Source organism: Eutrigla gurnardus (assembly GCF_963514095.1).
Source record: "Eutrigla gurnardus genome assembly, chromosome: 22".
Classification (NCBI taxonomy): domain Eukaryota; kingdom Metazoa; phylum Chordata; class Actinopteri; order Perciformes; family Triglidae; genus Eutrigla; species Eutrigla gurnardus.
The window spans coordinates 13394653-13537317 of NC_139933.1; the positions used below are offsets into that span (position 1 = coordinate 13394653).

The 142665-nt window shown below is 45.8% G+C and overlaps 10 protein-coding genes across 20 annotated transcripts in view; 1 reads left to right on the forward strand and 9 right to left on the reverse strand.

The window, feature by feature from the left end:
* The window catches only part of LOC311033175 (parvalbumin-like EF-hand-containing protein), a 3807-nt gene extending 1554 nt beyond the window's left edge, over nt 1–2253 (reverse strand). Inside the window, exons 1-5 of one of the 2 annotated variants that reach the window (XM_084040419.1) lie at nt 1907–2253; nt 959–1061; nt 732–867; nt 266–381; nt 1–92 (exon numbers count right to left, since the gene is read on the reverse strand). The exon at nt 1–92 is cut by the window's left edge and continues 1554 nt beyond it. In XM_084040419.1, coding sequence (XP_083896545.1) covers nt 49–92; nt 266–381; nt 732–867; nt 959–1061; nt 1907–2137 — 630 coding nt within the window. In that variant the 5' untranslated portion in view covers nt 2138–2253 and the 3' untranslated portion in view covers nt 1–48. Of the gene's footprint in view, nt 382–731; nt 868–958; nt 1062–1906 lie in introns of both variants that reach the window. The other variant, XM_084040418.1, reaches the window with a different exon arrangement.
* Nucleotides 2254–3895: 1642 nt separating this feature from the next.
* Nucleotides 3896–39590, forward strand: aatkb (apoptosis-associated tyrosine kinase b). 5 transcript variants are annotated; one of them, XM_084040348.1, is made up of 14 exons: nt 3896–4057; nt 15488–15624; nt 23051–23192; nt 26931–27010; nt 27477–27595; nt 28336–28423; nt 29380–29513; nt 29929–30013; nt 30329–30450; nt 30898–31047; nt 31227–34716; nt 35016–35145; nt 35243–35452; nt 36549–39590. In XM_084040348.1, the coding sequence occupies exons 1-14, from the start codon at nt 3976–3978 to the stop codon at nt 36575–36577; spliced, it is 4998 nt and encodes a 1665-aa protein (XP_083896474.1). In that variant the 5' UTR covers nt 3896–3975; the 3' UTR covers nt 36578–39590. The 5 variants fall into 5 exon arrangements, with proteins under 5 accessions (XP_083896474.1, XP_083896473.1, XP_083896475.1 ...); XM_084040347.1 differs by lacking the exon at nt 3896–4057 and adding an exon at nt 14810–14933; XM_084040349.1 differs by lacking the exons at nt 3896–4057; nt 15488–15624 and adding an exon at nt 20483–20676 and having other exon boundaries at nt 36549–39587.
* Nucleotides 39591–40572: 982 nt separating this feature from the next.
* On the reverse strand, nt 40573–82535 carry LOC311033145 (BAR/IMD domain-containing adapter protein 2-like). Of its 5 annotated transcripts, XM_084040375.1 has the most exons (15): nt 82271–82535; nt 70842–70917; nt 66979–67065; nt 56985–57046; nt 55444–55515; nt 54321–54458; nt 51009–51161; nt 50111–50323; nt 49311–49500; nt 48791–48992; nt 47973–48053; nt 47620–47785; nt 47047–47084; nt 42665–42708; nt 42106–42212 (listed from the first exon to the last, which is right to left on the reverse strand). In XM_084040375.1, the coding sequence occupies exons 1-14, from the start codon at nt 82343–82345 to the stop codon at nt 42681–42683; spliced, it is 1581 nt and encodes a 526-aa protein (XP_083896501.1). In that variant the 5' UTR covers nt 82346–82535; the 3' UTR covers nt 42106–42212; nt 42665–42680. The 5 variants fall into 5 exon arrangements, with proteins under 5 accessions (XP_083896498.1, XP_083896499.1, XP_083896502.1 ...); XM_084040372.1 differs by lacking the exon at nt 42665–42708 and having other exon boundaries at nt 40573–42212; XM_084040374.1 differs by lacking the exons at nt 42106–42212; nt 42665–42708 and adding an exon at nt 44001–46152.
* A 2570-nt stretch (nt 82536–85105) lies between these two features.
* LOC311033177 (charged multivesicular body protein 6-like) lies at nt 85106–89864 on the reverse strand. Its single transcript, XM_084040421.1, has 8 exons — nt 89636–89864; nt 89062–89171; nt 88138–88225; nt 87958–88044; nt 87804–87869; nt 87637–87717; nt 87445–87517; nt 85106–87249 (listed from the first exon to the last, which is right to left on the reverse strand). The coding sequence occupies exons 1-8, from the start codon at nt 89696–89698 to the stop codon at nt 87206–87208; spliced, it is 612 nt and encodes a 203-aa protein (XP_083896547.1). The 5' UTR covers nt 89699–89864; the 3' UTR covers nt 85106–87205.
* Nucleotides 89865–91436: 1572 nt separating this feature from the next.
* LOC311033151 (E3 ubiquitin/ISG15 ligase TRIM25-like) lies at nt 91437–94247 on the reverse strand (the record flags this gene model as incomplete). 2 transcript variants are annotated; one of them, XM_084040386.1, is made up of 4 exons in its annotated part: nt 91437–91740; nt 91817–91903; nt 91997–92084; nt 92890–94247. In XM_084040386.1, the coding sequence occupies 4 exons, from the start codon at nt 94245–94247 to the stop codon at nt 91645–91647; spliced, it is 1629 nt and encodes a 542-aa protein (XP_083896512.1). In that variant the 3' UTR covers nt 91437–91644. The 2 variants fall into 2 exon arrangements, 1 of the variants encoding a protein (XP_083896512.1); XR_014599241.1 differs by lacking the exon at nt 91437–91740 and having other exon boundaries at nt 91857–91903; nt 91997–92080; nt 92886–94247.
* A 3163-nt stretch (nt 94248–97410) lies between these two features.
* LOC311033158 (tripartite motif-containing protein 16-like) lies at nt 97411–99738 on the reverse strand. The gene has a single exon (XM_084040396.1). It carries the CDS (start codon nt 99721–99723, stop codon nt 98062–98064), a length of 1662 nt encoding a protein of 553 aa, XP_083896522.1. The 5' UTR covers nt 99724–99738; the 3' UTR covers nt 97411–98061.
* A 14562-nt stretch (nt 99739–114300) lies between these two features.
* On the reverse strand, nt 114301–115980 carry LOC311008501 (tripartite motif-containing protein 16-like; the record flags this gene model as incomplete). Its single annotated transcript, XM_084002193.1, has 1 exon — nt 114301–115980. The coding sequence occupies exon 1, from the start codon at nt 115960–115962 to the stop codon at nt 114301–114303; it is 1662 nt and encodes a 553-aa protein (XP_083858319.1). The 5' UTR covers nt 115963–115980.
* Nucleotides 115981–127383: 11403 nt separating this feature from the next.
* LOC311008503 (tripartite motif-containing protein 16-like) lies at nt 127384–129072 on the reverse strand (the record flags this gene model as incomplete). The annotated part of the gene is made up of 1 exon (XM_084002198.1): nt 127384–129072. The coding sequence occupies exon 1, from the start codon at nt 129040–129042 to the stop codon at nt 127384–127386; it is 1659 nt and encodes a 552-aa protein (XP_083858324.1). The 5' UTR covers nt 129043–129072.
* Nucleotides 129073–131714: 2642 nt separating this feature from the next.
* LOC311033157 (tripartite motif-containing protein 16-like) lies at nt 131715–133261 on the reverse strand (the record flags this gene model as incomplete). Its single annotated transcript, XM_084040395.1, has 2 exons — nt 131715–131828; nt 131945–133261. 2 exons carry the CDS (start codon nt 133259–133261, stop codon nt 131715–131717), a joined length of 1431 nt encoding a protein of 476 aa, XP_083896521.1.
* A 7814-nt stretch (nt 133262–141075) lies between these two features.
* LOC311033166 (tripartite motif-containing protein 16-like) overlaps nt 141076–142665 on the reverse strand; it is a gene marked incomplete at its 3' end in the record, with an annotated part of 1671 nt that continues 81 nt past the window's right edge. The window contains exon 1 of the mRNA XM_084040406.1: nt 141076–142665. This exon is cut by the window's right edge and continues 81 nt beyond it. Within this exon, the coding sequence (XP_083896532.1) occupies nt 141076–142665 (1590 nt within the window).

The following is a 142665-nucleotide window of genomic DNA, read 5'->3' on the forward strand; positions in this document are numbered from 1 at the left end:
TCTCTCTCTCTCTCTCTCTCTCTCTCTCTCTCTCTCTCTCTCTCTCTCTCACTTCCTGGGCTTCTTCTCCATCTTCACCATGTCTGAGAACTCTGAGGAGGAAGACGTGTTGCATTCAGGGACCAAGTTATTAATGACTAACTAACAGTAGTATGCAGTATGTTGTGCTTGTGATGAGCTGAAATTTGGTGACTGCTGCCCCCGGTGGCAACTAGCAGTCGATGCACCACGGATCTAAAATGCAACAACAAAACCAGATGCTGACCTCTGTAGTCGATGCGTCCGTCTCCGTCGGCGTCCGCGGCCTGGATCACAGCCTCCGCCTCCTCGTCAGAGAGGGGAGACGATGGCGTCGCTGTGGGGACGGTGGACAGGATGTACCTGTGGATGGAGACACCGAATCAGCTGGACATATGTGTATTTGGTAGAAATAGGAATTAAAAGATAAATAAAGGATTTATTTTAATCCCAAGAGTCTCCGCGTTCATCTCTGATCCATCACCACCCAAAGGAATTCTGGGTCCAGAACTCTGAACTCAATATCTACTTTTTTTTAGATTTATAAAAACCATAAAAACATATTTCCCAGCTCTCTATCAGTAGCAACAGCAACAGTCCCAAACAAATGCAACATTTCCTCCCGTGTGTTTAAAATACCGCAGCCTTTGCATATATTTAATAAATATGTGTGACCTATTTCTGTCTCCAGGAAACGTAAGCAGGACTCGTACTTGATCTCATTCCACTCTATGTAGCCACTGGCGTCCTTGTCCAACGCCACGAAGGCCGTCCTGATGGCGTCCTCCTTCTGCTCCGAGGTCTCAAACTGCCTCATGTGGTCCAGAAACCTGCTGTAGTTGAAGCTTCCTGCAGGAGGACGGAGCAGAGGATCGGACAGTGAACGCACCGCCATGACACACACACACCCACACACACAGACACACACACACACACACACCCTGCGTTCTCATCTCCGGCATGTGGTCGATGTCCCTCTCCGTGAGGGCGGCGCCCATGGCCGACGCTACCTTCTTTACCTGTGGCCGGAAGTCGTCCTCCATCTTTGTCAGACAGATCAGCTGTTAGATCAAAGGCTGGAAGATAAAAAGTATGCTAAGTACATTTAGTTAGTTATCCCCTGCTTTCTGGTCTGTTGGACTCTAAATGGACCATAATGTAGGCTACTAAATGAACATCATGCTGGATTCAAGAAGACTTGAAACTAGAGATTGAGACCATAAATTCATGTTAACAAAGTTTACTGAGATAATAAATCAAGAGAGAAGTAGGGTCATTTTCTCATAGACTTCTATACAATAAGAGAGGAGCCGCCCCCTGGTGGCCAGCAGAGAGAATGTAGTTTTTCTATTGTATGGTTTTGGGCTCCACAAATAAACTCAACAACAACATCATCATCATCATCATCATCATCATCATCATCATCATCGTAGTCTTCCTCTCATCTTTTCCTCTTTCACACAGTTTCACATCATCGTTTGCCTTTCATCAAAGTTCTCGTTTCAAGCGGAACATCGCAGATCAAACGCTCTCCGTCTTCGCCTGGAAGTAAACGCGCGTCTTTAACATGTTTAGATGATGTCATCGCTCAACATTCACTGAAGAAGAAGAATCCGTTCTCTCTAATTTTTAAAAATCCAATATTTTGATAGAGAAATGTGCTTTGATCAGCTGGTATCAGTCATAATAAGATCCACTAATCAGAGCTGAGGAGCTGTGGTGTTTCAGCCTCCATTTCACTGAAACACGTCGGTGAAGATAAAAACTAATAATAAAAAGGCTGAAAGTTAACAAATGAACAGGAAGAAGAGCTGAATGAGTTCAGCAGACATTTCAAGTCACAGGTCCATCTCCTGGTCTCCCTTCGATCCGGTCCGGTTCTACTCACCACACCGGGTTCCTGTTGGAGAGCAGCTGATCCCCCCCCACCCCCCCTGTCTCTTATATACTGTGAAGCCGCACCCACCAGTGGCCTTGCACCTGTCTTCTTCTTGTCTTGGCGGGTAGACAGGACCCTTCCCTCCAGATGAACTGAGACCAGACCCCCCATTAGACCAGTTAATGGGGTTGAACTGGAGGGCAGACGCCCAACGGGGGGGTCTTCATGGTGCCGGTGCATCCAGAGGTGACCAGGAAGACTTTGTGGAAGTTACACAAGTTGTTCCTGAATGCATCGGAGTAACTGAGCATGTGCAGCTGTCGGCTGCAGAGTGATGGAGACTCCGGAGGGAGACGTTAAAGGAGCCTGCCTCTGCCTCCCCCCCTGCCCCCCTTCTGCCTCTCCCTCCTGCCTCCGCCCCCCCCCCCCCCACCCCTCCTGCCTCCCTCCTGCCTCCCTCCTGCCTCCGTCCCCCCCCCACCCCCCCCCCCACCCCTCCTGCCTCCCTCCTGCTCTGAGATGGAGGTTCACTGAAGACAGACAAATATCTGGACCAGCCAGGACCCCCCTTCTGACTGAGGTTCAGCACAGTTGGTAGAAAGTAACTAAGTCCATTTACAAAAGTACTCAACCAAGGTCTGCCCAGCGGGCAGAGAAACTCTCTCATTGGTTGGTTATTTTTCTTCTGTTGCCATGACGATGTCCACTTGTCATATACAGTCTGTGTTACTGGCTTGTATTGGTTGCTATATTAAAGGTGAACCAGCGTGACTGGAGTGTCTTCAGAGTGTCTAAATGTGGAGGAACTTCTCTGAATGAGGATCGGGAAGGCTCATGGGGGTCCTCAGTCCGGTTACACAGTCCTCAGACTGGTTACAGAGTCCTCAGACTGGTTACACAGTCCTCAGTTGGGTTAAAGAGTCCTCAGACTGGTTATAGAGTCCTCAGACTTACAGAGTCCTCAGTCGGGTTACAGAGTCCTCAGTCGGGTTACAGAGTCCTCAGGTGGGTTATTGTTGACAGAATTCATATTTTAACTTCTGCAGAGATCAATTTTTTAGCTCCTTTCTTGCATCGCTGTATTTTGATTCGATCTGCTCGGCCTTTCAACACAGAGGACAGAATGCGTTTGAGAATATGTGTCTATTAATTATAGATGAGACAGCGCACCACTACACTATTCATCTATGCAACAAAGAGCAGCGCTGCATTTGTGCTCAGACAGAGACATTTGTGTCGCTCTGCAATCACAACCGTAGTATCTACGTGTGTCACCGGGAAAAGTTGACTCCCTCTGCTGCCAAGAATCCTGGGTAATGGGAAGGGAGGTGAGGGATGCAGGGGAGGAAAGGGGGGGGGGGGGGGGGATGTGTGGGGGAGGTGCCTCATCCAACATGTATGAACAGTAGGATCAGAGAGGGAAAGTCTGGAGAGCCGTGTTACATCACAGTTATGGCCGGCTTTTTTTTATATCCCATGTTATCTAACGGAGGAAGAGGAAGAGAGGCTGCAGGCTCTGCTGCCTCCAGAACTACAAACACACGCAGAACTACAAACACACACGTCATCAAATAGTAGGAAACGGAACGTGTTGTTTAGACAGCAGGAATAGATCGTTGCTCCGCCGACGAGAGCCGCCGTCAGCACCTCGGACAGCTCCCCGGCAGCTCTGACGCAAACCTCGACGTTTGATTTGGTTTGGATTTATTTGCACGAGCGTCACGTGATCTGATCTCGTTTCCGTCAAACCGCATCCAGGTGTCGCGTGAAGCTGTGCGCTGCATCCAGAACGGGATCAGATTCCGGATCAAGTAGACTCAACGGGACTTTATCGTCCTCCTCCTCCTCCTGCTCCTCCTGCTCCTCCTCCCCCTCCTCCTCCTCCTGGTCCTCCTCCTTCTCCTCCTCTGCAGCGACGGTCCGGATAGCAGCGTTGAGAAGGAGACTAGAAACCAGCCGCTCTCATCAGGTCTTCCTCCCAGCGGGGAGATGGAGGAGGTGAAGCCGTGTTGCCGAGCTGCCTCCCCTCCGAGCTCCGCAGTTTGACTCCTTCTGTGTTGCCATCGCCACTGTTGAGGATGTTGCTGCTGCCGGTGATGATGATGATGTCTTCGGCCGTTTGGAGCCGTGGCGTCGCGCTCAGCTCCCACTTCAGCTCAGGTGAGGCGACATTCCGCTGCTAACGCGCTTCTGACGGTCCCGACGGGGACTTGATGCGGGTCTCCTCATCCGCAGTTACCGCTGCCGGGTGTCCTTGCGTGAGCGCGTGTATTCGGGATTTAGGGTGAAAAAGAAAACCGAGCTGGAGAAACCTGATGACATCACGTTTCATTTCTGGTTGCTGCAGCTGAGATAGTGTTTCCCTCGTGTGAACGCGCAGTGCACGTACAGGTGAAGGTGCACGTAAAGGTGAAGGTGGAAGGTGAAGAGTGGGAGCAGAGCCCTCCTCTAATTGGAGGATGTGTAATCCAATTAGTGCTGGAGAGGAAGAAGTGCATTGTGGGAGATGATAGCTGCGGCCTCATCGTTTCTCAGAGAGGTGAGATATTTTCCGAAATCACTGCAAAGCAAACGGCTGTTATTGTTATGCAGCTTAAGCAGCTGCTGGTCCTGTCTGTCAGCTGGTTTCTATGGCAACCAAAAGGTGCAGCAGCCTCTGGCTTTTCCCGTTTACTCATTGTCCAGCGGAGGTTAGAAAAATGGATTTCCTCCCACAGTGTTCAAGCCTGGTTTTAATCCTGCTGCTGCTCCCCTAACACCTCTTTCCTGTCAGGACTACTTCCTGTCAGGATTCTGACTCCTTCCTGTCAGGACTCCTTCCTTCCTGTCAGGACTCCTTCCTTTCTGTCAGGACTCCTTCCTTCCTGTCAGGACTCCTTTCTGTCTGGACTCCTACCTTTCAGGATTCCTTTCTGAGTGAGTGAGTCGTATTACTTTGGCAGCAACACATTTGCTTATAATCTTTCAAGAAGAAACTCGTATTAAAAAATATTAAACTCATGAAGTTGACATTTGCTACATATTCCCCCAGAAAGCAGAATCCAAAACTGGAGGTCAGAACTAGACTGTGATGGTTCCTTAAAGGGGGTCCGAACTAGACTCTGATTGGACGGAGCTGCAGCTGCTGGGTCTCTGATTGGATGGAGCTCTAGCTGCTGGGTCGTGTGGATACATAAGAAAACTTCAGGTGGTCAGTGATGTAATCAGAAGATGTGGACGAAAGGCAGAAAAGAGAAAGAGTCAATGCATAAAAAGAAAGAAGAGAACAGGAAAGAAGGTGCTCGTACTATAACCAGGATCTTCCTCTTGTGACAGCCGCTGTGTAGGGGGCGGGGCTAGGGATGACATCACAGCCTGGTGAAGGCAGGGCTTGGTGTCATTAGTGGGAGGGACTTTCCTGGCAGTGCTGGCTGGTCTCCAGGACTCTCTCATACAGAGGAGAACTCTAAAGCAGGAACTTGGTGTCTGAAAGCCTGCTGGAAATCCACCTCTCCGGGCCATCGCTAGGCTAGCAGGTCCAGGTCCAGGTCCAGGGGGACACGGGCTGGATGAGAAGGTAAATCCACGACGTAGCTGTTTGTAGCGGATTGGCTGCATGTTGTCAGTATGTAGAGTTACGCTGGTGTTTTGGCTAAGAGAGAGTAAATTGTTGATGCTGAAGAAGAAGAATCTAGAATCTATATTATTACTAGATAGTAATAGATCTAGATAGTATAAATACGCTTCCTGTTAGGAAGGAGTTCACGGAGATGCTCTATCGCTTTAACATCGTCTTTTGTCCATAATCCAGGTCCATAATGATCAAAAACCATTACTCAACCACACTTATTTTCCATCGGGAATGAAACAGTGACATAACTGCTGAGTCGCTGCTCTTTGTTTTCTGATGCAGGATCTCTGCCGTGGTGCCATTGAGCAATGTTTACGAGCCCACCACCTCCACCTTGTGCTGCTGTAGTCCTGACTAACGGGACAGATGGTTTAGAGGGACATGGGTCTCCTGTTTAGACCTGGTCTGTGCTGCTGATCCTGATCCCTCGAGTCTAGATCTGGTCTGGATCTGATCTGGTCTGGATCTGGTCTGGTCTCTGCAGCTCCTGATGACTTTTTCTCGGTGATTTGATCAGAAAGATGATCTTGTGTGTAGAACCTGTGTGAGACCTGATGGTGTTTTAGTGATCTGATCCGGCTGAAGTAAAAGAAGAGGCAGCTCTGATTGTGTTTCAGCACCATGGACAGCTCCCACAGCAGCTTAGACGTGGTTTTATATCAACAAGCAGGACTGTGATGAATAATCTTGGCAATTTCTTCTTCTTCTTCTTCTTCATCTTCTTCTTCTTCTTCTTCTTCTTCTTCTTCTTCTTCTTCTTCTTCTTCTTCTTCTTCTTCTTCTTCTTCTTCTCCTCCTCCTCCTTCGTTGGTGCTACTTACAATTTTGATGTCATAGACACGGTGGTGAAATATGGTTGTGTCATTACTTCCTGAGAGTCCAGGGCCCGGTTTCCCGATAACGTTCACTCTTAGCACGCTACGAAGACTCCTACGTTATGACTTACCAAAGTTGTTTACCTCTATAGTCGTGGTTCCCGAATGGTCTCTTAGGAGTCTTCTTAAGAAACACTCCTTACGTCGTACGTACACGACGCTGTCCAGAAAGAAAGTGCTGAAATCGATTGCTCAGAGTTCGATTTTCCATTTCGTGTGCAGGTGCATGACAGCACTATATTATAAAATGTAGGCGATTGCAGTGTTTGCGAATAAAACATTGCTAGAAATCCTTCGAGGCCTAGACATTTATTTAACCATGGTCGAACATACTACCATAGCCTATACTGATTTAAAAAAAAATCTAGCAAATATAGAAACAGCGGAGGAGATTGAGCCAATTACATCCTTAATCACATGCGTATTTGTTGCCGTTGTAGTCGAAACTTATGCAATATAGCCGCATCGGTCAATATATCCATGGGATTGAAGTTAATCCTTATGAAATTATGTATTCCAACTAAACGGCTCCGAGGACGGCGACGTCTTTGGTTCAGCACGAGGATACGTTGTATCGCTGCCATAGTTTTGCCACCGTTCACAACCGTCACCGGCTTCTATTTATGACATTTCGGCCACTCAGAGCCTAATTGTTTGACGATACGCCAATTTCCCAAATTGCTTGCAGGATTGTGCATGCCTTGACATTGACTAGACCTAATGGGCTTATTAAATGACACTGTAATATACCTCGGCTACTTGTGAGGTTGCGGTAAAGCTTAGCCTTGTGATGAAATGCATTCGCATTTTATTTTTATTTTCTTCATGAATGACTTAAAACCATTTGTTACAGCCACTTTGCTGTTTTTTACTTTTAATATAATTTATTTGTGGCTTTGGAGTATGGAAAGTTTTTGTATGACAAAATGATTTCGTATTATTATCTTATTTGTTCTTGTATGTTATTTGACGTTTGTCATCGTCATGGGGGCTGACGAATGTTTGTGTTGGCCGAAGGATGAGCGTAGCTTGGTAACATAGGCTACTTTGTTTTGACCACTACTGTTGATATAAATTATTTGTTTGATATTTTCTTCGTTAAGATGGCATTTTTTTACCTAATTTACAAGCGCATTGGATTACTTTTTTGTTCCTGGAAAGGATTGAATAAATATTTTTTCTATATCGAGAGTGTGCGTAACAATACATTCACGTTTTTACGTTGTTCATCGCCACAAGAAACTTCCGTCGAAATGGACACCACACCATTGGTGAAACACTACACTGGCAATGTGCAGTTCCATGCGCAACAGGGATTTCTGGATTACCGTACAGTGGCGGCGACTAGCGTCAGGAGCTGAAACATTGCTACGGTAGAGCTAAGAAGGCTCTAAGAGTGCTTCAGACCACTCTTACCAACGTATGACGTACGAAAGAGATTCGTAGCAAAGAACGTTTTGGGAAACACGCAAAATGTTAAGTAGGAACTCTATGTAGGGGTTACGAATGACGAAGCGTTAAGAAGGCTTTAAGAAGGCTTCGGGAAACCGGGCCCAGATCTTTATCTCTGCTCTGAGCGGCTAGTCTCAGATCTGTGTCTTCAGTTATAATGGTTGTGTGGTGGTTTAGAGGCCTTCGTCACATCACATGTACTAGTACACACAAGTACCCGGTTTCTCTGGAAAACATCAGGTCTGCACAACGGCTGATCTGCGAGGTCACAGACGACCCACGCAGCAGATACTCCCTCACACCGTCTCCATGGCAACCCATCTCACCAAATCACTGTCATTCATTCAGGTTAATCAGCACTTCTGTACTCTTTGAGCAATCAAGGTCTGAGCGATGAATGAAACACGTCTCTCTCTTCCTCGTTTCCTGTAAGCAAGTTAAGTCTTTGTGTATACGTGTATAATATATATATACATAAAGTATTTATACATGTCTGTGTTTTATAGAAGCAAGAAAAGAGAGAGAGAGTGTGTGTGTGTGTGCGCGCGCTCCAGTTTCTAGTTCTGGCTGCTTCTTCAGTCTCACATGACCTCATCCAATATTTAGACCATCAGTGACCCCGACCTGAATCGCCGGCCCCTGATCACATGGGGGTCCGGTCCGGATTTTCTATAGAGAACACAGATAAACAGAGACATGTTGATTGGCATTAAGAGTTCCTTTGTAATATACACTAAATACCACTCAAGACAACATTACCTGTTTGCTTGCATGAAGGGGAGAGGGGGGTCACGGATAGGCCCACCTGCAGGCTCTGAGGGATCTGGACCGAAGTCACTGAAGTCTGCAACATTTCAATGAAGATCTTTCTTTGGGGATTCTCTGGTCGTTTTCAGAGGAAGCTTGTTGTTCAGAAACCAGGAGCATTTCCCCGCTAGAGCAGTTCTCTAGACCAGTTCTCAAGACCAGTTCTCTAAACCGCCTCTCTAGATCGCCTCTCTTGACCACCTCTCTTGACCACCTCTCTTGACCGCCTCTCTTGACCACCTCTCTAGTCCGCTTCTCTGGAACGCCTCTGTAGGCCGCCTCTCTAGGACTACCCATTCTCTAGACCAATTCTCTAGACTCATTCTCTAGACCGGTCCTCTAGACCAGTTCCTTTGGAAACAACAATGTATATTCATGGATCCCTTCTATCATCCAGACTGACATTAGGCCCCAGAAGTAGGACTCAGCTCTGTTACACACAGTATTGGACAAAAGGTGTTGCCATAGCAACACACAAAATGAAAAGTGTGAAAATAGCTGTATTCTGTGTGGTTGTACATTTTGCCTGCTGGCACTTATTTATATCAAATGCCTGATTCTCTGATCTCCGTCACTGAACTCACTGAGACGGGAACCTAAAACATACAGAGGAACCTAAACACTGCTGAGACAGGATGAGTGATCAGGATCTGTGGGTCTGAGGGGAATCAGAGACTTGGTCCAGAACCAGAGACCACTTAACATGAACCATCATCAACATAGACCATGGAAGTGCACCTTTAAATCTTACAGAGGCGTGATGTTGACGAGGCTGTTCGGTGCTGAATAAGATGTGTGGGTATAAAACCAGTTGGCCCAGTTCAAGCTTACTGGTTACATAAGAAACCAATTAGAGTCCTGAACGGGGAACATAGAAATAATGTTCATAGAGAATACATTAATGTCTGTCTCAGGCAAGAAGCTCCACGTAAGATTCAACATTTATCTGCCTGCATGAATCCAGATCGCCGCCATGGTTACATAAACTTTGCATAAACCATATTTCACGTGTTTGTCACGCGTTGCCTCATGATATTCATTCTTCTCCAACGTCTGAACAGGAATCGCTGTGTTCAGCAGCTGAGAGCTACTTCATGTACATAATGTTCTGTCTGTAACCTGTTTCGCATGTCCAGTTTACTAAAAGTACGTCTCCATGGCAACCATGCTCCGACACCGGTGCACAGCTAATTCAAGATGGCGACGGTCAAAATAATGAACCCAAGGCTTCATGACCGTAGTCCACAAACTGACGGGTGGCGTCACCATGACTACGTCCATTTACAGACTCTGTTGTTGTGTTGTGATCACGTGTCAGCGGTGCTCTCCTCCGAGGTGTGTGATGTATTGTGTTGTGATGCCCAGATGTGACATCACAGCACAATGCGGATGGCGGTCAGGAAGGAGGAGCTCTGCTCCGTCCACACACAGGCAGGGACGGCAGGAGGAGACACAGCAGAGCAGCCAATCAGAAGTTGTGTTTCCTCTCCAATGAGCTGAACCATGTTATAGCGTGATGTTCCTGTTCCTGCGCACCCACAATGCACCACGGCTCCCCATCTACATAAAGGCTTGTTTTCTCTTCACGCCTCAGCGGTTCTCGGCAAAGCCGCTCGCTCCACATACCCATAATCCCCTGCTGCTGTACTCCGTCCCCACTACAAGCGCTGGATAAAAGCCTTTCACCGCGTAGACGTCCGAATAATCTGCTGGAGGTGAAATCTTCACTCTGACGGCGTTCGCTCCGTCTTCATCAGACGGCAGGGCGAAGATTTAAAGATGATACATGTGAAGAAGTGTGCGTGTATATATATATATATACACGTGTGTCTACAGCTGTGTATCGATGGAGTCCTTCGTCACTACTAGTGTGAATGAAAACCTGCCAGTCGGATTCACGTTTCCTCTACTGGATGTGATGTAAATATTGTCATTGTGAACGACAAGAGTTCATTTCAAAATGTGTTACAGTCTCTTGAAATATTCATCAGTTGATTTTCCAAATATTTATCATCAGTCCATTTTTCTATATCCACATCAATCACTCTTCACATTTTTGTCATTATTATTATTATTATTTTATAATAATAATAATAATAATAATAATAATAATAATTATTATTGTTATTATAGTGTATTATGGTGATATATTCGTACGTCTCTGCGTACCCCGTTCACCAGAGTCACATGTGTGAGATCTACTCGTCATTCAGAGCATGTTTACATGAATATTTACATCCATTCTGTTTATCCACCGAGCTGTTCAGTAAACCAATGCGTGCAGCCAATCCCATCATGCACCTTGGCTCGCAGCATCATTACAATGCAGAGGACCCATGAAGGCAGACAAAGGAGAGACATCCATGTTTGTTGGGCAGAAGGATGGAGCTGCAGTCATGTGATCTTCATCATTCTGATGGATTCTCTCTGATGGATCCACTCGGATGGATCACTCTGATGGATGGATCACTCTGATGGATCCTCTCTGATGGATCCTCTCTGATGGATCACTCTGATGGATCCACTCGGATGGATCACTCTGATGGATGGATCACTCTAATGGATGGATTCTCTCTGATGGATCACTCTGATGGATCCACTCGGATGGATCACTCTGATGGATGGATCACTCTGATGGATCATCTCTGATGGATCCTCTCTGATGGATCATTCTGATGGATCCACTCGGATGGATCACTCTGATGGATGGATCACTCTGATGGATCATCTCTGATGGATCCTCTCTGATGGATCATTCTGATGGATCCACTCGGATGGATCCTCTCTGATGGATCCACTCAGATGGATCACTCTGATGGATGGATCCTCTCTGATGGGTTTCAGGTTTAACTCCAGATAATCCACAAAGTCCAGTAAAAGGAACATATGAAGAAGAGTCGTGTTGACTTTGGAGGAGGAAGAGAAACAAACAGGATGAAGAGTTAATGAGGAAGAAATGGGAAGAGGACGAATGAAAGAAAGAAATAAGAAGGAGAAGGAGAAGAAGAGGCAGGGAAAAACTCATGTAAAGTAAAAGTACTTCAAATATTGTTCTGTATTACAGTTCTTGGGTAAATATATTTATAGTTCGTCTGCTGGCTGTCGGGCCCCAGGGTCCTCCAGGGTCCTCCAGGGAGCCGTGTGCTGAATAAAGCCAAGAAGCCTGAGGTGGTTCTGGGCAGCCAATCGTCAGGGGAGGCATACAGACACACACACAGCTGAAATAGTGCCGACGCTGGTGATTTGTAGAACCAGGTTGCCCCCAGCTGCATTATGGGTACAGCGATACGCAGGACTTGAACCCAGGAGACCGCTGTTAGTGTCCCTGCTGTTAGTGTCCCGCTAACAAGCCGACGTTAAGATGCTGATTACTTCGGGGTTTAAAGTCTCTATCTGGTGAGGTTAAGTTCCTCTCTCGGGTCTCCTGGTCTCCTTCAGCTGGATTTAATGGGAAGCGGTCACCATGGAAACAGGTTGATTCATTCATTTCTCCCCTCTTTAAAGAAATGTGCAGCCTGTTCTTCAGTGTGACATTTGGTTGTGTTTACATTCAGATCTCGCCGATGACAAACCAAACACACGTTGCAACCATTGTCTGTCTGTTTAGCTGTCTGTCTCTTTATCCATCTGTCTGCCTGTCTGTCTGAAGAAATGACCAGAAGGACAACCACAGATGTGAGCAGATCATCGGTCCTCATGGGCTGGTTCAACCATCTGTGTCCGCTTCTCTGTTGCTTTTACAAAACTGACGAGTCTTCCTGACGAACGTCCCCGAGTCTCTCTCTTCTTGTCGAACGTCCCAGAATCTGTCTCTCTCTCGGCGCCCGGTAGAAGCGATGTGTCAGCAGCAGCAGCAGCGTTGCGAGGACGGAGCAGTGATTTATCTGTCCAGCCCAGCACTTTATAAACCGTTGGTGGTGAGCGAGGAAGCTCGGCCGCAGACACGGTAGATACTGTATATTTCACAGTGAGAACCATCTCCCGGTCATGTCCTTGTCTTCGCCTTCGTCCTCGTCCCAACGCTCTGCACTGGATGTCTGGCGTTACTAATTAATACCTATTAAGGGCGTTTATCCTGTAATTTCGGTTTGTTTAAATATCTGGTCCCAGAGTTGTGGGGAATTGGAGTGAGAAGTTCTGATACTTACAGGACTATGTGTTTACAATATAGCATTTTATAATTTGAAAGCAATGTTAGTCCACTGGTGGTATGGTTTGGCCCTAAAGCATCCCCTGCTTCCTGGTCTGTTTGACTCTAAATGGACCATAATGTACTAAATGAACATCATGCTGGATTGAAGACTTGAATCTAGAGATTGAGACCATAAACTCATGTTTACAATATTTACTGAGATAATAAATCAAGAGAGAAGTAGGATCATTCTCTCATAGACTTCTATACAATCAGAGAGGAGTTGCTCCCTGGTGACCAGCAGAGAGAATGACAGTTTAAGGCACTTCAGCCTTGGTTTCACTTCTCAGAACCGGACTGAACAGAGTTCACCAGCTGTGATGGTGAATTCCTGCTGAATCTAAATCAGGATGAAGCTGCGTGATGTTGTTCACAGATGTGTGGTGTATAACTCATCAATCATGTGATTGTTCAGCAGCTCTGCATCTGTAACTGCCAGATAGACTCAGTGTTTAGTTTGTGTTGTGTCTGTCGGTGAGGAGGTTCTCCTGGGGACGCCGCCGCCGCCGAGCACAGATCCCTTCTTCCCTTCAGCCTCCCCTTGTCTCCTCCGGCGGCCTCTCCATCATTTAGTCATCGGCTGCTTCAGCTAAAAATGGCTCCCTCCTCCGAGTAGCTTAGAGCGCCGCGGTTACAGAGCCGCTGGCATCACGTACTGACGGCAGAGATACTGTGTTTCTGTGTTCAGTTCTCTGTCCCTGTGTCTGGTCTCCTTGGATCTGGACTCGTTACAGCTAACAAGAAGGAGAATCACGTTTAAGTTCGCTACAATCAGCAGTCGATGGCATTGATTTTACACACGAGGAGGTCTTTGTGTGTGTGTGTGTGTGTGTGTGCGTGTGTGTGTGTGTGTGTGTGTGTGTGTGTGTGCGCGTGTGTGTGTGTGTGTGTGTGTGTGTGTGTGTGTGTCAGGGTGGGGCAGCTACTGAAATTATGGATCACATCAGGCCAGATCAGACCGGTACGACTGCATCAACATGTCTCAGTGGGTATTAGCTTTAAAAACCTCACTGGATCCTTCAAAATACTATCTGGATTCTTTCTTCCTCTCCTCCTCCTCCTCCTCCTCCTCTTCCTCTCGTAGAGGATCCAGGTTGATCAGAGGTCTCTGATCTGCTGCTCTGTTTGTCTCCAGGTGTTTTGTTGATCTTACTCGGTTCTCTGCGGAGACGACTGTGATATAAACCAGTCATGTCCGAATGCATCAGCTGACTCTGAGTGCTGTTGTGATGGCGGCTGCACGTGGACCTCCTCTCCGTGATGCTCTCATATTAATCCCAAGCTGCCTCCTCCGTCTCACCATCTCTTTCTCACTCTCTCACTCTCTCTCGTGCTGCAGGGCGAGATGCATTTTTAAATAAACCAACACAGAGCCAGAACCCGTCCCTGCTCTCTGAGATTACCCCCCCGACAAATAAAACAGCCATTAAAGCTCAATCTTCTCGTATGCCGTCCTGACGGTTATTGACTGATTTAGCAACGCTGGCGTTTTCCTCGTCTTCCTCCCACTCGTGTGGCATCACATCTCACTTTTTATGGACTCTCTTACTGGTTTTTATTGAGGCCAGTGGAGTGAAACCTTCAGTGGGATTCATGCTGGAATGCTGTGTCCCAGAAACCCGCCAACTAATCCTGCATTTAACTGTTCAGTGTGCATGTTGTTGTGTGTTATTGTCCTCCGAAACAATAGCGTCCCTGCTCGTCCAATTACACTGAGAGCTGATGCACGGCCAGCAGCAGCTTTAAGAGGATCAGTGTATGTGTGTGTGTGTGTGTGTGTGTGTGTGTGAGAGAGAGAGAGATTTTTACAGCCAAAGGCAATCCTTGAGTGGCTGTCTGTCCAATCTGTTTCCGTGGTAACCGTTGCATTTCGGAAGCCGCCGCAGAATCAGTAAAAATGAATCATCCGCTGCTCAAACATGAACCCCAAAAAAACTGGGAACGAGATCTTTTTGTTTTACGAGGTTGGACAGAAACACGAGGGATGATTCAAACTGCCAAAGCCTGAACAAATGGCTTCGCAGGAAGAGATCGAGAGAGAAAAGGAGTCTGAGGGCGGGCAAAGGAGCCTGCTGGGTTTTAGTGGTGACTGCAGACGCTGTGAGTAAACTGTGTTAATATTGTTTCGGAATTATAATCGTATCTCACTTTTAATCAAATCACTGAATTTCTTGTTTTGAAGATAAATGCACAGAGTGATGCGTTCAGGGCACGTGGGAGATGTTTGCCTTCAGGATGGTGAAAAAGCATTTATTGTGCTCAATCAGGTTCTTATGGTTCTAAAGAGACGCTTTATTTCGGGTTCCTACTATTTTTGCCATGAGGCCGTGTCTTTCACTCTCTCTGAAACGCTCTATGTGACCTCCTGCCCCTCCCTCCCAAAAAGCCCAGCCTGCTGTGATTGGTCGACCTCCTGGTGCTGTTTTACTCGTGAACATGTTGCCAGGTGAAGCCAGTAGATCAACACGTGCGTATTCGGGTGCTTTTATGTTCTGGGACGTAAAAACAAGGCTGCAAACGAAACCTGAGAGCCGCTTAATAAAACATTAGATTATTGAGCTTTTATTGTTGTAACTTCATTGTTCTCACACAAGCTTTAACATCTGTTTGTCTGTCTGTAACCCTGTCTGTCTGTAACCCTGTCTGTAAAGCAGATGGCGGCCCGCTGAGCGAGCTGTCCTGGTCGTCATCGCTGACCGTGGTGGCCGTCTCCCTCTCGCTCCTCTTCACCCTCATCTTCCTCATGCTGGCTTGCATCTGCTGCAAGAAGAGCAAGAGCAAGGGCTTCAAGGTGGGTCCCCATCTCACACCGTGTCTCACACCGAGTCTCACCAACGACACACTAAAGACATCTTCATTTCACCACAGGAAGTCTGCGTAGCGAGGACGGCACTCTAACTCTGCGTTTGACCGTGAGCATTAATGTAAATGTAGATGTGAACTGGAATCATTCCGGTAAACCTTCATTAGACGTCCATTATATGTAGCAGGTCTGCGGACCTCTGGACTGTGGATGGGAAGAAGACAGACAGGCAGGCAGTTGATGGGAAGCAGACAGACAGGCAGACGGAGGAGGTTTGATGAATGTTTATTAAAAGCTGCTGGAGTTTACTAGGAAACACAATCCTGTTCAAATTCAGAGTTTCTTACAAATCTGATTCACTGCAGAGCTGAAGATCAACAAACACGCTCAAAGTATTTTCTTTCTCTTCCTGTTTTGTGTCAGAAACACGTTAGATAGTTTAAGTAACAAGGTTTGTCCGCCTTCGGCCATATCTCCATCCTCTCTCCTCCTGTTTTCTCTCAAAGTTTTTTCAGAGGCTCAGAACCACTTACACAAGTCTCATGTTACACAAGTCTCATGTTACACAGGTCTCATGTTAGATAAGTCTCATGTTACACAGGTCTCATGTTAGATAAGTCTCATGTTACACAAGTCTCATGTTACACAAGTCTCATGTTACACAGGTCTCATGTTAGATAAGTCTCATGTTACACAGGTCTCATGTTAGATAAGTCTCATGTTACACAGGTCTCATGTTAGATAAGTCTCATGTTACACAGGTCTCATGTTACACAAGTCTCATGTTACACAGGTCTCATGTTACACAAGTCTCATGTTAGATAAGTCTCATGTTACACAGGTCTCATGTTAGATAAGTCTCATGTTACACAGGTCTCATATTAGATAAGTCTCATGTTACACAGGTCTCATGTTACACAAGTCTCATGTTAGATAAGTCTCATGTTACACAGGTCTCATGTTAGATAAGTCTCATGTTACACAGGTCTCATGTTACACAGGTCTCATGTTAGATAAGTCTCATGTTACACAGGTCTCATGTTAGATAAGTCTCATGTTAGATAAGTCTCATGTTACACAGGTCTCATGTTAGATAAGTCTCATGTTACACAGGTCTCATGTTAGATAAGTCTCATGTTACACAAGTCTCATGTTACACAAGTCTCATGTTAGATAAGTCTCATTATACACAAGCCTCATGTTACACAGGTCTCATGTTAGATAAGTCTCATGTTACACAGGTCTCATGTTAGATAAGTCTCATGTTACACAGGTCTCATGTTAGATAAGTCTCATGTTACACAGGTCTCATGTTACACAGGTCTCATGTTAGATAAGTATCATGTTACACAAGTCTCATGTTAGATAAGTCTCATTATACACAAGCCTCATGTTACACAGGTCCCATGTTACACAGGTCTCATGTTAGATAAGTCTCATGTTACACAGGTCTCACGTTACACAGGTCTCATGTTACACAAGTCTCATGTTACACAAGTCTCATGTTAGATAAGTCTCATGTTACACAAGTCTCATGTTACACAGGTCTCATGTTACACAGGTTTCATGTTACACAAGTCTCATGTTACACAAGTCTCATGTTAGATAAGTCTCATGTTACACAAGTCTCATGTTACACAGGTCTCGTGTAACACAAGTCTCATGTTAGATAAGTCTCATGTTACACAAGTCTCATGTTAGATAAGTCTCATGTTACACAGGTCTCATGTTAGATAAGTCTCATGTTACACAGGTCTCATGTTAGATAAGTCTCATGTTACACAGGTCTCATGTTACACAAGTCTCATGTTAGATAAGTCTCATGTTACACAGGTCTCATGTTAGATAAGTATCATGTTACACAGGTCTCATGTTAGATAAGTCTCATGTTACACAGGTCTCATGTTAGATAAGTCTCATGTTACACAGGTCTCATGTTAGATAAGTCTCATGTTACACAGGTCTCATGTTACACAGGTCTCATGTTAGATAAGTCTCATGTTACACAAGTCTCATGTTACACAAGTCTCATGTTAGATAAGTCTCATTATACACAAGCCTCATGTTACACAGGTCTCATGTTACACAGGTCTCATGTTAGATAAGTCTCATGTTACACAGGTCTCATGTTAGATAAGTCTCATGTTACACAGGTCTCATGTTAGATAAGTCTCATGTTACACAGGTCTCACGTTACACAGGTCTCATGTTACACAAGTCTCATGTTACACAGGTCTCATGTTAGATAAGTCTCATGTTACACAGGTCTCATGTTAGATAAGTCTCATGTTACACAGGTCTCACGTTACACAGGTCTCATGTTACACAAGTCTCATGTTACACAGGTCTCATGTTAGATAAGTCTCATGTTACACAGGTCTCATGTTACACAGGTCTCACGTTACACAGGTCTCATGTTACACAAGTCTCATGTTACACAGGTCTCATGTTAGATAAGTCTCATGTTACACAGGTCTCATGTTAGATAAGTCTCACGTTACACAGGTCTCACGTTACACAGGTCTCATGTTACACAAGTCTCATGTTACACAAGTCTCATGTTAGATAAGTCTCATTATACACAAGCCTCATGTTACACAGGTCCCATGTTACACAGGTCTCATGTTAGATAAGTCTCATGTTACACAGGTCTCACGTTACACAGGTCTCATGTTACACAAGTCTCATGTTACACAAGTCTCAGGTTAGATAAGTCTCATGTTACACAAGTCTCATGTTACACAGGTCTCATGTTACACAGGTTTCATGTTAGATAAGTCTCATGTTACACAAGTCTCATGTTACACAGGTCTCATGTTACACAGGGCTCATGTTAGATAAGTCTCATGTTACACAAGTCTCATGTTACACAGGTTTCATGTTACACAAGTCTCATGTTAGATAAGTCTCATGTTACACAAGTCTCATGTTACACAGGTCTCATGTAACACAAGTATCATGTTAGATCAGTCTAATGTTACACAAGTCTAATGTTACACAAGTCTCATGTTACACAGGTCTCACGTTACACAGGTCTCATGTTACACAGGTCTCATGTTACACAGGTCTCATGTTAGATAAGTCTCATGTTACACAAGTCTCATGTTACACAAGTCTCATGTTAGATAAGTCTCATGTTACACAAGTCTCATGTTACACAAGTCTCATGTTACACAAGTCTCATGTTACACAGGTCTCATGTTACACAGGTCTCATGTTACACAAGTCTCATGTTAGATAAGTCTCATGTTACACAAGTCTCATGTGAGTCTCATGTTAGATAAGTCTCATTATACATAATGGACTTTCTATGTTTACGAGTCAGCATCTTGCCTATCAGAGACACGATGAGTCTGGTTTGTGTCTCCAGAGGGTCAGACCACCCAGCTCAGACCGGTCGGGGTGTGGCCCGGGTGGGAGGAGGGGGAAAGGGGTGCGTGAAGGCGTGAGGAAGGGCTTACCCATGAGGCCACATTGCATCCGGTCTCGGGGCCCCATCTGGAATCACACAGCCGCTCCCAGAGCAGGAAGAGAGAAGCTCTCTGTGTTTTACAGACAGGAAAGATGAGAAAGTCCCTCCTCCCACAATCCTCTCTGCTCAGAGAATTAGGGTTAGTGTTAAGGGTTGGGACAGTTAAAAATCTATGTTTCATTTCATCATGATGTCAAAATTTAGATATGACTCAACCTGTCATGAATTCATCTATTTACACACACACACACACACACACACACACACACACACACACGCACACACAGCGTGTATACACACAGCGGTCTCCTGGATGAAAGTCCTGTGTTTGTTTAACCCCCCCACGGATCATGTGACACGTATTCAACTAATGATGCGAGAAGATAATCGCTGCCACCAAATGTTTTTTTAGGGGGATTCATTGGCAAATGGGTTGAATCCATTGCTTTCTTTAATTTACATTATTTATTTATTTTTTATTTCACTCCTCTGATTGAGACTATTTTGTGGAGCTCCATTTAAAAAAATCAGGAAAAACCAAGTACAAATCCTTCAGTAGTATTTTGATGTATCTGTAGCGTACATGTTAAAACACATATCTTATCCTCCTCACATTTTATAAACAGGCTCCTTACTTATTTTCTTATTAATATGAGGAGAGATTCGGTTAGTCTTGTTAAAAACCAGCCAGTAGAAATGTCCTTCATAGGGATACTTTTACTTTCTTCTTAGTACATTTCAGAGCCTGTACTTCTACACTTTTACTGCAGTAAAGAAGTAGGATCTGCTTTAATCAATAGTATTTTTATTTATACAGTATTTGTACTTTGTACTGTACTGACACTTTTGATATGCTGCTTCAACTTGACTTCCAGGTTCAGGTTCAGGCCCTCTATTGAGGAAGTTGAAAGTTCAGAGGTCAGGATTGAAAGCAGTTCTCACAAGTGTTATCCAGAAGTGTGTGTGTGTGTGTGTGTGTGTGTGTGTGTGTGTGTGTGTGTGTGTGTCTGTGTGTGTGTGTGTGTGTGTGTGTGTGTGTCTGTGTGTGTGTGTGTGTGTGTGTGTGTTGTGGTGGTTTGTGGGGTAGGGGGACGGCCCTGCAGATGTTCTTCGGCTTTTGGGAGAGAGAGAAAGAGAGGAAGAAAGGGAGTGATGTCACATGTATAGTATGTGCCCCCCCCCCCCCCCTTCCTCCCTTTTTCTCCTTTTGTGGGGGCTCAGTTTCTCTCTTCTCCCTCATGGGACGACCAAGCTTCAGTCTGGCCTGTGAACAGAGGGATAGTGCTCCTCCTCTTCCTCCTCCTCCTCCTCCTTCTCTTGGTTTCCTCTCCCTCCATCCCTCCGTCCCCAGCAGTCCCAGGGACACTCTGTGGTCAGCGCCGAAGCCTCCTCTTCCTCTTTTTACTCCTCTTCCTCCTCTCTGGACTCAACAATCACAGCGATGATGCCTCTGTCTGCATCTGCTCCTCCTGCAGCTTTCCCACCTGTGGGAACCAGGAGGGGGGGAGGTTATGTTTTCTGGATGAGAGAGATGCTGAGAGCGGAGCGTGCACACCTGTGGAGGGAAGGTAAGCTCAGAGAGAAGCTGCTTGTTTCAGCATCAGAGACGCTGCTGGAAGCTGAAACCTTCAGATATGTGGCTCTGCTGCAGGATCTGGACTCCTTAAATATCACATGATTGTGTGATTATGATTTGAGATTTAGTTTGAAGACGTCACTTTGCATTCTGGGAATTTCTTCTTTTTGTTGATTTAGTAAATGATTAACATGAGTTGTTGATAAATGCGCATAATCTGCAGGTCTAGTTTGATCCTTTTTAGAACAGGATGTGTGGACATTATGGGATGTTCACTGGAAACACTGGTGTGTGTGTGTGTGTGTGTGTGGAGAGAGTGAAACCACATGTTGAATGGAGGGCGAGCCGGGCCGTGTGAAGATTTGGATCTGAGGCCAAGGGAGGGTCTCCAAGCGCGTTGTGTGTATGTGCTCGCATTCCTGGTGGACAGGAAGACGTGTGAGACTGAGGTGTGTGTGTGTGTGTGTGGAGGGGGGGGGGGGGCAGGAAGGGGGGGGGGGGACTGCAGCAGGTCAAATCTTTCCAGTGTTGGGACCCCTCTGCTCTCCAGCTCCAAACTAAGGGACTTTTATTGTGACATCCGGTCCCCCTCTCCATCCCCCTCCTCATCCTCCTCCTCGTCCCCCCCCCTCATCCTCCTCCTCCTCGTTCCCCTCCTCCTCCTCCCCTCATCATCCTCCTCCTCCTCATACCCCTCCCCTTCGTCCCCCTCTTCTTCCCCCTCCTTGTCCTCTTCCTTGTCCCCCTCCTCATCCTCCTCCTTGTCCTCCTCCTTCTCATCCTCATCCTCCTCTTCCTCCTCGTCCTCCTTCTTATCCTCTTCCTCGTCCTCCTCCTCCTCCTCATCCTCCTCCTCCTCTTCTTCATCCTCCTCCTCCTCGTCCCCCTCCTCTATCTCGTCCTCCTCCTTGTCCCCCTCCTCGATCTCCTTCTCCTCCTCCTCGTCATCTTTCAGGGGCTCCTCACTAAACCAGATCATATCTTTGACATTGATTCTTTATGTTTTTAAACTCATTATTCCTCTTCAGTCCGTATCCTCGTTCCAACAGCAATGAAGTAATTACAGAATAGTTTTCCACTTTGTAAAGATGCTCCACCCGATGAGTCAAGACACAAACTAAAAAGAAAAGTGCTTTTAGAAAAAAATGACATGATGAGTGATTATTGAAGCCAAAGCTGGAGGTCCTTAAATCTGCATCCTCTCTTTTGGCCATCAGGGGGCGTCTCCTCTCTGGTTGTATAGAAGTCTATGAGAAAATGACTCTTCTTCTCTCTTGACGTATTATCTCAGTAAACATTGTAAACATGAGTTTATTGTCTCAAGTTTCAAGTCTTCTTCAATACAGCATGATGTTCATTTAGTACATTGTGATTTAGAGTCAAACAGACCAGAAAGCAGTCTGGAGATGCTGCGGCATCCTTCATATTTCCGTTGGGTTGTAGTTCCTGATAGTTGTAGTTCCTGATAGTTGTAGTTTCTGATGCTGATGATAATCTGCTGGTTCAGAGCTCAAATCAGGAGTATTTCCTTGTTGCTAATAATATATAATATTAATTAAAGTTTTTCTCGTAAATGTACGACTTTAAAGACGCTTTTGTTGGAATATTGCCGCCCCTTTAAAAAAATGTTTTTTCCCTATGGCCCTAATATGATGTTGAAGATAGATTTTGTTGAGGTAAAATACGTGTTCCCATATTGGGATGATGAAGAAAAAGGAATTATTAACAACCTTTACTTAATGCAGAGTGACATGATTTATGATGACTTCATCGAAGGTTGATGCAAATAAAAAGTATGTTTTCGAAGCATTTTACAGATTATGGGAATAACATCACGAATTGAGTTCGTCCACGATAATCATGACATGAAGCGTTCATATGAACAAATATAAATAATTTAAGTTCACCAGATATTAAGAGCCTGTTCATCACTGTGCGGTGATTTATTCATACGAGGGAAGAAAAACAGGTTTCTTTTGATTCGTCCACATCAGCTGACCTGCAGTGTCGCCGATCAGCTTGTGTAAACACCAGTCTGCCGATCACAGCTGGGAAGACGTATTGATCGTTCTGCTGCTCGCTGCCGTTTGGTGTCACTTCATCATCATCATCATCATCATCATCATCATTATTAGGATTGTTGTATTAACTCCTCCCCTGCTGACTGAGGGAACCAGAAAGGGAACCCATTGGTCCGTTGGGAAATTGAGGATTGAAATCCGTGTAATCTCAGCTCAAACAATTCGACTGGCTTTGTGTAATCGTCTTCACGTCCTCACATTTGCAAACTTTTAAGCCAGTTTAATACAAGCAAACTGTTCCTCTGCTACAAACTTTGACCTCTGACCTCTTTGTCTGTTCTCCAGGAATTCAGGGATGTGGACGGGGACGAGTACCACGCGGACATGTCCACAATGGCGTCGCCGGCCTCCCAGGGAAGCCCCGACGTCTACATCCTGCCGCTCACCGAGGTGTCGCTGCCGGTCGCCAAGCAACCAGCTCGGTCAGGTGGGTCGAAGACGTCGGGTCGCTTCAGTTGCACCTCTGATAAGCCAAGCTCAGTTCTAAAGATGTGTAATTTAGTTGAAATGTATATAATATCAGGCGAATTTGGGGAAATAGGAAACATTGAGCTCTGAGTTTTAAAGACTCGTTCACAGGAATTCCAAGTGTTGAAGAGGTTAAACTTAAACCTTTAAATCCCAACGAGTCCATGAAGATGAACGCTTGCTCACAGAATCATGATATCGGGTTTGACAGTTTCTAGTGATTTACGTCTTCAGTCATGATGAAAACCTTCGTGAGCGCGCCAGAGAGTTACACATGCGAATATCTGGCGTCCCCGGAGTGAGCCCCGCCCCACCGCTGGCCACGGTCGGTCGGGTCTCCACCTATCCCACAATCCCTCACTGCGGCTCCCCACAGAACGGACTCTGTGCTCTCTAGCTTTCCACGCTTCTCCCACAAACATCTGCTGGTTGCGTAACGGCGTCCGGGCGTCTGGCCACCGCCGCTGCTCGCTGGAATGTCAGGCATGCGGGAGCAACAGAACCCCAGTGAGACTCTCCGTCTGTCCGTCTGCTCGCCGTGACAACGGCCCTCGTTGTGTGTTAATGATGCCGCCTCACGAACCGTCACGCACTGAACTGGGATCTGGTCTAACCAGGAGTCAACGGTTCACTCCGTTTAAAAGTCCAGATCACATCTCGTTCTTTAACAATATATGATGCAAACATTTTTAATTTTTCTTCCTATAAAACAAACTCGTGCTAGTAGCAACCAATTAACCTATGACATCATGACATCCATCCATCAATCAGAGCTGGAGAAGGTGGTGAGTTATGCCCCGCCTCCTCTCCTGTTTACTCAGAAATACGCCGCCATAGGAGGATCCACCTCATCCTCACAGCCAATTAAAATCTGTCCGTGGGACCACGTTAAAACATTAACTCCACAGAACTGGCCTTTAGGGAAGAGAGGAACATGAGGTCAACTTCAAACATAGTTTTCTTCTGGCCTCTTTTTCATTAAGGTCTTAAAGTGGTCCTACAGAAACTCCTTCAGGGTCTCTTTGTTGCCTCCCTGATTAATGAGACTTCTAGCCAATAGGGAGCTCTGTGGAGCGCTACAGTCTAAGCCCCTCCACTTTTTTAAAGATCCAATGAACTTCTTGTAAATGTACCAAACCGCTCTTACTTCTGTTTAAAGGCAGTAAAAAGGGGTCAAACATTAGAAATCACCAAGATGATTTTCTTATTTAAAGCAGTTTCTTACTAGTTCAATGAGAAAATGCAAACTTTCTATAGGGAATCATCGTGAACGAGTATGACAAATATGACACTTACGTTAGCTGCTCTGTGACCAACATGCAATGTTAGCACGCACGTATCAACTACGTTAGCATCGTTATTGTATTCCAAACATTTTTTTATGAGTTGTTGAGTTATTAGTTGGATTTCATTGGTCAAACCGGTGCAGATGGGGAAAATTTGCTGAATTCTTTCTGAATATTTTAACAAATAACCTCAGATCCGTGCGTATTGATCGAACGACGCTTGCTGTGAAACGGCGTCTGCTCCGATATGTCCAATCCTACCGGCCAAAGTTTTTAGATCCCAAAATATGTGTGTGGTGAGGAACATTCTGGCCCTTTAACGTGAGATTGGTCCTCGGTGAATAACAGGAGCCATATGGCTGCAGAGTCGTGGCAGATGTCGGCGAATCATTACGGCACCTTCAGGACGGCCTCGCCCGGTGACATCATCAGGGCGAGCAGATCCGTGATCGTAACGAGAAATGGATTCAACAAAGTTGGCTGTAGCTTCGGGAACACATTCCCTCTCCGCTGCTTTTTTCTAGTCCTTCTTATTCACTGGACTTCTCAAGGTCACGCAGTTCAGACCGAGTCTAGAAGAGAGAGAGGCAACAAAAACATACAAAGAGTTGTTATAAAGATGAAAACGTATTGTGTGTTAAAGAAAAGTGGTGCAGGCGTCAGGTTTCTAATCTCTAATGATTCCTGACGCAGACGCATCTGTTCCCGTCTTCTCTGGGGCACGTAGTCCAAGGACTATGTGGATAGGTGGAGTTTTCATTGAGGCTCCAGTACTGTAAGAGCTTGGCTCAGTCCGGGGTCCGGCCCCCCCAGGACCCACCCTGATGCAGCTGTTCTGTGCTGCAGATTAATGGAGCTACACACACACACACACACACACACACACACACACACACACACACACACACACAGACATTGAAGTTTACTTCCACTTAGAGCACATACATGTTTTCCATCTTCCAACAATCAGTAACTCACATCGACCTCCACATCGCCACCAAGGCCGGGATGCACTGAAGCAGGATGGGAATTCCATTTGTCTCTGAGTGATTTGGCCGTGGTGCATTTGGATAAAGACTTCCTGCTGCAGCGATTAAGCTCGACGCTTTCTTCAGAGCGAGATGAGAGAAGACTGAAGGCCGAACCTTTCTCTGGTTCTAAATGCATAAAGGGAATCGAACATGGGACACATCGTTGTTGTTGTTGTTGTTGTTGTTGTTGTTGGTTTTACTGGACAGAGACAGGAATATAAATTTCATAAGATGGACAAAACACAGCATAACAAATAAATACATATAACAATATTATTGTTGTTATAAATATGCTATAACTTGTTGTTTCTCAGGGTTTTTATGTATATTTGTAACTGATGGAGAAGAGAGAAAGAAGCCTCATCAAATTATGATAATAATATATATCATATATAATAACTAGAAATAAAATCGATGCTGCGAGCTACACATTTGTGTTCCCCAACACGACGAGTTCTCTCTGATTGACTTGGAACTCAAAGTTCTTTGTTCTGCTGAGAACCCGCCAAACAGATATGATCATATCGCCTTCATTGTTCCGGCAGGGTTATGAATATTTACGGTCCATATGGGCGGGACCTGTTGCTTGCTGCTCCTACAAGTCATGCAGCAGGTGGATAATGGTCCCAGTGTGTTGGTCCTAACTGGTCCGTACTGGTCTGTACTGGTGCCATGCTGCCCCGAGCAGCCGAACAATGGAGGTCATTCTGTGGTGGTGGAAAGAATGACGGCGTGGCAAGGGAGGCGGGGGCGTCCAACATGGCGTCCGCACAGTGACGGGACTGTGTGGCAGTCTGGAGGGTGAACGACAGCACCACAAAGACCCGTCTGTCTGCGTCTACACCCAGAACCTAAGTGTCATGGTGGGGGGGACGCAGACAGACAGAATGGGATGGATGGGGGGGGTTTGTTGTGTCCGTCGGCCCCATTCCATTCGGCTGAACTGGGACGAGGTCGGGTGTTCAGCAGGCAGGAAGGACCCGAAGGACCCGGGTCATCAGGGGATACTGAGACGCGTCAGGGCGAGACCTCGATTTACTAGAGGATCATGAGTAGTGAACACTGACATGTCGGGATATCTCATTTTAGAGAAGATTAATAATAATTAATAATATTTGCTGGCAGATGAAGATTCTTCAGAGGCCCTTAAGAACCTGGATACGGTGCGTCTTATATGTCTTATATAAAAATGATGGTTTCAGCATTTTCAGCCATATTGTTTCAGTCCATTTTTGTAGCATTGCTAATTGTGAACATCAATCCTGCTTAGATTTAAATTATTTGTCCATTTTATATTATTGATGTGTAATGATGCAACGTAACTTTGATTATTAGAAACTGGATTCACTGCAACACTTGGTCCTCCTTTCATTCCTCCAGCCCAGCTCCTGAAGTCCTCGGATCTGGGTCGCCACAGTCTCCTCTACCTTAAAGAGATCGGGAATGGCTGGTTCGGAAAGGTAAGTCCACGTCCGACACCTCCCTTCTTGTCACAGCATTGTTGGGTGCCTGCTGCGCCCCCTGTGTTCCTTGGATGCCAGGACAGGGGGATGCTGTTGTTGATGTGTTCGTAGTAATGATCCTCCTGAGCTGCATCGTGTTGTTACAAGCAGATAACATGTCGTTGTCGTTCTCTCTCCTCCCTCTTTCTCCTCCTCAAACGTTCACTCATGAATATTCATGCATCCTCTCAATCTTTGTGTACCTTGACCGGGTATGTCCATCCGTCCATCCGCCCATCCGTACGTGTGTTTGTCATTCTCTGGATTCTATCCCCTCAACTCCTGCATGACGGCTTTGTGTCTTCGTGTCTTTGTGTCCCGGTCCCTCCCTCTCCACTCTCTCGCCCCTTGGCTCTGTTTGTTTGCGTGGTAATGTCTGTCCGTTTGTCGCCGTGCGTATACCTGTCTCCGTCTGCTGTTGCAGGTATTGCTGGGGGAGGTGAACGCGGGTCTGAACACCACCCAGGTGGTGGTGAAGGAGCTGAAGGCCAGCGGCAGCGTGCAGGACCAGATGCACTTCCTGGAGGAGGTGCAGCCTTTCCGGTAAACGTTCAGGATTCCTCTTCTTCTTTTACCTGAGTGAAACGTTACTCGTTACTCATTTTAGCCTCTTTTTACTTTTCCTCTTGTTTTCCCTCCAATTTATCATTAGACGACTGAAGTTCAATTCATATTTTACATTCAAATATTAACATGAATGTTTTTTACTTTAAAGAGTGTTATGGCCAGTCATAGCATGTCATCGTCTGCGTAGACGCTCACGTTCAGGGTTTCTTCTGGTTCTTGTTGGTTTAGAGCATCTTCAACCGATTTTGATCACAAACTTTTCTTCCAAAAATTCACATGAACATAAACCTATAATAAGCAAACCCTGTTGTAAAATGTTGATGTAGAAAGGCCAATATAGAATTAAAATATATTCTATAAATATATGAATCTGTCGACAATTAATTTAATGGCTTAGCATTGTATATAAACATCATTACAAAGTACTTTTACACATGGCATTAAAAGCTGCACTATACATTATTATTGGCCCACTTTAATAAGCAACACAATTTTACACTAGGTGGTCCTTCCACCGTGTAGCTATAGGCCTGGGGGTCCTTGGCCTGACAAACGTTGAAGACCTCTGATTTAGAGGATTTGGAACTCGTCCTGTTAAACCTGCAAAGGACAGAAGGAGATATATGTTACGTTACATTTTACTTACGCAGAATGGTAAACGTTTTTCCTGTCGTGTGTGTCAAACCTCAATCCCATGATGCTCCTCTGCTCCCCAGGGCCCTCCAGCACCCGGCTCTGCTGCAATGTCTGGCCCAGTGCACCGAAGTGACCCCGTACCTGCTGGTGATGGAGTTCTGTCCACTGGTGAGTATCTGGCTCTATATCAACAAAGTCTCACAGTCATTAAATCTCATCTTTTGGTTTCCTGCTCAGAGTCCGGAAATCTCCATTTAGTTTGTGTCATACCCCCCCCCCCCCCCCCCCATCAGTAGTCTGTCTCAGTGTCAATACTACTCTTACAGTCACATGATGAGTTGAAATCACGTGTCCACCATGAGGAGGATCCTAATTTAACTTCATGATCTGCATTAAATAATCCACTGTGAGCTGTAATTTATGAAAACAAGGTCAAGTACTTTGACCTTTTCAAAGTTTGCATTTTATCCTGTAACTAAGTCGTTCCCATTGATGGATCACCTGAATGTATTTAACATGTGTATATGTTTAACAGATGTGCTAAAAAGTTGTGATATATCAAACATGTATCTCTTCTAAATGGCTGGTTCACCTTTTCAGGATATATGATATCATATGAGGTGACGGTAACAACTGGGTCCCCTGAGGAGAAAGAACATGTGACGCATTAAATGGATTGAAAAGTTCTCATAAGAAGCCTTTTTGTTAATTAGTTGGCAGCTGCTGTTAATATTTGGCTACATTAAGACGTTTCACGACGACTGATCGGTTCGGTGGATTTAACGCTGATGTTTCTGGCTTCCTTCCATTTCATATCTATCAGTTTATAATTAAACTCCACAGGGAAAGTGGTATATATCAGCGATATCTCATGAAATATATTGTTCACAGTAAAATTGTATTTCACTTTAAAAATAGTAACGTCTTTAGCTAACGTTGAGGTTTTAAGACGGAGGATGAAGACTCAAGGAGATAATTCTGCTCATCCCAAATATTTCAAATCCAGATCCTCATACAAAAGATGGGTGACTCTTGGCCCCTTTTAAGCAAATTGCTATGACAAGACTTCCCCCCAGTGGTCGGAGGTTGTAACACACAGGTTTTGTTCTGTCTGCTGTGTCCAGGGGGACGTGAAGGGTTACCTCCGAAGCTGCAGGTCCTCAGAAACCATGACCCCAGAGCCCCTGATGCTCCAACGGATGGCCTGTGACATCGCCTCGGGACTCGTGCACATGCACAAACACAACTTTGCTCACAGGTAGCGAGAAAAAGTCTCTGCTATTAAATATGAGAAAACGCATGTTAAGTTACCGGTAGTCTTTTTACAACCAGTAAAATGTCTTGTTTGCTTCTTGGTTGCTGCCTGGAACAACATCCTGGTGCTGCCTGAGTGGCGCTACAGACTCCAGCATCAGTGATTTTGTTGCAGGCGGTGACCCTCGACTCCAGAACAGCCTTCACTCCATCTGCAGCACCTTCCAGAGTCAGCATGGTGGAACTAGGTCAACTCTCAAACAGAAGTTATTTCATCTTCATCAGTGTTTTGCATGCAGGACTTCAGGCCTCAGGAAATCTGATTCCTGCAATGTTCTGGTCTGGTTTTGTCTGTTTATAAATATTGAAGTTTTGTAACAGCTGTTTTCCTCCTCCTCCTCCTCCCTCTCTGTAACCAGTGACCTGGCTTTGAGGAACTGTTTGTTGACTGCTGATGTTTCGGTGAAGATCGGAGATTATGGTCTAGCCCAGAGCAAGTACAAGGTGCATTTATCAGAATAAATAAAAACATGCACACAGTAAACATCAACATACATTTTATTTTATTTTTTCAGAGTATTTGGAAAAAGAAATAGGCGAGATAAAAATCTGATCCCAGTGCAGTTTGCTGCCATGTAACAACTAGATGGTGAAATACTGTTGAATTAATGAAAACAATGATTCGTTAATGAGTCCCATCTGCAAAAATGATCTAGAATTTACTCCACCCAAATGATTATTCCGCCCAAATACATTAGGTATCATTGTTGTTTTCACTGTGTAGCTGATGTAAAAGTGTGACCTTTTTCTGTCCTTCAGGACGACTACTACGTGACGTCCGACCAGATGTTCGTGCCGCTGCGCTGGATGGCTCCTGAGCTGGTGGACGAGGTGCACGGAAACCTGCTGGTGGCCGACCAGACCCCCCACAGCAACATGTGGTAGGACGGACAGACACACACACACACACTCACACACACACAAAGATGCATGCAAGATTCCATAAAGAATAGTTTTAATATATATCGTGGAGAGAATGGGACTTTATTAGCCTTTATTAGAAATACAACAAATGTAGACATTTTATTTGTACAGCTACATTCTATTGTTAATTCTAATGTTATTAATATTTTAATACATGTACATGTATTTTTTGTTAAAAAAATCATTATAATAATGATACTATGACATAATTTATCCTTACTTTGTGAATTAAAAGGTCACAAAAGTTCTGACAGATTTAAAGAGCCAGAGAAAGTCCAAAAATTAAAACATGGAGAAAGCGAGATCAAGAAATGATTTAGGGATTGAGGGACTAGATGAATTACTGTTGTTCCTGGGGATGTCCTGATTGCAGTTTTGTGATCCTCTATGGTCTTCGCTCTCAGGTCTCTAGGCGTGACCATCTGGGAGCTGTTCGAGCTGGGCAACCAGCCCTACAGACACTACTCCGACAGACAGGTGTTGACCTACGCGTTGAGGGAGCAGCAGCTGCGACTTCCCAAACCGCTGCTCAAGGTGCCGCTGGCCGAGCGCTGGTGAGACACTTCATTCAAATACTCAACCATTCTTCAGGTGGAGGACAAACATTAAGAGTAGAGCAATGAGTGGATTCTCATTTCTTCTGCAGATTCTCTTTTTGCACAGATTTGACACATTGCATGTTTTTTTTTTTATATCTTGGGTATCTGACTATTTTTTCTTTCGGGCTGCTCAGGTATGAGGTGATGCAGTTCTGCTGGCTCCAGCCAGACCAGAGACCCAACGCAGAGGAAGTCCACCTGCTGCTCAGCTACCTGTGTGCCAAGGGGGCCAGCGAGGCCGAAGAGGACTTTGAGAGGCGATGGAACTCCCTGCGTCCCAACACCGTGTTCAACAGCCACCGTAGCGCCTCAGTGATCCCGCGAGACCCCTCATCAACCACCTCCTCCTTCCCTCTCCTGGAGCAGTTTTCAGCTGGTGATGGCTACAACTCGGGGGAGTCCGGGGATGATGTCCTTACAGTCACTGAGACCAGCCATGGCCTGAACTTCGAGTACAAGTGGGAGCAAGCCAGAGCAGACCAGCCATATCGGGCTCCGGACTCCTCCAGTAGTCTAGGTCAGGTCAACCATCACTGTCAGGAAGCCTTTTACCCACCAGGGGGCATTGTGGGAGGCTGCCCGATGGAAAGCCTCAGCCATGGAGTTTCTCCTCCTTACTACCAATCGAAAAGTCTCCGTACTCCGGGCGTGCTCCCCGTCCTCAGTGCCCACAGCCCCTCAGTGAACAGTGAATACTACATCCGTATCGAAGAGCCGGTAGACTGTAACATGGATCCCGACTACACTATGTGCTCCTATAGCCCAGACTACCAGGGCAGCAGTGGGAGCTTTCTTACTGGGAGTGCCGACTCAGGCGAATGCATGGCCTGCCCGTCCCAAGCTAAGAACATGGCTCCCTATTGGTCGGCAGATATCCACAAGGCAGATATTTACGACTCAAATGACTCAAGTCCTGCTATCTCCCTGACAATGGAGCCCCTTTTAGGGCAAGTGTTGGACAGCAGCCCACTAAGGCCTTGGGAGTCTAGCCACTATGTGTCCTACAAAGACAGAGATGGAGGTTACTACTATGAGCATTCACCCCCCTTTGGAATGAATCACTATCTGATGACACGCGATCGCTCCAGTGAGCGTCATCAGGAGAGCTGGGGGTCAAGGAGCTTGCGACAGGCCTTGGGTGAGTTGGAGAATCCACTTGGTATTACCCCCGCCATCAGCGGTGCACCTCAACACGCCTACAGGGACACATACCTGGACACAAGTCAGACCTCCATCATCGGAACGAATGTGACAGGGGGCTACTACGACATGATGGGCTCCCTGAGGAAGACCATGCCCAGTCACACCAGGCCTCACAGCCACTCTGTCAGCATTAACATGGAGACAGAGGGGGCGCTCTTCATCGGGCACAGAGACAGTGATACGGAGGAGGAGGAAGAAGAGGACATATTTGTTGAGAGACACACCTGCAACACTTGGCCTTCAAAACAGCGCCACAGTGTGGGTCACCACAGACGTGCCAGCTGCAGACAGGATGCTTATGTAGACTTCCACTACACCATGCCGAGTACAGACATTGAGGACTCGTGGCCGGAGGACCACAACCTGGCCTTCCACTCTCTTCCCAAACCCATCGACTATCTAGAGCCCCACCAGGCCAAAGACAACAGTGTCTGCCTCAGTCTGAGTAAACATCACGCCATGGTGCCCTCAGACAACTGCAACGCCTACATCTACCTGTGCCACGAGGCAGAGACTCAGGCGCCAGCATCGGGTGAGTGCTGTCACTCACACTTTGTTGACCCGCTTACAGGCCTGCATGTCAGAAACAACAGCTACAGTCACAACTACAGCCACAGCAGCTACGTCGGCGATAAGGCCATTGACATCCCAAGCAATGACGAGATGATCAATCTTTCACCTGCTCCGGGGGGTCCCATTGTAGCCAAACCTCCGTTGATAAAGACCGAGGAGAGCAGAGACCAGTATGTTGAGCTTACAACTGATGAGGCACTCTTCAAAGACAAAAGGGAGGACGTAATCAAAGAAAATCCTATCATGCAAAAGCCGACAGAGCCTAAAGTAGAGCAGGTGACCCTGACGACGGCTGCAACCACTCCACCTCCTGCTGATAACATGCATGTGATGGTGGCACTCACAGATCCGCAGTCAGAGTTGAGTCAGACTGGTGACAGTGGCATGGACCAAGGGGGATCCAGCATCAGCCTTGCCGACATCCTCGACTGCAGCGACGATGACGAGGATGATGACATCACGGACGATATCACTGACGTTACGTCGGGCATCTTTGCAGATGAATCCGGCGAACTGAGCGCCTCTCCGGCTTTCAAGTCGCTACAGAAGCAGGTGGGAACTCCTGACTCCATGGACTCCATGGATCTGCCATCTGCAGCTGGATCCTGTGAAGGCTTCAGCCCCGCGTCCTCCCACCCGTCCAGCTCACCTAAAGCTATGGACAGCGGCTACGACACAGAAAACAACGAGAGCCCCGAGTTCGTACCCAAAGAGCCTCATGAACCCCGGGAACAACCTTTGGGAAAGCCTGCCCTTGATACCAACCTGGAGGAGGACAAGGAGCTGGAAGAGCATGGGGTCGAGGATCAAGTAGAGCCCACAGAGGCTGAACTATCACTGGCTGAAGATTTGGCCCTCGGAGCCTCACAGACGGGAGACCAAGTCCTGTTACCGCTGAGCGATAAAACTCCATACAGAGACTCAGCCTACTTCTCAGACTTTGAGAATGAAAGGCAGTCTAGGGACGAAGGGGAAGAACTACCAGAGAGAGTCAGAGATGAAGACAATGTTGAAAAGGAACAACACATGGGAGGAAGGAAGGGTGAGAAGAGGAAGAATGAGGAGGTGGAGGAGGAGGAGGAGGTGGAGGAGGTACTGAACGACACTGTAGTGAACACAGACATGAAAGTTAAAATGAAATACATATCAACAGGAGGAAGAGAAACCTTTTCTCCACCAGAGATGGATACATATTTGACAGAAGACCTTGTCCAGGATGAGGTCCTGGGGCTCTCTGTGGAACCCTCTGACGCTGCTTTAGTAACAGAGGGGGGTTTGGATGAATGGTCATCTCAAGAAGAGGGCTCATCCCTCGGAGACTGGGCAGCAGAGGTGGTGGGGGCCATGGAAGAGGCCCTTGGGGCCCTGAATGGAGATTGTACCTCCAACGTGAAGGTAGAGGAGGAGGAAGAGCCAGAGATCAGGAGGATATCCGGCGAAATTCTGCAAACTTTACCCAAAGAAGAGGTTGACTTGCAGCACACAGCCAGCACCAGGCGCTTTTCTTCATCCTCTCCTCCACCTCCGTCCACCCCTCCCCCTCCGCTCCCTGCGACCGAGGGCCGAGGGGAAGAGGCAGACAAGGAAGGTGGTGAAACCGACGACAGTGACGAGTCGGATGAGGATCTGCGAAGCTACAGCGTGCAGGAGCAAAGCGGCGGCGAGGAGAGCGAGGACGAGTGCCACATGGTGCCCATAGTGGTGAGCGACAACAGTCAAAACCACAAACTGCGCAGCCTCCTCAAGATGCCGACGCTGCTCACGACGGAGAACCTGGATGAGGAGCTGGAGAGCAAGAAGAAGACGGTGTCTTTTTTTGATGATGTCACCGTCTATATGTTTGATCAGGTGAGTGGCAGAGGGGGTATGTTCTGGTGTCATTTATATATTTGATATTTAAACCCCCGACTCAGATTTAGCTGTTGAATATGGGTTAGGGTTAGAAGATTTTACTTTTCAGACCTTTTTTTTTTTTTATTCATATAGATTAAATGGCAGTTCGAGTCAGAACTAATGCTAATTTTTTGCAGTTGGAAGTTAGCTAACATTAGCTATAGCAATCCTATAAGCCAGTTAAACTGTACTGGCTGTGCTTTGATCGTCAGTCCATTTAAAGAGTGTGATTATAGTTTCTTCTGCTCCACTAGGAAAGCCCAACTAAAGAGCTGGCTGAGCAAAGCTTCCCTGTAGGAGCAGAGTGTAAGAGTTCACACAGCAAATCCCAAGAAAGGCTCAGCGCCTCGGATGACTCGTCGGACGGGAACGTCTCCGAGGAGAGTAAGTACAAGACCACGTTTCTTTATTTAAATAATAGTGTTGTGTTATTGTTTAATATGAGATAAAAACCTTAATATCTAATACTGTCTGCTCTCAGGTGCAGGCTATGAGTGGGAGGATGACTTCCCTCTGCTTCCTCTGCCGACATCTTCAGGGGCCTCGGACTCCCCCCCTCCATCCCGCTCCATCCCCAAAGCTCCGGACCCCAAACCAGCCGTCCAGTACTCCCGCTTCACTGTCTCCCCCTCCAGCGTGTCCCGTTTCTCCATCACTCACATCTCAGACTCTGACATGGACTCGGCCGGAGGTGGGTCAGCTCTAGACAACAACGCATATTTCCTCATAACGGATATGTTTTTTGTTTTTTTTGATTGGGGATGAGAGTTCACTGACTTCACACATAAAAGTATCTAATTTGGGGGGTTGGAGATGATTATGTCTTTTACTTCACAAGTCTGATATATTTTATTGTCTGAATATAAATTCACCATTAATGACTGTGAACACAAAACACAAGAAAACATATTGAGCTGGCTATTATCTAGAGCACCTTATCCTGGCCTTCTGAAGCACTTTTTTTTTTACAAAAACACATTTGTATTAGCTATTATTGTCTCAGTTCTGCCAATTAAAATTTGACATTTAGCATACTATACTATGACTTTTTTTTTTACTTTCTATACTTTGTACTTTTTTCATGACTGTTTTCGACATACTAAACTATTACTTTTTTTCTTGGCTTGTTTTCGACTTACCATACAATAACTTTTTACATTACTTCTTTTCGACAGAAAATCTTTTGATTACTTTTTTCGACATACTTTACTGAGACTTTTTTTCTTGGCTTGTTTTCGACTCACTATACAATGACTTTTTTCATGAGTGTTTTCAAGACTTTTTTCAACATACTAAACCATGACTTTTTTCGACATGCAATATTATGACTTTTTTCGTGACTTTTTCAATATTCTATACTATTCATTTTTACTATTCATACTGGTTGAAGAACCGGAGTTTAAATAGAATGGCTGCAGGTGTGATCCGGAGATCACACCGTTTTAATGAAAATTATTGTAACTCATCCTAGTTTAAAAATTCTCAGATATCTGAACTAAAACTTGGCTCCTCTGATGTTTCATTTTTTTTTTTTTTTTAATTAAGCCTGGTATGGGCACATTTAACCACAAATGGTTATTAAAATGCTACTTTAATCTTGTATTAGATTTAATCTGGCCTATTAAATATTCTTGGCTACAATATGCTGCCACAGACTGAATCACAGTAAAATGGAACGGTCCAATTTAATAAGAATCTGCCAAAATTTGGGAAGAGAAAGACAGCAAATACCTTGTAAAGAGTCCTTTTGTCCATTAATCCTCTCCGTCTCATTCTGTGTTCTGCAGGAAGCAGCGAGGACGGCGACATTGAATAACGAGCTGTGGATTCTTACTGCCTCTCCGTGACAACAACTTGGCCTGCTAGCATGACTTCTAATTTAGTTTTCAACGTCAGGTTTTAGAAACACAAGACAGTGCCTCTTTACCGCCTGTGGACACCTTTGGAAGGTCCGTCTTACTGAACTAAGCTGTTTAGAATACCGAAGAGAATGGTTAATATATAACATTAATTTATACTGTATGTATGATGTAAAGATTCTATGAAAGCAGGGGAAACTTTGAATTGTGCATATTTTCAGATTAAAGAGACACAATGGAAGGACAGAATCACATTTTCCACCTCTTTCACTTCTTAATTTACGATGGGGAGCTTTCGAGAGAGTGGAAGCGCCTGGACGTAAGGAAATAGAACAGTTAACTGTTGTGCAAATGGCCGTGGAGTAAAAGACGTCAAACTTTCAGCTTTTCATCGCAGAATGAGCACTTTGAACGGGACTGTACAGCTCCACAGACTTTGCACTTTTTAGGAAAACCACTTTCCTCATCACAAGTTATATTACGGTAAAATTTGGGTTCATTCAGAGACAAAGGACATGCTCGTGTGAAACAAGGAAGCAAAGGGAATTTTAATGGGTCATATCTGCTTATAGTATTCTTTTTTTTGAGGAAACAGCTGATCGAACCTGGACAATGTGATATTTGTGTGACTTTTTGTTTGTATCAGGACCACTACTGTACCGTCTCACACATGTGGCTCTTCTCTCGACCAAATTGAGTGCCAGCACCGCCATCACAACCAATATATGTAGTAAACATCAGGCACAACATTTGTCACTTCAGTCAAAGGGACGGAAGGAAGGAATTTCAGATTTAACTTTTCTTAAAGGTTTGATAGGTTTTTCCAAATAAAGCTATGTATGGTTAGGTTAGATTACAGTAGACTAATTTGAAACAAGAGTTGTTTAATAATTAATTAAGAATTTAACTCTGAGTTAAACACCAGTCAAATCAAGGTTTGCATTGATGCAAAGACCCAGAAAGTTAATATTGCCAGAAAGCAGTAATATTCGTTCATTTGGAACAATATCCACAATGGACATATTAAAGGGATAGATACCTTGTTATGTTGTGTTTACACCAAATGCAAAGCAAATTTTCACTAGCGTGACTCAGGTAAAAGTACAGATACTTGTGTTAAAAAATACTATGGAGAAAGTATAAGTACTGATTCAACTTCTCAAACAAAAGTGCAAAAGTACTAGTTCTGAAATGAACTCAAAGTAGAAAGTAAAAAGTATCCCTATGAAGGACATTTCTACTGGCTGTTTTTTAACTATCCATCCATCCATCCATCCATCCATCCATCCATCCATCCATCCATCCATCCATCCATCCATCCATCCATCATCTTCCACTTGTATGAGAGTTGGGTCATGATGGTACTAGGCCGCTTCAAAAACGGGACTATGAACACGGACCACTCGGGCTCCATGTCCCCAACCTAACCCCGGATGCATGAACAACTGCCAGAGGTGTGAGTTGAAGATCTCCTAAGCCAACCCTAACGTCCTGTTTGGGTTTACCAGGTCTGCCGGCAGCTTCCCCCTCCATCTGACCCATTCACCACGAGGTGGTGATTGGTGGAAAGCCCTGCTCCTCTCTTCACCTGAGTGTCCAAAACATACAACCTTATGTTAGAACATGGTGTTTGTTAATGACAGTCCATGACACAGAAGCACAGAAGTCCAATAACTAAACACCAACAGGGTTCAGATCGGGGAGTCCGTTCCTTCCAATCTTGCCCCTCCAGGTGTCTCCGTCGTTTCCCACGTGGGCTTTGAAGTACCCCAGTAAAACGATGGAGTCCCCAGGCGGGACCCTTTCAAGTACAGTAACGAATATTTGTACTTTGTTACTTCCCACAAATGCATTTCGGTCAGCATATATGATCATATTTCAAATTTAATTGGAAATTAAAAATGTTAAATTCTATTTTTGTCTGCTTAGAGATCAGTCTGAACAAAAATACTTTTGTGTTTGTAAATCAGCACATTACACATCCATTCCTACCACGTTGTGTTTGTTAGAGAAATGAGGAAAGCTGCCTGACTCTACTGTTCCTGACACACTGCCGCTGTTTATCGGCCTGCAGCAGTTTTGTACTACGATTCTGGTATTGAGCTGAACTGTTTGGTTTGTTCAAACTCGTTAAAATTTGGATTATTTACATATAAAACAGAGGGACAAATCTAAGCAGAAACATACTGAGATTTACTTGCTGAAATATTTTTAAAAACTCGTTGAGTCACGTTGCTCAGATCAAATTCAGTGTTAAAAAGGCAACGAGAGCTGATGTCACGACGGTGAAATGTTCCAACGCTTTGCTTTTTGTGCATAAATGTAACGGAGTGACATGAAGGTCACCCAGAACGTCTTACGAACAACATGTCACGTCCTCTAAGTGTTTGTTTGCCTTTCCAGGCTTTACGATTCTGTAACAGTTTAGCATAGAACCATCTAGACGGCTGTCCATAATATTTTTGTATCTCGACAAAAAATAATTTTAAGAGTATTGATGTACTGTACCTGTACAGAAGGGAAGGTTCTTATGTTTTATTGTTGCCAAAGAGATGTTGTGTTGTGGTTCAGGGGCAACATCGGTGTTGGAGACGGACAGGAGGAACATTACAGGAGCTTTGGCCTGGTTGAAACACAAAAACAAAGGGATGCTGTCAGTAACATGTGCCCCCACACTGACCTGGTCACATCATTACTTTCTGTACCTTCTATCAAATATAAATAAAGTCTGTTTTACACATCTTAACATATCTTCAGATCTTCCTTTTAGCAAATATTATTTTGTCTTCCTGATGCAAAAGGAGGTGGACAGTGTGACTCTGAAGCACCAAAACAAACTGCATACATTCAATGACTGAAGCCAGTATCTATCTAGACTCCAGGTGTGTATCGGCAATACAATAGGCTGAAACTTACCAAGGCTGGCAGATCCACAAAGCGAGGGTACCGCTGTAAGACCAGAGCTATTGTTGGCGTCTGGCTTGTAATCCTTGAAGGTTTTCTTCATGGCCATTTTGATGGATGCTCGATTCTTAGGAGACGGTGATCCTCCTCAATGTACTTGTGTCCTTCTGCAATCACTTCCAGTGTTCTAGTGACTCCAGAGGAATCTCTGGACCTTCCCTGATAATGTTGCTGATAATCATGAAGGGTTCTCAGATTTTAGTTCTTTATATTTAGCCTTTTTATTTATTTGAAATTCGGTTTTTGATTCATATTTAAACAAAAACTAACTTCATCTTATCTTCACATTTCACTCAGGAGTAACAAGGAACCTTTAAGCTTCAAGATGGTGTTAAAAGTCAGACCGTTGGAATTTCTAATATATACTGCAATACCAGCCAAGCTCACTACACTATGACTTTGTATCATATACTATAGCATAAGGACTTATAGGGACCCCCTATTACATATCGTATAAAATTGTGTTCCTTATTTAACCGGACCAATAATAATGTGTAGTGCAGCCTATAGTGCCAGATGTAACAGTACTTTGTAATTATGTATTTATACAAAGCTAATCCATTAAAATAATAATTGTTGACAGATTCATATTTTAATTCTATATTGGCATTTCTACATCACAATTTCACAACATAATATTAAACAAATAGAAAGATTTATATTTGCTTATTATAGGTTGTATTCATATTAAGGAGTATTTTGGGACATATTTAAATTTTTGGAAGAAAAAATTGTGTGTTTAATATTTCATGATGTGCTATACTATTATGGGTATGTACCTGTACGCCGATGGATATTATAGCTGGTGCCTTCATGTGGAGGAGGAAAGTTCCTGATCACCTATCACTCATCAATCAAATCAATCATGACAAGGATGTACGTCTACAACCCCAGCATTAACCAAACCAGTCACACTGAAAAAAACCGTCACAACCTGAACACAGAGCGACATACAAGACAAACAGCACGATGTAGGTAATTACTTGATTCTTTATTCTCAAAATTAAAATTGAAAACCAGACACTGTGTTTGTCATCGAATCACATGGTACAGGTTTTTCTACATAAAGGATTTAAAGTGCAGTTGCTCTTTCTAATATGAACTGATGATTATGAGGCGAGAACCTTTCACATTCAAACTGAGCTTTACTTACATGTACGGTCCGTTCTGCAGAGTTACAGCAGAAGATCGTTTCATTGAAAGCAACAAACACAATCATACATTCAGTCTCGCTTCTAATGTTTAAAATCAGAGTACATTTAAAAAAAAATTTGACTTTCAACCTCTCGAACCTCAGTCTTTATTTCATGAATCGTGAAAGGAAAAGTCACAGTGATTAAATTTAACCTCCATCAGATTAGTAGGAGGCCGGATTAAAGATGAGTTCACTCTGATTGACCTTTCGTGGTGTATATTACACACCTCTGAGGTTCTTCACCACAACACAATGAAGGAAATAAGGGTTTCATTTAAAAGGTGATCGCAGAATTTAAATATTCATCCATTAAAAAAAAGAAATCCAAAAGTAACATCTGTGTCCTTGTAACTCTGGATAATATGTTATATCTGGGACTATTTCTTCAGAGAAAACTGTGTTTATGCAATCAAGAAGACGTTTCAGTGTTTCTGTTAAAAAGCAAACTTCATTATGCTCCGTTGTGTTAAGTGGAGGCATCTAGACACCTGCAAAACCTAAATTATCCAATAGAGGTGCGTTTTTTGAAAATGATTACATCACTAATAACCTGTATTGGTGTGACCCTGATCGCTCGTCTCACTACATCACATATCTTAAACATGATCAATCATTTCTCTCTCTCTCGTTGATTTAAATTCTCAGTTGAAGAAGATTTTTTAAAACGTCTACAGATGTTTGAATAGAAATCAAACATCAAATCAGTGTAATGTGAGAACCGGTTCAGTACGTCATTACCGCCGGTGCTGCTTCAATTAATACTACAGAATGTAGGATTTAGGTTAGTTGAGCATTCAGCAGTAAGAGTTGTGTGCTCGTCATCACTCAGCACAAACTTCTTCCACAGATACAGCTGATTACTCCGGCTAGTCTATTTCCTCTGGTTCACTACATCTGTTTTATCATCTGCTGAAACATCCGACCTTAGAGGAACCTTCTCCTCTGGACGAATATGACCCATAAACGTGAGCACAAGCTTTTCCAGAAATACAGCTGAGAGGAAAAAGATTGTTGGCAAAGCCGGATATTTAAATGTGCTTTCCTGCTAGAATCAAATCTAAAATCAATTCCAGCTGTTATTTACTTCATGTGTCAACTAGTACAGAGATTACGGTAATTGTTGGTGAATTATTTGCCTGAGGATTCTCATTATGAAGCAGCATACTGTAATCCTGCGGTTGAATCAGAGTTCTGCAGCAGAGATCCACCTGCAGCCGGTTTACACCAAGGGGAGAGTTCAGTACTCCCCCGGGGGGGTGGAGGCCTTCTCCACAGAGTCATAGTGAGCTTCTTCAGGGATGTCGTTCTCCACCTCTTCCTCCTCCTCCTCCTCCTCCTCCTCCTCCTCCTCCTCCTCATCATCATTATCATCATCATCAGACAGTGGCGGTTTGGCCGGGGCCTCCACTGCCGGCTCAATGGGAGGATTGCTCCTGGGAGGAGGGAAATACAGTGAAAAAAACATTTAGTCCCATTAATGAATTATGCATAACGCAAAGGGCATGCAAAGGTCATGCAAAGGTCAAAGAGAGCACAGAATGACTCGTTTGTTATGAGCTTGTTTTCAGCAACCAAAGCAGTGAAGTAAAGAAAAATATCACGAGTCATGCAAAGAAAAATGTAGTCACATACAGAAAAGTGTGCAGATAATGTAAAAAAAAAAAGACATGCAGAAGGAAAGTTGAGCATAATGCCGAAAGTACTAGTATTTATTGTTATCAATATACTCTATTACATAAAGTGATGGAAATAACCCAGAAGCCACTGTACAACACCCAAAGCCAACATGACAATGAAGCAGCGTTTCATGATGACGGACACTGAAAGACCCTGAGGGACCCTGAAGGACCCTGAGGGACCCTGAAGGACCAGGTCAGTGACTCACGATGGGGTCGGGTCACTCAAAAGCGGGCGAAATCCGGCCCAGAGCTGCAAGGAAACAGGCCCTACAGGTCAACAAGCTCCTCAGATAAAAAGCCAACACATTATACTCTAACACCATATAATCACTGTATACTATGTGTTCTTACAGCAGCATGTTGTTACATGTTACAGGTCCAACACATGAATGACTTTAAAGTATTCATATTTTCATACTACACACTGTGAGAAACTGCGGAGGCTGCCAGTCAAAATCAATGACAGGTCAAAGCAACTGCTGTGCATTAACATGTACATTATGAACCAAATATATGTAAATCAAAATACAGGATACACAAATAAAACAGACAGGCACATAAACCACAACACAGTAACATAAAACAAATGATAAAGTCAATATGCTGCGATTAGGACACAAACACAGAGTTGAGTTAAGAAGGTACCTTTGCTAGCAGCAGCAGGAGCAGCAGATCGGTGGGTTTATGGCAGGTCAGGAAGGATGTAGTCTACTACTACTGAACACACACACACACACAGACACACTGTACACGCAACCAGGCCGGTGGGGGGTTATGGTGGGAACCAACTCCCAGATTTGTCGGCATGAAGAGGGAAACCGCTTGTCGAAGTGTTAAAGCATAAGGAGGATCAGCAGAGTGGTAACTATAAGACAGGGATGCTCATTGTTCCCTGAGGAAAGCTCACTCTTCCCTATGGAACACTCATTCTTCCCTATGGAACGCTCATTGTTCCCCACAGGAAAGCTCATTGTTACCCGAGGAACGCTTATTGTTCCCTGAGGAATGCTCACTGTTCCCATAGGAAAGCTCATTGTTCCTTCATGGAAAGCTCATTCTTCTCTAAAGAAACGCTCATTCTTCCTTAAGGAACACTCATTGTTCCCTAAAGGAACTCTCTGTGTTCCCTAAAGGAACGCCCATTCTTCCTTAAGGAACGCTCATTGTTCCCTAAAGGAACGGCCATTCTTCCTTAAGGAACAGCCATTCTTCCTTAAGGAACGCTCATTGTTCCCTAAAGGAACACTCATTGTTCCTTAAAGGAACGCTCATTGTTGCCTAAAGGAACGCTCTTTGTTCCCTATAGGAACGCTCATTCTTCCTAAAGGAACGCTCATTGTTCCCTAACGGAATGCTCATTGTTCCCTAAAGGAACGCTCATTGTTCCCTAACTGAACACTCATTGTTCCCTAAAGGAATGCTCATTCTTCTCTAAAGAAACGCTCAGGAAGCTAAAAAAGGAAACTAAAAAAGCAGAAGAAAACCACCTACTTGACCTCAAAGGGCAATTTAGAGAAATGAAAGCCTATTTAACATAAAACTTGAACGGCTGAATTCTTCCCGACAGTCTCGACAACAAATGAACAGAAACAACCCAAAATGTCCAGCTAAATTAATTTATTTTAGAAATTCACCATACATTTGAGGTCATCAATGTTAAACATTTTGGTGCCCCCAAAGCATGCATGTCCATAAATTCTCTGTACAATTTAAAATGGTTTATCCTCTGACAGCAAAACCCTTCAAAATAAAAGCACATGGGTTGACGTCGGAGTTATTTGGCCACGAGTGGTCGGTGTGCTTCCTCTGCAGCGATGGCAGTCGAACCTTGGAGCTTATTTTAGTGGAGAAAGAAGAAACACTGGCAGCTTCCAGTCGTTTGCACACGACTTTTGTCTCTAAATTCACCAAAACAGAGATGGAAATAAAAAAGGGGGGGTTGGCAAAGCTGAAGGGGGAAGATGAGAGTTAGGTCACAGACAAAGATGGCGGACATATGCAGCAGGGAAACGTTTCTACACTGCAAAAAATATCTGTCACGACTTAAAAGTGAAAACCAGAACACAGCCAGTCAGGAGCGTAAGACGATAGCATCTTAGCAATCATTGTCAAAGTCATTTTTCACTATTTGGAGAAAAAACACAACTTGAAGATGCATCACTTCATCAAATATTTGCTAAAGACAGACATTTTTTGCAGAGTGGGACCTTTGGTGAGGAGTCTAAGATTTAGAAGACAGAGGGACAGTGGTTAGTGGAGACAGGCACCAACTGGACCCATGTACAACTGGACCCACGTACAACTGGACCCACGTACAGACCAGCAGACCAGCATCTTTATTTATCACAGACAGAATCAGACAAACACTTTATTTTATCTTGAAAACGGCTTGTTTTTAAAAAATCAACAGTACAAGAAGGCTGAATGAGGTTCCGACGTCAGATTAACTCCTCCCCCCCTTCAAGGCTGCACCATTAATACGAGCCACGGATAGACCTGAACACCAAGACCCCGTTCCACTATAGTAATACTGCTGATGCCTCATTTAAAGTCCGCAGCATGTTTGTTATTGACAATCATTTGAAGTCTTAAATTGTCATAAAAATATAATTTATTATTTTTACGGGAAACAGGTCTAACCCGACTACAGGAACCAGATCTAACCCAACTACAGGAACCAGGTCTAACCTAACCTAAATGGATTAAGTCTGAATTTCCTTTTTTTAAATGCCCGAAAACGTTGAATAACATTCATTTCACAATCATATATAACTTCATAAATGTTTCAGGGCATATTAACAGGGTGCGTCATGGAGGGGGGAGGCCGGTTGACCCTATCCAGCCTTGGCATTAAATCCACATCAGACTCGATGGTGGAGGGACCCCGAGCACCTGGTTCTGTCTCAAGACTGAGACTGAAAACGTTACAGGAACTTATTGGTTACACAAAGTCAGAAATATAGATTATTACTTTCATAAGGTGCGTTGTTTTTTTTAAGTGAACCGATCATAGATATTTATGACAAGCACATGTATGTACAGTCAACATTCCCATCATAAGTTAAACATTTACATTAGCGGTTCACTACTCGTGATACATGGCCTCTCGTCTCAGAGGAATACAAAACCTCACAGCATGGAAAGGTTCAGTTATTGGTAAATGCTGAAAGATAAAATATTGATTGTAATGCTATTTTTGTATAATTTTTTTTACATAAGAATCCTCTTCGGGATCAACGTCATTAATCTCCTTCACATCGTCATTCTGATGGAAATCAGCTTCCTTTGGGGGGAAATATAATATAATCCCCAGCAACATGTCAAAGAAATGTACATGCATGAAAGACGAGCAAGAGAAACGGTTTCCTCGGAGAAAATGTCCGTCACACTGATGTTGAATATCGGCACAGTCTGGCGTTGTGTTGTTGTCGCGGCAACCAGTCAGACAACACGGGACGGCAGGAACGGAGGAGGGAGATCAGGAAGGGGGGTGGGGGGGGGGGTACAGACCAGAGCCCCCTCCTTGCATTGATTGGCTCAGGGAGAGTTTATTGCCGTAAGTGGGAGGCGGGGGAGGAGGAGGAGGTGAGGATGAGGGCAAGCAGGGTCCCTGTCGCTATCGCATCGTCTGTGCCTGTCTGTCTGTCTGTCTGTCTGTCCTCACACTGTCGAAATCAATTTGCCCTCTGTGGAACTGTGGACAGAGAGAGGGAGAGGCGTCCAGGTGGGCTGAAACAGCAGCAAACAAGACCAGGACTCATGGAGGGAGGGACGGGAACCACGTCGCCCCCCCAACATGAGACAACAACCCCCAGAGGCTAAAAACCATCAGACATCTGGGATGTCTGGTTTACACCACATTAACTGTGAGGGGGGGTTGGGGATGGGGGGGGGGGGGGGGGTCAATGAGCAGGTAGGGGGGGGGCTGGGAGGTCAATTTAGATTAATCAACAAAAAGGAAACTTAAATCAACTTAAACTTAAGACAGAAACCAAGTGAACCAGCATGCCGATGGCTGTTAGCAGCTATTAGCAGCAATTAGCACCTATTAGCACTTATTAGCTGCTATTAGCGCCTTTAGTATCAGAGCAAAAATGTGCAAACAGAAAACAAAACACAGAAGAGCATAAAGAAACAAAAAAATGAAGACGTGTTTTATACTGGTTGTGTGTTTCGTGGTCTGGACTTGGAGCTACGTGACCCCCAACGTCCCAGTCCCTCCCGTGGCTCCCAGTCAGATCTCACCAGGGTGGACCAGCACACACCGGAGTGCCGGTGCAGACTAGACTTTATTGATAAATTACATTTTCAAGAAACAACTAAACATCGGCATGTTGCTTCATCAGCTTCATGTGTGTCATAAATATTTATCGTTAAAATAGTGTTTGAACCCCGGTGTGTGCTGGGTTCTTCATCTTACTGGTTTACTGCACTCCCTCACTGGCTTCCCACCCACAAACAAACGCCCAAATTGCACTCAAACAAAGAGGAAGCACCATCATATAATTTCTTATCATGTTTAAGTCAAACAGGAACAGGAAGCAGATTTCCGTTTCAATAAAAGACAGATATTAAGGAAGGTTCTTACCTGGTGGGGAAGCGCGGCTCGTACTCCTCCAATCCTTGCTGTAACCATAGAGACGGAGGTGAGATTTAGTCATGTGACTGATTTTGAACTAATATCTAAAAAACTGGAAGGCTGCGATGACAACAGGAAGCCAGCAGATGGCAGCAGAGAAACAGCAGCTTGAGCTTCAGCTGTTTGACATGAACTGATCTCTTTCAATGATTATGAAAGATGTTATAACAACTTTATTACTAGTTTATTACTTTATTATTAGTGTATCTGCTCAGTAGGGATTCACTTTGGTGATCTGAAGGTCAGATTAAGTTTGTTGAACACATTTAAATGACACTTTTTGTGATGTGAAACGAGTCCTAACAGATTATGAAAACCTGGTTCTCCTTAAATGTCAGCGGAGACGTTTCCCGTTACATCACTGCTGAGCAATTAAGTGTCGCCGCCACATGTGATGTTGCAGGTGAGGCGGGGGAGGGGATGCGTCTATGTGAACTAACGGCTCAGCTGGTGTATGTGTGTGAACTCATATGTGTGTAGATGCCAGTGTGTGTGTGTGTGTTTGCCCCTCCCCCTCCTCACCTGTGAGAAGCCCGGCACCGCCACGCTGTAGGGGCGTTGCTGTCGGCTGTGCAGCGCCGCAGCGCTCTGTGCCGCCATGTGGGCGTGGATGCCGTAGTTGGGGGCGGGGTGAGACAAGTCTTCCCTCTCTAGAAGGTTGCCGGTGCTGCTGCTCTTCCCGTGGAGGCTGGAAAACAACACAGGTCAACATGATGATGTCACCAGGCGGCAAATCCTCCCGGGCCAATCAATGATGTCATCAATACAAAAAATGTCAAGGATAAAGTTTGACTCAAAGTAAGATAATTATAAATATGCCTCCAAAATAAAAACATCAGCATTCAACAATTTTTATTTTTAGGACAGAAACGTACTTGTGAACTCGAAGTTGCCTCATGGAGCTGGTGTCGCCGTCGGCAACCACACGGGTGTAGGAGAAGGGGAACCAGCCACGCCTGGTAAGATGTAAGCAACACAGAACATTAACTAGTGTTAAATGTGATGGAATCCAGTCTTTATTTTCAGAATTATCTCATACTGATGAAAGGTTAGGTTAATAGCATCATAGTCTTTAGAAAGAAGCATTCTGTAATGTCTTTTTGATTTTAATTTATTTTTTTACAGACTGTTTTGCTGGAATAAATCCATACAAAATACACTTATTTGGGTAAAGTTCATATTTATATTTCACTGTGAACTTGACAGTGACCTTGACCTTGACCCTTGTGGTCTTAGTTTATTCTACTGTATTACTAACCAAAATCACACTCTGATTGAACCAATCTACAGGACAGTCATGGGTGTAATTAAATTACATTATTTAGACCTGCAGCTTATTGGAGAGAGGAATAAGATATGGTATCACTTTAAGACACATTTACATAATCAGGGCCTGTTCTAAGCATGCAGCTTTAATGTAAAGTTATTACAGTAACTCTTGTTCAACAGAAGAGAATGGAAGAGGACAATGTCTGTTGCTTTTAACTTGTTAGTAGCTTGACTTCTTCACTGGTTGTTGTGTAGTTCTAATACAGGACTAAGAAGATGCAAGGGCAAAGATTTTGTATGCTTCTCTTGGGGGCTAAGCCCCCCTGTCTTTAAATCCTAGTGACGTCCCTGATTGAATCTGTGATTTGTGACTTTAAGTGCTTTATTTTGGCGGGATCTGGACCAAAAGTTTATTAAAACTCACATCCTGGTCTTCTCGTTCTCGCCGTAGTGCCACCCGTCGCGGGCCTCGGGGACCAGCAGGGTGATAACGTCGCCCTCCATGAAGCTGAGCAGGGTGCTGTTGTCCCCGGCTGCGTGGGAGAAGATGGCCTGGACCCGGGTCCTGCCGTTCTTCTCCAGCCCCGCCGCCATGGAGCTGGACCGGGGCAGCGTACGGGTCTCCGCTGAGGGAGACAACGTGAAGGGGGGGACAGGGATTCAGGTCTCCGTGGGGTGTAGGTACAGTACACCTCTACATGAAACCCGTCTGCCTCTTGTATTTATTCTTAATCTTTTAACCTGATTTCTAATATCACGTCTCCTTCTAGTCCCGCCTGCTTCTTATTAAGATCCAGACGTATTCTGATGGTTCTTTAGGTGTTTCTTTAGTTCTTAGAGGAAATTTTCTGAGATAAACAGAAGGCTGAAGGTCAACTTAGAGCTGAACTGGTCCCTCACGTCATCTTGACAACTCCAGACCCCCCGACATAACGAGCCCTTACTCAGCGTGGTCTTGCTCTTGGCTGGGGCCACCCTGCGGACGGGTAGGGTGTTGGAGTAGACCTCGTGGCGCTGGGTCTGCGGCGAGGCCTTGACCTGGGCCACCTTGCCCTCCATCCACTGCTGGTAGTCCTCCCCTCCGTGGGCCCCCGCCGTGCCGTTCATCAGCGCCATCCCTCCGTCCATCAGCCTCTGGAGGACGGCGAAGAACACGCGTTGCATCAGCAAATTACATAACACGCTCGTTAGTGATAATGAATAATAATGAAGTAGGGATGTGGGGCAGGAAGTGCTGCTTGATGAGAAGCCTACATTGAGTATATGTTGCTTTAAAGAGAAACATATGGAGTTTTCAAACATAAAACCACATTTTTAATTAAAAGTTGGAGTCTTTCATGTAAGGTTTTCTCTCTTCACGGAGACGAGGCCGCGGGAAGCTAAGCTAATTAGCATGGTTCGCTAACAAGTTCGTTTGCATTCACAAGAGTTTCTCGAGGATGTGTCGAGGGCTCCCATGATGCAGCAGTCACCATCATTCCAGGTCCTCATTAGACCACTTACCTAGGAGCGTGTGTGTGTGTGTGTGTGTGTAACCTTCAGCTACAAGACATGTTTGGAACACGGGTCCACTTTTCTAGAGCGGTTTGGGTGCTAGATCTTGTTCAGAACCAGTTTTGGGTTCTCGTTCATGTGTGTGATTTATGACATTTTAGATGCACAAACAGAAACCACAGAAGCCCACGACAACGTGCACTAGTCTTTGGGGGTCTAAATGGGGATTTAAGGCAGCGGAGGAACCCACCTGCTGTCCCAGACCCCCGCCGGCCCTGAGGGCCGCCAGCTCCGGAGGCACCGGCAGGGGTTTACCGGAGATGGGATCGGATATGCCAGGGACCATGGCGCCCGCTGCGCCGCTCATCTGCTGGGCCAGGAACATGGCACGATCCGGCAGCTTGTTGGGCTCGGCGCACGCCTGCTGCCACACGGGGATCTTCTGGGACAACAGCTCCTTCCCCTGAAACACAGCAGGACCAGGGTCAGTTAGAGTTACTCCCAACAACAGGATCATGGAGGAGGAGGAGGACACCAGAGAGGGATGAAGGAGCTACATCCTCCAGCAGGGCAGTCATAGAAAGACGCTTCTCATTTACATCTGTAGTAAGTATCAATTAGTCTACGTAAGTTATGAAATCATAAAAACTGCAACTGCTTGTTTTATTTGACCAACGACACAAGAAGCTGATTTAACTGCTGCAGTTTGTTTCCTTCGTAACCAAGTTTCAGACTAAATTTAATATTTTTTTCTTTTTCTGACGGCCAATCAGCTCACATCCTCGCTTAAAACTCACCAGACGGGTTTAATATTGTATATATAAAAAAAAAAAAAAAAACGTCAAACCAGATACAGGTCAACTCGAGACAAAGGAAAAGGTAGTGTAAAAAAGCTGACTCATGTTTAGGACTCACTCCTGCAGCCCTGTGTGTTAAACGAATCCTCGAGGTTCAAACTGGGATCAATACGTCCCGTAAACGGAATATAATAAACATATAATACAAAATAAATCATTAAATGATGTTGAACAAAATTATTATAGATAACTTAAACATATAAACTAAACTAACTGAGCCCAGTTAGTGAATATGAGCCTGAGGGTGGGCGTGGCTACAGGTGCCACGTTGCCATGACATCACCTCCTCACCTTGCTGTGGTAGACGCTGCTGTTCTTGGCCACGGCACACTGGCGGTCCACCAGGAAGCAGTAGCGCCGCCGCTCCTCAGACAGAGCGTTCTTGTAGCCCTCGGCGATGTAGTTGTCCAGCTCGCTCTGCTTGTTGCTGATGGCCTCCACATACTGGGGGAAGAGAGGGGGCGGGGCCGTCAAACAACATGGCTGCAAGTCCTGTTACAGCGTCATCTCAGTGATCAAAGGTGGAATTATCAGATTTGTTGGGTTCAAGGACAAGAAGCCAAAATTCGATGAGAAGGATGTAAATGAGGAGAATGTGTTTGAGTCTGTTAAAGCAGTAAAGAATTACATTTAGAACCGTTCAACAGTTAAAGATGTCCTGATACAGTTGTGTTAACTCTGTGAGTCGACCCTTTTTGAATGACTTTTGTTTTTAATGAATGGACGGGTTTGTTTTAACTGAATCAGGCATCATTCGTCACCATGGTGACGTATAAAACAGGCCGACATGTTGTGCTTTAATGCAGCGCGTTAAAAGTCAAATCGCTAAGAAAATGTTGGAGCACATCAAAGCTTATTTAAAACCTCAAACTGCAGAGACTCGTCTGATCACTGACTCGTCTGACTCGTCTGATCACTGACTCGTCTGACCACTCACTCGTCTGATCACTGAGTCGTCTGACCACTGACTCGTCTGATCACTGACTCGTCTGACCACTGACTCGTCTGACTCGTCTGATCACTGACTCGTCTGACCACTGACTCGTCTGACTCGTCTGACCACTGACTCGTCTGACTCGTCTGATCACTGACTCGTCTGACCACTGACTCGTCTGACTCGTCTGATCACTGACTCGTCTGACCACTGACTCGTCTGATCACTGAGTCGTCTGACCACTGACTCGTCTGATCACTGACTCGTCTGACTCGTCTGACCACTGACTCGTCTGACTCGTCTGACCACTGACTCGTCTGATCACTGACTCGTCTGACCACTGACTCGTCTGACCACTGACTCATCTGATCACTGACTCATCTGATCACTGACTCGTCTGACCACTGACTCGTCTGACCACTGACTCATCTGATCACTGACTCGTCTGATAACTGACTCGTCTGACCACCGACTCGTCTGACCACCGACTCGTCTGATCACTGACTCGTCTGACCACTGACTCGTCTGACCACTGACTCGTCTGATCACTGACTCGTCTGACCACTGACTCGTCTGATAACTGACTCGTCTGACCACTGACTCGTCTGATCACTGACTCGTCTGATCTGACCACTGACTCATGTCCACCTGGTGATGACGGCGACTAAGAGGCGAGTTACAGCATCTCTCTCTCCGATAGAAACCCGCCCACGCTTGAGCTGCACACAAACACACACACACACACACACACACACACACACACACACACACACACACACACACACACACACACACACACACACACACACACACACACACACACACAGGTAGAAGTTTGTCCTCAGAGTCACTTATGTAACTGAAAGCGTTGAATAATGTGAAACATCGCAAAGTGTTCGAAGGCTGATGCTGCGTCACACGGGACCAGCTGTCAAACTGACACCAGGTCAGCTCGTCTGACCGCTGACTGATATTTCTGCCTGAAAAACGTATTTACATAAATGTTCACAAACATAACAGAGGTTTAGTTGGTTCATGAAAACACACAACTACTGTAGAACACAAAAAAACACACAGATCACATGTGACGTGTTGATGAGACTCGGGGTGGCTAGCTGCGTTCAGGGACTGATGACAGAAACACATCGAGGTCAGACGGGTCTCAAGTCCTCGAGCATAAAGTCATCAGGTAGAAAACAAACATGGCCTTCTCCAACTCCTCTTTCCTCTCTGCATTTTTCATAATATATTTTTTTATTATTATTTACATTATTTTAGTTTGTGCTTATAGTGCATTCATCTTAATAAGTGCAGCTGTCTGTTACGTACTTGATGGCTGTGTGTGTGTGTGTGTGTGTGTGTGTGTGTGTGTGTGTGTGTGTGTGTGTGTGTGTGTGTGTGTGTGCGTGTGTGTGTTTGTGTGTGTGTGCCAGGAGGTCATGGAGTAAACAGGAAGTGCTGTAAGCTGGACTCTCCTGCAGAACGCTGTGACTCTGATATCATTAAAGTGCATTAATCCTCCACAGAGTTCCTGCTACATTATTGAAGGCCGGTCGATACGGCGCTCGCTCTCACACACGGAGTCCTAATTAGAAGCCCTGAAGCCCCCCTCCTCCACCTGAAGCCCCCCCCGAAACGATGTTTCCCGTAAATCTAATTGATCTGTTAAACACTGATGGAATCATGACCTGATTATTGGCTCATTATTTCCTGTCTGACACACTCGGACTCTGAAAATAAAATTATCGAGGTGTTTGATCTTGGATGTTCGGTTCATGTAAGGAGAAGAACCAGGTCTGGGGTCTGAGCTCAGACCAGGTCCGTGAGGACCTGCAGTACTCTGCGGCCGCCCCTCCTTCACGCTCCACCAGCCGTCCGTCGAAGCAGCACTAATGATTACACCATAATTACGCCCCCTGCTGCTCCGGCAGGGCGACGCGGGGGGCTAACGCCTCCAGATCGCTGCTCGATTAACCCTCGACCTTTTTCTCTGCATCGTCGAGTCAAAACCACGCGGAGGAACTGGCGCTCTCTCACTGCCAGGACCTGGTCTTTGATTATAAAGACCCTTAATACATACTTTATAATGACAGAGATCCAGATTCTGACTCTGTTTTAATGAAGATTATTCAGACCTGACAAAATAACACAGCCGTGATGCTGAATCTTATCATCTGTATAGGTGACAACACCCACACACTCTCTCTGTTAACAGCAGCGTCTCCTGTGCAGCTTGTGTAAGAGGCCACGCCCACCACGCATCATCACCAGAGCGCCTACAAACGCCTCGTTCAATCTGTTCACCTGCAAACAACATGATGTAACACCGAATATTATATATTCTCATTCTACTTCGTCCTTTAATATATCTTCATGTGACACATTTAAAGGTCCAGTGCATTCAAGGGTTCTATTCCAGAATAATATTCAGGAACCCAGACTGCATGGGCCATAATGGGGTCCCATCCCATTCAGCTCAGCTGGTCCAATCCCATCACAGCTGTCACAGAATACCAGCAGACCGAGCTTTATGCTCTATGAGGACACACACACACACACACACACACACACACACACACACACACACACACACACACACACACACACACACACACACACACACACACACACACACACACACACACACACACACACACACACAGACCGACCTGCATCTCCTTGTCTCCGTACTTGGCCGGGTGTTTGCTGCCTTGACTCTTCCTGCGGAGCTTTTTCAGCTCCGCCTGGCATTTCTCCAGACTCTCCCCTTTGCTCTTGTGCTCCATCTGGTACTTCTTCAGCGCCGCCTGAGGGGGGCAGCAGAGAGTCAGCGTGGGTCAGCAGCTCACACCGACATAACTTCACTACAAGTACACTACAAATATTTGCATCAAAATGAAACCTGAAACAAGGTTCTTCAGCTGAATTCAGCACATTTTCGTTTTTATGGACAAACAAGGAAAACACAGTAGATTAATATTATTATATTCTGGACTGAAGCAGCAAAATTCAGGAACACAAAACAAGGCTGGCCATTAGTTTAGGAAACACTTTGATGTTTTAAACGATCACATTCATGGTGATCTGACCTCATGTTGTACAACTGATTGGCTATTCAGCTGATTTGAATTTGAATGCATCAGAATATCTGACAGTAATAATCAGACATCGAACATCCCCCGCCTCAATGACGAAATGTTTCTGGGACTCATTCCAAACTACCGATCAACATAAATTCATTTGTTTTGGGTTGTTTTGTTTTTTTTCTGTGGTTTTCACAGAGTGAGTCATAATTCAGAGAGTGGGAAGTCCTTTATGTAAGTCGCTGCAGCGGTTTGGCAGGAAGCCAAAGGGGGATCAAAGAAGCGAGCGAGCGTTTTCAGGCTGTACTTCCTCATAGCATCCCTGGAGAACCGGAGAACCGGCGCCGAGCCGAGGAAGTTGAAAGCGACAGCACTGGAGCGCGGCGGAGGTTCACGTACGTGGTTACATAACGACGCTACTGATGCTTTAAATTCAGCCCACGCTATTAATTATTTAAGTTACCATTATTGTGTGTGTGTGTGTGTGTGTGTGGGGGGGGGGGGGTTTCTCGACTGAAACCATAAGGCAGATGAAAAAAATGCAATATTTTCCAGAATTAGCTGAGCAACAATTATAGTTGGTTAGACATAAATGAAAACAACGACCTGCTGATGAGACTTTGAGACAAACAGAAACAAGGCTGAAAGGCTCTTCAGAACCCGGTGGTCGTGTACTACAACGTTAGAGTTATGGATCAGTTGTACGTACGTTCAGGTAGCGGGCGTCCAGCTCCACCTTCTTCTCCAGCTCCGTCAGCAGCTCGTTGTGGAACGACTTCAGCTGCAATACAAACAGGAAGACACGAAAACCTCAATACCTCAGAGGATCACATCCTCAGAGATCACATCCTCAGAGGATCACAGCCTCAGGGGATCACATCCTCAGAGGATCACAACCTCAGAGATCACAGCCTCAGAGGATCGCATCCTCAGAGGATCACAACCTCATAGATCACATCTTCAGAGGATCACAACCTCAGATGATCACTTCCTCAGAGGATCACAACCTCATAGATCACAACCTCATAGATCCCATCCTCAGAGGATCACATCCTCAGAGGATCACAACCTCAGAGGATCACTGAGCCGTGTATCGGTGCAACAATGACTCGAAGAATGTTGTTTGTTTTGCAGCCGGAAATGTCAAACCCAAAAGGATTATGGGTCGGATGTCTGGTATGTAAACGTGTGCCAAAGTCAATTTGCTGTGTTTGTGTTGTAGTGAGTGAGTGAGTGAGTGTGAGTGAGTGAGTGTGAGTGAGTGAGTGAGTGAGTGAGTTTGAGTGAGTGAGTGAGTGTGAGTGTGAGTGTGAGTGAGTGAGTGTGAGTGTGTGTGTGTGTGTGTGTGTGTCCTAGCAACATGTTCCCATAAATCCAAACTGCGTTCTCATCTACGTTTTGAGAGAAATGTATTTTTTTCCAGGGGCGGTTTTAAACACAGGACAGGAACAGCGACCTCCTGGGTGAAAGTCTGTTTGACGGCGACCGTCTCCCCGCGTTGATTAGAAACGTTGTCTGTGATACCAGATTGTGTCTTTGGAGACGGAGCCGGGAGCAGCTGACAGAACTGAACCAGTGCTAAAATTTTACCGACGGAACTTAAAATGACCATAAAAAAACAATGTTGATACATTTAATATTTGCAGCCAAACGCACTAATGACCTCTCTCTCTCACCCTGTCTCTCTTATCGTCCATATTGTCTTTAACTACTATCAGTGGGACATTAGCTGAGAAGCAGGAAGTCCTCACAGTGTAGCTGTGAAGGCGCAGCGAGTTCACGGTGACCCATCGACTGATTCCCTGCTTCAGACGATAGAATATTAACGTTTCTACAGCACTGACTTCCTGTCTTTATTCTACTGTAAATCATCAACACTTAAAAACACCCCGTCTAACTTATATTATACCTATATTACACTCTGCATCAAGACTAAACTGCTCACTTGGATGACTGAACACTCGCTGCTAATTTTTCCACAATCAATTTACTCTTTACAAGATAAAAAACAAAGAAAAGATTTTGGAACACAATTGAAATGTTTTCAGTTTGTAAATTTACATTCGAGAGGATCATCAAACAAACATAATTAAGGGAAGCTGCTCAAGTACAGGGAGAGTGTGTGTGTGTGTGTGTCTGTGAGTGTGTGTTTGTGTGTCTGTGAGTGTGTGTGTGTGTGTGTATTGTAATGTGGAGACAATCTGTTCTTAACGAGAGCTGATTGGAGCAGCAACAACACCACATGCTCACCATCTCCTCGAGCTGGATCTGGATCTGTCGGTGCACTTCAGCCATCTGAAAGAGAACCTCCCCTGCAGAGAGGAGACAAAGGAGAGGGAGACGATGAGCAGAGAAGGGAGGGAGGGAAGGGGGGACAGAAAAGGGGGAGAGAGAGAGTGATATTAAATCTCTCCCATGTCTGCGAGAGCCATGCAAAATAAAAGTAGAAAACAGCATGCAGCCACACGGAGAAGGACGAGGAGGAGGAGGAGGTGCAGGTGTGGAGGGAGGAAGAGGAGGGGGAAGATCAGGTGGAGGTGTGGAGGGAGGAAGAGGAGGAGGATGAGTCGATGGAGGAGGAGGAGGGGGAGGAAGAGACGACGGACAAAATGAAACAACTGCATGAACCGAAGCAGCACAGACGACATTTTCAAAACTCAAAGAGCGAATCAAGCAAATCTACTGAATATTTGATCATTCATGATCATTATGTTTTCCATCTTCTCCAGATCTCACAGAGCTGCACCATCAAACACACAGCATCATCATCATCATCATCATCATCATCATCATCATCATCAGCATCAGCATCATCAACGATGTCATCTTTGCATGAAGACATTAACGTTAGCAGCGAGAGAAGCTGAAACACACAGAGAGGATGTGAGAGAGTGAGAGAGGTGAGAGAGTGAGGGAGGGGTGAGAGTGAGGGAGGTGAGAGTGAGGGAGGTTAGAGAGAGGGAGGTTAGAGAGTGAGGGAGGTGAGAGAGTGAGGGAGGGAGGGAGGTGAGAGAGTGAGGGAGGTGAGAGAGTGAGGGAGGGAGGGAGGGAGGTGAGAGAGTGAGGGAGGTGAGAGTGAGGGAGGTGAGAGTGAGGGAGGTGAGAGAGTGAGGGAGGTGAGAGAGTGAGGGAGGTGAGAGAGTGAGGGAGGTGAGAGAGTGAGGGAGGTGAGAGAGTGATGGAGGTGAGAGAATGAGGGAGGTGAGAGAGTGAGGGAGGTGAGAGAGTGAGGGAGGGGAGAGAGTGAGGGAGGGAGGGAGGTGAGAGAGTGAGGGAGGTGAGAGAGTGATGGAGGTGAGAGAGTGATGGAGGTGAGAGAGTGAGGGAGGTGAGAGAGTATTGGAGGTGAGAGAGTGATGGAGGTGAGAGAGTGAGGGAGGTGAGAGAGTGATGGAGGGGAGAGAGTGAGGGAGGTGAGAGAGTGAGGGAGGTGAGAGAGTGAGGGAGGTGAGAGTGAGGGAGGTGAGAGAGTGAGGGAGGGGAGAGAGTGAGGGAGGTGAGAGTGAGGGAGGTGAGAGAGTGATGGAGGGGAGAGAGTGAGGGAGGTGTGAGAGTGAGGGAGGTGAGAGAGTGAGGGAGGTGAGAGAGTGATGGAGGGGAGAGAGTGAGGGAGGGGAGAGAGTGAGGGAGGTGAGAGAGTGATGGAGGGGAGAGAGTGAGGGAGGTGTGAGAGTGAGGGAGGTGAGAGAGTGAGGGAGGTGAGAGAGTGATGGAGGGGAGAGAGTGAGGGAGGGGAGAGAGTGAGGGAGGTGAGAGAGTGATGGAGGGGAGAGAGTGAGGGAGGGGAGAGAGTGAGGGAGGTGAGAGAGTGATGGAGGTGAGAGTGAGGGAGGTGAGAGAGTGAGGGAGGGGAGAGAGTGAGGGAGGGGAGAGAGTGAGGGAGGTGAGAGAGTGAGTGAGGGGAGAGAGTGAGGGAGGTGAGAGAGTGAGGGAGGGGAGAGAGTGAGGGAGGGGAGAGAGTGAGGGAGGGGAGAGAGTGAAGCATGCAGCCGGAGGTGCGAGAGTGGAGATACCTACATGCTGCCTCCTCTGAATATGCAAAAACAAAAGGAACAGAAAGATCTAGTTTGAGCAAAGACCTGAGGGAGAGTGACCTGGAGAGACAGTCAAACTACCCAGAAACACAGACAGGAAAATACAGTTAGACAGACAGACAGACAGGCTGTCTGCCGTTCATGGTGGACTCACATCAAAGTGAATGTCAATTATAACTGCAACAAAGATATGTATAAATAAATACGTCGGCCGATAACACATTCAGACACAGATATCAGAGATCAGGACCTGGAACAGGACCTGGGTCGGGACCTGGGTCGGGTATCGGTAACGATGGCGCCAATCTATTCACTTCAATTCAATGATTATTTATACACTGATAACTGATAAAAAATGAAAAAACACAAATTAAACAAAATATTTAGAACATTTGATTTAAGAAAATAAGGGTTGATAAGACATAAAAACATCCTATAAAAAAGTGTGATTTCTTATTGCATATCTACGATTGCTCTATATATCCGTTATATTGTATAATTATTATTATCTAGAATAAATAATGGCAGACATGGACATGAGGACAGGGGGGGGGGGGGGGGGCACAGGGAGATGGGGGCCGTCTGAATGGGATTACTGGGATTAATGGAAGTGCTGTGGTCATGCAGACGGAGGGATTTAGGACAGGTCGACGCAGGAGGCGGAGCGGACACAAGTGTGTGTTTACTGAAGTACTGGACCAGGAAGTAACCCTTAACATGAAACACTTCCTTCCTGTATCCCTCTCTTCTCTGCTACAACTTGAATCACCATCAGAGAGCTTTTACTTTGAAAGGTTTGGAGCACTTCCTCTAACTCTCCACAGAAACACAGCCATCACAGATCGACATGGAGGTAACATACGTAGGTAACCTGTCACTAAGTAAGACACGTCGACATGTCACTATGGTTACTAAGGCAACGGGAACATTCACGATTATCATGAATAAATGAATTGCGATGATATTATCCCAAATACTTAAAATGAGACGAAAACATACTGGAATCAATTAAATGAAATATTTTGAATTGCCTCACAGATAAGACAAGTTAAAAATAATCTCAAATATGATGATAAATCATAAGCTTTTCCTGCGTAAATAATAATAATACATGTATCCTGTATCACATCAACAGCAAGCTTTTCCTCTCCTTTTATCGTCACAATAACTCACTTCCATAAGAGAACCTTTTAGCGGTCTCAGGACTGCATCAATACTTTTTTTCTGGAAGTTCTCCAGATTCCTGGATGTTCTAGTTTCTAATCGGCACCTTTGTGAAATACTCAGCAGAATTAAGCTGCTTACTGAGAATCACAACAACGCCATTGTTCTCCGATCAGTTAGAGAAACACTGGACTCGGAATCTCTCGGTCCCCCTTTGGACTCGGAGCACAGATCCACATGAACGTCCGACCCGTCGGTTGTTGTTGTGTAATAGTCACGAGCTCCGTTAAGTCTCCAGATTTGTTTTTCTGCATCATCAACACGGTGAAGGGGGGCAAAGTTCATTCAGGACTCATGTGGACTCGCCCACTCGGCAGGAAACAACTAGTGGAGTGTTTGTGTGTGTGTGTGTGTGTCTGTGTGTGTTGAGCAGTTCCATCGCTCTCCTGCTGGGCTTATCAGAGAGGATCCAGAGTGAAGGTCCATGTGGACTAAGGGATCCTACGTGGTGCTGGTCTCTGCAGGACTACAGGAGCCTGAGAGAGATTCTAATCCCCAGAAAGGACAAGGTGCTGCTGGGAGATTTGTCCTCCTCAAAGCTGCTGGAATGACAGCGTTATCGTTGCTCCGCCTCTTTAAATCCTCTAAACAAACACTCACAACACACACACACACACACACACACACACACACACACACACACACACACACACACACACACACACACACACACACACACACACACACACACACACACACACACACACACACACACACACACACACACACACTGACACTAAGAACACACACACTTACACTTACACGTTTACCTCCTCGTCCACAGAGTGACACGTTAGCATGTTGCTAGTTCTGAGTGACAGCGACGGCACCGGGGTGAGAACGGCATGTGGGCTCCGTTTGATGTCTTTAATGTCTTAATGTGACCACAGAATATCGATGACTCAGAATCAGTCCAGACTGATGCAGCTGAACGCGAGGGATCGGAGGGACGTGAGAAATAATATCTGATAGCTTTTTACTGTAATGACAGTCAGGCTCATGGACCTCAGTAGTCAGTAGGACCCAGGGGCCTCCGGACGCTTCTAATGGGGCCCTGCAGAGGGAAAATGGCTGTTTTCTTAAAGGTATCCTTCAGCTGGTCCCCGTCCGTCTCTACAGAGTCAGATAACCTGGACGCTCACAAACGTAACACAGACAGGAAGTGTGTGTGAGGATCCACCGACACGTGGTGTCATAACGAGGAACATTAGAACATTAGAAACCTAAAATCAGTCTCTTTCTGTCTGGTCTGGTCCTGGCCTTGAGGAAGTCTGTGTGATCTGGAAGCTTGGCAGCTGGTTTAGACCTGCAGAGCCCCAGATCAGGTCTGCACAGAGCCCCAGATCAGGTCTGCACAGACCCTCAGATCAGGTCTGCACAGAGCCCCCAGATCAGGTCTGCACAGAGCCTCAGATCAGGTCTGCACAGAGCCCCAGATCAGGTCTGCACATTACTATGAGCATCATGAAGTCAGTGTTTGGCCGGAGCCCAACATGAAGGACAATGCGACACCTGAAGGGCGTTTGTACAGTCTGACGCGTTGTTAAAGCCACATTAGCGCTCTGATGCGTTCGTTTGCTCGATCGCACATCCTCTCTGATCTCCTCCTGAGACCACACCCACAAACATCTGCAGCTGACAGGACGCCGCGCCAGAACGGGAACATGAAATACGAAAGGAGGCAGGAAGCAGCAGCTGGTCGTAGGGATGAACGGCGATCACAGCGCCGCAGCTCGGCCCCGTGTCGAGCGTTTGATTGGCGCTCTGAAGGAGTGCTGTTGCTGCAGTTTCCCCTGAAAGCTCAATTCCGATCAGGGACGAAGCTGGAGGGAAAACGAGGGTCGCGGCCGAAGTCGCCCATTTCCCTCAAACAGAGCGACATGAGAACGAGACTGCAGGGAAACAACGGCGATATAACAATATAACAGTCCGAGGTCTCAGAGTGCCGCCGAGGCCTCGCCGTCCATGTTTATGAGTCTTTATTATTGCTTTTCTCCTCCAGGAGCTCCGGCGTCTACCAGCAATGATTTAAAACACGTTTCTCCCAGAAAAAAAACGTTTCATTTCATTTTGAGGAGAAATGAGAACATTATACAATAAAAGCAGCTAATGAATACTGAACCACGGAGAGGAAATTGTCTTTTTGACCCGCCAGAATTAAAGTCTCCCTCGATGCCACCTAATGGCGCCTGATATCAGCGCTGGTATCTGTGAACAGGAAGTGTGATGAAGAAGAGGAGCACGCCTCCGAGGCCTCCTCTAAAAGAGAATTAATTAACCAAAAGGATCATTGTTTCCTGGACCTCAAATCTGGATGTTTTAATTAACCTTAAGTTGTTCTAATGAGATGGATGAAGCGTGTCGAGCCCTCGGCAAGAGAACTATGAGGATCAGACATGGAGAATGACGAGGATCAGACGCGGAGAACGATGAGGATCAGATGTGGAGAACAATGAGGATCAGACGTGGAGAACGATGAGGATCAGATGTGGAGAACTATGAGGATCAGACATGGAGAACAATGAGGATCAGACGTGGAGAACGATGAGGATCAGACATGGAGAACGATGAGGATCAGACATGGAGAACGATGAGGATCAGACGTGGAGAACGATGAGGATCAGACGTGGAGAACGATGAGGATCAGACGTGGAGAACGATGAGGATCAGACATGGAGAACGATGAGGATCAGACGTGGAGAACGATGAGGATCAGACATGGAGAACGATGAGGATCAGACATGGAGAACGATGAGGATCAGACATGGAGAACGATGAGGATCAGATATGGAGAACGATGAGGATCAGATGTGGAAAAGGATGGAGGGAACATTTAATAAAAAGCCAGAAAAGGAGCGTAACACGTGGATACGCTACAGCGGGTCGCCTTGCCCGTTGTCATGGTGAGCAGGAACCTCGCTGGACGTCAGGAACATTTCGTCTTATCAGTTTGGGCTTTTAATAAATAAAACATTATTAATAAAAAGATCAGCTCAGTAACAGAAATCTGCATTAAAAGCTGTTTTTTCTCTTCACTTTTTTATTTCCAGAAGCTAGAATCAGTTTTAAAATCTATAAATAGATCCCTTTTTAATCCCAATATCTTTCAGTGATGATCTGCCGAAGACGTAGAATAAAATGCATTCTGGGTATCAATCTGGCGATAAGGACGCCGTCATCAGGGAGACGCAGGACACGTCTTTTTTTTTTGCCCTTCAAAGTAAAAAGAATATCTTTTTATTCTATACTTTCACCTTTCATTGGGCCGCCAAAAGTGGGCGGAGCTACAGAGGACCATGCTAGAAGTAAAACATTGTTAAATAGGTGCAATTTTTCATTTCATCTCAACTTTAAAGTGCTTAAGATTGTTTTGAAATCTAATCTTATTAAGACTATTGCTGGCAGGTGTATTTAAATATGTGAGATTAGCATAAATGTGGTTCTCTCCGGACCAGGACTCTCTGAATGTCCAGCGTCTCTCCTCGTAGACAGGAAGTGATGATAAGCAACAGGAAGGATTCAGGTGGAGATGTGCAGTATGTCCATGTAGAAAACTCTCATCCACTGATTTGAGATCAGATGCTGCCACAGATTATATAAAGGGATATTTCCCTTCAGCTCTGAGTCCCACCTCTGCTCATATTATCGCTCTGAGTGGTGTCGCCCTTATATGGTCAGAGAGGGGACCCCCCCCACCAGCATGTCCATATTTAGTAACCGGAAGAAGCAACGTCACCGACAAGCCTTTTTCGGCTGCGGACGGAGCGACTCCATCTCTCCTCCTCCTCTTCCAGGCGGCTCGTCCGTCTATTTTTAGAAGCGTGTGCAGAGTCGGCGTGTTCTCCCAGGACCGCCTGAGCTCCCACGCCGTCGTGGGGGCGTTCGCAGACAAAGGGAGCACGGTGGTGAGAGAGGACGAGTGGGATGACGCTCCACACTGCGGTCGTGGAGCTTCTCGTCTCTCCACAGCAGAGCAGACGCTCAGACGGCGAAGGCATCATGCAAATTAAGAACATGTGAATGAAGCACAAGTGGGGCATGGTTTCCTCTTCCTGTGGCGAGCTGTCAGCGCGGCGTAGCATCAGATGTGCTCGCTGACGAACAAACATTGCTCTTAACAAGTGAGGAGAAAGGTTTAGCTGTGTTCTCCATCACAGCGTTCTCCATCACGATGTTCTCCATCACCGTGTTCTCCATCACAGCGTTCTCCATCACGATGTTCTCCATCACAGTGTTCTCCATCACCGTGTTCTCCATCACAGTGTTCTCCATCACGATGTTCTCCATCACAGTGTTCTCCATCACAGCGTTCTCCATCACCGTGTTCTCCATCACTGCATTCTCCATCACGGTGTTCTCCATCACAGTGTTCTCCATCACAGCATTCTCCATCACCGTGTTCTCCATCACTGCATTCTCCATCACGGTGTTCTCCATCACAGCGTTCTCCATCACGGTGTTCTCCATCACAGTGTTCTCCATCACAGCGTTCTCCATCACGATGTTCTCCATCACAGTGTTCTCCATCACAGCGTTCTCCATCACAGTGTTCTCCATCACAGTGTTCTCCATCACAGCATTCTCCATCACAGCATTCTCCATCACCATGTTCTACAACACAATGTTCTCCATCACAGTGTCCTCCATTACCACGTTCTCCATCACTGTGTTCTCCATCATTGTGTTCTCCATCAAAGCGCTCTCATCACCGTGTTCGTCATCACCATGTTCTACAACACAATGTTCTCCATCACAGTGTCCTCCATTACCACGTTCTCCATCACAGCGTTCTCCATCACGATGTTCTCCATCACCGTGTTCTTCATCACCGTGTTCTACAACACAATGTTCTCCATCACAGCGTTCTCCATCACCACATTCTCCATCACTGTGTTCTCTATCACCGTGTTCTTCATCACCACGTTCTCCATCAGTGTTCACCATCACCGCGTTCTCCATCAGGAACCCAATGCTCCCTCCTTTCTCATGCAGTCCTTCTCCGTTCATCTCAACGCTCCTATTCGTCACGTTGTTGCAGCGAGTGCAGTCGGTTTAAAGCCCCGCCCCTGTTCGCTCGTCGCCGTCGCGTCCAGACGTCTCAACAAAACAATTAAACGCACAAATACAAGTTGGGTTAGAACTTGTCATTCCACTTTCCAACGGTTGGATCAATCAACCTGATCAGGAACGTGGCTCTGATGTCATCATGTCATCAGTCCGTACTTCCTCCCGCTGTTACCGCTGCTGGCTATTCTGATCGATTAGGAGTAACAGCCTCTCCTCGGTACTCAGGGAAACAATTTTCTTTAATGGAACCAATCAAATTATCTTAAAAAATCCATATTTTGTGTGAAAACTATTGATTTCATTCGTGAGAGTATGAAGCGTATCATTGTTGCTAAATGAAACCTCTCAGGGTTCATTATCACTCACAAACATCTTTCCCCATCCGGTGCTTTCACACACATTTAATCTTAATATTAGTATTTAATAAGCTGCTGCAGAGATTCTTCATATGTGTTACAGTTATTATTATTATTATTTGGATGCGTTGGATCTCATGATCACATGCAACAAACAAATACTCTGTTGGCTTTTATGTGTTTGACTTATTATAATTATCATTTAATTAATTTAGCCAGGTAATGAGCTATCTGAAATAGTAGAATATACTAAAGCAAGCCCCGCCCCCTTCAGCCACTCTGAGCTACTGCTGACTCGTGGCGACAGCAGCGGTCCGTTCTGCTCGGCCAAGTCTGTCATTTCAGTGGCGGCGGAAAGGGAGGTTCTGCTGAGTCATGGTTAGGCTGCCAGAAAAGAAGAAGAAAGCAACAGAATAGGAGCAACGACATGCAGACAAAAGAATACGACAACAAAGAGTGGCGTGAGACGGGAAGAAGGAAACGCACAACAGCGAAGCCGGCGAGCTGGTGGGAATGAGGATTCACAGATGCATGATGGGATATTCATCATGGGATAAAGTCAAGTGATTGTGATGCAGAAAAAAAAATCTTACACTGTTTTGTTTTAGAAAAGCAAAAATATTGACCTCAGTCATTTATGTGGAAAAACATATTAATGACTAACGTTCCAGGTGAGTATCATCGATCGCTAAAGCTCGCGGCACCGGTTATGGAGCTGATGGAGGGATAATAATGACCTTTTCACTCAAAGAGACACGACGAGGAAAAATAAAATGAGTCTGGAGGGAAGTCCCAAGATGGCCTCCTCATGAATAATGAATGCTGCTTTTATATCCTCCTCCCTGCGTTACCATCCTCTCTTCATCCCTCATCCCTTCCTCCCCGCCGCCACTTCAGTCCACGCCCGCTGTCTTAAGTCACATCAGGGCCAGGGAACGAAGGAGGACACAGTGATCCGGGTCTAACCCGCCATGAGACCGCCTCCACAACCACGACGCGGCGTTGCACAGAGTGCAACAGTGAATTTTCTACCTGTGAACCTTCAATTCAGGCCTAAAGGTACGTCTATAAGGAGCAGAACCAGACCTGATCCAGCTGAAACCAGACCAACACGCTTGCCTGAGAGCTCAGAGAGAATCCTCTTCCCATCTGGCTGGAAGCTGAAGCTCCATCAGCACACAAACACACAGAGGGCTTATTATGAAACGTGCTGTTGTGAATTTTAAATGCCAGACACATTTGTGAATGTATTATTTGCTCACAGCAGCGCAGCATTTAAAACAGCCGGGGAGCGTTTATCTCTTCTGAACGTGGGGGGAAACGAGGGATTAACGGAGCGGCCACGCTGCGACAAACACGCAGAATTCATTCTCCTCAAATCAGAATTGGTTTATTTTATGAATTGAGGGGGATGATGTGTGTGTGTGTGTGTGTGTGTGTGTGTGTGTCTGGTTTCAGGTTTGTCGACAGCTGCTTCTGCTCCACAGCGCTAACAGCCACCCCTCACACCCCCAACCCCCCTCCACCCCACCAGGGGGCGCTACAGCCACTACGAGGACTCACCGAGATCCTTAGAGCCTTGACTTTCGCTGGCCATCTCGCCCATCCGCACCAGAGCGTCGAAGTAGCCCTTTGCAGCGTATGTGACACCTGGAAACATGGAAGCATTGGGGCATCAGATCAGGGGTGCACCCCTCCCCTACAGCCCACCCCCCCAGAGAGAGGTCAGGTCGGGCATGGGAAATCAATAGAGAGGCGACAGGCGGAAATGGAGACCAGGCAGGAAGAGAAGCAGCTCTATGGAGGCGACTACAGGAAACAGAGAGAAAGCTACAGAGACAGAAGCAGCTGCAACGTGTCCAAACGTCTTTGAGTAAAACCTTTTAAAAGGATTCGTTTACCCAAACACTTCAACCATAATGGTATCCAGCCATGCAAATGGTAAGTCCTGATCCCCCTCTAGAACCACAAGGATTGGGCGGGGGTTTCGGTAGTTGGTTCCAACCCAGATCCACCTCAGCTCAGAGGCCAGTGGATCTCCCTCTTTGTTCCGAAGACATCCAGGTAGGAAGCTTCCTGTTTGGAGACGCAGTCGATCACAGACGTCACCTGCCGAAATAACGTCTTAAACAACTTCCTCCAAAGGTCGTCGTCTAATTCAAATGCTACAGATAAAGCCTCATCATCAATCAACCGCTGTCTCACGGTCTGATGAGCTTCTGGGGTCAACGGCCAGATATCAGACTTTATCTTCGACGAGCTGCTCACCACTTTCAGTCCGATCAGCGACTTTTGGCGTGAGACTGGAGTTGGGAGACGACGCGTACGAAAACAAGTGGCCAGTTTAGAAGCCGAGTTTAAGATAATAAAAAATCATCTTCAGACAGCAGCCGGTCTGCATAGCGACTACACGGCTTCAACCAATGCTCGAAGGTGATTGGTCAATACTGAGTCCCGTTGCCGAAAGATTCTGCATCCATATGCAGAAATTAGGATTTCATCTGTATTTTTACATGTCTCATGAAATCATATTCTGTAAAACCAAAAGAGCAACAAATGCTGTTTCATCAGCTCGCCCAGATAATCTCCACATTATCTTTATATTCATACAGTTTATGAGGCTTCGCTGAACCGTATGATCACCTGAGGACGGCAGAAAAGAGTCACGGTACACCAAAGGGTAAAATGTATACGGCTGACTTGCCGACATCAAACGTCCTGCTATGTGACTACTGCACATGTACACATCGCAGCCCAACTGTGTACCAGGAGTACCGGCCCACTTGACCGTAACCATAGCAATCGCCCTGAAGCTGAGCCAAGTTCAATTGGTGCTACTTGATGCGTTAAAAATAAAGACATGGCTAGATACAACTATTGGTGTGCAGAAAAATGTTTGGATGAAAATTTTAATCTGTATCGGCACCATCAACTCCCTGCTCAGGATTTAGAACAACTAGCAGCTGATCCAAAACGTGGTATGCTGAAGTAAAGCATGTTGGGGTTCAGTGATGGTGAAGTAAAGCATGTCGGTGTTCAGTGATGGTGAAGTAAAGCAGGTTGGGGTTCAGTGACGGTGAAGTAAAGCATGTCGGGGTTCAGTGATTGTGAAGTAAAGCAGGTAGGGGTTCAGTGACAGTGAAGTAAAGCATGTTGGGGTTCAGTGATGGTGAAGTAAAGCAGGTCGGGGTTCAGTGACGGTGAAGTAAAGTAGGTCGGGGTTTAGTGACGGTGAAGTAAAGCAGGTCAGAGTTCAGCAAAGGTGAAGTAAAGCAGGTCTGGGTTCAGCAAAGGTGAAGTAAAGTAGGTTGGGGTTAAATGATAGTGAAGTAAAGCATGTCGGGGTTCAATGACAGTGAAGTAAAGCAGGTCAAGGTTCAGTGATGGTGAAGTAAAGCATGTCGGGGTTCAGTGATGGTGAAGTAAAGCAGGTCAGGGTTCAGTGACGGTGAAGTAAAGCAGGTCGGGGTTCAGTGACGGTGAAGTAAAGCAGGTCGGGGTTTAGTGACGGTGAAGTAAAGCAGGTCAGGGTTCAGCAAAGGTGAAGTAAAGCAGGTCTGGGTTCAGCAAAGGTGAAGTAAAGTAGGTTGGGGTTAAATGATAGTGAAGTAAAGCATGTCGGGGTTCAATGACAGTGAAGTAAAGCAGGTCAGGGTTCAGTGACGGTGAAGTAAAGCATGTCGGGGTTCAGTGATGGTGAAGTAAAGCATGTCAGGGTTCAGTGATGGTGAAGTAAAGCAGGTCGGGGTTCAGTGACGGTGAAGTAAAGCACACGTATGCATGGGGGCGGAGTCTATCACTATCGATGCCTTGCAGGTCAGAAGACATCGACAAATCCGGCTCGATGTGTAAATTCAGCAACTACACTATGAAAATTAAATTTGACCTCAAACAATTTTACAAATAATCGGTAATCGATTACCGTAAACGTCTTTGTGTTTCTGTTTCGGCCCTTAAAAAACTATGAATCTGAAAGATGTCATGAGGCTCTGGGGAATTATGGTCTGCAATAAAAAAACACAATTATCAAATTGAAAATAGAGTGCTGTGAGAATGACACAGTTTTGTTGGTCGACAGGAAGTTAATCCGTTGGACTTTGGCAGATTATCCAACAACGAACAGAATGATTGATTAAATGTAAGAGACATTGAGATCACATGCTCCAACTGATTTATTTCATAACTAGATTATTTCAACTAGACAAGACGTCTGACCTTTTAAAGCACCAGATCAGAGTTTGCTGGCGTCTCCTTCCCTTCAGACAGGAAGTCTGTCTCACAGGTCTGACGCTGAACCCACATCACTCACATCCAATCCAATCAAGCACCAATGCTGTTATCCTCAAACAGAATGGACAGCTTCCTCCCTCCATCACGGCCCCGGAGATGGAAACCTGCCGCCCAGTTCTACTGAGGTTCTACTGGTGTGTTTCCAGTGACAACAGATCCTCATTCACCCTACTCTACTAAACTCCACTCTGTGCCGCCACCGCCTGGCCTTGATGAAGTGTGATCCCCCATTGGGGAGTCGTGGGGCTATTTTAAGCTCCATCCATCAGACTGGTGTGAAGCCTCCTTTACTGGTCCACGCGGCGCCGTCACTGAAAGTGTGACACGATAGCAACGGCCATGGCGGAACCACGCGGTTATCAATAAAAGAGCTTTATGCTGACGACATTGTCCTATCTGAACACGTAGTCCTATCTGAACACATGGTCATATCTAACGCCGTACAAACCGCCGAGGCATGAAACATCTTCATCAACGTCATTTTCATGTTTTATCTAGTTTGTCATGATATCATTTTGAATTTGTGACCCCAGTCAGGGGTCAGACACACAGCGACTGACGTGGATCCAGTCAGGAGACACGGTCTCGACCTGGATTCCAGCTCGCCCCCCTTTTCCTCGTTCCCGTGGCGACGCTATTCCTCCGACTCCTTCTGTTCTACTTCCCATTGGCTGACGCTCCATTTAGCTCCCCCAAGACACTTCCTGTGCTTTTGTCTTTAACCTTGAGGCAGGGCTGCAAGAACACCTCAATTTCACACACACACACACACACACACACACACAAACCTGTGCAAGCCACAAAAAGCAGCAGCGGAGGACGCAGACATTTAGGATCAATGAATGAGGAAGACGCTCATCATCACAGAGCGTTGCCTCTGATGAGGGAATCTTTAACAATGTAAAAGAGATTCGTCTGTGCAGTTCAAAGACATCACGTCTAAACGGGGACTCTGACGCAGACGTCAACAACACTAGCAGCCACCGAATCACATCTCTGCTCAGGTAAAGTGATGAAGAGGATATAAAAGCAGCGGCAGGAGTCGGGTCGGCTGGCCCTCGGCCGGAACGACAGACAGGAGGGATGGAAGGAGGACAAAGACGGCGAGGTAAACCAGAACGGCCGGGTGTACTCACTGGTGAGCGCCTTCTCGTAGCTCTTCCCCATGGCGATGAAGTTCCGCAGGCAGGGGTTGAACTGCTCCATGATGGACTGGAGGGGGGGGGGGGGGGAGAACAGCACATGTGTTAGTTCAGGAGAAACACAAACACGGATATGAGCTCCAGTGACTGGAGCACCAGTCTTTACTGGGGCATGAACACACACACACACACACACGCACACACACACACACGCACACACACACGCACAGAGTAGGCTGAGCCAACCAGGAGGAAGAGGAGCAGCGAGGCTTCATGCCGAGGACTGGAGGGACGAAACGAAGGGGAAAGAACGACAACGAATGAGTGTGTGTGTGTGTGTGTGTGTGTGTGTTCCTCACACCTCCCCTGCCGTCTCTCTATTAAATGAAACCTGCGTTTGGCTGCTGACTCCCCTCAGCCCAGCAGCAGACCTGGACCTGGACCTGGACCAGATCACAGTTCCCTTCCATCTCACCAACACTCACTGAGCTCGCTGCTCACCACACACTGATCATGCTAATTGCTTTTAAAAAAAATAAAATGGGAATTTCACCCAAATTATAAATAAAAGCCGTTTCCTCCCTCGTCTCTGTGGTAGGAGCCATGAGGCAGGAAGTAGGGGGTTGAGTTAAACCCAAATCTATCTGCATGTCCAACACGAGAAAGATCCAGGTGATGACTTGTCTTATGGTCATGTTATCTGGAGCTCGTAGATCTAGGTTAACTTCAAACCACAACAGAGGATCTTGAATTGAGGATGAATAAAACATCTGCAGATAACAAACTTTTTAGATAAAAAAAAACTAAAGAAAACTTGCAACAATGCAAATGTGAAAACTTACAAAAATAATAAATGAGTAAACAATGTTTGTGTAGTGGTTTTCCCTGTTCTGGGTGATCAGAAAGGGCAAAGCCAGCAATGAATTAAAGCGCGCATAATCAGAGCAATACATAAATGTAGCGCTCGCTCTTCCACGACAGGTGAAGTCTGACATCAGGACGACCAGTGATGACATCAGGACGACCAGTGATGACAAAAGGATGACCAGTGATGACATCAGGAAGTGGAGGCCCGAGGCCTCGTTAACGAGTTTTATGTCTCAGCGGTGACTCAACCTCCCCCTCAGTCCGAGCTGCCCTTTCACTTCTGCTGCAAAACCCAGCAATTCTCTTTCTTTTCACTCTGACTTTTACACCTTTTATAAGAGCAGTAGAGAAAAGGTAGAGAGAGAGGGATGATGGGAGAGGGATGATGGGAGAGGGAGGAGAGGAGGAGAGGGAGGAGAGGAGGGAGAGTGAGGAGAGGAGGACAAGGGAGGGAGAGGGAGGAGAGGAGAGAGGGAGGAGAGGAGGGAGAGGGAGGAGAGGAGGAGAGGGAGGAGAGGAGAGAGGGAGGAGAGGAGGGAGAGGGAGGAGAGGAGGAGAGGGAGGAGAGGAGGGAGAGTGAGGAGAGGAGGGAGAGGGAGGAGAGGAGAGGAGGGAGGAGAGGAGAGAGAGGGAGGAGAGGAGGGAGAGTGAGGAGAGGAGGGAGGAGAGGAGGGAGGAGAGGAGGGAGAGGGAGGAGAGGAGAGGAGGGAGGAGAGGAGAGAGAGGGAGGAGAGGAGGGAGAGTGAGGAGAGGGAGGAGAGGAGGGAGAGGGAGGAGAGGAGGAGAGGGAGGAGAGGAGGGAGAGGGAGGAGAGGAGGAGAGGGAGGAGAGGAGGGAGAGGGAGGAGAGGAGGGAGAGCCAACGCACAACAGTCATCTCGGCACACAAACTTCAAAAAGGGAAGTAGGGCAGGACGACGCAGGGGTGCACGAGAAACAGGCCGACCGCCCGGTGGATGACGAGGGAGAGAGAGAGAGAGAGAGAGAGAGAGAGAGCTCCAAGGTGCTTAAATCAGGTGGAGAGACAGGTTTGGACTGAAATGAATAATAAATCCAGCAGAGTGGAGAAGGATTTTGATCTACGTGCGGCTGATTACTGGATGGAAATTAAAAGGACAAGGACACACACACACACACACGAATGGGGCGAGTGGTGTTTCTTTGTGCGTTTCTGGGGACACACAGACTATTTATACCCGGTTCCCTCTCTGGGTGTATTCTCCGTTATGTAAGCTGTCGGCTGCTGAATAAACTGAGTCGGTGGAAACTCTCCAGCGTTTACCCGTCGCCGCCCGGCAGGAAGACGGTGGAACAAAAGAATACATCCAGAAGATGGAGAGGGAGGATGTTCTCACGTCGAAACCACCAGACCAGGACGAGGACACGTGTCTGAGGCTGCGAGAGTGTTTCCATGCCTGTGACTCACTGATGACATGCGTTATGTCATCAGGACAGGTTTGGCCTCATGCCTCACATTCCTCGGCTGAACTGGTGCGGCTGCTGTTAAACACAGAAACACTCAGCTTTACACCGATACGGAGGAAGTGAACACAACACGACCACAACAACACGAGTCAATCTCCTCAAATCACTGTGTTCGACTTGTTTTATATCAACGATGACTTTAAGGGCAACGTTTTAATATTGCTATTGCTTGTTAATATATTTTACTGTTTGTTTTTTGCTGGACAAATAAAGTTCTTCTTCTTATTTCATTGTCTTATCCATAACATAGCATGAAGACTGGAAACAAAGGGAAACCGTTAGCCTGGCTCTGTCCCAAATCAGCACACAAAGAAACGTTAAGTGGAATGAATATCATTTAAATTAAACATGTATAATGTGAAAAAAAAGTATTTGTATTGGCTGTTATGTTTCAGGGCGGACTGTGATTGGCTGGCCACGTTGCTGCGGCAACACGGAGAAAGAAAAAAAAACGTAATTCCACAGCAGCTGAGCTCAGCGACGCAAAACTGCACATTTATATTAAACTGCTGACAAAAGCTTCATTTATATTTCGGCTTTCTGATAATCTTGGAGGAAGAAGAAGACGAAGAAGAAGAAGAAGACTGATTCACGAGTCTCCCCCTCCTCACAACGTGCTCATACGGTTGGCCGATCCTGACCTAATCCGCCCGCCCAATCAGCTGAGCCGGTTCCTCCAGCACCGAGCCGGAGGCCGCTTAGCATTCCACCGATGAAAGACCACATCGGACCGAGTTTCTGGGAGTAAGAGGGATTACGGAACAGATTTCGCCGTGTGCTCCGCTCTGGCGTTTTAATTGACCGACTAATCACCTCTCCAATTAAATACCCCAAACGAGAGAACAATAGGAGGATTGTGTGATCACGTTGCAGCGTCGGGGGAGGGGCGCTCTCATAAACGTGCTTCAACACCAACCAATGTTATCTGGAAGCCAAATACCAGCAGAACAACACAACGGGTCTTTATCTGCTCGTTCAAACAGTCCAGATAGAAACGAGGACTCCTGTTTACTGATCTCAGGTCAGGATGTTTTGACAGATCCCGTATGAAGCTGATTTCGTCACTGATCCAACAGGGAAGATAGAAATATTAATATGAATAATAACAACAATCTTTACGGTGAAGGTTTGTTTGGAAGCCGTTTGAATTGTTAGATTGCTCGTCAGCAAACGGTCAAAAAATGAATAATATATACTTGTAAGATCTACTGATGAATATTTAACACTATTTACATGATGAACACTCTGACTGCAGTTGTTCAATACTTCATTCACATGAAGTATTGAAAGAAGCATGTTTGTGGTGTTGAATTAAATAATGAAGTTGAAATGACACGCAGCCTTCCTTCCCACACGCGTCTCCACACTGGCAGCTCAGCACCGAGAACAAAGGTAAGAAAACGAGCAGCGTTACGAACATTGTGACCCAGCTGGCACTGTGTGTGTGTGTGTGCGTGTGTGTGTGTGTGTTGGCGAGAGATGGGTGTGAGGGATGAGTCACAGCCTACATAAACAGCAGCAGGTTGGTATCATGTTGGGGCGTAAATTACTGGAGAGGCGAGGAGCCGACCGTGTGGCACCATTAGAGCCAAACACATTAACCAGTGGGAGGAGACCTGGTAACCCCAGGAGAGAAGAGACCTGGCAACCCCAGCAAGAGGAGACCTGGCAACCCCAGGAGAGTAGAGACCTGGCTACCAGGAGAGAAGAGACCTGGCAACCCCAGGATAGTAGAGACCTGGCAACCCCAGGAGAGTAGAGAGCTGGCAACCCCAGGAGAGAAGATACCTGGCAACCCCAGGAGAGAAAATACCTGCCAACCCCAGGAGAGTAGAGACCTGGCAACCCCAGAAGAGAAGATACCTGGCAACCCCAGGAGAGTAGAGGTCTGGCAACCCCAGAAGAGAAGATACCTGGCAACCCCAGGAGAGTAGAGGCCTGGCAACCCCAGGAGAGTAGAGACCTGGCTACCAGGAGAGTAGAGACCTGGCAACCCCAGGAGAATATAGACTTGGCAACCCCAGTGAGGAGGAGGGACAGGGGCAGACCAGCTGGAGACAAAGACATGTCAAATAACTGAGGCTGTTTTGGACCTAAAAGAAAAACAAAGATGGCTGCAATATAAAAGCAGGTCCATTTAATCAGAGTCAACAGGTTGAGTCGATATCAGGGAAGTTCACCTTTTGTTCCCTGCTGGATAGACGTGTGTGTGTGTGTGTGTGTGTGTGTGTGACCCGCTTGGGATATGAAGGTCACACAGATTACACACACACACACACAGGAAAAAGTCTGTTTGCTCGAGGTGGTTGCCTTGGAAATGGCGAGGGGCTCGCGCTGCATCAGAGAACGTTTGGCCGCCACTCACAAGTCAAGGTGACCCTCCGTCATCGCGCTTCGCTGCGTTGGGCGACTACATGACAAACTTGGCAACACGCACTCATTCCTCACTGTAGTCAGGTGTCGGCTGGCGTCCAAACACTCATCAGTCACACACACACACACACACACACACACACACACACACACACACACACACACACACACACACACACACAGAACGTACCGCCGCCACGCCGCGAACATCACAGGTACACAGACAGACAGACAGACAGACAGACAGACAGGCCGAGTGTGTGTGTGTGTTTGTGTGCTCTGTTATCTTCCTCGACAAAGCCGTTTGTTTTCCACAGTTTTTATCAGAATCGACTCCTGATAAACACAGAGGCCGTTTTATTCTCATGAACTCTGGAAGAAACTTTCCAAACGGAATAAAGGGATTTGATTGGACGTCGCCCACGCCGTCACCTCCAGTGTGCTAGCCCCTCCTCCACGAACGCATTCATTAATATCACGTAGCCAGTACAACAAGCTGCAGTTAACAGGAGGAAGGCTCAGCTTTACCATTATTATTATTATTATTATTATTATTATTATTATTATTATTATTATTATTATTATTATTAATATTATTATGTATTTGATTATATTTAACCAGGATAAATTCCCTTGAGATCTGGAGCCTCATTAACAAGGTGCTGCTGGCCAAGATGGCAGCGTTAAAGTTTCTCACAAGCATCACATCAAAACACAACAACACTCAAACTGTTAAAAAAGATGAGATGAGCAAATATCCGTATGTTCGAATCCTTCACCTCACCTGCTGTTTATTACAGAAAGCAACTCAGGAACCCACAAACATCAGCCTGGAAACTACCAGGATCATTGAGACAATATTGGTGGAGTTATCATGTAAACAGATTAGGAATATCGTATCTGGTGAGACGTATTCATGGTGGAAGGCCTCACTGAAACCACATCACGTCTTTGTAGCACCGCCGTGCAGAGGCTTTAACGTCTCGCACACTCAGCCGCCATTTTCCAGCCTTCACCTGTGCAATCTGATGAATCCCATACATGAAGTGTGCGACCCAAATGCATACCTGCACAGATGTACCGTGCACTCAGATAAGCCATTAGAGATCCCCGCTGCATTACATTATATATACATATATGTGTATGTATATACACACACACACACACACACACACATGCTGTCTATGTGGGGTCGGAGAGCTGATGTAATGTGTCCATTAGTGTTTGGCTGCCGCCCCTCATTATTCGGTTTCCCAGGAAATGGACGTTATTTGCTTCTGCTCCGTCAGCGTGACAATCATGGCGCTAAAGCTGCACCGCTTCGACGCCCTCGGGAGATGAAGAGTGTGTGTGTGTGTGTGTGTGTGTGTGTAAACTCCAATTTCCCTTTCAGAGGAGCCCTTATCTGCGTGGAGGCGAGCGGAGGCAGAGGGAGACGGGGAGGGAGGGGGCACTTCCGCCACCATATAAGGAAGTGCTGGAATTCCCCCCCGTGACAGGGCAACCCATCTTTATTCGCCTCATGTTCGGCTCGTACCACAGAGAAGCTGGAGGGGTGGTGGGCGAGATGGAGCAAGGAGGGAGGGAGGGAGTCTCCACAGCCGCCGCCGCGTGAGCTGAGCTGATCATCATCATCATCGCCGCCGAATGACGCATCACATCTCGTCTACACGCGTGCACGTGTGAGTTCACACGCCTCCATTCACAAAGAGCAGCGGACAGGAAGTCAAAACGTGACGAGGATCGCTTCATTATGGCGGTGATGGCGATGCCAGGATATGCTGCAGAGCACACAGGGGAGTGTGTGTGTGTGTGTGTGTGTGTGTGCGTGTGTGTGTGTGTGTGTGTGTGTGTAGCATGAAAGCCGAGAGGCTGCAGCCTCTTACAGCATCGACGTAGCGATGCATTTCATCTCTTGTGAGTGAGCGACACCTCGTCACCTGTCTCACCTTCCAACCTCAAATCAGTCTGAGCGACACACACACACACACACACACACACACACACACACACACACACACACTGCAGCAGGACATTCCAGCTCTTTCTTGCCTTCAGAGTCAAATAAACAACGGTGGATGCAGACTCGTGTCTCTCTCTGTGGATGTTTCCTTTCATCCTCGGCCTCATCCTGCCAGCCTCCACCTCTCCTCCACCTCTCCTCCGATCTCCCTGTGGCTCCCGTTAGATAACTTACAGATGCTAAAAGGCAGCCGAGGCACCGAACACACACGGCAGATGCCGGCAGCCATGACAGCTGGGGGGGAAGTGGGCTCCATGCAGCCCGAGATGATGCTTCCTGGTCCCAAAGACAAATATTCTATTAATGTGTAAAGAATAACGCTAACTCATGCATTCTGTTACATTATGCATCTCTCTGAATAAAACACCAGCTAGATTCTCTGTGTGAACTCCACACACTGGTCGCTACTAAGATGACTTTAGATGACTTCACTTAGCTGTAAAGTTGACCTTGAATTATGAAGCTAACTTTGTTCACGTCGTCACGGCGATGCTCGCAAACGCCGATGCTGCCCCAACATCAGTACCAGAGCAGGAACAGAGCCTGCGGCGGGAGGAAGATCCATATTGAGTCACCGGCTGGAGACGCACACCAGTTACTATAACATGAAAAGGAACGCCGCCTCCCATGATGCCACCAAGATTATGAAAACAGTCAAAAAATAAAGCCCATCGCAGGTTTCCAGAGACGGAGATGACGTCTTCACAAATATATCGTTTTGACTTTTCTGATTAATTGATAATCAAAATTGTTCTGGATACAGGTTTCCTACACCCTTTCCAAAGTCAAATTCAAGCACTTTTCAAGCATTTCAATGTGCGTTTTCATGCTTTTCCAGCACCTTCAAGCTGTGGTAAACTACATATTTGTATCAATACAATCCTCAGTATTTAGTCTACTTATGATTGCACTTGTTCATCACATTAAATAAGATGTTATTGTCCTATAAACAACCAACATGATGTTTTGAAACCACAAATGAAAGGAAAACTAATTCCACTAACATATAGACAGATTATAATCATTTAATCATGCACTATTTTGATAATCTGTTAATCATCAAGTCATTTTTCATGCAAACATGTCAGAACATGTTGTTTTCAGTCCATCAAATATGGAGATCTTCGTTTCTCTTCATTTTCAAGCACTTTATTCTAAATCCAAGCACTTTCAAAGCCTTCAAAATTCAAGTGTTTTCAAGGAATTCCAGCACCCGTTCGAACCCTGTAGATAAGTCAATAACACACAGATTTGATGAAACTTTATGTATTTGATCTGCTGAATGAACCAAACACCCGTCTAATTTCACACAGCATCATAGACTGTTAATTAATATCAACCAGTGTGTTGGAATAGACCAATTATCATTTTTCATCTTTCAATGGATTCATATCATATGGCGACGTCGTGATAAACATAAGTACGAAAGTACAAACTAACAAACAAATTTGAATTCAATGAGAAAATGCTTATTTTTCATGCGTTTTTTACGTCGACTGTTAAATTACAAGATTCAATTACAAGAAATCATGCTATGTGGAGATATGTGGCCTCATCGTATTGCCTGGTTCTACTGGGGGAACACACACACACACACACACACACACACAAACACAGTACAAAGAAAGCACCAAATGAATGGATTGACGAGCTGATCTCTGCAGCGATCCACTCCCGGCATCAAAGCCCCGACACTCGAGCTGCGTTCAACAGAACGCCGCCTGCAGCGCCATCAGGATTACAGCGCCCGGCTGAACACGCTGCTGAACAAACACACAGATGGTGCTTGTTCAGCAAACCACAACAACCCGGGGAAACACTTCACCACCGACCGAAATACAGCCGTGAACTTCTTCTATGTGGCCTAATGTGTGACAGATAGACAGGACGGACAAACACACACATGCAGTCGTGAGACACTGCCCACACACACACACACACACACTCAGAGACACACACACACATACACACAAACACACACACACACACACACGTGCCAGTGTGAGTCATCTAAAAGTCACATGCAGCAGGTCTTGATTTCAGCAGCAGAGCGGTGAAGTTTGAGGCGTTCTCCTTCTATTGTGCTGACGGATCAACAAACACAACCTCACTCTGCTGGTCACCGTCCACCACCGGGGAGGGATCACACCTCACTCTGCAGGTCACCGTCCACCACCATGGAGGGATCACACCTCACTCTGCAGGTCACCGTCCACCACCATGTAGGGATCACACCTCACTCTGCAGGTCACCGTCCACCACCATGTAGGGATCACACCTCACTCTACAGGTCACCGTCCACCACCATGGAGGGATCACACCTCACTCTGCAGGTCACCGTCCACCACCATGGAGGGATCACACCTCACTCTGCAGGTCACCGTCCACCACCATGGAGGGATCACACCTCACTCTGCAGGTCACCGTCCACCACCGGGGAGGGATCACACCTCACTCTGCAGGTCACCATCCACCACCATGGAGGGATCACACCTCACTCTGCAGGTCACCATCCATGGCGGTGGTGACGAACCCTTGTGGTTGACGCCTGACTGATGACCAGAACATGCGTCCTCTACGTTGATGGACTGTCCATCATCACCATGTATTCTGATGCAGGTTAATGCAGTTCAAACATGTTATCTAGGCTGAGCGGTGTGATGCACTCTGGGTATTTTCTGCTCCACTGTGAGATAATTGTCTGTAATCGATGTTCCTGATCCCCATCTGGATCCTGCAGGATTTAAAGGTCTGACATTTGCCGGCTCCACCTCATACTGGAGGTCTAAGGGGAGCTGGCCCCCTCTGGGCCGTGTCAGCTTCCGCCCCTCTAACTAATTAACTAAGACCTGTTGGTTTCACCGCCGCAGCACCGACCGCCGGCCGTCGTCGACCTCCTCCAATCAGCTCCCAGCTGGGGGTCAGGCTGGCAGCGGCGCTCTGCTGACTCCTTAATGATGCATCCTGCTGACGGCAGGAAGAAAAACCCCGCCGCTGCATTCCTTCTTCAGGACGCCATTTTCACACTCGACCCCCGGCGTTCTCTCGCTAAGACGCAGCAACTAATGATCACGCTGCTTTTTGATTTATTGATGAGTCCATCTTTTAGTTTCCTGTAAACCTTTTAGTCTAGAAAACGCCATCACGTCTTCCTCATCTCATAACGATACAGAGCAGTGAGTCTTCACATAATCACACGAGTCACTTCATCTATGATCCAATCATCATTATCTGCTGCTAATCGACTCATCACTTTAACGTTCATACAGAACCCACCTCCTCCTAGACCACCCACGCTTTTTTTTCACCCTCGTTCCAATGGGACGCCAATCGGGATGGTGGGCGGGTCCAACCCACAAGACCAGCGTTTGAGACCCAAAGTGAACTTAACTGTTACTTAAAGCCTGTATTTAAGTGGTTTTCTGGCCTGAAGCCAACGCCCTGCAGGGACACGGAATGATGCGTTTGTTTTAAAGTTTGGATAATTTATTTTCTGAACACGAATCGACGCATTTCAATTCTGTGACTTTTCCACAAACTGCCCTGTTGAAACCACAGCAGCACCCAACCACATTAATGCAGATTATATTCCTCCTCCTCCTCCTCCTCCTCCTCTGCGTGGTTTCTCTCCAACTCCGGCAATTAACAACCCGAACCTTAGAAAACCCTCGTTATTGCGTTTTCAAGTAAAACCAGTGTGTTTTTTGTGTTTTCATGCTCCTCCGCTTTTCCCCGGCGGCCTAAATTCTCAAGTGACACCTTGAAATATGAACTGTCACTGACCTGATGTCCTCGAACGCATCTTTGGCTCAGTAAGCACCAACATCAACACCTGTCCCTGTTCTCAGAGCCCTCAGTGGGAGGGGGAGAAAACCCTCGTTGTGGTTCTGCTGCAGGAGAGAAGCCACACTGGAGAGTCAGACCAGCGGATCTGCTGAAGAGGAGGAATAACAACGAAGGAGCTGAACATTTGTTGTTTCAGCGAGTGCAGGGGGGTCCGACATTCCACCCCTGAAGGACCTCCGATGTGGTTCCACTCGTGGTTCCTCTCCTCCAACCGGCTCTACATCCTGAACCCAACGTCTCACATTTGGGTTTCCAGGGAACTTCAGCTTTTCTATATCACATTCCATCAAAGTGACATTTCCTTCTGAAGGCATCAACCAATCAACAACACAAACATCTCCATAAAGTCCTCACAGAGAATAAAGACCCCACATTGAGATTCTGACACACTTTGGGGATCCCGGACCTCCATAAATCCCTGTTCTGGTCCAGCTGCTTCCAACTACATGTACATGACTCACCAACACCTTTATGTTGCACGAAGCTCGGATGTTTTACTGCTGCTAGAACCAACCAGACCCACTGATCCCGAGCCTGTCACCTCTGTTTGCTGTTTGTCAAACTGAGAAAGCGACTGAACAATGAGTCGGTTAACCGTTAAGGACCGAACAGACACACTGATCTCTGCAGAAGAAATCACCAATAGCCTAAACACGTTTTCTTGTTGTTTAACTGTTATCACTAAATTACCAGAGGAGACATTAAGACATAAAGACGTGGGACATGAAGACATAAGTCCGAGTTGCGCATCCCCCGGTGCAGCAGGTGTCCCTCCGCGGCGGGAGGACGCGCGCTCGGCGGCGCGCAGAGCCCCGGGTAGCCGGTCTCACCTTGTAGACATTCTCCGTGATACGGTGCACCTCGTCGGTCCGGGACATCCTTGTCGGCTTGCCGGTCACAACCATAGACCGAGATTTCCCTTCAGGTGACTTGCTTTTCCCGACCTGTGACGGAGGAGATGATGACGATTATGATGACACAGCTGTTCTCGTGCGCCGGTGACGGAGAGACGAGCTCGTGCTGGCCGCGGGATCCCGGCTTATATAGGAGCCGTCCTCGCTGCGCCCACACCGGCTCCCCACGCAGCCAGTCAGTCGGAGCCTCTCGGCTGGAGCGCAGAGGCGGACTCGCTCCAAGAGGGGCGGTGCTGCGTTCATGGGCGCTGGGAAACCGGGCACGCGGCGCAGGAATGTAAAGCTGCGGATTAAACGGTGGGATAACATGATTTGATTTAGGAAGAAACAGTGAAACAATAGGGGCTTCTAATAGCCCCACCTGTTATAAAACCAACAACAACATAGGACTATAAAAAGAAAATAAAGGCATGGCATCATTTCACAGTAAAAATAAATAGTTGCCACAGGTGTGCTGTGTGGTGAGGCCCCCAACATCTGGGGCCCCAGGACCAGATTAAGATCCCAATGATGTCCATAACTTGTGCTTCAGCGGTGTTTCCGATCACATTTTCTATAAAAAAAAAGTTTTTACAGAAATACAATGAACACTGCATTAAGGCTGGAGCTGGAGGGGGCAGTAAGAAAAGCTGCAGGCCGGGGCCCGTTGGTCAGCCAGGCTGAGGGTCTGCAGCTTTTCTTTCCTACTGTTCATCTTAAGCTGCAGATGTTTGGTCTCTTCATGGAACATGATTAGACCCTGTTGATATGTCCTACTTTAGATGGATGAGGTTTCTTTTAATTAGACACCATTTTACAGACTGTATTTGTATTTAATGGAGATTTAATTTGTATTCAGGTTCAGCTCTCTGATGCACCCTGTCATATATTCAGTTATTGCATATTCTTTAAGGACAGGACTATTTTTCTGGGCGGGACGTATTTAATGATAATTTATCACTAGTTTTTTAAAATAATGTCATGAAAGTATCAGCTGTTTCTTCTCCTCCTGCCGCTCTTCTGTCTGCTTCTCGTTTTTATTATCACCAGAAATCAACCCTAACAAGCAAACGCATGTTGCAAATGTGACGCTGGAGTTTACGGTGAGTCCATGAACGCACCCCAGCATTTTAAAAAGGCCTCGTCTCCTCCGCTGTGTCACGCGCCGCCCACGCGGCCGCCTCTGCTCCATCCATTCAGAGGACCTGAGCATCTCCATGCAGTGTTGATGCAGCATCACATCTGTATCATCACATCTGTATCATCACATCTGCACTGTTATTATCTTTGATAATAAAGAGGCGTTGATGGACATCATTTAATCGTGAACATGTGTTTACCCTGCTGCCTGTTGGAGTGGCCCCTCTCCTGGTTGGTGTGGCCCCTGGTCGGTGTGGCCCCTGGTTGGCTTGGTGGGGAACCCCACACATCCTTGGCGTTCCGATCTGAAGCCTTTTGAATGAGAAGTGGGTTAAAAGGAGGCGAGCAGGTAACAGGAGCCCGGTGTGAACGGAGCGACACTGAAAGGAGATGCGTTCACGTTGCTGGAGGGTAAATAAAGTCAAACCTTTTACAAGCAGACTGGTTGTGGTTTGTTTGTCTGATTAAAGCAGACAGTTGGAGGGAATCAATGTTTGATCTTTACCGGAGCTAACAGCAGCTCCCTCTGTCAGCGGGGCCCATCGATCCGTCCCCTCTGTGGCTCTTCAGTCCTCACCGCTAGTTTCTACAATCGAACGCCGGTTCTCCATCACGATTACTGACTCCAGGTCTGATTACACACAAACCCATGGAGATAATAGAGCTCAAGCAATGAAGCAGAGCCGGAGACTCGAAACTCAAAATCTTTACAAAATAAATAAAACAACAAACAGCCAAAAACCATGAACATAAAATTATTTGATGCAATAAAATGACTTGGTCCTGGTTAATTAAAAATAACAATAGAACAAACTTGAAAGGAAACTTTGCTCACGAAGACTCAACCTGATCTTCAGCTCGTCTGCATGCTGAGCTGTTGCAAAGGGCCCCTGGGTGACACGCCCACACCGCCGCCACCCTGAGTTAGTCGCAGCAACGCCCCACTTGGTGTGAATGAAACCTGCAAGTCTTGCTGCAGCCAGACATAAAACCACAACACCACCTGGGCTCCCCCGACTTAAAGGGCCAGCGTGTAGCATTTAGGGTGATCCAATCACAGAGCCGGGGGCGGCCATGTTTCTACGGTAGCCCAGAAGGGACGAACCGAACGCCGGCTCCAGGTCGGGACTGCAGTCCCCCTTCATGCTGGGAAGCGGGAGAAGTTTCAGTTGGGTCGCAATGTGCAACTTCAGCACTTAATCCTCCACACCGGCCCTTTAAGAGAAGAAATACATCAGTGTCATGGGAACGCTCAGGAATGGGAGACCTGAAAGACTTTTATCTATGAACACGTGGACTTGTTCTTTAAATGAACAGCGGAGGTGTCGTCAGGTAGGCGATCCTCCACACACACACACACACACCTACTCAAAGCATCCATTCAGCAGCGTTTGACCTCTCCTCCACGACCGTCCTACTCATCATCGTCCGTGATTCATCTGCGCGGCGCTCTGACATTCAGGCTCCTGTCTGTGCGTCGCCCACTCAGCACCCACACAGCAGCACCCACCCAGCACCCATGGGCTCGTGGTGCAGTCGGCTGTCCATTAAAAACAAGAGGCTAAATCAGTGAGTTCATGGAATAAAAACACTTCCAAGGCTGAAGATGAGAACATTCAACACTCTTTTATTTTGAAAAGCTCCATCTGAAGGTTTTTGTTCAGTAAAAACTAACGAGTAAGATCAGTTTCTAGGGGGGACATAAATCCTAGAAATAGAGGGTTTTCTCGTCCAAATCTAATCTTCATGTGGAAATAAAGACATTACAGATGGACAAGAGTATGTGGACAATCATAACACCCTCTTTCTTGAAGCGGGCTGCTTCAGTGATGTCCAACACTGACGACGCCTGGAGGTCTGGCTCAGCTGGTGATCCGGTTCTGTGCAGACCAGTGAGTACCCAGACTTGTGAGGATTTGACACTGTCTAATGAATGTTGAAACAAGTCACCTGACAGTTTCAGAAAGTATTTGCCGCCGCCTTGTGTTCAACCGTGGGAACTGCAGCTCGGCAACAGAGTATGACAATTAAAAAAACACTTTTATTCTAAAAATGAGAGAGAGAGAGAAAGAGAGGTTTAAGACCACCAGTTTGATGCTGTGGTGATGAAACGGCGCCTGCAGCCCAAGCAAATTAGTCATCAGCGTTTTTTGAGATTAACTGATTTACAGATTATAGTTGGACAGATCTTCAAAGATACACACGTTAAAGCCGTTCAGATGTAGGCCATCTTTCTGTGTGTGATGTAATGCAGATCTACGACAGCGACTCTGGGCCTGCAGGTTTGTCTGGGCTTCACAGGTAAACCCAGACCACATGGTGAACCCACAGACCACATGATGAGCCCTTTAATCCACAAGGGGAGCAGAGTGAAAAGGGGTCGAACTGAAGGAATATTCTGTAAAAACAGATGCTAATTTGTAAAAAGTTCCAGTTTGGCATTTGGAAATAACTCGTAACGAGTAGCCCGCGGGGAAGATGAATCAGACATGGCTTCACGTGTCCGTCACACCCTTAAAGAGCCTGTTCACTGTGATTAAAGCAGTTTAACGGTCTGGCAATGCAGGTAGTTCTGATTTCATTTGTTCATCTTCAGGTTCATACTTGTATTCTGAGTAGAATCATGTCTACATGCTTTAAAGTTTGCAAAAACAAACTGTGAGAAACACATTATTTTAGCGCCTGTCTCTTTAAGGCCCCCCTCCAAAATGAAACACCTGCTCTGATTGGTTTGTGAGACAATATGGGTCAAACACAGGACTTTCACCCAGGAGACGTGGGTTTGTGTCCCGTGTGAGTCCCAAAGTAGGTTAGTTCAAGTCGCAGGTAGAGACACTCAGAGGGGGGCGGTGTCTTCCACGGCCTGGTTGAGTCACGTTTTCAGGTGTAACTATTCATTAGTTACCCAGATGTATGAACAATAACATAATTATGTAATAACTTTGCAGTTAAAAATAATGTCAGTGTTTATTTGAGGGTTTTTTTATTATGAAAAAAAAGTTCTCCAGCTAGTCTGACAACTAACCGTCTTCTGACCAATGAAAGCAGAGAAATGAGGCACCGTCATGACACCAAAAAACACTAAATATACAGTTTGTTTCTCAAAAAAGATCTGTGATTTTATGATGTATAAGGCAAATAAAAACAGTTGGATGTTTCTTCTTTTCTTTGGCAGAATGACCCAATAAAAAGGTTTTTCAAAAAAGTTAATTTTCAATTCATGGAGTGTAAAGTCTGGTTCTCTATTTAGAGAGACCGAAACATGAGCAGATAAAACTATGTGAAACAATTCATGTCTTGGAGTCATTTGGGTGAATCGACCCTTTAAAGACTAAGAGATCATGTGATGAATTATTAACACATTCATGCATTAGAGTTGAGTCGATGTATGTAAAGTGATTTCGTGGTGAAACTAAGTTTAGGCACAATTATCTGATCTCACAGGTTTTCATGGTTTAAATCAGCGCTTCTCCAGAGGACCAAGGACCGGTCCTGGTGGACCAGTCCAGGTCCAAGAGGACCACGGACCAGACCCAGAGGAGCAGTCCCAGAGGACGGGTGGCGGTGGGCGTGCAGCAGCCGAGGACCAACAGCGGCTGGGTGATATGACGGAGGAAGCCCAGTGTCTGAGAGAGAGCTGCTGTCTTCTTCTTCTTCTTCTTCGTCTCTGAGTCCTGGACTGAGGGAGTGGAGGAGATCCAGCAGGTCAGCTGATGGAGCTCTGTCACGTTGCTAGGCGGCGAGCATCTCTCGCTTCTGTCTGGGACGACCCGCCTCTGAGACAAAGACAGATTCAGTTTTAGCAGCTGAGGCAAACATGCAACAAACCCGAACCTCATATTCAGGTCCATCATCTGCTCATCATTACCTATAAACTCATTTATTACAGATAAATAAATAAATAAACATGCACACTGAGATCACATGTTGTACAGCTAATCAGCAGAAAGTGGAAGTGTGAGAGAACCAACCACGCTTCTTCTCAAGGGCCTCGGGGACGTCTGGAAGTTCTTCTTCGGGAACGTCGGGAAGCTCGACGTCTCCCTGAGAGGAAACAGAACGGAGACAAAAAGAAGACACAGCTCTTGGTTTCTACTTCAAATACGCCGATGAATGAGGGAATAAAACCGGATCCTCGTAGACCAGGAAGTAAACAAACCCACCTGAGTTATGGCCTCCAGCTCGGCCAAAACGGCATCTTCATCTTCTTGTGTTAAAGAGCCGGCGAGCATCTCGTCGATTTGCTGCGGAGACACAAGGAGAGGTTTAGAAACTGATGAACCATGAACCTAAAGAAATCCATCTCCCAGGATTCCTGACATCTACGTACCCTTTGGTACTCAATGGCGTCTTGGCTTTCATCCATAATCCGCTCGACTTCTTCAACAGACATCACCTAAAACAAAGACAACAAGTGTGCATTAGTTAGTGGCTCATTTTCTTCTTAAAAAAAAAACATGCCGGCGACTCTTTCCATCGCCTACCTCGTGCATCTTCTTCAGACATTCATTTCCAACTTTCAACCCTTGAATGACTTTGGCTTCAATCTGGGCGAACTCCAGGTCTTGAACCTAAAAAACACACACCAGACAAAAAAGCGAGGAAGTGTTAGTTTCGCCTCAGTGGTGCTGGAGCACGCCGTGCATCGGTTTCAAACCCCTCACCATGCGCTCCAGGTTCCCTATCTGGTTGTCAGTCTTCTCCAGAAGCTGGTCCTGGTAGCGCTTCTTCTTCAGCAGGACGAGAGCTTTCCTGTTGGAACCCAGAAGACGGGAAACGTGAGTCAGAACAACAAGCTGTTCATTCACAGTAACGTTAGAATAAGACGCTTAAATACAATAATATAGAAGAAACTTCTGAGTTCACTTGTTTTAATGTCTGGCTGCTTGTTTACCTCAGTGGCCGGGGTGGAGCTAGCCGCTAATATCAAGTTAGAGTCTCATTCTGGCATACGCCGACCTCAATAACAAGCTCACTCTCTTTTTACTTCCTGCACAATGATCACATGTTCCCTCAGCTGCTTCCCATTGGTCAACAGTTATTTAGCTCTGATTGGACTTTGTAACCAGGAAGCGGTGAGTTAAACAAGCTACGCTCAACGTTGGTTTACAATCCACTATTCAACGTAGGGAAGAAGACACTGGGCAGAGAACAAGCTCCCAACACTCCCAGTATGAATATGAAGAAGACGTACTGGGAGAAGTTAAACAGAGTGAGTCGTATCACTACGAGCCTGAAACTACACAAGGCAGAGGTGTAACTTTCAGCCAATCGTTGACCTCCTTCACACTTTGGCTCCACCCCTCTAAGCAGTCAAACACGACAGAGCCAAGAAAACCATATATTAACCGTTATTACGCTTGGAAAAATAGTTCCTCATAAGAACATGAGTTTGAGCTAGGAGGATGTAAATGACGAGGTGAATTAACTAAACCTGACAAACATTTTCAGGAATATCCAGGAACGTTTATTGGATCTGGACAAAATGTCAAAAAGAAAACTATCTCACAATATCTTTGGTGAACATGGTGGAGGTTTCTGTGAAGCAGGTGGATTTATTAACACTAGTCTGATCCGTCTATACTCACTCTTTCTTGCCATTCTTCAGCAGCTGCTTGGCTAGAAGTCTCTCCTTCTCCAGCTGCAGGTTGATCCTCTTCTGATACTGTCTCAGCTTATCTCTCTGCTGCTTCAGTTGCTGCAACGGAGAGCTTATTTATTAATATATAATAACATAGATATATACACATAGACACACACACACACACACACACACATAGAGATGCATATAGATACACAAACCTAGTGTCTTTCAAACTCGTTTAAGTCATAATGAAGCTTTCAGCGTCATGAAAGTGAAGCTCGTTAAATCTCTACAGTAGCTGCTATCTGAACATCTGCAGTCAAACAGACATCTGGTCAAACTGCAACGCACAGTGTGTTTTATTAAACAGTGAGTAGCTGAAGTTTGGTTAACTTCTGAGTATTAGCTTCACTGTGGTGATGACGCTGTCTCGTATGAACTAAGCGAAGTTGTTAAATTACCACATTGGTTAAAAGCAGTTTAATAAAACTCCAGTTATGGCACAGAACGGAAGCTAATGTAATCAGTGTAGCTAACTCGCTAGCTAGCTAGCTAGCTAACTAGCTGTTGACACTCACCAGAACCGCCTTGTCTTGTTCCGTCACTCGGCTGTGTTTCTTCTTTCCGAACAGATTTCCCATTCTGACGCAGCATCCCCGCTTCGGCTCGCTACCAGGAACGGAGACGGGAAACCAAACTGTTTCGAACTTGTAAGAGGCGGACTAGTGAAGCTTCTCCTCCATTATTTCGTGCAGTCATCTGTTGTTGTGGTGTCCACACCCACATCAGGAAGTACGGTGGCTGGGAGGGGACTTACATGGGATTAGCGAGATCTGTAGGCTTTCTGTAGTTCTTCTTCTTGGCAAAAAACTATTTGGTGCATTACCGCCACGAACTGATGTGGATCAGAATATCTAATATGTACAATATTCAAAAATCAATAAAATAAAATAACAATGGCTAACTGTAGTTTGCGACCACGTTCACATTTATTTATATGTGTTATGCGTGTTATGCGTGTTATGCGTGTTGTGCCTATGCCTATATCTGTGAAAATCAGAATCTTTTAATAATCCCTCTGGATGTTATACAGCTCACAGGAGTCAGGAAGGAAAGAAAGAAAGAAAGAGTTAAAGTATAAAATAAAACCACCAAATATGTAATGTATGAACACAATGTTTGTATAGAAAGACACTATGAAGTATAGTAGTGTATCTGCCGCTGAGGTGGAAGTATCATAGAATATAGTGCATATTATTATTATTGCACATACGTAATTCCGACAGTGAAACTGTACTGGATTATACAGTTCTGCTCATAAATTTACATACCCTGGCAGAATTTGTGAAATATTGACCGTTTGTTGTAAAATATGGCTGATCATTATTTTTTTTGGTGGTCATGTGAAGCCATTTATTATCACATATTTGTGTGTGGCAATTTTAAATCGTAATGATAACTGAAATCACTGAATGTTTGGCCTGATCATATACACACACAGGTTTAAATGTCTATTAAGGGTTTTATACCGGTGTTTTGTGTGATTGTTACTAGAGTCTATGTATAAATATTCAATGTGTTGTTTAGCTCTTGTGAGAGAGCCCTGCACATTTCATCCAGGGCTGCGAGAAAAACTGAATTTTATAAACCAGAAGAAGGATATGAAAATATATCCAAAAATTTAAAATGCTGATCAGTAGTGTTCAAACTCTAAAAAAAGAAAACACAAGTAACTTCAGCTGAAACACAGGCTTCTCTGCACAAAAGGCTGTTTCAAGACACACAATAAGGAGGGAATTTAACAAAAATTGTAGAATTTTCAAGCTGTGTACCATTCTGGAAAGAAAACATAAGCAAAACAGTTATTTTATTTTTAATAGATTCAAATAGAGGAGAGAAGGAGGCGGAGAGGAGAAGGACGGGAGGAGGGGAGGAGGAGGACAAGAGGAGGAGGAGGAGGAAAAAAAGAAGGAGGTGAAGTCATTCAACTCTTAAATGACTTCTGTCTACTTGAGTTGACAGAACTCACCACTGCCTCCAATATTAACATAAAGTCCAGCATAGAGGGGCTCAGTGAACGTGGTCTGGACTCTGTGGAGGAGAGTCATGGTCTTAGAGACGCTGTAGAAGGACAGAATACCTGCTCTGTGATCCAGGAACACTCCTACTCTGGAGGACGGAGGACCTGAGACGGGAGTTTCAACTAAGTTGTATAAGAACGTATATCTGTTGTCGACACAATATAACGACCAGGATTTGTCATTGAATCCAAAGTCTCCTGTTCTACTGATACTCTTTTATGCGACTGCTACACCAACTTCACCACCTCCACCTCTAGTCTATTGAACATGTTTAAAAGTAACTGAGCAGTGTTTAATTACATTTTTGTATTCAGCATAAAATATTATGCAGGACTACTTTTTTTATAGAATAAATATGTTTTATTTTATATTTTTCACCTTTCAGAAGAATACAGATAGTCTCACTCGCATTATTGCATGTTTATTTAATGGATATAGAATTTTGGTTAAAAGTTACTGAATGGAATCGTGGTTTACAGAATCGAATCGAATCGTTAATAAAAAAATCATCCTTGGATGGAATCGCCAACTGCTGTATCTGAGACTGTGTCGTGGCCTTTATGTTCGTCCATAATCCGCTCGACTTCTTCAACAGGCATCACCTAAAACAAGAGTGCATTAGTAAGCGGTTCGTTTTCTTCTTAAAAAAACACGCCGACGACTCTTTCCATCGCCTACCTCGTGCATCTTCTTCAGACATTCATTTCCAACTTTCAACCCTTGAATGACTTTGGCTTCAATCTGGGCGAACTCCAGGTCTTGAACCTAAAAAACACACACCAGACAAAAAAGCGAGGAAGTGTTAGTTTCGCCTCAGTGGTGCTGGAGCACGCTGTGCATCGGTTTCAAACCCCTCACCATGCGCTCCAGGTTCCCTATCTGGTTGTCAGTCTTCTCCAGAAGCTGGTCCTGGTAGCGCTTCTTCTTCAGCAGGACGAGAGCCTTCCTGTTGGAACCCAGAAGACGGGAAACGTGAGTCAGAACAACAGGCCGTTCATTCACAGTAACGTTAGAATAAGACGCTTAAATACAATAATATAGAAGAAACTTCTGAGTTCACTTGTTTTAATGTCTGGCTGCTTGTTTACCTCAGTGGCCGGGGTGGAGCTAGCCGCTAATATCAAGTAAGAGTCTCATTCTGGCATACGCCGACCTCAATAACAAGCTCACTCTCTTTTTACTTCCTGCACAATGATCACATGTTCCCTCGGCTGCTTCCCATTGGTCAACAGTTATTTGGCTCTGATTGGACTTTGTAACCAGGAAGCGGTGAGTTAAACAAGCTACGCTCAACGTTGGTTTACAATCCACTATTCAACGTAGGGAAGAAGATACTGAGAACAAGCTCCCAACACTCCCAGTATGAATATGAGGAAGACGTACTGGGAGTCGTATAAGTACCAGCCTGAAATTACACAAGGCAGAGGTGTAACTTTCAGCCAATCGTTGACCTCCTTCACACTTTGGCTCCACCCCTCTAAGCAGTCAAACCCGACAGAGCCAAGAAAACCGTATATTAACCGTTATTACGCTTGGAAAAATAGTTCCTCATAAGAACATGAGTTTGAGTTAGTAGGAGGATTCAAACGACGAGGTGAATTAACTAAACCTGACAAACATTTCAGGAATATCCAGGAATGTTTACAAAATGTAAACAAAAAAACTATCTCACGATATCTTTGGTGAACATGGTGGAGGTTTCTATGAACCAGGTGGATTTATTAACACTTGTCTGGTCCGTCTATACTCACTCTTTCTTGCCATTCTTCAGCAGCCGCTTGGCTACAAGTCTATCCATCTCCAACTGCAGGTTGATCCTCTTCTGATACTGTCTCAGCTTATCTCTCTGCTGCTTCAGTTGCTGCAACTGAGAGGTTGACTGTTGAGTCATTAATGTTGCTTTTCTGTTCCCCTCAGATAATAACAGACGTTTGTCAGCTGTGTTTGGATTCGGTGTGATTTCATGTGAATATTTCAAGAATCCAGCTCTGGTCTTGGGTTCTGGTTGTGGCAGTGAAACATCCACTTCAGTCCCTGCCAGTGAGACGTTTGTCCATCTGTGTGTCAGAACTTCCTGTAGTCCATCTCTGACTTCTGACAGCGCCGCCGTCACGTCCTCAAAGTAGCGGCGAGGAGGACGGGCGTTGATGCTGGATGAGTGTGTGGACTCACTGAGTGGTGACAGTGACGGGTAGTCGTGTAGAAACTGGTTGTGATCCTCTGTGTGTGAGAGCTTCTCCAGCTCAGCGTCTCTCCTCTTCAGCTCACTGATCTCCTGCTGCAGCTTCTCCTGAAGCTCTCCGACTCGACTCACTTCAGTTTCCTGCTGGGATCTGACCTGCTGCTTCACGTCAGAGCGTCTTCTCTCCATGAGACGGATCAGCTCAGTGAACATCTCCTCACTGTCCTCCACTGCTTTATCAGCAGAGTGGTTGATGGCCTCCACCTCCTGGTGGAGCAGCTTCACATCTTTGTCTCTGTCCTGGATTCTCTGCTGGATGTTTAGTCGACTCCCCTCCAGCTCTCTCTGCCTCTCGGTCCTTTCTGCTGCAGCTGAGACTGTGTCGTGGCCTTTATGTTCGTCCACAGAGCAGAGATAACAGATAGACTGCTGATCAGTAAGGCAGAACATCTTCATCACCTCATCATGACGAGAGCACATGTTCTCCTGGAGCTTGTTGGAGGGCTCCACCAGCCGGTGTTTCTTAAATGCTGCTGATTCATGATGAGGCTGGAGGTGTTTCTCACAGTAAGAGGCCAGACACACCAGACAGGACTTGAGGGCTTTCCGTTTCCTCCCAGTGCAGGAATCACAGGCCACATCTTCAGGTCCAGCATAGCAGAGACCAGCAGGAGCAGCTTGGAGTCCAGTCTTCTTCAGCTCCTCCACCAGATCTGCCAACATGGTGTTTTTCAGCAGGACAGGCCTCTGTATGAAGGTCTGTCTACACTGAGGGCAGCTGTAGATCTCCTTCTCATCCCAGAAGCTTCCAATACACTTCATGCAGTAGTTGTGTCCACAGGAAGTAGTCACCGGATCCTTCAGTAGATCCAGACAGATGGAACAAGAGAAGGTTTCCCGGTCCAGCTGAACTCCTTTCTGCGCCATTTCACCTCTCAGCGACGACGACTGTCTGAGTTTCACTTAGTGAGAAGTGAAACTGGTCTGAGGTCTGATCTCAACAACACTGTGTGTGTGCAGTGAAGGTGGCCTGTCAGCTGCTGCACTTCACTGCCATCTTGGATACACCCGTCCACACACAGTAGATCTGAAGGGGAGGGAACAAGGAAGTGTGTGTGTGTGTGTGTGAGAGAGAGAGAGAGAGGGGGGGGGGGGGGGGGGGGAGCAGCACTTGGACGTTGTTCCATCAACATGTCACTTGTAAAATACGGGGGAGCAAAAAAAACTAGAAAATTCCCCCGCTGGAAATTTTGAAAGGGCCACGGGGGCTACTGCCGGAGTGTAAATACATTACGATGAGATTCTTCGAGATTTCAAACGAGACAGAGTTGTTTTAGAGGCAAATACAGAGACTGCTTGCTGAAAAACTGTCCCTGAAAGGAACGCGCATCAGCAGTTTTGCATGAATTTACCTCTAAAATGGCTCCGTCTCGTAACGTTACATTATTATCCCATAGCATGGTCAATGTGCAGGTCACAACTTGTCCACACTCTGTACTACCGAGTTCTACTGATGCTCAAGTACTGAGAACTACAAGGTACTATGTACTGACAAACTGTCACTCAAGTACTACCGAGTACTACCAAGTACTTCTGAGACTCAAGTACTGAGCACTACAAGGTACTACGTACTGCCAAACAGTTGAGTGCTTTGCACTCAACTGTTTGCCAGTACATGTCACTGAGCTCAGCTGTCACTCAAGTACTCTGTACTACCGAGTACTACTGAGGCTCAAGTACTGAGAACTACTAGGTACTATGTATTGTTTGAAAAAAATACATAGTACTTCAAAAAAACTCCCACTGACTGCTCCTGTCGGCAAATCAGAGCGCACCTGCTATCACTTCTGAGTGAGACAGAGAGAGATAGACAGATATGTGTCTCCATTTTAAAGTCCTTTCTGTCGTGTTCGGGTCAAATCTGACCGATTTCCTACTTTCATCAATCATAAATATTGTGCTTTACATTTTATTGTCTCAAGGCCTTATGATATCCTCCACACTAGGCATTTGAACATACAATTGATGATCACCACTTTCGTTGAATTTTGAGTGGTTAAATCAACTTTGTAACACCTGTGGTGTTCCCGGTCAAAAATGACCGCCATAGGAAATGAATGGGTGACCGTAGTTTGTGTTCATCCATCAGATAGTATACAACCACAAATCCACCATCACCACTACACACACACACACACACACACACACACACACACACACACACACACACACACTACACCCCACGTGAACCCCTTTCAGACTGAATAATTAGGTGTCTCCTCTTCTCACCTCTTTCCTGCGCTTATGTGCCTCTCCCCAACGTGAACCACACTTTTTGATACAAAATGTATCATATCTTCACACAGACCACCTATATAAAGCTTTATTTGTGTACTGCTGTCATTTTACTCTGAACACAATGAGCCTGATAAGACGATTTTCTGCCAGAGAGGCTCTTGACCTTTTTTTTTCAAACTGATGAAGAAGGTATTGAAGTTGAACCGGAAATAGAGGAGGATGTCTCAGAAATAGAAGACGACATCGATCCTGATTTTGACCCAGACCATTGTGAGACCGACCAGTCAACAGATGGTGAGGAAGAGGCACCTGAGGAAGAGGCGCCTGAGATGACATTCCAGTCCAAGGATGGTAACATGCTCTGGTATTCATCCACCCAGGACAGAGGAGGCAGAGCAAGAGTTTAGGATATTGTTAGGATGACGCCAGGGCCAACACGGAACGCAACATCTCATGTGGATGACATCAAGTCCAGCTTCCAACTTTTTACCAGAATTCATTATGGAAATTATACTGATGACAAACCTGGAGGGGAGGCGTGTGTTTGCAGACCAATGGAAAGCATTGAACCAGGTAGACCTCCAAGTATAGATGGGTCTGTTGATTTTAGCAGGAGTATATCGGTCCAACAATGAGGCTACAAAAAGTCTGTGGGATGCGGAGTCTGGGAGGCCTATATTCTGGTCAACTATGTCCAACAGTTTCATGTCCACTCACAAGTTATCTGATTTGATGACAGAACTTCACAACCTTTCCGACCTTGCCTACGTTTGCAAGGCACACTCCGACCTGATTGCAAAATGCCAATCCTGTGTGTGAAGACACACACACACACACACACACACACACACATGGATGATGTGTTCATGCTGATGTTCTGATGTTTTGTGAATTTGGTCTCTGTTTTGATTTTTTTTTTTTTTTACAATACACGCAAATTTTGGAATAATGTGTACAATTTCAATATTCACTGCAGTTATTCATGTAAACCAGTAGTCTGAGACATTGTTAACAGCTTAAAGGGGAGTAAAATAAAATTTGGTGATGATCAGTGTTTTTTGTGTTAATGTAAGAGCAGTTAAAACAGGCCGGTCAAATTTGACCGGGAACACTAAAGTAAGGGGGGAGAAACGAACACGACACAAAGGTTAAGTGGAGTTTCTAGGTGAAAGTATGCCTGAGCAGAAGATGTTTGACAAAAAAAACTACATTTCCCACTGACTGCTCCTTCCTGTCCACCAATCAGAGCACACCTGCTGTCAGTTCTCAAGATCAGAGCCCCAGAGTGCCGTCACCATAGCAACGGTCCTTGGAAAATCTTGGAATTACGCAGCGAAATCCAATCAAGACAGGAAACGATAACAACCTGGAACTAAAAAGTAGCTCCACCATTAACAGCTGCAACATTAAAAGTGAAACAAAAATGCATCTGTAATTATAATCCAGTAATATATGAAATGGGTTATTTTGTACTTTTAAGAATATTTTGATGCTGATACTTTTGCACTTTGAATGCATAACTTAGTATTTTACAGTGTAACACTTGTGTACATGTGTGAATACTTCTCCTACTACTGGTTTCCTTGTGTCAACTTCTATTTTTGTGCATTAATTTGTATTCATTATGTTCTTCTGAACCCATTGCCTTTTGCTTTTGCCCAACTTGTGAAATGTCACTCGTTTATTATCCATCATCAATCCACAAAGTGACCATGAGAACTGGGCGAGTCAGATCAGTATCTGGATATCAAAGAAAAAAGAGAGAGAAAACAATCATTTGGATTAACGTTTATTCATGAAAAGGTCATTAAGAGACCGCAGAGTTCATCAGTGTCCATCCAGACGTGGGGTGATACAGGAGGAAAATACAGCACACAGCTAAACCACAGTCTGTAAAAAATAAAATCAGTGCACAGATGATCTTACAAAGATTGCATAATATAAAGAGAGGTTATACAATTTCCCAGATTTCATCCAGGGCTGCAAGAAAAGCTGAATTTTATAAACCAGAAGAAGGATATGGAAATATATCCAAAGATTTAAAATGCTGATCAGTAGTGTTCAAACTCTGATAAAGAAGTGGAAATGAGTGGTTCTGATGATACCAAGCCACGGCCAGTTTGATTTCAGCCACAACTAATTGGTCGGGATGCAAAGAAAAAAACACAAGTAACTTCAGCTGAAATACAGGCTTCTCTGCACAAAAGGCTGTTTAAAGACACACAATAATGAGGGACTTGAACAAAAATGGTAGAATATTCCAGCTGTGTACCATTCTGGAAAGAAAACATCAGCAAAACAGTTATTTTATTTTTAATGGGATTCAAATAGAGGAGAGAAGGAGGAGGAGGGGAAGAAGGACAAGAGGAGGAGGAGGAGGAGGAGGGGAGGAGGGGAAGAAGAAGAAGGAGGTGAAATCATTCAACTCTTAAATGACTTCTGTCTAGTTGAGTTGACAGAACTCACCACTGCCTCCAAAATCCATACAAAGTCCAGCATAGAGGGGCTCAGTGAACGTGGTCTGGACTCTGTGGAGGAGAGTCATGGTCTTAGAGACGCTGTAGAAGGACAGAATACCTGCTCTGTGATCCAGGAACACTCCTACTCTGGAGGACCGAGGACCTGAGACGGGAGTTTCAACAAAGTTGTAGAAGAACGTATATCTGTTGTTGATACAATATAACGACCAGGATTTGTCATTCTGTCCAAATATACATTGATGCAAGTCTCCTGTTCTACTGATACTCTTGTATGCGACTGCTACACCAACTTCACCTCCTCTCCTCTCCACCTCCCAGTAACAACGGCCAGTCAGACTTTCTCTACTCAGGACCTGACAATCATCAGTGAATCTGTCTGGGTGACTAGAATAAGACTGGAATGGACTCCATGTTGCTTTTCTGTTCCCCTCAGATAATAACAGACGTGTGTTTGCTGTGTTTGGATCCAGTGTGATTTCACGTGAATATTTCAAGAATCCAGCTCTGGTCTTGGGTTCTGGTTGTGGCAGTGAAACATCCACTTCAGTCCCTGCCAGTGAGACGTTTGTCCATCTGTGTGTCAGAACTTCCTGTAGTCCATCTCTGACTTCTGACAGCGCCGCCGTCACGTCCTCAAAGTAGCGGCGAGGAGGACGGGCGTTGATGCTGGATGAGTGTGTGGACTCACTGAGTGGTGACAGTGACGGGTAGTCGTGTAGAAACTGGTTGTGATCCTCTGTGTGTGAGAGCTTCTCCAGCTCAGCGTCTCTCCTCTTCAGCTCACTGATCTCCTGCTGCAGCTTCTCCTGAAGCTCTCCGACTCGACTCACTTCAGTTTCCTGCTGGGATCTGACCTGCTGCTTCACGTCAGAGCGTCTTCTCTCCATGAGACGGATCAGCTCAGTGAACATCTCCTCACTGTCCTCCACTGCTTTATCAGCAGAGTGGTTGATGGCCTCCACCTCCTGGTGGAGCAGCTTCACATCTTTGTCTCTGTCCTGGATTCTCTGCTGGATGTTTAGTCGACTCCCCTCCAGCTCTCTCTGCCTCTCGGTCCTTTCTGCTGCAGCTGAGACTGTGTCGTGGCCTTTATGTTCGTCCACAGAGCAGAGATAACAGATAGACTGCTGATCAGTACGGCAGAACATCTTCATCACCTCATCGTGACGAGAGCACATGTTCTCCTGGAGGTTGTTGGAGGGCTCCACCAGCCGGTGTTTCTTAAACGCTGCTGATTCATGATGAGGCTGGAGGTGTTTCTCACAGTAAGAGGCCAGACACACCAGACAGGACTTGAGGGCTTTCAGTTTCCTCCCAGTGCAGAAATCACAGGCCACATCTTCAGGTCCAGCATAGCAGAGACCAGCAGGAGCAGCTTGGAGTCCAGTCTTCCTCAGCTCCTCCACCAGATCTGCCAACATGGTGTTTTTCAGCAGGACAGGCCTCGGTATGAAGGTCTGCCTACACTGAGGGCAGCTGTAGATCTCCTTCTCATCCCAGAAGCTTTCAATACACTTCATGCAGTAGTTGTGTCCACAGTGAAGAGCCACCGGATCCTTCAGTAGATCCAGACAGATGGAACAAGAGAAGGTTTCCCGGTCCAGCTGAACTCCTTTCTGCGCCATTTCACCTCTCAGCGACGACGACTGTCTGAGTTTCACTTAGTGAGAAGTGAAACTGGTCTGAGGTCTGATCTGAACAACACTGTGTGTGTGCAGTGAAGGTGGCCTGTCAGCTGCTGCACTTCACCGCCATGTTGGTTACACCCGTCCACACACAGTAGATCTGAAGGGGAGGGAACAAGGAAATGTGTGTGTGTGTGTGTGTGTGTGGTGTGTGTGTGAGAGAGAGAGAGAGAGAGAGAGAGAGAGAGATTTGATTTTTCAAATCATCTTTATTTTCGCTGTGTGAGTCATATCAGTTCACATCAGTGCAATGACATACATAAGAAATACAAGCAAAAATAAAATCTGAGCTAATAGATCAAACCAGCTGATCTGAGAACAAAAGTTCATTCTCCTGAACGGAGCACAGTACACCACCATGAGTCCATGTCATTTTAAAACGCTCTAGATCCTGCATTTCCCTGTAATAATTAAAGTCAATCAGGATCCTCGCTTTTATCATTCTGCTTAGCAGCAGAACAATGTCAGAGTCCACACTGTCCTCCACCTTCCTCTTCCTACTTACATATACCGCCATCTTTGATTGACCTAGAATAAAGTTCATCATCTGGCATTTGTCCTTTTGAGTCTTCTTGTAGCGAAAGCCAAGAATGAAGGTTCTAAGAGAAAAAACTTATCCTGTCTTTCTGAACAAACAACCCAACATTGAGAAGAGAGGAATAAGACGAGGACACTCTGCAAAACAGTGAAAGACAGTTTCTACTGCCACACAAAAAGGACAAATGTTTGGGACAGCAGAGTTCAGGATGGATATAAAAGCATTGACAGCTAGAATCCCGTGCAGGAGTCTCCACTGGAGGTCCGCCACCCTCTTGGAGAGTGGAGGTTTGTAGAGACTCCTCCATTCGGGACGGACCTCCTTGCCCAAGACCAGATGAGCTCTCCACGGTAGCTTCGGCTGGTGCTGCAACTTCTGTCTGTTCAGACACCTCACCATCAGAGCAGACAGTGCTTTGCCCTTGTCCTCCTTCAGGCTCACCTCACACTGTTGGTCCGAACTGGGGCAAATGATGAGGGAGGGGAACGGATCAACAGAACAAGAGGCAGCTTGACCACGACTGTACTCTCCCAATAGGTGCCGCTCCTGTCCCGTCAGACAAGTTCTCCAGTGGCTCAGCAGTCGGCTGACGATCCTCTGCGATCTCCATCCCAGTCCAGCTGCCAAACCTGCTGTCTCGTGTAGATCTGGCCCAGTGTACTCCAACATGGCCCCAAGAGTTGAAATCCCTGCTGTTCTAAAAGCCTCTGTGACTGTTGCTCCAACCCAGGCGGGGGGGCTCAGGATGCTTCCATGACCCAGTGGTTCCTGCAGCAGCCAAAAAACAGATTCATGCCGAACCCTCTGCCTCCACAACAGCTTCCACACACTAAAAAGTCCACGATAAAACACAGGGAGGGAGGTAAAAATCACGGTCTTAAAATCCATTAAAAAAAACAGACTCCTGTAATCCTAAACCTCCAACGCTCTGCAGGATCAGCTTAGCCAGCGGTCTCCACACCAGGTCTTGTGGTCCGTACAGCAGCCTCTGAATAAACTGCAGCCGGAAGGCTGCACATCTGCTGGCTAGGTGCACCAGCCCTTGTCCTCCCTCTTCCTTGGGGAGAAACAGCACCGCCTGTGGAAGCCAGTGAAGTTTGTCCCAAAAGAAATCCACTAAAATAGCTTGAATCCGTGATAGCAGACTAGAGGGGGGGTCCACAACCGCTAGCCTGTGCCAAAGAGAGGAAGACACTAGGTTGTTAATAATAAGAGTCCTACCTCTAAAGGACATACAGGGCAACAACCACCTCCACCTCTTCAGTCTGCCCTCAATGGACTCCAAAACTCCCTCCCAGTTTTTCTTTAGGCACAGTTCATCGCCTAAGAAAACCCCAAGGTACTTCAAACCCCCTGCCTTCCAAACCAATCCCCCTGGTAAAACCAGTTTGTTGAGCAAATCCTTCTTCGTTGCAAAGGCTTCACTCTTGTTCCAGTTGACCTTGGATGATGACAGTTTATTAAAAAGTTCCACACTTCCTTCTAAAACCTTTATGTCCGCCTGTGTATTTAAAACCACAATGACATCATCAGCATAGGCGGAAAGTTTCACAGCTGCCGGACATCCAGGAAAACACACACCGGACAGTTCCTTTCTTAGCTTGTGCAGCAGGGGCTCAATGGCTATAGAGTACAGATGCCTGACAGTGAGCATCCCTGTCGCACTCCTCTTTGAACAGCAAAAGGCGCAGCCAGACCACCATTAATTTTCAGTATACTCGCAACGTCACTGTACAAAACCCGGATCCTAGCAATAAAACCTGGGCTGAACCCAAACGCAGCAAGTGTCTTCCACAGGTATTGGTGTTCAACCCGGTCGAAAGCTTTTTCCTGATCTATGGAAATAAGACCAGTCCCAATGCCCAAAGAGTCAGAGACATCCAAAACATGCCGAATTAAAATGATGTTATCGCTAATTAACCTGCCGGGCACACAGTAGGTCTGGTCAACATGAACTATTTCTGCCATCACATCTCTGAGTCTCAACGCCAGAGCCTTCGACAGGACCTTGTAGTCCCCGCAGAGCAAAGAGACTGGCCTCCAGTTCTTTAGGTCCTGGAGGTCTCCTTTCTTTGGGAGCAGAGTTATCACAGCCCTCCTACAGCTCTGAGGTAAAAGTTCACTCCTGAAACTTTCCTGGAACACCTCCAACATGTCCTCACCCACCACCGGCCAGAAAGTTTTATAAAAGTCAACCGGGATCCCATCGATGCCTGGAGCCTTGCCATTAGCCAGGCTCATGAGGGCCACATGAAGTTCATCCAGAGTTAGGTCAGCTGACAATAAAGAACCAGATGATTCCCCAACTTGAGGCAAATCGGACAGAAAGGTTGCTTCCAGCTCTCGGTCCTCCACTAACTCAGACTTAAAAAGGTCTCTATAAAAACGTGTGCCGTGCCTTCGGATCTCAGTAACTTCGGTAAGTGAAGACCCATTGTCCAAACGCAGGCAGTGGATAACCTTCCTCTGGCCATTCTTGCTTTCCAGGTCGAAAAAGAACTTGGAAGGGGCGTCCATCATGGAGGCGTTCATAAAGCGTGACCGAACCAAAGCTCCCTGTGCTGTGGTGCCCAACAGGTTGGCTATAGCAGCCTTTTTACTTTTAAGGGCTTCAATATGCCTTTGTTCTCCTGTACAGCCCAGTAAGTGCTGTACCTCAGTCTCCAGGTCCTGAAGGGACCTGGTGATTTGCTTGGTGACGTTGCGATTATACTGTTGGCAAAATTGTTTTATGACAGTTTTTCCGAAGTCCCACCACCTCTGCACTGACGTGAACGTGAACTTCTTCTGCCTATGTGAAAGCCATAAAAACCTAAAAGCCTCTCTAAAAGAACGGTCTTCTAAAAGAGCTGTGTTAAGGTGCCAGTAGGCACTAGATGTCTTTACATTCTGGATAAAAAGACTGCATTGAACCAAGGAGTGATCCGACACACCCACCGGGACAATACGGCAGCTTTTAAAAACACTAAAATGATGTTTAAAACAATAAATGTGATCTAGTCTGGCCAGAGACACTGTGTTGTCTCTGCAGTGAGACCATGTATACTGTCTATTCCTGCCATTAAAACCCCTCCACACGTCTTTCAAATCATGTGTCTCAATGAGACGCTTGAGCCGAGCAGACGAGGCAGGATGGGGCTCCATGTGATTCCTGTCTAGCGCCGTATCCGCAGTGCAGTTAAAATCACCCCCCAGGAATAAATATTCATCAGATATACCACTTATAATGTCACATAACTCATTTAACAAAGTCATTCTGTTCATTGTTACCACTGGAGCATATACACAAAGGAAGGCCATTTTAACCTTTTCATAATGTGCTTTAACCATGAGAGCATGTCCAGCCATGATGTGGTGCAGCTCCACATTCTCAGGACTGAAAGCTCTGGAGAAAAGTATTGCCACCCCAGCACTGTTGGACTGTTTGTGACTGAGGAAAACCTGCCCTGGCCATTCCTTCCTCCAGTCCCCCTCATTTTTACCGTCACTGTGAGTCTCCTGGACAAACAGCACATCCAGCTTCTTCAGTTCACACAGTTCGAACAGAGAAGCTCTCTTTGCTTCATTGCGTGCCCCATTAATATTAATGGTCCCAATATTAATGTTCACCATGACACCAAAACAGACAGCAAATACAGTGACAGAGAGTAAAATGTACATCTTCATGAAGTTTAATCATCATTTCCAACCAAAATGACTTTTGCCTTTGTCACCAGCTTCTTGAGTCTGAAAATCTCCAGATTGCTGAAAACACCATCTTTTCTGAGATGATTCACAGATCTGATGAAACCAATTAGATCAGGGAAGATCTGCTCTATCTGCACTGCTCTATGACCTTTAGTCTCTGCTAAAAACCTCCTGATCTTCTCCACCGAATAGGAAGTGACTCTTTCCTCCTGAGAAACAGTCAGATCAGCCTCCTCTTCCTCATCAGAGAAGCTCAGCAGAGTCTTCCTGGTTTTACCTCCACCCTGCCCTTTATCAGCTGATTGCTTTCTTTTGCTTACGTTTAAGCTGAGACACTGTTCATCAAACACGTCTTCCATTGACACATCATTCACCAATTTATCTTCGCTGCTGCCCTCTGTGTTTTCTGTTTCCCCCCCGTCCATTTTTTCCACTAAACTGCTACCATGTCCATTTACAACCGTATCCGAAACCGAGGCACCTAGGTCCTCCTCCGGCAGCTCCGCGCCCGCGGTACCGGCGTTCTCCGCCGGCAGCCCCGCGCCCGCGGCAGCGGCGTCCTCCGCCGGCCGCTCCGCGCCCGCAGCTCCGGTGCCCCCCGCCTGCGGCCCCGCGCCCGAGACGCCGGCGTCCCCCGCCGGCCGCTCTGCGCACGAGGCACCGGCGTTCTCCCTCCTGGCCTCGGGACAAGCCCGGATCAGATGCCCCTCGGCCCCACAACCAAAACACTTCATGGTATCAGAAGAGACAAACACAACGTAATTGAAACCATCGATCTTGAAATTAAGGGTTAGGTTGATGTGACTGTCAGCGTCTTTGGTGACCATATAAACTTGTCGTCTGTGACAGACCACATGCTTCAACTTGGGAGACTTACATCCCAACAGCACCATTTTTATGGGGGACACTATTTGTCCATACCTGGACAGAGCTTTACACAAATCATCATTTTTAATGAATGGTGGGGCGTTTGAAATGGTGATCTTTTTTGACGCGTTCACAAGCGGAAACACCGGAGTGAACGTGTCTCTGAGGACGATGCCAGCCTCGACCACCTGCTCCACTTTACGCAGTTTCATCTAAAAAAATCACCACAGCACTGTTCATACGAGACGCTGACTTAACGCTGTCAAATCCCACTACTTCTCCTAGGGCATAGCACTGCGGTCAAGCCAGCCGACACATCGGGAACGACAGTCAAGCCAGCCGACCCAGTTTTTTGCTGTACGTGTTTATAGTAGCTTTACGGTAATAGTGCCTCAGAACTGCTTTCAAAATAAAAGCATTCGTCGGGTACATAGCGAAAGACTGTCAACGAAAGCAAATACTGTCAACGGTAATGTACGGACCTTGTGAGATGTACTTTCAAAATAAAGGCTCAAATAATTGACAATTGTAATCTTAAACCAATCGTTTTTTTATTGGAATTTCTAACAAGGCCATGTTTCCACATGCTAATTTCACTCAGGGTAATAGTAGACATACACAGCCTCATATTGCTACCCAGGAATGTTCAAGTCTTTCTGGTGTATAGTTTCAAATTAAAAGCCCGTAAAAGTGTTACGTTATCAAATTACATATGATTTGAGATTCAATTTAAAAGGAAACGCCCTGTTATCAAGCAATAATTCCACTTCAGAGTGACAGTATATGACCTGGTAGTGTGACCCAGTGAGTATCAAGACATTCTGATGTGTTGTTTCAGAATAAAAGCATGTCAAAGTGTCAAATATGACACAAATTACATATGATTTGGGATTCAATTTAAAAGGAAACGCCCTGTTATCAAGCAACAATTCCACTTCAGAGTGACAGTATATGACCTGGTAGTGTGACCCAGTGAGTATCAAGACATTCTGATGTGTTGTTTCAGAATAAAAGCATGTCAAAGTGTCAAATATGACACAAATTACATATGATTTAGGATTCAATTTAAAAGGAAACGCCCTGTTATCAAGCAATAATTCCACTTCAGGGTTATAGTATCTGACCTGGTAGTGTGACCCAGTGAGTATCAAGACATTCTGATGTGTTGTTTCAGAATAAAAGCATGTCAAAGTGTCAAATATGAGATGAATTACATATGATTTGAGATTCAATTTAAAAGGAAACGCCCTGTTATCAAGCAACAATTCCACTTCAGAGTGACAGTATATGACCTGGTAGTGTGATCCAGTCAGTATCAAGACATTCTGATGTTTTGTTTCAGAATAAAAGCATGTCAAAGTGTCAAATATGAGATAAATTACATATGATTTGAGATACAATTTAAAAGGAAACGCCCTGTTATCAAGCAACAATTCCACTTCAGAGTGACAGTATATGACCTGGTAGTGTGATCCAGTCAGTATCAAGACATTCTGATGTGTTGTTTCAGAATAAAAGCATGTCAAATATGAGACAAATTACATATGATTTGGGCCCTGTTATCACAGAGTAATTCCACTTCAGTTATAGTATTGGACCCCATAACTGAAAGAGTTAGAGTTTTATTAAAGGAGAAATCCGGTCATTTTTGACCCCATGTCCGTTGTCCTCAGGGTCATCCCGACTTATTAGAAGCAAAAAACCCGACAAAAATTGACGTTGCCTAGCCCGAGATCTGTACCTGCCTGGCAGCCTTCCAGACTCGCTACAATGCTAACCCATTGGGGCACCGTTGTATCTGCTTTCCTGGGCCTCAGAAAACAATTCCAAGACCTATGCAACACAGGTTGGGTCCGTACGAGACACCACGGCGCTCATTTAGCACAAATAGTGTGGCAAAACGACATAAATATGTGTGTTTTAGCATGAAGTTACTCACCTCAAATCACCCCGTAGAGTAGACATTAGCAGTAGACAGCCGAGCGCCTGTCGTCCCTCCCAGTCACCGCAGAAACGAAAACGTTTTTCACGTGGTTTTGATTTTGTATCCATAAAGAAACGACCAAGCAGTGCAGTCGTCCTGTCCGTAATAAATCCATGAAGATGTTACGTCCATATGTATGACTGTTACAACATAGCAACATAGCTTCAGCTAGTAACGTTCCGGGCGCTCGTCCGTCCCACTCACCGCAGAAACGAAGACGTTTTTCACGTAGTTTTGATTTTGTATCCATAAAGAAACGACCGAGCAGTGCAGTCGTCCTGTCCGTAATAAATCCATGAAGCTGTTACGTCCATATGTATGACTGTTACAACATAGCAACATAGCTTCAGCTAGTAACGTTCCGGGCGCTCGTCTGTCCCAGTCACCGCAGAAACATAGCAACGATAGCTTACAGCTAAACAGTAGCCGGGAGCCAAAACAATGGAAGTCTCGCGCAAGTTCCCGTCTCCCGACGTCCTCACTCTGGAGCTGTTTTCAAGCCACTAGTGACAAACTTCTTTCCATCGAGTAGTGCCGTCATGTCCATATGACAGTGTAACTGGCGCTAGCCTACATAGTAATATTGCTTAGCCTTTGTGACAGTTGAAGCTGCTACAGCGACAACAAATCTCGCGCAGTCTCAGTAGGCTAGTTGTGTTGACGGCATGAGTGGGAGTCGCGTGTCGCGTGTAGCGCGTGCAGACTGCAGTCTCTCATCAACAGAGTGAGAACAAAGTGACCCTCGCGCGACTGTCCAAGATGTTTCACTGTACTGGCTTGAAAACAGCTCCAGAGTGAGGACGGCAGATGGGAACTTGCGCGAGACTTGCATTGTTTTGGCTCCCGGCTACTGTTTAGCTGTAAGCTATCGTTGCTATGTTGTAACATAGCAACGTATGTTGCTATGTTATATGGACATAGCAACATACGGACATAACGGCTTCATGGATTTATTACGGACAGGACGACTGCACTGCTCGGTCGTTTCTTTATGGATACAAAATCAAAATCTACAAGGAAAACGTTTTCGTTTCTGCGGTGACTGGGACGGACGAGCGCCCGGCACGTTACTAGCTGAAGCTATGTTGCTATGTTGTAACAGTCATACGGACGTAACAGCTTCATGGATTTATTACGGACAGGACGACTGCACTGCTCAGTCGTTTCTTTATGGATACAAAATCAAAACTACGTGAAAAACGTTTTCGTTTCTGCGGTGACTGGGAGGGACGACAGGCGCTCGGCTGTCTACTGCTAATGTCTACTCTACGGGGTGATTTGAGGTGAGTAACTTAATGCTAAAACACACATATTTATGTCGTTTTGCCACACTATTTGTGCTAAACGAGCGCCGTGGTGTCTCGTACGGACCCAACCTGTGTTGCATAGGTCTTGGAATTGTTTTCTGAGGCCCAGGAAAGCAGATACAACGGTGCCCCAATGGGTTAGCATTGTAGCGAGTCTGGAAGGCTGCCAGGCAGGTACAGATCTCGGGCTAGGCAACGTCAATTTTTGTCGGGTTTTTTGCTTCTAATAAGTCGGGATGACCCTGAGGACAACGGACATGGGGTCAAAAATGACCGGATGTCTCCTTTAAAAATACTTGTGTCCCCCCCCACTTCTGAAATCAAAATGTCGTCCTTGCCTGAGACGCTCCATCTTCCACGGAGCAGTACATTCTCCCTCTTTGGTTGACCACAAGGACGCCTGCAAAATAGTCGCAGCTTAAAGATAAGTAGCCTCGTCCCAGAGTCGAGCCGCGACTCGGTGAAGACTGTAGACTGTGTGACTGTTTATTTGTTGTCGGCGGAGCTCACCGCGGCTCCACGTTGCGCCTCGGCGCGTTCTCTGCTCGCTATAAACTGCGACACCTGCTGCCTGTAAACGTTCCCTCCGCCCCGTCCTCAGTCACGGGCTGAGCGGCGGCACCACGAGGACTCGTGGTTGTTTGGTGTCCGTGTGAGCGTGTGCGTGTGAGTGTGTGCATGTGCGTGCTGGTGTGAATGAGATAAACGTGTTGAGTGTGAGTGTGTGACTCAAGGGGTTATGATGGGGCCCAGAGGGGTATTCCATCAAACTAGCTAAGCGCAAAGCCGGGCTAATTTCGATAAGCCTCGCTACCTTTAGCCAGAGTTGCGTTCCATCAACGTGACTTGAGGGACTCTCCGCTAAGTAACCATGGGAATTTATCCGACCAAACTAGCCTGCTCCGGGGCAGGCTAACCATCAGGCTTACTTTAGCGGGGGTTTCAGAGAAGTCCGTCTGTCGGAAACAACTGTACCAGCAGAAGGTTCCGCCAAGCCTAGTCCTCGTGATTTCGTCACGTGAAAGACCAAAAATGACCAAAATTACATATATGAAGTACAAACAGACTATATTTTCATCAAGCGTCTAAAAATACATGCTTGCAATTAAAAAATATGAATAAATCGTTTATTTTGTTTAACACCGACTGGCCATATCAAACCCTAACCCTTGTCTAAAGCCCCCAGTTGGGTGAGTGGTGATGCACCTGCCCCCGAAAATGGGCATCCCAGGTTCACATCCCGGTGAGGACATCTCATGTGTTTTTTTTTTTTTTTTTTTTTCCTGTATAATTGTCTTTAGATCAGAGAACTAGACCAACATTTTACCTTAACTATGATAAATATGTCATACAATTTCCCCTGAACCCAAATATAACTTGCAAAAACATGATAGATATAAATGTTATATTAATAGCATGTTATAGATCCCAATGACAAAGGTATTGCTGCATGCAATTTTCAGCCACATAAATTCCTTTCAGGTGAGTTCATTAATAGGTTCATTGAATGTATTCATTAAATTGTTGAGATAAATGAGTTGGTCAATGTAGATGCATTTACTAGGCCTATCTAAAAAAAAAAAGAGAGAGAGAGAGAGTTCCGGATAGAAGAAAGAAAAAGAAACGACTATAGTCGGGAATTGAACCGTGGCCGGCCGCGTGCAAAGCCAGCGCATTACATCTACACTATCCTCACATTAGAGAAAACGTAGTCAGTGTTATATTAGAACATGTTACTCTTAACGGTACTTCCGTATTAAATCGCTCGGCAATTCTTGCCCAAGCAGCCTCGCGATTTTTATTTATCACTACAGTATTCCCTTTTTTGGTTATGATGGGTTTGTACTCCTCATACAGTTCCATCAATAATTTTTGCTCTGGTCTTTTCTGCCATTTTCTCGATGATTCGACATTCACGGTTCTGGTCTGGCTTCATATCCCGTGAACGGCGTAACACAAGACAACTTTAAAGGAAAACACCACCGCATTTCCATACTGAACTATGTTCTGCTCTGATCTTAGACGAGGTGATACATACCTCCCTCTCCTCTGTGCGTGCACTCAATGGCTCTTGCGCGCACTCCGCGCAGCGCTAATTTGCTAGCATGTAGCTTGTCCCAGTATATTCCTGAGGATCCAAAGGGGGGTGAAGTTAGAAGCGACCAAGCACTTCCACGTTGTCCCTATTTAAATACGGTTACGTGAGTAGTTACACGACCCAAGTTTGGTTACACAAAATGAAACATGCCAATTTTTCTAAGCGGATAACAAGGATAACTATATAGTATGGCGGAATAACAACTGGAAGCACTTCGACGTCGGCGCAGTAATATCATCACTCAAAACATGACGGGACTATATACCTTCTGCTTGTTTTCACAACCCTGTACGATGCACGTTATAACCATGATGTTTGATTGTTCACAAACTATCTTACTACAACCTGATGCTTCCTCAACTGTGCACAAACTACTACAGGTAGTGCAGGCGACGGTGTGCAGGTCACGTATGGTTCTATTGACGGAAGTAAGAGGGGGAGCGGAGTGATGATATTACTGCGCCGACGTCGAAGTGCTTCCAGTTGTTGTTCCGCCATACTATATAGTTGTGGTTGTTATCCGCTTAGAAAAATTGGCATGTTTCATTTTGTGTAACCAAACTTAGGTCGTGTAACTACTCACGTAACCGTATTTAAATAGGGACAACGTGGAAGTGCTTGGTCGCTTCTAACTTCACCCCCCTTTGGATCCTAAGGAATATACTGGGACAAGCTACATGCTAGCAAATTAGCGCTGCGCGGAGTGCGCGCAAGAGCCATTGAGTGCACGCACAGAGGAGAGGGAGGTATGTATCACCTCGTCTAAGATCAGAGCAGAACATAGTTCAGTATGGAAATGCGGTGGTGTTTTCCTTTAACCTGGCTTGAATTAGCCTCAACAAGGCGCGGCTGAAATGCGTTAATGGAATGGGTTTAGCCGCAAGTGGAAGTTGGCGTTAGTTCTAACCAGGCTTAACCAGGTAAGCGCCGCTTTAATTAGCGAGTTTGGTGGAATACCCCTCAGGTGAACCATCAGATTTAGGATTTCTGTTTGTTTTCTTTATTTCTCTTGGTTTTTCTTGATAACTGTTATAATATTATTTGTTTATTTGATTGTGTTTATTGTTTATGGTGGTTCCCTTATTAATTGTTCCCTTTTTGTTCCCTGTTCCTAGCATCTGAGAGCCAGCGGTGGAGGTGGTGTCCCTGGGTGACGGTTTCCCTCTGCGTGCTGTGTGACACCTTTTGGTTTGTTTTCTCTACACATTATAGTTTGAGTTGTTCACGTGTGAATGGGGTGCTCTTTAACCCAAGGATTCCCTCCCCCTCCTACCCCTCCCGGCTGTGTCTCCTCATTGTTGCAGGAACCCTTTATTCCCCCCTTTGCCCCTTAACTTTTAAATTTGCAATATTGGTTGTGAAAATAAACTTATTGTTATGATTTATTGAAACACGTCTCCTGCCATTTGGGGTTACGTACGTGTGTCCTTTTTGTTTTACTGTTTATAATTAAATTTCACTTTAAAGGTCCTGGGGTGAAACCCCCCAGGTGGTGTTGTCTGTTTAAGTTATAGAAATTATGAGTAAATTTCCTTTTCATTAACTTTATTAATTTAATTAATTCTTGTGGTCCACCCCTCGTACCGCCACATAACGTAGCCTTGCTACTTCCTATTAAAAGACAAGTAGGGAACTATTGTTTTGTGCTAATAACAGCTCTCTGCTGATGCTGCTAAGCTCACTCTCCACACACGTGTCTCAGTGGTGTGGTGGTAGTTGATGAGGTGGGTGTACTGCTAGGTAGATAGGTAGGTTACAGAGGAGGAAGTGGGTATACTCTCCCATATATTCCAATGGCTTTCTGGCTGATAGGTGGGTAGACTGTAAACCACCAGAAAAAGAAGTGGGTATACCCCGTATACCTGCGTATACCCTCCACTACACCACTGACGTGTCTGTCGGTTTTTTCTGACTGGAAACACTCGTCAGTACACCACTTCCTATCACTCAGTTACACCACTAGGTGGCAGCAGCGAGCCACCAAACCTGAAAACATAGATAATCTGAACTAGAATGGCTGTTCAGACTGCCGGGCTACACTATGAATAAGGGAGCTTCTTAAGAATATAAGACGACAAACTCATGGATATCACGTATTAAGGAGGACACTAATTAGAGTTATCGTTTCTGGTCAACTGGCGTCCTGTCCAGGGTGAACCCTGCCTTCGTCCAATGACAGCTGGGATCGGCTCCAGCCCCCCCCAGACCCTAAATACAGGATAAGCGGTAGAAAATGGATGGATGGATGGATTCTGGTCAAGAAACTTGGTTGAATTAAAAATCTTGGAGCGCAAACTAATCAAAACGGGACACGATAAGAACCCAGAACTAAGAACTAGCTCCACCATTAACAGCTGGAAATGGGTTATTTTGTACTTTTAAGAATATTTTAATGCTGATACTTTTGCACTTTGAATGTATAACTTAGTATTTTACAATGTAACACTTGTGTACATGTGTGAATACTTCTCCCACCACTGGTTTCCTTGTGTCAACTTCTATTTTTGCCCAACTTGTGAAATGTCACTGGTTTATTTTCTGCCATCAATCCACAAAGTGACCATGAGAACTGGGCGAGTCAGATCAGTATCTGGATATCAAAGAAAAATGAGAGAGAAAACAATCATTTGGATTAACGTTTATTCATGAAAAGGTCATTAAGAGACCGCAGAGTTCATCAGTGTCCATCCAGACGTGGGGTGATACAGGAGGAAAATACAGCACACAGCTAAACCACAGTCTGTAAAAAATAAAATCAGTGCACAGATGATCTTACAAAGATTGCATAATATAAAGAAAGGTAAGAACATTTCCCAGAAAATAGAACGTTTGTGGACAAATTCTCTACATTGCACGTGGGAAAGCAAATATAAAATCTATAAAGTGTTAACTTATACCACACGTTAAACTGAATGCAGAGCCAGTGTTTTATTCTGTCCCCCATTAAAAAGGAAACAAGGCTACATGTGTGCAAAAACAAACCCTTTCACATTTACAAAAAGGACATAAAGAGCCCGACAGTTAGTGTGTGTGATGCATGGAAAGTCAATCAACCTCAGAATAACAAAATCCTTGCAAAAATAACTTCAGAAATCAACTCTTCGGTTAATGACACAGGAGGTGATGAAACCTGGACCCGATGAAAGGAAACCCCGTGTTATGAAACCCACAACCAGGAAACATCTGCACCGCCAATCTGAGAGTTAAAGACACACGACGAAGCTCGGCAGAAATTATTTATATTCAATATCATAATCACATAAGCATCAATAATTCATATAAAAAAACCTCTTTAAAATAAAACTTTTCAGCATCTGTGATCAACGTCCCAAAAACAAAGTCTTACAGGAGGTGGAGAAAACAAACACACCTGGCAGTGTAACTAAACCCGGAGCGATCGCTTCCTGTGAAGCTGATGATGAGATTTGAGGCGTGTTGTTGTTGTTCTGGGTCGCATTAGATCGTCAGCTGTTCCTGTTATTTTGTCCACCTCCCGCTCACACCATCAAGTACAAGATCTGCTGCTCAGTTACTAAAAATATCAACAGAATAAAACTCAGCCCCCACAAATAAACACGTTCACTGCTAAACAAAGTGTCTTAAATTCCCTTTTAACCGCACACACACACACACACACACACACACACACACACACACACACACACACACACACACACACACACACACACACACACACACCTCTCAAACGTACATTCAAAAATCTTGAATCAAAGAAATCCTCGTCGATCCGTCTGACGAGGGCCGTGTGCTACATGTACTGGTGTTACTGGTGTTACTGGTGTTACTGTTTAAAGACCCACAATAAGGAGGGACTTGAACAAAAATGGTAGAATTTTCAAGCTGTGTACCATTCTCAAAAGAAAACATCAGCAAAACAGTTATTTTATTTTTAATGGGATTCAAATAGAGGAGAGAAGGAGGGGGAGGAGAAGGACAAGAGGAGGAGGAGGAGGAGGAGGAGGAGGAGGGAGAAGAAGAAGGAGGTGAAGTCATTGAACTCTTAAATGACTTCTGTCTAGTTGAGTTGACAGAACTCACCACTGCCTCCAAGTCCAAGTCCAAGTCCAGCATAGAGGGGCTCAGTGAACGTGGTCTGGACTCTGTGGAGGAGAGTCATGGTCTCAGAGACGCTGTAGAAGGACAGAATACCTGCTCTGTGATCCAGGAACACTCCTACTCTGGAGGACGGAGGACCTGAGACGGGAGTTTTAACAGAGTTGTAGAAGAACGTATATCTGTTGTCGAAACAATATAACGACCAGGATTTGTCATTGTATCCGAACATACATTGACACCAGCCTCCTGTTCTACTGATACTCTTGTATGCGACTGCTACACCATCTCCACCTCCTCTCCGCTCCACCTCCCAGTAACAACGGCCAGTCAGACTTTCTCTACTCAGGACCTGAGGACTTCCATTGAATCTGTCTGGGTGATTAGAATAACACTGGAATGGACTGCATGTTGCTTTTCTGTTCCCCTCAGATAATAACAGATATGTGTGTGCTGTGTTTGGATCCAGTGTGATTTCACGTGAATATTTCAAGAATCCAGCTCTGGTCTTGGGTTCTGGTTGTGGCAGTGAAACATCCACTTCAGTCCCTGCCAGTGAGACGTTTGTCCATCTGTGTGTCAGAACTTCCTGTAGTCCATCTCTGACTTCTGACAGCGCCGCCGTCACGTCCTCAAAGTAGCGGCGAGGAGGACGGGCGTTGATGCTGGATGAGTGTGTGGACTCACTGAGTGGTGACAGTGACGGGTAGTCGTGTAGAAACTGGTTGTGATCCTCTGTGTGTGAGAGCTTCTCCAGCTCAGCGTCTCTCCTCTTCAGCTCACTGATCTCCTGCTGCAGCTTCTCCTGAAGCTCTCCGACTCGACTCACTTCAGTTTCCTGCTGGGATCTGACCTGCTGCTTCACGTCAGAGCGTCTTCTCTCCATGAGACGGATCAGCTCAGTGAACATCTCCTCACTGTCCTCCACTGCTTTATCAGCAGAGTGGTTGATGGCCTCCACCTCCTGGTGGAGCAGCTTCACATCTTTGTCTCTGTCCTGGATTCTCTGCTGGATGTTTAGTCGACTCCCCTCCAGCTCTCTCTGCCTCTCGGCCCTTTCTGCTGCAGCTGAGACTGTGTCGTGGCCTTTATGTTCGTCCACAGAGCAGAGATAACAGATAGACTGCTGATCAGTACGGCAGAACATCTTCATCACCTCATCGTGACGAGAGCACATGTTCTCCTGGAGCTTGTTGGAGGGCTCCACCAGCCGGTGTTTCTTAAATGCTGCTGATTCATGATGAGGCTGGAGGTGTTTCTCACAGTAAGAGGCCAGACACACCAGACAGGACTTGAGGGCTTTCAGTTTCCTCCCAGTGCAGGAATCACAGGCCACATCTTCAGGTCCAGCATAGCAGAGACCAGCAGGAGCAGCTTGGAGTCCAGTCTTCTTCAGCTCCTCCACCAGATCTGCCAACATGGTGTTTTTCAGAAGGACAGGCCTCGGTATGAAGGTCTGTCTACACTGAGGGCAGCTGTAGATCTCCTTCTCATCCCAGAAGCTTCCAATACACTTCATGCAGTAGTTGTGTCCACAGGAAGTAGTCACCGGATCCTTCAGGAGATCCAGACAGATGGAACAAGAGAAGGTTTCCCGGTCCAGCTGAACTCCTTTCTGCGCCATTTCACCTCTCAGCGACGACGACTGTCTGAGTTTCACTTAGAGAGAGAGAGAGAGGGGAGGGTTTGATGGACTTTGTTCCATCAACATGTAACTTGTAAAATACGGGCAGATAAGGAAATAAGACTTTGTAGATTCTACTGTCTGCTATTAGAATCGGGGCACCACCTGTTGGTCAACAGGAATTTACAAAGTTTGATTTAATGACTCTGATGACCACTATTAATCAGTTAGGAACCAATCAATATAATTTCAATAAATCAATCTCACTCTTCAGATCACAAGCTGTGAAATAGGGATCTTTGTATTCTGCTCAGAAGAAATATACACGGACAACGACTTAATGATTAATGTGTATTTATTGACTAACTTAAAGATTAAACCAAGTGAATAAAAGAAGTGGACTTCATATAAACACACATAAACTTACAATGATGATAGTGGCGAGTGTGTGTTTTGATATGAATAAAGGAGCTTCTTAAGAATATAAGACCACAAACTCATGGATATCACGTATTAAGGAGGACACTTATTAGAGTTATCTACTCTGGTTGTCACGCCACGGTGAGGGGTGTCTTGTCTGGGTTCGTTGTCTTGTCATTTCCTGTTTTACTTTGAAATTAACTCCCCTCTCGTTCCAGGTCACTTGCCCTTCCCCACGTGTTTCCTGTCTGACGTCCTCCCCGATCCCTGATTGTTGTCACCTGTTCCCCATTACCCTCATGTGTTAAATAGTCTGTGTCTTCTCTTGTCCGGCGCCCGAGTATTACGTTCCGTCCATGTACCCCGACTCATCGCCAAGAACCACGTATAGTATCACCACGTCCATGTTCCTTGTTTTCTCGTCTTCCTCGTCTAGAGTGATTTTTTGTTGTAGTGTGTTTTGGTTAGCCTAATGTAACCAATTTTAGCAGTGTAAAAGTGAATTACAGTATAATAAGAAGTTGATCTGATGATAAGACCTGGACCAGAATCAGAAGAAACTAAATTCGAGAGGAGCCACTGTACTGAGCAACAATAATGAGGCAGACGCAAGAGTAACAATTGAGTAGCCACTCTTATATTTTTTACAGTGGACAAAATGATTTGTCTGGTTTGTACAGAATACAAAATATTAACCCAAACAGTAAGAAAAATAAAAAAGTAGTGTGCACACTAAAACCAAAAATGTCCGTTGGGGCCCTTAAAATAAAAAAGGAGTTGTTGCAGGTTCTATTATTGTAGAGTTTGTGCAAGTTCACCTGATTCCAAGGTTCCTTGTAGTGTAATGTAAGTGTATTATGTGTGTGAATGAGTGTGTACGTGCGCAAGTTACAAATATGAGTACTACTGAGTGGAATTGCTGTCTGTGTCTGTAACGAATCGATAAACAGTGTGTACAACCTATTTTTTCCCCCTATGATACACTTTTTTCTGTGTATGCACATGGAGTAGTGGCCTTATTTTTACTTTATAACACTGCAGGGAACTATTGTTTTTATTTATTTGTTTGTTCATTTGTTCACTATATAATAATGCTTCTGACAGCCCCCTGCACCTTTTGTGTCAAATTCTTGTTGAGAAATTCTGTGAATTAAACGTGTTTTAAGGAATTTCAACAAGATTTTATGTGAACAGTTTGTGATAATTAAATTTGACACATTCAGTTTTATTCTGGAATTATTGGAATATATACAAACTATTCATCAATGTGAATGTAGGCCATTTAATTTGTAATTTCTCTTAATTGGTACAGTAAGAATGCTTGATTTTCAGTATGTGTGTAGTCAGAGATGTCCTCAACACAAATCAATCAGTATCATTCTGGAATTATTGAGCAAAGTGTTTTTACAGTAGCTCAAATATGGGCAAAAATGCAATCTCCAGGTATAAATATGGGACTTTGTTGTTGAATTTCTCCACATTGCTACAGTAAAAATGCTTGATTTAAAGTATAGTTGTAGTCCTCTATGTGTAGAAGTCAAATATACCACCCATAGCCAGGAATTATTGAGCAAAGTGTTTTTACAGTAGCTCAAATATGGGCAAAAATGCAATCTCAGGTATAAATATGGGACATTTATACTTGAATTTATCCACATTTGTTCAGTAAAAATGCTTCATATTAAACATACTTGTAGTCAATTATGTGTAGAAGTCAAATATACCACCCATAGCCAGGAATTATTGAGAAATTTGTTTTTACAGAAGCTCAAATATGGGCAAATATGCAATTCTCCAGGTATAAATATGGGACTTTTATACTTGAATTTCTCCACATTGGTACAGTAAGAATGCTTGATTTCCAGTATGTATGTAGTCAGAGATGTCCTGAACACAAATCTACCAGGCATTTTCTGAAAAAAATGTTAAATTATCTTTTCAGCAACACACATAATGAAGAATTTCCTCACAATGAAGTGCCAATTTCCTGTGAAGAGACAGGCAATATGTTTGTAATTAATGTGAATAAAAACTCAAATTCATATATAAAAATATATTTGCTTCTTATACAGTTTGTTTGGCTTCATTTTGAAACCGGAAGTTGTTATTTGCTTCTTTTAATATACGATTTGTTTAGCTTTTATTTTGAAACCGGAAGTTGTCGCGGTTGGTTCCTTCCGCTAACTTTGTAAAGTTCGACGCTCGCTCCCGATCTGGGCAATCTGCATGCGTCTACCGTCAATGTGAGTATATGGGGGCACTTCCATTTTAGTGTCGGCTGGCTTGACAACGGAGATTTAAGTGTCGGCTGGCTTGACCGCAGTCTTAGCACGCAGCTGCCCTCGCTTCTCCGGCTGGGATCCGAACTAGGTACCCCACGTGGGACCATGCGAGTTGAGCGGTGCATTCAAATGCAGTAGGAAAAGTGATACTTTGGCGATGCAAAACAAATAAAGATAAATAAAATAACCAGTTTCTCTTCTTTTATTGTACTCAGTTAACTGTGCGTTTCTTTTATACCTGGTTACACTAAGTTTAGCTGGCTCTTTTGTTTATAGCCTTGTGCTGACCTCCGTTGGAGTTGGAGTGTTTTGCCCCGTTTTTCCTCCCTTTTGGAGTGACTTTTGTTTCCGCTAGCATAGCCCCGGATGGTTCATAGCCTCACCTGATTCCTCCTTAAGAGTGGGTTTTGTTTTGTAAGAGTTTGATAGCATTCCCCTTTAGCGCAGCGTAGATTTCTGTCTTTTTGTTTCCTCCGTAGGAGTGATTATTATTTCCCGTATTTTCCCGTTCATGTTTATGCCCGTAGTGCCCTCATTGCCTCCGTAGGAGTGATTATTATTTCCCGTATTTTCCCCGTTTATGTTTATGTCCGTAGAGCCCTCATAGCCTCCGTTGGAGAGATTATTATTTCTCGCGTTTCCCCGTGCATTCGTTTATGCCCTTAGTTTTCCCCCCTAGCCTCCGTCCGGAGTGATTCCCGTTTCCCTGTTCCCGTAAGGGGAACATTAGTGCCCAGTACTTCCGCGACTTTCCTATGTATAGGTCCAGTGTTTATAGCCTGTTATTTGCATCACTCTGTCGTTGAAGTACTGAAAATAAAGAGCCTGTTTTCGTCTCACTCTGCATCTGAGTCCTCTTCCTTGTTATACTCGGACCAGCATGGACCCAGCAGAGGCAGAACGACTATCCGGGAGACTGCACGTGCAGGTGACTCGCCTCTCTCGCCAAGAGGAGTTCCAGACGGCAATGGCGGCGCTTATGGGGAACCTCACGACCCAGCTACAGGGCATGGTCGACCAGTGCGCCCGACTGGCCGCGGCAGCCTCCACACCAGCTCCGCCCACCCCCTACGCCGGAGCCGGCTGCAAGCTGGCACCGCCGACACAGTATTCAGGAGAACCCGGACTCTGTAAGGCTTTCATAATAGACTGTTCGATTCATTTTTAGTTAAACCCCCATGCTTTTCCCACGGACCGGTCCATGATAGCATTCATGATCTCCCATCTGACGGGGAGAGCCAAGGCCTGGGCGTCGTGGAATGGGGTCGGCAATCAGCCGTCTGCAGCTCCTACGCAGAGTTCCAGGCAACATTAAAAAGAACTTTCGTCCCGGTGTCGGATGACCGGGAGAAGGTGCAGGAGCTGAGCGGTATACGACAAGGCAAAGACTTGGTGTGCGGAGAGCGGATGGAATTCAACGGCCCTCTACGACGTGTTTCTCAAGGGGCTGGCGGCCCTGATTCAGGATCTTCTTGTTCCCCTGGACCTACCTACTGGGTTGGACGACTTCATCGCGCTAGCCATCCGGACAGATAACCGGCGTGAACAACTCAAGCGACATCGGAGCGGGGAGGCCGCAGCCGTTCACCGCCACGGAGCTGGTCGGTGTCCCGCCGCACCCTGCCGGAGCAGCATCACTACCCCCCGCAGAAGGAGGAGAGGATCCCATGCAGCTGGGCAGGGCACGGCTTTCACCGGAGGAGAGGCGAAAGCGTCAGTTGGAGGGCCGGTGCTTCTACTGTGGGGAGATTGGTCACCTCGTCATCACCTGCCCGGCGAAGCAAGCCGTAGCGGTGAGTCAGATCACCGCTCCAGGTCCCGTTTCATGTACTCTCACCCGAGTCCAGGTAAAGCACCACAGTCACTGAACTCAAGGCATTAATCGACTCAGGGGCGGATGAGAGTTTAATGGACTGGGGTTTAGCTAGAAAGTTGGGGATTGAGTCAGAACCGCTAGCCAAGCCCACCAGGGCTGAGTCTCTTAACGGGAAGGAACTCTTTCTCATCACCCGCATCAGTGAACCCGTACACATGTACATTAACGATCACCAGGAGAACATTCGTTTTTACCTGTTCAGCGCATCATCTCACACACTGGTTCTGGGGCAACCATGGTTGTTTCTCCACAACCCCAAGGTGGATTGGAGATCCAGGAAGATTATGGGTTGGGGAAAAGACTGTACCCACAATTGTTTGGTCGACCCGGCTCTGGGCAATGACGTAGCAGAAGTTAACCTGATGTCTGTACACCCTGTCACAGAACCCGAGAACTCGGACCTGAACTTGGTGCCCTCCTGCTACCACCCACTCAGAGAAGTGTTCAGCAAGACCAAAGCCATGTCCCTTCCGTCTCCCTCTCATGTCCTCTGTCTTCGACCAGCTTCAACTAGCCAAGGTATTTACGAAGCTGGACCTTAGCAACGCGTACCATTTGTTCCGCATCAGGGAGGGGGAAGAGTGAAAGACCGGGTTCAACAAGCCTAGTGGTCACTACGACTACCTGGTTATGCCATTTGGACTCACCAACGCTCTGGCCGTGTTCCAAGCCATGGTAAATGACATTTTGAGGGATTTTCTCGACCACTTTGTTTATGTATACTTGGATGACATTTTAATATACTCCCCAGACATTGACACTCACCGAAGCCATGTGACCCAGGTTCTGAAAAGACTCCTCGATAACCGTTTGTATGTTAAAGCAGAGAAAAGTGTGTTCCATGCCGACACCATCTCCTTCCTGGGCTTCATTGTAGCCCCTGGAAGAGTACAGATGGATCCGGCTAAAATTAGCGCTGTAACCGAATGGCCCACTCCTGATAGCCGCAAGAAAGTGCAGCAGTTCCTGGGGTTTGCTTACTTTTTTCAGGCAGTTCATCATAGGTTTTAGCACAATAGCGGCCCCCCTCCATGCTCTTACCTCCACACAGGTGCAGTTCCAGTGGTCTCTAATGGCAGAGAAGGCATTCCAGGACCTCAAGCGCCGCTTCACCTCGGCCCCCATCCTCACCATGCCAGATCCCCAGCGTCAGTTCGTGGTCAAAGTGGATGCGTCCAACGAAGGGGTCGGGGCCATCCTCTCCCAACGCTCCAAACAAGACGGTAAAATGCACCCATGCGCCTTTCTGTCACGGCGGCTGTCCAGAGCGGAAAGAAACTATGATGTCGGTAACAGAGAACTACTAGCAGTTAAAATCGCCTTGGAGGAGTGGAGACACTGGCTAGAGGGGGCCGACCACCCGTTCATAGTCTGGACCGATCACAAAAATCTAGAATACATCCGGAAAGCCAAGAGACTGAATTCTCGCCAGGCCCGGTGGGCGCTCTTTTTTGAACCGTTTCTCTTTTTCTCTCTCTTACAGGCCGGGGTCCAAGAACGTCAAGCCGGACGTCCTGTCCCGACTGTTCGACCCCGAGCCTGTTGCCAAGGAACCAGAGACCATCCTTCCACTTACCCGTGTGGTTGGGGCGGTAACTTGGCAAATAGAAGAGGTGAAGCAGGCTAACGGTGAAGTCCCGCCACCTAGTGGGTGCCCAGACAATCGTCTGTTTGTCCCGGTCGAATTGCGCCCACAGGTGATCCACTGGGCTCACACCTCCCTGCTCTCATGCCATCCGGGAGTCCGGAGAACGATGTTCGCCATCTCCCGGCGATTCTGGTGGCCGGCCATGGAGCCGGTACTTGTCGATACTTCCTATCCCCTCCAGACCATGGTCGGACATCTCCATGGACTTCGTCACGGGGCTCCCGGTACCACGGTCCTCATGGTGGAAGACTGTTTTTCCAAGATGGTTAGATTTATTGCCCTGTCTAAGCTGCCCTCTGCCAAAGAGATGGCAGAAATCATGATTACTAACGTTTTTAGAATCCATGGTTTCCCAAGGGACAGCGTCTCTTACCGGGGGCCCCAGTTTGTGTCCCGGTCCTGGAGGGAGTTTTGCCGGCTCATCGGAGCTAAGGCCAGCCTGACGTCAGGATATCACCCGGAGGCTAACGGCCAGAGCGAACGCCTCAACCAGCAATTGGAAACCGGTCTCTCAGAATCCCTCGAGAAGGAGCAAACACCTGGTCTGGGTAGAGTACGCACACAACTCACTGCCAACGTCTGCCACAGGGCTCACTCCATTCCACTGTGCTTACAGTTACCAACCTCCAGTCTTTCCTGTGAACGAACGGGAAGCGTCAGTCCCCTCTGCCCATGCCATAGTTCGCCGCTGCCGCCGCATCTGGGAAGCCGCCCGCCAGGTGCTGATCTGACAAGGAGATTGGGTCAAGAAGACGGCGGACCGCAGAAGATGGCCGGCTCCCGCCTACCAGACAGGTCAGAGGGTGTGGCTCTCGGCCAAGGACCTGCATCTCAGGGTTCCCTCCAGGAAGCTGGCTCCCCGTTTTGTGGGACCATTCCCCATCACCAAGGTCATCTGCCCCTCAGCGGTTCGTCTTCGCCTGCCTCGGTCTCTACGCGTTCATCCGACATTCCACGTCAGCCAGGTGAAACCAGTCAAGGACAGTCCGATGGTGCCAGCCACCACGCCCCCTCCACCACCCAAGATACAGTAGTTGATGGCGGTCCCGTCTACAAGGTCAAGCGGCAATTAGCAGTACGCAACCAGGGCCGAGGCAGACAATACCTCGTGGACTGGGTGGGCTACGGTCCTGAGGAGAGACAATAAGTCCCGGCCCGTCACATCGTGGATCCCTCCCTCATTGAGGACTTCCACCGGGACCAGCCGGGACAGCCTGGGCCGTCAGGAGTCGGCCCTAGGGGGGGGGTACTGTCACGCCACGGTGAGGGGTGTCTTGTCTGGGTTCGTTATCTTGTCATTTCCTGTTTTACTTTGAAATTAACTCCCCTCTCGTTCCAGGTCACTTGCCCTTCCCCACATGTTTCCTGTCTGACGTCCTCCCCGATCCCTGTTGTCACCTGTTCCCCATTACCCTCATGTGTTAAATAGTCTGTGTCTTCCCTTGTCCGGCGTCCAAGTATTATGTTCTGTCCGTGTACCCCGACTCATCGCCAAGAACCACGTATAGTATCGCCAGGTCCATGTTCCCTGTTTTCTCGTCTTCCTCGTCTAGAGTGATTTTTTTGTTGAAGTGTTTTTTGGTTAGCCTAAGTTTAGCTCGCTCTTTTGTTTATAGCCTTGTGCTGACCTCCGTTGGAGTGTCTTTTGTTTTGCCCCGTTTTTCCTCCCTTTTGGAGTGACTTTTGTTTCCGCTAGCATAGCCCCGTATGGTTCATAGCCTCGCCTGATTCCTCCTTAAGAGTGGGTTTTGTTTTGTAAGAGTTTGATAGCATTCCCCTTTAGCGCAGCGTAGATTCCTGTCTTTTCGTTTCCTCCGTAGGAGTGATTATTATTTCCCGTATTTTCCCCGTTTATGTTTATGCCCGTAGAGCCCTCATAGCCTCCGTTGGAGTGATTATTATTTCTCGCGTTTTCCCGTGCATTAGTTTATGCCCTTAGTTTTCCCCCCAAGCCTCCGTCCGGAGTGATTCCCGTTTCCCTGTTCCCGTTAGGGGAACATTAGTGCCCAGTACTTCCGCGACTTTCCTATGTATATGTCCAGTGTTTATAGCCTGTTATTTGCATCACTCTGTCATTGAAGTACTGAAAATAAAGAGCCTGTTTTCGTCTCACTCTGCATCTGTGTCTTCGTCCTTGTCCCGGCCTGACACTGGTCAAGAAACTTGGAAGTCTCTGAGTTGAATTAAAAATCTTGGAACTACGCAGCGAAATCCAATCAAGACGGGACACGATAAGAACCCGGAACTAGCTCCACCATTAACTGCTGGAAATGGGTTATTTTGTTCTTTTAAGAATATTTTGATGCTGATACTATTGCACTTTGAATGTATAACTTAGCCGTATTTTCCGCACTATACGGCGCACCACATTATAAGGCGCACCTTCAATGAATGGCCTATTTTAAAACTTTTTTTATATATAAGGCGCACTGCATTATAAGGTGCATAGAATAGATGCTACAATAGAGGCTGGGGTTACGTTATGCATCCATTAGATGGAGCTGCGCTAAAGGGAATGTCAACAAAACAGTCAGACAGGTCAGTCAAACTTTATTACCGTAATAGATTACCGGTACAAACCAGCGTTCTGACAACTCCGTTCACTCCCAAAATGAACAGCTGTTTTATTATTTTCCCCGAGGTAAAGTCAGTAACGTAGTATTTTCGTGACAGTTTAACTTTTAACAACAGCAAGGTATAACATGTAGTGCAACATTTATATCACATAGTGGAGGGGAACTTTTCCTCGATTCAGTAAACACGTAAAAAACGTCCGTAAAAAAAGTCTGATACTGTTACGGTAAATCAAACGTTAGTGCAATCACAATATAGTAACACTCAAAATAGTGCAAAGCAATAACAATATAACAATAACAACGTTGTTCAAACGTTAATGTCCATATTCACAACACACAAAATAAACACGTAAAGCTCACTTTATTAATTTATTCCTCATCCACGAATCCCTCGAATTCTTCTTCTTCAGTTGTCCGAATTAAACAGTTGGGCGAGTACGGCATCCAACATGCCCGGCTCCGTCTCGTCAACGTCGTCGTTAATAGAGTCAGTGTCGCTGCTGTTGTCTGGCAGTTCAGTGATGATTCCTGCCTTCCTGAAAGCTCGGACCACAGTTGAGACTGATATGTCAGCCCAGGCATTAACGATCCACTGGCAGATAGTGGCGTATGTCGTCCGGCGCTGTCTCCCCGTCTTGGTGAACGTGTGTTCGCCTTCTGTCATCAACTGCTCCCACGCAGTTCGCAGTCTAGCTTTGAATGCCCTGTTGACACCAACATCTAGCGGCTGGAGTTCTTTTGTCAATCCACCCGGAATGACGGCGAGTGTTGAATTAGTGTGCTTCACTTGTTTTTTGACACCATCGGTGATATGGGCGCACATGGAGTCGTAGATCAATAGGGAAGGAGCTGTGTGAAAAAAGCCACCCGGTCTCTTCACGTAAATTTCTCTCAACCACTCACTCAACTTTTCTTCATCCATCCATCCCTTCGAGTTAGCTTTGATGACGACGCCGGCTGGAAAGTTTTCTTTTGGCAAGGTCTTCCTCTTGAAAATAACCATGGGTGGAAGTTTCTGACCATTAGCCTGGCAGGCGAGAACTACAGTGAAGGATGACTTCTCATTCCCTGTGGTGCGAACATTTACCGTACGTACTCCCGTTTTATCCACAGTGCGGTTCACAGGAATGTCAAAGGTGAGTGGAACCTCGTCCATGTTGATGATGTGCTCTGGCCGGATCTTTTTTTCAGTAATCTCGTTTTTGCAGTATGCGCGGAAAGTGGCCAGCTTTTCTTGGTAGTCTTTTGGCAGTTGCTGTGAAACAGTAGTTCGTGTGCGGATGGATAGATGACGTCTTTTCATAAACCGAAAGCACCAAGAAGGACCGCCTCTAAATTCATTGATGTTAAGTTTGCGTGCTAGCGCTGTTGCCTTCATTCGAATAGTGATTGTACTGACACTTCTACTTGCTGCTCTCTGTTCAACAACCCACTGTTCGAGTTTGTCCTCCAACTGTGGCCATCTCGCGTTGTTCCCTCGGAAACTCTGTTTAGTCTTCTTTACTTGGCGCAGGTCATCTTGTTGCTTCCTCCACTTCCGCACCATTGATTCGTTAATGTTAAATTCTCTCGCTGCTGCTCTATTCCCGTGTTCTACTGCGTGACTGATCGCCTTGAGTTTAAACTCTGCGTCGTAGGCGTGTCTCTTAATAGGAGCCATTTTGGGGTCTTTAAACACCAATGGAAATGAAACGGCACGCCTCGCGCAGTCATATATCCCAGCATGCACCGCGCGCTACTTCTTCTACGGGGGAAAATCGAGTCTGCAGCTGCTTACCGTAGTTGCGAGACCTGTTGCGGCTCAATATTGATCCATATATAAGGCGCACCGGATTATAAGGCGCACTGTCGGCTTTTGAGAAAATTGAAGGTTTTTAGGTGCGCCTTATAGTGCGGAAAATACGGTATTTTAAAATGTAACACTTGTGTACATGTGTGAATACTTCTCCCACTACTGGTTTCCTTGTGTCAACTTCCATTTTTGTGCATTTATTTGTATTCATTATGTTCTTCTGAACCCATTGCCTTTTGCTTTTGCCCAACTTGTGAAATGTCACTCGTTTATTATCCGCCATCAGTTCACAAAGTGACCATGAGAACTGGGCGAGTCAGATCAGTATCTGGATATCAAAGAAAAAAGAGAGAGAAAACAATCATTTGGATTAATGTTTATTCATGAAAAGGTCATTAAGAGACCGCAGAGTTCATCAGTGTCCATCCAGACGTGGGGTGATACAGGAGGAAAATACAGCACACAGCTAAACCACAGTCTGTAAAAAATAAAATCAGTGCACAGATGATCTTAGAAAGATTGCATAATATAAAGAATGGTTATTTATATTATGCTCCACGCCTGACGAGGGCCGTGTGCTACATGTACTGGTTTTACTGGTGTTACTGTTTCAAGACACACAATAAGGAGGGACTTGAACCAAAATGGTAGAATTTTCAAGCTGTGTACCATTCTCGATGAAGCATAAGCAAAACAGTTATTTTTTTTTTAATGGGATTCAAATAGAGGAGAGAAGGAGGGGGAGAGGAGGAGGACAAGAGGAGGGGAGGAGGAGGACAAGAGGAGGAGGAGGAGGTGAAGTCATTCAACTCTTAAATGCCTTCGGTCTAGTTGAGTTGACAGAACTTACCGCTGCCTGCCATATTAACACAAAGTCCAGCATAGAGGGGCTCAGTGAACGTGGTCTGGACTCTGTGGAGGAGAGTCATGGTCTTAGAGACGCTGTAGAAGGACAGAATACCTGCTCTGTGATCCAGGAACACTCCTACTCTGGAGGACGGAGGACCTGAGACGGGAGTGTCATCAAAGTTGTAGAAGAACGTATATCTGTTGTCGATACAATATAACGACCAGGATTTCTCATTGAATCCAAATTGATCTTGCCAGGCTCCTGATCTACTGATACTCTTGTATGCGACTGCTACACCAACTTCACCACCTCCTTTCTCCACTTCCCAGTAACAACGGCCAGTCAGACTTTCTCTACTCAGGACATGATGACGTCCAGTGAATCTGTCTGGGTGACTAGAATAACCCTGGAATGGATGATATGTTGCTTTTCGGTTCCCCTCAGATAATAACAGACGTACGTCTGCTGTGTTTGGATCCAGTGTGATTTCACGTGAATATTTCAAGAATCCAGCTCTGGTCTTGGGTTCTGGTTGTGGCAGTGAAACATCCACTTCAGTCCCTGCCCGTGAGACGTTTGTCCATCTGTGTGTCAGAACTTCCTGTAGTCCATCTCTGACTTCTGACAGCGCCGCCGTCACGTCCTCAAAGTAGCGGCGAGGAGGACGGGCGTTGATGCTGGATGAGTGTGTGGACTCACTGAGTGGTGACAGTGACGGGTAGTCGTGTAGAAACTGGTTGTGATCCTCTGTGTGTGAGAGCTTCTCCAGCTCAGCGTCTCTCCTCTTCAGCTCACTGATCTCCTGCTGCAGCTTCTCCTGAAGCTCTCCGACTCGACTCACTTCAGTTTCCTGCTGGGATCTGACCTGCTGCTTTACGTCAGAGCGTCTTCTCTCCATGAGACGGATCAGCTCCGTGAACATCTCCTCACTGTCCTCCACTGCTTTATCAGCAGAATGGTTGATGGCCTCCACCTCCTGGTGGAGCAGCTTCACATCTTTGTCTCTGTCCTGGATTCTCTGCTGGATGTTTAGTCGACTCCCCTCCAGCTCTCTCTGCCTCTCGGTCCTTTCTGCTGCAGCTGAGACTGTGTCGTGGCCTTTATGTTCGTCCACAGGGCAGAGATAACAGATAGACTGCTGATCAGTACGGCAGAACATCTTCATCACCTCATCATGACGAGAGCACATGTTCTCCTGGAGCTTGTTGGAGGGCTCCACCAGCCGGTGTTTCTTGAATGCTGCTGATTCATGATGAGGCTGGAGGTGTTTCTCACAGTAAGAGGCCAGACACACCAGACAGGACTTGAGGGCTTTCAGTTTCCTCCCAGTGCAGAAATCACAGGCCACATCTTCAGGTCCAGCATAGCAGAGACCAGCAGGAGCAGCTTGGAGTCCAGTCCTCTTCAGCTCCTCCACCAAAATTGCCAACATGGTGTTTTTCAGCAGGACAGGCCTCGGTATGAAGGTCTGCCTACACTGAGGGCAGCTGTAGATCTCCTTCTCATCCCAGAAGCTTCCAATACACTTCATGCAGTAGTTGTGTCCACAGTGAAGAGCCACCGGATCCTTCAGTAGATCCAGACAGATGGAACAAGAGAAGGTTTCCCGGTCCAGCTGAACTCCTTTCTGTGCCATTTCACCTCTCAGCGACGACGACTGTCTGAGTTTCACTTAGTGAGAAGTGAAACTGTGTGTGTGTGTGTGTGTGTGTGTGTGTGTGTGAGAGAGAGAGAGAGAGAGAGGGGAGCAGCACTTGGACTTTGTTCCATCAACATGTTACTTGTAAAATACAGGGAAGCAAAGAAAATAAGACTTTGTAGATACCACTGTCTGCTATTAGAATCGGGGCACCACCTGTTGGTCAACAGGAATTTACAAAGTTTAATTTAATGACTCTGATGACCACTATTAATCAGTTAGGAACCAATCAATATCATTTCAATAAATCAATCTCACTCTTCAGATCATAAGCTGTGAAATAGGGATGTTTGTATTCTGCTCAGAAGAAATAGACAACGGCTTAATGATTAATGTGTATTTATTGACTAACTTAACGATTAAACAGTGAGTAAAGGAAGTGGTCTTAATATAAACACACAAGAAGTATAATCGACGTACAATGATGATAGTGGTGAGTGTGTGTTTTGATATGAATAAGGGAGCTTCTTAAGAATATAACTCATGGATATCACGTATTAAGTGTCAGACCTGGACTAGAAGGAGGACTCGGGCGCAGAGTGAGGACAGTAGATCCAAGCTTTTATTAACAGGTTCACACGAATCCCAATAAACGAGTGACAACACAATGGCTATGAAAATTCACTAGAATCCTAACTTCAGGAAAGGGGGAGAGAGAGGGATGGGAAAAGGGTAAGGGGAGCGGGGATAGGGAAGGAGGCGGACATACAAACACCACAAAAGGAAAACGCGCCGCAGGGGAGGATACAAAACAAAAGGCTAACTAAATGTCTACTCTACCAGTGACTAAATTATAAACTTTAACAAAAGAAAAATGCTCCAAAAAGGGAGGATATGGGACTGTGAAAAGATTATCTACACTGACTCTAAAGCTAATCGCAAGAACAGAAAACACTCCAAAAGGGAGGACACGAGACTACTACCGGAGGATCAAATAACGAACATGGGAAAAACACGAGATCAAAAAACGCTCCAACAAGGGAGGAAAATAACAAAGCACTATAAGACTGCAAACAGAAAACGCTCCCAAAAGAGGAGGACAAAACTACTACGAGAATCTATCTATACACTAGGAACTGAAAAACTTTAACAAACAGAAAATCAGTCGTCTAGAGGAATACCTGAAACACTGAACAAAGAAGACTTGGTCGAGATCGATGGCTGTGGTCATAGGCTAGATTCAGACGTGGGACGAAATACTCTGGCAACGAGACAGGGGAAGACAGACTATATAGACAACAGGGAGGGGAGCACAGGTGACAACAATCAGGGATTAGGGATGACCTCAGACTGGAGACACATGAGGAAGGGCAAGTGACCTGAAACGAGAGGAGAGTTACTTTTCAAAATAAAACATAAAATTCACAAGACAGAAAACCGAAGACAGGACACCCATCACCGCTGTGTGACATTAAGGAGGACACTAATTAGAGTTATCGTTTCTGGTCAAGAAACTTGGAAGTCTCTGAGTTGAATTAAAAATCTTGGAACTACGCAGCGAAATCTAATCAAGACGGGACACGATAAGAACCCGGAACTAAAAAACTAGCTCCCCCATTAACAGCTGGAAATGGTTTATGTTGTACTTTTAAGAATATTTTGATGCTGATACTTTTGCACTTTGAATGTATAACTTAGTATTTTACAATGTAACACTTGTGTACATGTGTGAATACTTCTCCCACTACTGGTTTCCTTGTGTCAACTTCTATTTTTGCCCAATTTGTGAAATGTCACTCGTTTATTTTCCGCCATCAATCCACAAAGTGACCATGAGAACTGGGCGAGTCAGATCAGTATCTGGATATCAAAGAAAAAAGAGAGAGAATACAATCATTTGGATTAACGTTTATTCATGAAAAGGTCATTAAGAGACCGCAGAGTTCATCAGTGTCCATCCAGACGTGGGGTGATACAGGAGGAAAATACAGCACACAGCTAAACCACAGTCTGTAAAAAATAAAATCAGTGCACAGATGATCTTACAAAGATTGCATAATATAAAGAAAGGTTAGAAAATTTCTCAGATTTCATCCAGGGCTGCAAGAAAAGCTGAATTTTATAATCCAGAAGAAGGATATGGAAATATATCCAAAGATTTAAAATGCTGATCAGTAGTGTTCAAACTGTGATAAAGAAGTGGAAATGAGTGGTTCTGATGATACCAAGCCACGGCCAGTTTGATTTCAGCCACAACTACCAGGACAATTGGTCGGGATGCAAAGAAAAAAACACAAGTAACTTCAGCTGAAATACAGGCTTCTCTGCACAAAAGGCTGTTTCAAGACACACAATAAGGAGGGACTTGAAGAAAAATGGTAGAATTTTCAAGCTGTGTACCATTCTGGAAAGAAAACATAAGCAAAACATTTATTTTATTTTTAATGGGATTCAAATAGAGGAGAGAAGGAGGCGGAGAGGAGAAGGACGGGAGGAGGGGAGGAGGAGGACAAGAGGAGGAGGAGGAGGAGGTGAAGTCATTCAACTCTTAAATGACTTCTGTCTAGTTGAGTTGACAGAACTCACCACTGCCTGCCATATTAACACAAAGTCCAGCATAGAGGGGCTCAGTGAACGTGGTCTGGACTCTGTGGAGGAGAGTCATGGTCTTAGAGACGCTGTGGAAGGACAGAATACCTGCTCTGTGATCCAGGAACACTCCTACTCTGGAGGACGGAGGACCTGAGACGGGAGTTTGAACTAAGTTGTAGAAGAACGTATATCTGTTGTCGATACAATATAACGACCAGGATTTCTCATTGTATCCAAACACACAGTCTCCTGTTCTACTGATACTCTTGTATGCGACTGCTACACCAACTCCTCCTCTCCTCTCCACCTCCCAGTAACAACGGCCAGTCAGACTTTCTCTACTCAGGACCTGATGACGTCCAGTGAATCTGTCTGGGTGACTAGAATAAGACTGCTGTTGAGTCATTAATGTTGCTTTTCTGTTCCCCTCAGATAATAACAGACGTTTGTGTGCTGTGTTTGGATCCAGTGTGATTTCACGTGAATATTTCAAGAATCCAGCTCTGGTCTTGGGTTCTGGTTGTGGCAGTGAAACATCCACTTCAGTCCCTGCCAGTGAGACGTTTGTCCATCTGTGTGTCAGAACTTCCTGTAGTCCATCTCTGACTTCTGACAGCGCCGCCGTCACGTCCTCAAAGTAGCGGCGAGGAGGACGGGCGTTGATGCTGGATGAGTGTGTGGACTCACTGAGTGGTGACAGTGACGGGTAGTCGTGTAGAAACTGGTTGTGATCCTCTGTGTGTGAGAGCTTCTCCAGCTCAGCGTCTCTCCTCTTCAGCTCACTGATCTCCTGCTGCAGCTTCTCCTGAAGCTCTCCGACTCGACTCACTTCAGTTTCCTGCTGGGATCTGACCTGCTGCTTCACGTCAGAGCGTCTTCTCTCCATGAGACAGATCAGCTCCGTGAACATCTCCTCACTGTCCTCCACTGCTTTATCAGCAGAGTGGTTGATGGCCTCCACCTCCTGGTGGAGCAGCTTCACATCTTTGTCTCTGTCCTGGATTCTCTGCTGGATGTTTAGTCGACTCCCCTCCAGCTCTCTCTGCCTCTCGGTCCTTTCTGCTGCAGCTGAGACTGTGTCGTGGCCTTTATGTTCGTCCACAGAGCAGAGATAACAGATAGACTGCTGATCAGTACGGCAGAACATCTTCATCACCTCATCGTGACGAGAGCACATGTTCTCCTGGAGCTTGTTGGAGGGCTCCACCAGCCGGTGTTTCTTAAATGCTGCTGATTCATGATGAGGCTGGAGGTGTTTCTCACAGTAAGAGGCCAGACACACCAGACAGGACTTGAGGGCTTTCAGTTTCCTCCCAGTGCAGAAATCACAGGCCACATCTTCAGGTCCAGCATAGCAGAGACCAGCAGGAGCAGCTTGGAGTCCAGTCTTCTTCAGCTCCTCCACCAGATCTGCCAACATGGTGTTTTTCAGCAGGACAGGCCTCGGTATGAAGGTCTGCCTACACTGAGGGCAGCTGTAGATCTCCTTCTCATCCCAGAAGCTTCCAATACACTTCATGCAGTAGTTGTGTCCACAGTGAAGAGTCACCGGATCCTTCAGTAGATCCAGACAGATGGAACAAGAGAAGGTTTCCCGGTCCAGCTGAACTCCTTTCTGCGCCATTTCACCTCTCAGCGACGACGACTGTCTGAGTTTCACTTAGTGAGACGTGAAACTGGTCTGAGGTCTGATCTCAACAACACTGTGTGTTTGCAGTGAAGGTGGCCTGTCAGCTGCTGCACTTCACCCCCATGTTGGTTACACCCATCCACACACAGTAGATCTGAAGGGGAGGGAACAAGGAAGTGTGTGTGTGTGTGTGAGAGAGAGAGAGAGAGAGAGAGAGAGAGAGAGAGAGAGAGAGAGTAGAAGAGAGAGAATTTTTTTTTTTTTTTTTTTTAATTTTCAAACCTCTTTATTTACTTACTACAGTCTTTAAGTACAAGGACCTTTGCATTTTCAAAAAAGGAAGTAAATAATTAAAAGAAAAGAATAAATAAACAACAAAAAAATGCAAAAACATGATTTACCTCAAAACGGGTCCAAAAAACAACTCATTTTCTATAACAGAACATAAAACATTATTGCAGCTCCATGTGTTGGAGAACTCTTTCATGTTGTTTGTGGCTCTGTAAAAACTAAAATCAACATGTACTCTGACCTTAACCATTCTAACGAATAAAGTTGCTGTGTCAACATCCAGAAAGCTTTCCACTTTGTTTCTGCGACTGAGGTAGATCGCCATTTTAGCTTGGCCCAATCTAAAATTAAACAACTGACAATTCTGTCTTTTCCTCTGTCTGTAAGGACAACCAAAAATGAACATTTCCATTGAAAAAGTGCCTCCGAGCATTGTGAATATTCACTCCAGCAGCTGAAACAAAGAATCCAGTCTGTCACAGTCCATAAAGCAGTGAAACACAGTCTCTCTCTGCGAGCAGAAAGGACACATCTCATTAACATTTGGATTCATCAACGAAATAAAAGCGTTTACAGCTACAATCCCGTGGAGAATTCTCCACTGCAGATCTCCGACTCTTTTAGTTATTGGTGGTTTGTATAGCGCTCTCCACGCAGGTCTCACCTCATCATTGAGCCCTAAATGAGCTCTCCAGGGGGTGTCAGTCCGACCACTGAGCTTGTCCTTGTTCAGGACCTGAACCAACAGTCTATACATGGTTTTGCCTCTGATGTCATTCAACCCGTTTGGTGGAGTGTTGCTGAACTCCAGCAGTTTACCGGTGCAGTTTTTAAAATCAGGAACAAGTGTCAGTGCAGGGAAGGGGTCCTCACTTTTGGGCTGACGGTGTCCGTTACAGTGAGCTGTTAGTAAGGAGAGTTCAGTCTGTGTCAGCTCACCTCTCCAGGTGTTAAGCAGGTGAGTGATGGACCTGACAGACCTGACTCCCACACGAGATGCCAGAGCTGCAGCGTTGGTCAAACCTGGTCCACACTGTTGCACCACGTGTCCCAGCGTGACGACCCCCGCTGGGCGAAACAGCTGTAGCACGGAAGATCCCGCTGTGCGCTCCACGTTGAGGCGAGTCCCGTACACCACTGGCTCTCTCAAAAGCCAGAACAAAGAAACGCAGTTGGCTGGATTCTGCTTGACGAACAACCTCCATACTGCAAACAGTCCATTATAAAAAGTTGGAAGGTTGCACAGTTTGTGAGCACTCAGGTCCATCAGGAACAGGGCCTCAGCGAGACCCAACCCTCCAGCCCGTCTTAGTATGGCTAGGGCTATGGGCCTCCAGACGAGGTCTGCTGGACCAGCGAGGAGCCTCTGGATGAAGCGAAGTCGGAAAGCAGCGCCCCTGCTGGCCAGATGGATGAGTCCCTGTCCTCCGTCCTCCTTGGGCAGAAACAGCACACTCTGTGGGACCCAGTGCAGACGGTCCCAGAAGAAGTTGACCAGCAAAGCTTGTATCCTGGCCAGGAGACGCGGCGGGGGGTCCACACACGCCAGTCGGTGCCACAGCATTGAGGATACCAAATTGTTTATTATTAAAATGCGTCCTTTAAAGGAAGTGTGTGGTAAAATCCATTTCCACCTTTTTAGTCGCCCTTCAACCATCTCTAAGACATTGTCCCAGTTCCTGCACTTAAAAGGTTCATCACCAAGATACACACCAAGGTATTTTAAGCCCCCCTTGTTCCATTGTAGCCCCTGAGGTAAGATGATCTGCCTGCTTACCTCGCCACTGGTTGCCAAGGCTTCACTTTTTCCCCAGTTGACTTTAGCTGAGGATAATGTACCAAACACATCAGCAGTTTCGACAAGGACATCAATATCATCTTGTTTTTTTACAATGACCACAACGTCATCAGCATACGCAGACAATTTAAACGTTTTTGACAACCAGGGAGGGTTATACCTGAAAGGCGCCGTCTCAGTTGGTGTAGAAGAGGCTCTATGGAGTAGAGCATGCCACACAGGGAGCAGCCCTGTCTGACCCCCCCTCCGCACCTTAAAAGGAGCACTTAACCCACCGTTAATCTTTAGTACACTCTCAATGTCACTGTACAAGACCTGGATCTTGGCTATGAGACCAGAGTTGAAACCAAAAGCGTTTAGTGTCTGCCACAAGTACTGGTGTTCAACTCGGTCAAATGCCTTTTCTTGATCTATAGAAATCAGACCAAGGCCGCAGCCCAATGAACTGGAGGTCCAAAATGTCCCGAATTAGAGAAACATTGTCAGATATTAGCCTGCTGGGTACACAATACGTCTGGTCAATGTGAATGACATGCTCCATCACTTTTCTTAGCCTCATGGCCAGTACCTTGGACAAGATTTTATAGTCTGTGCAGAGCAAAGCTACTGGCCGCCAGTTCTTTATTAGTTGTAGATCTCCCTTCTTGGGGAGGAGCTGCTTTCACCATGTTTCAAGGACTCACATTCAAGGACTTATTGCCTCTGTAACTACAACTGTGCTACATTTTAATGTTTTCGTGAGGCTAAATTTATCAGTAGCATTTAGGCACATGTAAGTCTTTGGTAAATGGTAAAAAACACATTTGAATTGCCCTCCTGTGATGTTTACTGGTAGGCTATTAGGAAATGCAGTACCAAAACCAGCCACAAAAACCCCACCAATATCAGGATTTTAAAAAAATCACTGCGACAAAATGAGGCAAAACACCCTCCTGATTTTTTAATATGATTTTAACAAGAATATGATCTTTCAAAAAAAGTAAGTTTGGACCTGATACGTGTTGTCAGTTTTTTGGAATATGATTCTGAAGTTGGGCAAAGATGTGTTAACTTCCATTTTTGAGCCTTAATATCTGTGAAACTAATAATCTAAGAGAGACCATATTTTGTAGAATGTTTAAGCTAACCCCAGAGATAGAGGCAGAAGTGATAGAAGTCTTTTATCTGTAAAAATGGGGGCTCAGCCACTCTTCAAATGTACTACTTTATTTCAACAAGCCTCATTTTAAGTACCTACCATACTAGGTTATCATTAAGCTACACCCCTGATATTTCATGTCTGGAGGCTATTAGTAACAGATATACACTGTAGAAATTTTGAAGGCCACAGGTGAGATAATTTTCCAGATAATGCCATTTAAAAATGGCTTTTCAGAGTATGATGCCAAAAACCGTCTAAACTACCCTTCATTCAATGACATTTCATGAGAAAACTGTTGACAGTAGAGACCTAATATTTTGGATTTGTCCTATTACCAAGTGTGTCTTTGTACTCAAACTTTTTCAGGACATTCTGAGATGGTCAGGTGGGAGGCATTTCATGACATGACACGGAATGACCCTTTTGAGAACTTTAATATGTTCTCCTTCTCCTGTGGAAGCTGCTAAATCTTGCAGCGCCACTATTTCTCTCTCCAGATCTTTCATAGACCTGGTCATGTCCCTTGTAACATTGAGAGTGTACTGCAGGCACAGCTGCTTTATTTGACCCTTCCCTATATCCCACCACTGCTGTAGTGAGGTGTATCGAGATTTTGTCTCTGTGTGGTTCTTCCAAAACAAAGTGAAAGCATTTCTAAAAACAGTATCAGACAGCAAGGCTACATTGAAATGCCAATAGGCAATGCTACATTTAACGTTCTTGATAAAAATGGAAACCTGTACCAAAGAGTGATCTGAAACTCCTACAGGGTGTATAGAGCAACTCCGAAGCACATTGATCTGCCGTCTAAAACAGTAAACTCTATCAAGCCTGGCCATGGATAGAGAGTTATCTCTAGCATGAACCCACGTGTACTGCCGCTGTGTGGAGTGGAAATGCCTCCAAGTGTCACATAGATCATTTTCTTCAAGTAGTTTGATTAAACAGCTCTTGGAGGCTTGATGCGGTTCTGGATGGTTCCTGTCTAGAGTGGCGTTTGCAGTACAGTTAAAATCACCACCCAGGAACAAGTAACCCTCCCCACTGCAGTTGACAACAGTGTTTAAAATGTCTAGAAAAACAACCCGTTCTCTACCCACAGTGGGAGCATAAACATTAACAAAAGTCATTTTTATATTTTCAAACACAGCTTGTATCTTCAACAAGCGACCTTCAATAATGTTTTCAGTGCTATAAGAAATGGGCGAAAACCCCCTAGAGAACAGGACAGCAACTCCTCCACTGTTGCTGCTCTTGTGGCTGAGGACGACTTCTCCATCCCACCCCCTTTTCCATGCAGGCTCACTCTCAGCTGTACTGTGTGTTTCTTGCAAAAAAACTACATCTAGTTTTCTAGCCGAAAACAAACTAAAAAGGCCAATTCTCTTCGCTTCCTCCCTGGCACCATTGATGTTTAAAGATCCCAGTTTGATGTCACACATTGTGAAAAGAAAGAAAGAGACCGCAGAGGAACACACAGAAAAAGGAGGACAACAGTCAAAACTCAATCATTAGCCATTTGTGACCGAATTCTTACCCCCAGCTTTCTGAGGCGAAACACCTCCTTATCAGTGAAAGCCTGCTGGCCAGAGCTTCCTGTGTTCCTTGAGGAAAATTTAACAGAGTCAAGGAACAGCTATAAATCTGGGAAGTAATCCTCCACTTTGACTTGTCTCATCCCTTTCGTTTCTTGTAGAAACGAGCGGATTCTGCCGCTGGAGTAAACACTCTGGGCCTCCATCTGCGAGCTCCATGTGGCCTCCCCTCCACTGTCCTGTGTGCTCACCAGACTGTCCCCTGACTGAGAGGAGGGGCACACAGGGGTTGTCTTTGACACCTTAGACACCTGCTCACTGTTTGGTTTGTTTTCGGGATTTTTCCTTTTACTCGACAGTTTAAAAACATCATCATCATTCATCGTCTTCGTACAATACAGACTCCGCAGCACGGGTCGCGGTGTGACCAATATCTACCTGCAGCTCAGCAACTGTCTGCTCACCTTCCTGACTCATCTGATCCTCCGTGCCCTCGCCTTCCTGATCGCTGTCAGCCCTGTTTCCTTTCTGAGGATCCTGCGTGTTCCTCCGCGGCTCGGCCGGCGCAGGGGCACCGCCACCGGTCCCAGCCGCGGCCCCCCCCGGACACGAGCGAATCATATGCCCTTCGGCTCCACAGCCAAAACGTTTCATTGTGTCCGAGGTCACATGTACAATGTAATCATAATCGTCGATCCTAAATCTAAAAACCAAATTCAGCTCCTCATAATTTTTCTTAAGGACCATGAACACTTGTCTCCTGAAAGATACGACATGCTTCAGGTGGGGAGACTTGCAGCTAATGGGGATCATCCTCACGGGGGACACCAGCTGTCCGTGTCTCGCTAGCTCTTTTTCCAATAGCTCATTCTTCAGAAAGGGGGGGACATTTGAGATGATAACCTTTTTTGCAGGGTTAACTAGTGATGACACAGGGGTGAACGTACCTTTTACCATAATCCCGCTCTCTAGCAATCTATTCACTTTTTCTGTGCTGTCCAGAAAAATCACCACCGCACTGTTCATTCTGGACGCAGATTTAACGCTTCCATAGCCCACTTCCTCACCTACAGCCAGGCTGCACTCCTCCACGGAGCAGCCGACCGCCGGGGAAAGTTTGATTGCGTGTCGGCGCGTCAGCGTGGTTAAGCCGGGGCCTCCAGCAGCAGCCATGCTGAGCGGCCACGCTACCTCCGCAAACCCACAAACAAACCTCCTCCAAACAAACACACAATAACAAATACAACGGATATTAACCAAGAGAATTGGAAAAAAATAAAGCAAAAAAGAGTCAGAAAACTCTAGATCTCCGCAACACACTCACTCGCGCTTACCACGCTCACTCCCAGCATGCACTCCGAGAGAGAGAGAGGGGAGCAGCACTTGGACTTTGTTCCATCAACATGTTATTTGTAAAATACGGCAGCAAAGAAAATAAGACTTTGTAGATTCCACTGTCTGCTATTAGAATCGGGGCACCACCTGTTGGTCAACAGGAATTTACAAAGTTTAATTTAATGACTCTGATGATCACTATTAATCAGTTAGGAACCAATCAATATAATTTCAATAAATCAATCTCACTCTTCAGATCATAAGCTGTGAAATGTGGGATCTTTGTATTCTGCTCAGAAGAAATATACACGGACAACGACTTAATGATTAATGTGTATTTATTGACTAACTTAAAGATTAAACCAAGTGAGTAAAGGAAGTGGTCTTAATATAAACACACAAGAAGTATAACCGACTTACAATGATGATAGTGGTGAGTGTGTGTTTTGATATGAATAAGGGAGCTTCTTAAGAATATAAGACCACAAACTCATGGATATCACGTATTAAGGAGGACACTAATTAGAGTTATCGTTTCTGGTCAACTGGCGTCCTGTCCAGGGTGTACCCTGCCTTCACCCAATGACAGCTGGGATCGGCTCCAGCCCCCCCGTGACCCTAAATACAGGATAAACGGTAGAAAATGGATGGATGGATGGATTCTGGTCAAGAAACTTGGAAGTCTCTGAGTTGAATTAAAAATCTTGGAACTACGCAGCGAAATCTAATCAAGACGGGACACGATAAGAACCCAGAACTAAGAACTAGCTCCACCATTAACAGTTGGAAATGGGTTATTTTGTTCTTTTAAGAATATTTTGATGCTGATACTTTTGCACTTTGAATGTATAACTTAGTATTTTACAATGTAACACTTGTGTACATGTGTGACTACTTCTCCCACTACTGGTTTCCTTGTGTCAACTTCTATTTTTGCCCAACTTGTGAAATTTCACTCGTTTATTTTCCGCCGTCAATCCACAAAGTGACCATGAGAACTGGGCGAGTCAGATCAGTATCTGGATATCAAAGAAAAAAGAGAGAGAAAACAATCATTTGGATTAACGTTTATTCATGAAAAGGTCATTAAGAGACCGCAGAGTTCATCAGTGTCCATCCAGACGTGGGGTGATACAGGAGGAAAATACAGCACACAGCTAAACCACAGTCTGTAAAAAATAAAATCAGTGCACAGATGATCTTACAAAGATTGCATAATATAAAGAAAGGTAAGAACATTTCCCAGATTTCATCCAGGGCTGCAAGAAAAGCTGAATTTTATAATCCAGAAGAAGGATATGAAAAGATATCCAAAGATTTAAAATGCTGATCAGTAGTGTTCAAACTGTGATAAAGAAGTGGAAATGAGTGGTTCTGATGATACCAAGCCACGGCCAGTTTGATTTCAGCCACAACTACCAGGACAATTGGTCGGGATGCAAAGAAAAAAACACAAGTAACTTCAGCTGAAATACAGGCTTCTCTGCACAAAAGGCTGTTTCAAGACACACAATAAGGAGGGACTTGGGAGAATATTCCAGCTGTGTACCATTCTGGAAAGAAAACATAAGCAAAACAGTTATTTTATTTTCAATGGATTCAAATAGAGGAGAGATGGGGGGGGGGGGGGGGGGGGGGGGGAGAGAAGGACAAGAGGAGGAGGAGGGAGAAGAAGAAGGAAGTCATTCAACTCTTAAATTACTTCTGTCTAGTTGAGTTGACAGAACTCACCACTGCCTCCAAAATCCATACAAAGTCCAGCATAGAGGGGCTCAGTGAACGTGGTCTGGACTCTGTGGAGGAGAGTCATGGTCTCAGAGACGCTGTAGAAGGACAGAATACCTGCTCTGTGATCCAGGAACACTCCTACTCTGGAGGACGGAGGACCTGAGACGGGAGTTTTAACAGAGTTGTAGAAGAACGTATATCTGTTGTTGAAACGATATAACGACCAGGATTTGTCATTGTTTCCAAACGTACATTGATGCCATTCTCCTGTTCTACTGATACTCTTGTATGCGACTGCTACACCAACTCCACCACCTCTCTCCACCTCCCAGTAACAACGGCCAGTCAGACTTTCTCTACTCAGGACCTGAAGACTTCTAGTGAATCTGTCTGGGTGACTAGAATAAGACTGGTTTTGACTCCTTGTTGCTTTTCTGTTCCCCTCAGATAATAACAGATGTTTGTTTGCTGTGTTTGGATCCAGTGTGATTTCACGTGAATATTTCAAGAATCCAGCTCTGGTCTTGGGTTCTGATTGTGGCAGTGAAACATCCACTTCAGTCCCTGCCAGTGAGACGTTTGTCCATCTGTGTGTCAGAACTTCCTGTAGTCCATCTCTGACTTCTGACAGCGCCGCCGTCACGTCCTCAAAGTAGCGGCGAGGAGGACGGGCGTTGATGCTGGATGAGTGTGTGGACTCACTGAGTGGTGACAGTGACGGGTAGTCGTGTAGAAACTGGTTGTGATCCTCTGTGTGTGAGAGCTTCTCCAGCTCAGCGTCTCTCCTCTTCAGCTCACTGATCTCCTGCTGCAGCTTCTCCTGAAGCTCTCCGACTCGACTCACTTCAGTTTCCTGCTGGGATCTGACCTGCTGCTTCACGTCAGAGCGTCTTCTCTCCATGAGACGGATCAGCTCAGTGAACATCTCCTCACTGTCCTCCACTGCTTTATCAGCAGAGTGGTTGATGGCCTCCACCTCCTGGTGGAGCAGCTTCACATCTTTATCTCTGTCCTGGATTCTCTGCTGGATGTTTAGTCGACTCCCCTCCAGCTCTCTCTGCCTCTCGGTCCTTTCTGCTGCAGCTGAGACTGTGTCGTGGCCTTTATGTTCGTCCACAGGGCAGAGATAACAGATAGACTGCTGATCAGTACGGCAGAACATCTTCATCACCTCATCGTGACGAGAGCACATGTTCTCCTGGAGCTTGTTGGAGGGCTCCACCAGCCGGTGTTTCTTAAATGCTGCTGATTCATGATGAGGCTGGAGGTGTTTCTCACAGTAAGAGGCCAGACACACCAGACAGGACTTGAGGGCTTTCAGTTTCCTCCCAGTGCAGAAATCACAGGCCACATCTTTAGGTCCAGCATAGCAGAGACCAGCAGGAGCAGCTTGGAGTCCAGTCTTCTTCAGCTCCTCCACCAGATCTGCCAACATGGTGTTTTTCAGCAGGACAGGCCTCGGTGTGAAGGTCTGCCTACACTGAGGGCAGCTGTAGATCTCCTTCTCATCCCAGAAGCTTCCAATACACTTCATGCAGTAGTTGTGTCCACAGGAAGTAGTCACCGGATC

Bases quoted from the DNA above. Each gene is read 5' to 3' on its own strand.
- aatkb (XM_084040347.1), top strand. From the start codon at position 14,846: ATGGCTTCGCAGGAAGAGATCGAGAGAGAAAAGGAGTCTGAGGGCGGG. The intron at 15,625-23,050 runs GTGGGTCCCCAT...TCTGTTCTCCAG, and splicing joins GCAAGAGCAAGGGCTTCAAG to GAATTCAGGGATGTGGACGG. The intron at 29,514-29,928 runs GTAGCGAGAAAA...CTCTGTAACCAG, and splicing joins AAACACAACTTTGCTCACAG to TGACCTGGCTTTGAGGAACT.
- LOC311033145 (XM_084040372.1), bottom strand. From the start codon at position 82,345: ATGGTTGTGACCGGCAAGCCGACAAGGATGTCCCGGACCGACGAGGTG. The intron at 50,324-51,008 runs GTGAGGAGGTGA...GCTGTGTTTCAG, and splicing joins GCAGCGTCTACCACAGCAAG to GGGAAGGAGCTGTTGTCCCA. The intron at 47,085-47,619 runs GTGAGGAGGGGG...CTATGGTTACAG, and splicing joins CGGTGCCGGGCTTCTCACAG to CAAGGATTGGAGGAGTACGA.
- LOC311033177 (XM_084040421.1), bottom strand. From the start codon at position 89,698: ATGGGAAATCTGTTCGGAAAGAAGAAACACAGCCGAGTGACGGAACAA. The intron at 88,226-89,061 runs GTGAGTATAGAC...GGGTTCCAACAG, and splicing joins CTGAAGAATGGCAAGAAAGA to GAAAGCTCTCGTCCTGCTGA. The intron at 87,518-87,636 runs GTGGGTTTGTTT...GTTTCCTCTCAG, and splicing joins AGCTGGAGGCCATAACTCAG to GGAGACGTCGAGCTTCCCGA.
- LOC311033158 (XM_084040396.1), bottom strand. From the start codon at position 99,723: ATGGCGCAGAAAGGAGTTCAGCTGGACCGGGAAACCTTCTCTTGTTCC.